Source organism: Nymphaea colorata, chromosome 10 (genome assembly GCF_008831285.2).
Source record: "Nymphaea colorata isolate Beijing-Zhang1983 chromosome 10, ASM883128v2, whole genome shotgun sequence".
Classification (NCBI taxonomy): Eukaryota; Viridiplantae; Streptophyta; class Magnoliopsida; order Nymphaeales; family Nymphaeaceae; genus Nymphaea; species Nymphaea colorata.
The window spans coordinates 13,774,275-13,895,532 of record NC_045147.1 but is presented as its reverse complement, the minus strand read 5'-3'; the positions used below and the strand labels follow the sequence as shown (position 1 = coordinate 13,895,532).

General features: G+C 38.9%; 14 protein-coding genes across 25 annotated transcripts; 8 read left to right on the top strand and 6 right to left on the bottom strand.

The window, feature by feature from the left end:
• The first annotated feature begins 4,991 nt into the window (after positions 1 to 4,991).
• Positions 4,992 to 9,802, top strand: LOC116262480 (WAT1-related protein At5g07050-like). Its single transcript, XM_031641898.2, has 6 exons — positions 4,992 to 5,223; positions 7,495 to 7,674; positions 8,184 to 8,421; positions 8,860 to 9,018; positions 9,102 to 9,253; positions 9,363 to 9,802. Exons 1-6 carry the CDS (start codon positions 5,048 to 5,050, stop codon positions 9,538 to 9,540), a joined length of 1,083 nt encoding a protein of 360 aa, XP_031497758.2. The 5' UTR covers positions 4,992 to 5,047; the 3' UTR covers positions 9,541 to 9,802.
• Positions 9,803 to 10,347: 545 nt separating this feature from the next.
• LOC116262476 (uncharacterized) lies at positions 10,348 to 43,401 on the bottom strand. Of its 2 annotated transcripts, none has more exons than XM_050079947.1 (22): positions 43,048 to 43,401; positions 42,803 to 42,931; positions 41,476 to 41,643; positions 41,302 to 41,385; positions 40,473 to 40,523; positions 37,778 to 37,838; positions 37,626 to 37,701; positions 34,611 to 34,734; positions 34,465 to 34,524; positions 29,336 to 29,590; positions 26,498 to 26,581; positions 26,224 to 26,371; positions 18,871 to 18,998; positions 16,945 to 16,992; positions 14,988 to 15,115; positions 14,075 to 14,157; positions 12,642 to 12,745; positions 11,760 to 11,830; positions 11,107 to 11,339; positions 10,893 to 10,958; positions 10,735 to 10,800; positions 10,348 to 10,614 (listed from the first exon to the last, which is right to left on the bottom strand). In XM_050079947.1, the coding sequence occupies exons 1-22, from the start codon at positions 43,345 to 43,347 to the stop codon at positions 10,457 to 10,459; spliced, it is 2,625 nt and encodes an 874-aa protein (XP_049935904.1). In that variant the 5' UTR covers positions 43,348 to 43,401; the 3' UTR covers positions 10,348 to 10,456. The 2 variants fall into 2 exon arrangements, with proteins under 2 accessions (XP_049935904.1, XP_049935905.1); XM_050079948.1 differs by having other exon boundaries at positions 10,914 to 10,958.
• Positions 43,402 to 43,835: 434 nt separating this feature from the next.
• Positions 43,836 to 48,368, bottom strand: LOC116262635 (histone H3-like centromeric protein CENH3). Its single transcript, XM_031642121.2, has 2 exons — positions 47,837 to 48,368; positions 43,836 to 44,468 (listed from the first exon to the last, which is right to left on the bottom strand). Exons 1-2 carry the CDS (start codon positions 48,242 to 48,244, stop codon positions 44,031 to 44,033), a joined length of 846 nt encoding a protein of 281 aa, XP_031497981.1. The 5' UTR covers positions 48,245 to 48,368; the 3' UTR covers positions 43,836 to 44,030.
• Positions 48,369 to 52,121: 3,753 nt separating this feature from the next.
• LOC116262634 (uncharacterized) lies at positions 52,122 to 54,717 on the bottom strand. Its single transcript, XM_031642120.2, has 2 exons — positions 54,213 to 54,717; positions 52,122 to 52,843 (listed from the first exon to the last, which is right to left on the bottom strand). Exons 1-2 carry the CDS (start codon positions 54,618 to 54,620, stop codon positions 52,310 to 52,312), a joined length of 942 nt encoding a protein of 313 aa, XP_031497980.1. The 5' UTR covers positions 54,621 to 54,717; the 3' UTR covers positions 52,122 to 52,309.
• A 2,867-nt stretch (positions 54,718 to 57,584) lies between these two features.
• LOC126410438 (uncharacterized) lies at positions 57,585 to 62,789 on the top strand. 6 transcript variants are annotated; one of them, XM_050079955.1, is made up of 6 exons: positions 57,590 to 57,910; positions 58,026 to 58,123; positions 58,207 to 58,243; positions 59,633 to 59,717; positions 61,158 to 61,321; positions 62,500 to 62,789. In XM_050079955.1, the coding sequence occupies exons 1-5, from the start codon at positions 57,766 to 57,768 to the stop codon at positions 61,276 to 61,278; spliced, it is 486 nt and encodes a 161-aa protein (XP_049935912.1). In that variant the 5' UTR covers positions 57,590 to 57,765; the 3' UTR covers positions 61,279 to 61,321; positions 62,500 to 62,789. The 6 variants fall into 6 exon arrangements, 5 of the variants coding, with proteins under 5 accessions (XP_049935915.1, XP_049935914.1, XP_049935912.1 ...); XR_007574406.1 differs by having other exon boundaries at positions 57,593 to 57,910; positions 61,158 to 62,430; positions 62,500 to 62,735; XM_050079958.1 differs by having other exon boundaries at positions 57,585 to 57,910; positions 60,753 to 62,735.
• Positions 62,790 to 64,286: 1,497 nt separating this feature from the next.
• Positions 64,287 to 70,065, top strand: LOC116262481 (uncharacterized). Of its 3 annotated transcripts, none has more exons than XM_050079952.1 (9): positions 64,287 to 64,809; positions 64,925 to 64,978; positions 65,087 to 65,170; positions 65,799 to 65,924; positions 66,895 to 66,962; positions 68,182 to 68,251; positions 69,382 to 69,447; positions 69,548 to 69,596; positions 69,693 to 70,065. In XM_050079952.1, the coding sequence occupies exons 1-8, from the start codon at positions 64,489 to 64,491 to the stop codon at positions 69,557 to 69,559; spliced, it is 801 nt and encodes a 266-aa protein (XP_049935909.1). In that variant the 5' UTR covers positions 64,287 to 64,488; the 3' UTR covers positions 69,560 to 69,596; positions 69,693 to 70,065. The 3 variants fall into 3 exon arrangements, with proteins under 3 accessions (XP_049935909.1, XP_031497766.1, XP_049935910.1); XM_031641906.2 differs by having other exon boundaries at positions 69,519 to 69,596; XM_050079953.1 differs by having other exon boundaries at positions 64,673 to 64,809; positions 64,893 to 64,978; positions 69,519 to 69,596.
• Positions 70,066 to 70,583: 518 nt separating this feature from the next.
• Positions 70,584 to 73,460, top strand: LOC116262485 (uncharacterized). Of its 2 annotated transcripts, none has more exons than XM_031641914.2 (6): positions 70,584 to 70,940; positions 71,129 to 71,215; positions 72,244 to 72,442; positions 72,550 to 72,648; positions 72,733 to 72,884; positions 72,971 to 73,460. In XM_031641914.2, exons 3-6 carry the CDS (start codon positions 72,266 to 72,268, stop codon positions 73,350 to 73,352), a joined length of 810 nt encoding a protein of 269 aa, XP_031497774.1. In that variant the 5' UTR covers positions 70,584 to 70,940; positions 71,129 to 71,215; positions 72,244 to 72,265; the 3' UTR covers positions 73,353 to 73,460. The 2 variants fall into 2 exon arrangements, with proteins under 2 accessions (XP_031497774.1, XP_031497773.1); XM_031641913.2 differs by having other exon boundaries at positions 71,050 to 71,215.
• Positions 73,461 to 77,189: 3,729 nt separating this feature from the next.
• On the top strand, positions 77,190 to 81,253 carry LOC116262633 (UNC93-like protein 1). Of its 2 annotated transcripts, none has more exons than XM_050079951.1 (2): positions 77,190 to 78,625; positions 81,116 to 81,253. In XM_050079951.1, exon 1 carries the CDS (start codon positions 77,452 to 77,454, stop codon positions 78,586 to 78,588), a length of 1,137 nt encoding a protein of 378 aa, XP_049935908.1. In that variant the 5' UTR covers positions 77,190 to 77,451; the 3' UTR covers positions 78,589 to 78,625; positions 81,116 to 81,253. The 2 variants fall into 2 exon arrangements, with proteins under 2 accessions (XP_049935908.1, XP_049935907.1); XM_050079950.1 differs by lacking the exon at positions 81,116 to 81,253 and adding an exon at positions 79,210 to 80,010.
• Positions 80,551 to 87,541, bottom strand: LOC116262479 (WAT1-related protein At3g30340-like). Its single transcript, XM_031641897.2, has 6 exons — positions 87,278 to 87,541; positions 85,955 to 86,017; positions 84,796 to 84,912; positions 82,414 to 82,810; positions 81,169 to 81,320; positions 80,551 to 80,790 (listed from the first exon to the last, which is right to left on the bottom strand). Exons 1-6 carry the CDS (start codon positions 87,469 to 87,471, stop codon positions 80,661 to 80,663), a joined length of 1,053 nt encoding a protein of 350 aa, XP_031497757.1. The 5' UTR covers positions 87,472 to 87,541; the 3' UTR covers positions 80,551 to 80,660.
• A 6,015-nt stretch (positions 87,542 to 93,556) lies between these two features.
• LOC116262477 (WAT1-related protein At5g64700-like) lies at positions 93,557 to 97,140 on the top strand. Its single transcript, XM_031641894.2, has 7 exons — positions 93,557 to 93,951; positions 94,778 to 94,840; positions 94,985 to 95,101; positions 95,280 to 95,520; positions 96,211 to 96,369; positions 96,446 to 96,597; positions 96,820 to 97,140. The coding sequence occupies exons 1-7, from the start codon at positions 93,767 to 93,769 to the stop codon at positions 97,076 to 97,078; spliced, it is 1,176 nt and encodes a 391-aa protein (XP_031497754.1). The 5' UTR covers positions 93,557 to 93,766; the 3' UTR covers positions 97,079 to 97,140.
• Positions 97,141 to 99,898: 2,758 nt separating this feature from the next.
• LOC116262478 (WAT1-related protein At5g07050-like) lies at positions 99,899 to 106,251 on the top strand. 2 transcript variants are annotated; one of them, XM_050079949.1, is made up of 10 exons: positions 99,899 to 100,636; positions 100,739 to 100,952; positions 101,144 to 101,287; positions 101,407 to 101,634; positions 103,386 to 103,448; positions 104,041 to 104,157; positions 104,248 to 104,485; positions 104,647 to 104,805; positions 104,915 to 105,066; positions 105,773 to 106,251. In XM_050079949.1, the coding sequence occupies exons 4-10, from the start codon at positions 101,444 to 101,446 to the stop codon at positions 106,002 to 106,004; spliced, it is 1,152 nt and encodes a 383-aa protein (XP_049935906.1). In that variant the 5' UTR covers positions 99,899 to 100,636; positions 100,739 to 100,952; positions 101,144 to 101,287; positions 101,407 to 101,443; the 3' UTR covers positions 106,005 to 106,251. The 2 variants fall into 2 exon arrangements, with proteins under 2 accessions (XP_049935906.1, XP_031497756.1); XM_031641896.2 differs by having other exon boundaries at positions 99,900 to 100,636; positions 101,430 to 101,634; positions 105,773 to 106,250.
• A 373-nt stretch (positions 106,252 to 106,624) lies between these two features.
• LOC116262901 (uncharacterized) lies at positions 106,625 to 107,704 on the bottom strand. The gene has a single exon (XM_031642440.2). It carries the CDS (start codon positions 107,588 to 107,590, stop codon positions 106,943 to 106,945), a length of 648 nt encoding a protein of 215 aa, XP_031498300.1. The 5' UTR covers positions 107,591 to 107,704; the 3' UTR covers positions 106,625 to 106,942.
• Positions 107,705 to 109,116: 1,412 nt separating this feature from the next.
• On the top strand, positions 109,117 to 117,488 carry LOC116262735 (uncharacterized). Its single transcript, XM_031642224.2, has 11 exons — positions 109,117 to 109,530; positions 109,619 to 109,699; positions 109,875 to 109,970; positions 110,762 to 110,845; positions 111,185 to 111,254; positions 113,482 to 113,564; positions 113,717 to 113,796; positions 113,914 to 114,012; positions 114,098 to 114,197; positions 116,962 to 117,051; positions 117,145 to 117,488. The coding sequence occupies exons 1-11, from the start codon at positions 109,294 to 109,296 to the stop codon at positions 117,181 to 117,183; spliced, it is 1,059 nt and encodes a 352-aa protein (XP_031498084.1). The 5' UTR covers positions 109,117 to 109,293; the 3' UTR covers positions 117,184 to 117,488.
• LOC116262736 (uncharacterized) lies at positions 117,480 to 118,558 on the bottom strand. The gene has a single exon (XM_031642225.2). The coding sequence runs from the start codon at positions 118,524 to 118,526 to the stop codon at positions 117,489 to 117,491; it is 1,038 nt and encodes a 345-aa protein (XP_031498085.2). The 5' UTR covers positions 118,527 to 118,558; the 3' UTR covers positions 117,480 to 117,488.
• Positions 118,559 to 121,258: the final 2,700 nt, after the last annotated feature.

The following is a 121,258-nucleotide window of genomic DNA, read 5'->3' as shown; positions in this document are numbered from 1 at the left end:
GTTCGTGTGGGCAGTTGCTCACATCAACCCTACAAAATATATTTATTTTCATATTACTAATTTGAAATATTATATATATATATATATATATATATAGTCACCTTTTTTCTATTTAAAGCCTGCAGGTGTTGTTTCATAAGCTTGAGTTCTTTTGCAGCATTCACTTTTCTATTTGTTTTCTCTTCATAAGTCTTTTTTAATAACTCTCTGGACTGGGTATTCGACTGAACTCCTTAAACAAGTCAGATATGAAAAAAAAAAAAATCTAACTATATGCGACTAAAATAATAGGTTTAATTTTATTTTAGAAAACAACATCCAATCAAATTCTGATTAAGTTTAAAATAAGACCGATATCAAGTAACAATATAAGCAGTTATATTTCCTTGCATATGCATACCTAAATATTTTGATAGTCAGTTCTTAATATATAGTCATGAGGATTAGATTCAACTGTACATTCAAAAGTCGGATATAGAATGAATTCGGTTGTGAATTTTGAAGTCTGACTCAGATATGCTATGAGACTTTTTTTTCAGCATTGGAATTCAAATGTATGGGCATCCAATAAATTAAATATCATACATTGATTATGATCTATTGACATCCGTAGTTGTGAGGGACATATATATAGTACTCCATGAACTAGAAGGGAAGAAGGGGGAGAGGATGATCCTCTCCACTTGTAAAACACTAAAATCATGCAGAACTTCTGCTGTTGAATCGTTAGAGACATCTCCTACTTGAAATATATTGCCAATATATTTTTTCTGCTATTAACTTACAAACATAATCATAAGAGTGGTTTGATGGAGAACATATGTTAAGCCATTCACCTTTAAATCAGCTTTAACTGTGCTTTTCAATGGTCAATATGATTAAAGGCTCTTATAACATCAACATTTTGATAGCAAAGAAACAATACTTTCATGAAAATAACTTGAATTAGAGTATATTTCATACTAAATTAACATTTATAAGCATGTTGGCATGTTCATATTTTGTTTTAAATGTTTATATAGATTTTAAAGTGATTTGTTTTCTGTGGTTGACTTGAGTGGTCTTGTGTATACAAATTTCTGGTATATACTTTGGTTTTTGCTTCAAAAGACGTAGCATAACTAGCCGGGCACACAGCCAATTAGAGTCTGATTGTTAGTTCTATTCATGTGGGTGCTATCCTCATATACTACAAATGGTGTGGCGCAACACACTCTATCTGACCAGTCTTCTCTCTCGCCTAGGTCCTAAAGGAACTCTAAATTTTAAGGGGGGAAGGGGGAGGAGGTCGGCTTCTCCAGGTGATTCAATCATTTTGCAAAAAGTATATTTTTTATTATATATATATATAAACAATATATATATATTGTTTATATATACGTACACTCAGAGAGCCCCGGATTCGAGATCCGAGGCTGATTTTAAAACCAACTTAAGGTGAAATGCCAGGCTTAACCAAACAATGGATTTCTCAACTGGATCTCAAATCTTTGTTATCTTATGAAAACCATGAATCTGTGGTGGTGAAGAAGGGGTGAGGGTGTCAGACTATATTTACTCCAATACATTGTCCATCACACATTTAACTCGTCGCCGGTGTTCATAAAAAAAAGAACATCCCTACGAATGAAATGAATGAATGAATGGTAAGGATTACAGATCTCTTCCACTTGTTGGCAGTGAATAGAATTCGAGTGTGCTTGTGAATTGAAGAAGAGACACATCAATCATGTGATGGCATCTCCCTGACGTGTTGAGTGACGGTCATCTTATGATGTTAGCATCCATTGATTTCTCTCTCTTTTTTTTTTAAAGTTTCAGTAAAAGAAGGCCATTTACAGGGAGGCTGTATTAAAAAAAGTATGCTTTCTAATATTGTATATAACATCGATCTAAGGAATGAAAAAAGAGGTATTCGACCTTAAATTCAGATGAGATGATCTCATATCACTGCAGATCGACACATCCTAGCTCAAGTTTTACTTGATCCGAAAAAAACAGATGCAAAGTTTTTTATGTAATTAAAGGCCCAGCGCCATATCTAAATTCCGGAAACAAGCCTCTTTTCTCTTTTCTTTTCAAATAAGGGGTCAGGTTTTTGCTGGCCAACCCAAATATGTTCTATCATTTTGGACGAAAGAGTGTAAAATCTTTGTATTGGGCATTGTTTGATCATTGGAGAAGCAACATGGAGAACCAATTGAGTAGCTGATTCATGGAGTTTCCCTCTATCAATATAAAATTATAAAAATAAACAGTTCTCTTTTTTGCCTGATCTTCCAATATTCTGCAAAACGGTTCAGTTCACGAATAGTGTCATTCTATGCTTAAAGAAGTTGCATATTAACTTTTGCAGTGGCTGAAAAGAGCCCGCAAGAGGAAGGACCGCAAGGTCATCTACAGCTCAAGCTCTATGGTTACGAGTCGCTCAGAGTTCCTTTTTTTTTGTTTCCATTTAGAAAAAAATATGTCAGTTTTTGCATGCTATTCACGTTTCATTTCAGCAGACAATCGCATGTGGGGGACTTTGATTTGGCACTTGATTCTTGGATCAAATTCGAAGTCACAGTCGATCACATGGAAAACACGACCCTGTCGGTGTGGAGGGAGGGGGGCACCTACGCCATGGCCCAATCAAATCATGTAAAAATTGAATTTTTTTTTTTTTTTTGCTTTCATGTATTTTTGAATTGTAGTTCAGTTTGGTCCTACCCAAATCCAACCCACAAAACGCAACCCCCATTTGGCCCGCCCCTGAAAAAAACCTGACTCCGCCCCTAGTAGACGCTGGCCCCAGAGTTTTCGTGCATGAAAACCTACCTAAGTCATCTCCTTGTGTTTTTTTTCTCTTTTCGTTGAAGTTGAGCCAAGTTGATCCTGTGTAATTAAGTACATGATTCACATCAATATATTTGATCAGAATTCTCTCCAAAACTTTTCCTGTTAAGATAAGAATATTTCTTCTTATGAATCACAAAGTTTTTGGCATTTGTACGATTATTTATGCTTTTAGCTTTATAAAGCTTGTATTGCTATTGTAATGCAATTGAAAGTTTGATTCTTGTCAAGCTTAACATGTGTATCACATTTCTGAGATTAGATCTGATTAAATCAAACCGAAGAATGATGCTTGTAAATGAGCTTACTGCGAGGCCCTCCGCTGGGATTTCAGCTGCATTTAAGGTCAACCTCAATATCTTTTCATCTATATGCACCCAAGCCCCCTTCTCCCTTCTTCATGACAGATCTGCGGATGCTGCCAATGGTTAGAAACCAAAAAATCTATCGGTAAAAGCACCTTAAAAATATTGCGAAAAACACTATGAACTATTGTTGCACCATGAACATATCTTTTACTTCTTGGTGAAGATGAAAGTTGTAAACAAAATAAGAAAAGAGAAAGAAAAAATGAGGTAGTAAAAGCCATGGGGGGAGTAAAAGCCAGAAAGAAAGAATTAAGTAGATGATTTCAAAAGCGCGACTGGTTGCAATTTCTCTCTCTCTCTGCGTATATATACAAATATGTCGAACTTAGTTTGAACTAGATTTTTCCTATGATGCTCAAGTATGACAAAATAAATGTTATTTTGAATTAGATCTTGGAACACCCTAAACAAGTTTTGCACTCCAAAACTAAGACATTAAAAAGAAAATGGATTTAGGACAGGTTTTGATTCTCATCCAAAGGAAATTTTATTTTCCCCACAACGTACACTAATTTTAGGGCAAGTACTAAGTAGTCGATCGCTACATTTGGCACAAGAGCAGTTTCTCCTTTCTTTTTGGAGAAAAGGAAAAATGGCTGCAGTCGATGGCATATGTTCGGGCCCTGCGTCTCTTTTATATCGGCGACTAAGTGCAATGCCAGTAAAAAGTTAGTAGCCTAGGGGTCTACGTTCATTTTGGTACCTTGAAGACCAAAGTAAATAAAATAAGTCAACGCATTTTCAGAACTGGGCCTGGGCCGGTGGTAGGATGAAACACTCTTCCTGCTTTTAGAAAGTGGTTATGTAGGGCAAAGCCGTGGTTTGTCTATATAAAGAAAGAAAAATATCTTTCCATCAGCGGACTGTCACATGTTAGGATGGTTAACCACAAACTATCAATATGCCCTTTTTGATAAAGGGATTTAATAAAATGGAATTTATTTAGTCATCCAGCAACGTCAGCCCGGAAAAGTAAAGAAGAGAGAGGAGTTAACGTCATCATCAGATCAACGCTCCCTTCCCCTTCTCATTTTACAGCAGCTACACAACACCTAGAGAGACTGGGAGATGACAGAAAGCAGTCCATAGTGAAAGCCTGCCACCTGATTATTGGGTTACTGTTATTCCAGATTCCCCTGCTTCTAAAGAATGGCTCGGACTGGCCGAAGACTGAAACTCTTTCCAAAAGCTGAGGATTGGTCCGACCCGTCGCTCCTCTTGGCCCGAACTGCGGACGGTTTGGCCCGCCCCTGGAAAAAAATCCTGGCTCCGCCCCCTGTTGACATAGCTATATGGCTTATAAACAGGGGCACTCTCTTATAACTGAGGTTGAAAAAAGTAAGGTGTACATCAAGTTGGGATACCAAATCCTACATATATCATCAATTTTATGAATCCAGATCTAGACTTCAATCAGGGGTGATGAATTGGATGAATTGGTTCAGAATGAAATCTGGATCTAACTTGTAGGGGAACGAATGAACAGGTTCATATTTCAATTGGGTTTAGATCATTTGTGATTGAATAAGCTGATTCGTTCCATGAACATATCCAATCTGAAGGTACGGTGGAAAGTGGAAAATCTCAAGCCATAAAAAATGCTTGGGTATCTCATCACATGTTATATCTGCCCACTTGGATTTGAGTGGATTTTTGTTCCTCGGCATGATTCTTTTCATTATTGAGACCACAATTTTTCATGTCTAATGTTTGCGTAAGATGCTTGTTAGAGGCTTTAATGGTGGGTGCAAGAATAAAAGGACACGGTAGCTCAGGAGACTTGGTACCTCAATTACTAAAGCCTGTTGCCTTTCTTGAAGGGGAAGGAGCGGACCTCCACCATGAAGCAAAGTGCCATCCCGTATCTGGCCATGGTGTGCCTGCAATTAGCCTATGTTGGCTCCAATTTTCTTTGCAAAGCTGCCTTAGATGAGGGGATGAGCATCTTTGTATTCGTCGTGTATCGCCACATTATCGCCATGTCGATTCTAGGACCATTTGCTTACTATCATGAGAGGTAAGTTTTTTTCTCTAATCGATTTATTTTGCTTTTGCAATGCAAACAGTAACAAACTATTCATGAATCTGTATCAAAGATTGAGGCAAATTCATGTTACAGTACTATAACAGTGTGTGTTCTGCATATTCATGGAACAGTTGCTGTTCTCATTAGTTTATGGTTATATTTGATTACCTCGGGTCTCAGATCTATGAATCCCTTGTGCTTTCCGAGTTAGTTTTTTGGATTCATCCATGATTTGAAATCCACTTTGTTTAAACACTTGGTTTCACAGCAATACTAGTCTAAGATCTGAGGCGGCTATCAAAGACAGGCCTATAAGCTTTTATAATGATGCATTATCTCCCCTGTAAATATTGAGCACCAGGGATGGAACATGTAGGAGCGAGATTGGATCGGATATGAATCAATTAGACACACCTTGAGTCGGATTTGTTTTGAATATGGTTACAGCAAGCAATGTGAAAAGCCCTATACTGTGTCAAATGGATCACCCAGGTGATTTTGGAACTACGAAATCTAGAAAGTGGTATGATAATATGATGATGATAATAAAAATATTAATTTTATAATTATAATAACATTAATTTTTATAATTATAACAATACTAGTTTTTATTTGTCGCAACTTCAGGTCCTCCTTGTTGAATGAATCCAGATCAACGTCATTTTAATCAGTTTTAAGCATAGTTACAAAAAAAATGTGTGTCTCTTTTTTTAAGAACACGTTAAACACTTGAAAAATAAGTTGGCCAAAAAAATGGTAAAAAAACGCCGGTTTTTTCTAAATCTTAAACAAAAAAAAAAAACACAATTTCCCCATTTTTTCCCTTTTTCTTTTTTTTTTTTAATGTCAGGTGTTTTTTCATGTTTTTTAATGTCAGATTGCTTATTTAAATTTTTTTAATTTTTAGTTGTTGCTCATCTTTTGATGTTGTCTTATTAGTTTCTTATTTATTTTATTTTTTTATCTTTTAGATTTTTTTACATTTTTTAAAATTTAATATATTTTCTTTTTTTGTAAATTCACGACGTGATAAAAAAAACCTCACTGTTTAAAACCTGAAAACGATATTTATAACGGTTTAACCCATGTTTACCAAACCTACACTATCAGCTCAGCTTCCCGTAATAACCAAAATATCCAATCGCCTTTTGCAAAATATTCAAAAGAAAAAAAAAAGCATTTCGAAATTCTTATATCTTCCACAGTGTTAATTAATCAGCACCGTTAGCATCGATGTCAACTTAGAATAAAGTTCAAGAAGAATTTATGCAACATAAATTCCGGAACCAGAGAGAAAGAGTAAGTCCAAAATCATGCTAACCAAATAAAATATAAAAATTAACTCATTTTTATCCGCTAAACATAAAGTCGTTTCTCAGAGAACGATGCACAAAGTCTAAAACTGGTTCTCACCAATCACATGAAGGAATTTGTTCGTTCAGGAAGCAATCGATCCTTTTTTACAGATGCCAGCTTTATAATCTGAAATAAAGTTTCATAAAAATGAGCAATTATTTCAAAAATAGAGAAAAAAAAAAAGGTTTACGAATTCATCAGACTGAGGAATTTTTGGTGAATATATTGCCGAATATAGTCTCCACAGGAGTATTAGCAATGGTTTATACGGCGCTTTTAACAAACGGATTAGGTTTTATATATATATATATTTTTTATACTTTAAAACAGTAAATAGTTTTAAGGACATGGTTTACACGTGTAACAACAGCCAAAACTATTTACTGCTTTAAACTACGAACACTTTATACATGAACTTGAATTATCTTACGAAAAGAAGAAAAAGTGTACTCTGAAAACAACCCAAGAATCCATCAAAAAGTGGCCAAACAGTTCCATGTGACTCTTGACGGCAGCGTATCATCTAGTGCTGGTGCCAAGGCAGCATCTTGCGGGATTTCTTCAGCACATGTTCCTCCATTAAACCAAACTTTTTCTCTTTCTTTACATGAGATTTTTTAGATAAATTTGACACAAAACGTTTTATCCTTCTTTGCTTCTCAAGTTTCCAGTACAAATTCATTCAAAATTTTCTGTCAAAACAATAGCCAGGTCATGAGATGGATTTTCACCAAGAAGATGAAAAGCTGCTAGTAAAACGATAAGGAGTAAAATATCTCAAGTAGACTTCTACTCATAATTATTTATACTTGTTGAAGCCTTGAAGGTAGAGCAGTGCTCCCAAGATATACTTCCATTTAGTAGTTTGAACTTTGAACTTGGTTTCATATGCGGAGAATCATGCAGGGAACGGCGTCCGCGGCTCACAATTTCAACTGCGATGAAGCTATCATTTCTTGCTCTTATTGGGATCACTTTCCAACAAAATGTCCACTATGCTGGCCTCCGCTATGCCACTCCAACTGTAGCATCTGCCTTGAACAACCTCATCCCCGCAGTTACTTTTGTCATGGCAGTCTTATTCAGGTCACATACTTTCAAATTTCCTTTCCCTGAATTAGTTTAGTATGGTATGTTAGATCTTTCACAGTGTAATATCTAATGCAAACCATATTAATCAGAGACTGCACTCAGAGCATTAGCTGTTGCAGTATGTGGAAAATGTAACCTTCAAATTAAGACAATACTGAACATTGATACCTTAAAACCGGTGCCCTATTCTGATATGATTAATAGGTCCACTGTGTTGCATAAGTCAATGATGGAGGCCAAGCATCTTAAACACAAAAGGTACCAAACCGGGATTGACAATCTTTTCTTTGCCTACGAAGAAGAGATAGCAGATTGTGGTAATGGAAAGGTACATCTGTCATAAGACAATATTGAATAGAAAACTATGTCAAACACATGCACCCAAGATCAATAAGTGGCTGCACTGGAATAATATTTACTTAAGTTGATATTGAACGCTACGTTCCTTAACAGAAGTCGCAGATATGGGGCCAGACTGACTGTAGTGATCTTTTTATACTCAGAATGGAGAAAGTATGCATTCAAAATCTTCATGGGCAAGCTAAAGTTTTCGGCACTCTGGTCTGCATAGGAGGCGCACTGATTTTTACATTTTGGAAAGGAGTTGTGTTTAAGGGATTTCAGATTTCAATGTTCAATATTTATAGAGCAACCCCAGTAAGCCAGAGGCATGATTGGTTCAAGGGTTCAGCTCTCCTCACCACTAGTTACATTGCCTTCAGTTCATATCTTATATTTCAGGTGGGTACTTCAATCCCAAATGCAGTATGTTCTTTCCCTGTTAATTTAGCATGTGCCAAGCATGTCTGCGGCCCCCCCGTAGCCCCTTCTATCCCAAATGAAAGAGACTGCACATTAGCAGGCCTTCAGTGTTAACACCATGAAGGTCCCTTGCTCATTGGAAAAGGAATCTCATCTTTAACCTTGTGACAGGGGATGCAAATTGTGGGACTTGTGGATTTCCTTTAACTTTGTCATATTTACATATTTACAGGTTATCTTTTTTGAACACCCTAACCAGTAAATCAACAAACCTTGGGCCGATGTTGGCCCATAAAGTTTGCCAACAGACCACGGGGGTTTCAGGGGCCTAATCATGTCGCATAAGTTCTTTTCTTACTGAAAAACAAATTTTTGGAATTGGAGTTACTGAAGTCCGTCATGGCCCTTGTTATCCAGGCTGCAATCTACAAGGAGTTTCCTGCACCATTGTCTATGACTGCCTTGGTCTGTTCCTTTTCATCACTGCAAGCACTAGTCGTTGCTCTGGCGTTTGAAAGGCATTCTTCAGCATGGAGATTAAGTTGGAACCTGCAACTTATAACAATTATATACTGTGTGAGTATCCAACTTCAGCACCTAAGCGTTGTTCTCATATAGCCTGCTTGTGATTGTGATGAAGATGATATTTCTGAGTGCAGGGAACCATAATGTCAATTGTTGTATATTACGTGCAAACATGGTGTATAAGCAAGAGAGGGCCTGTTTTTGTATCTGCCTTCCAACCTCTTCTCTTTATGGTTATAGGCCTGCTATCGTTTCTTCTTTTTGCAGAGCAGCTTCCCTTGGGCAGGTATGCATTTAGGGGCCATGAGAGAGAGAAAGAGCTGTACAGATGAGTTTTTGGCTTATTATTCCATGAAACCATGAATCTTGACAGAATCCTGCTTTGCCGATTGCAGTCTCGTTGGCGCCATCATCATCATCATTGGCCTTTACTGTGTACTATGGGGCAAGAGCAGTGATACCAAGGTTGGTATTGACGAAGAAATGGCCAACAAAGAAGTCACTGAAAGCAAAACGTCGAGCTTTTGTAGCACCGACTGCAAACCAAATGACCCTGTTGCGGTGATCAAATGATCTGCAGGCATGCGACCTTCCTCATCTTCATCATATAGGAAAATGACTCATCAAGCAAGTTCTAGAATAACTGCCAGACATCTTGTAAAATGATAATGCTTAAGTGCCATATCTCTGAACAAGGTTTTAGCAGTAGGAGCAAAGAGAAACGATTGCATCTTTCCTTTCCGAGTTTTTCATAACTAGCTTACATGCTTGCGCTCACCATGAAGTGGCGTTGAAATTATTTTGTTTTACTGAGTGCAAATCATTTAAATGTTAATGATTCCTCGTATGCATTTTGGAAGAGTACAAAAATCAAAATCCCAATTCATGACACTGGACAACTGGAAAAGAGGTTGCACTTTTTTTCTTTTCTATGGGAAACCACACCAGAAGTTGAGAGACTTTGTTGTTTGTCCGGCGGCATAAACCCCCGAGACCACTCTCTCTGCTCCTGGAACCGTTCTATGGCACTCCATAGGGCAAGTTTGATCCCTTGGAAATCCACTGTAGACCAAGAAATAACATTCAAAATTTTGAAATCCATCCCAGCTTCATCAAAACTGGGGGTGGAGAAAAAGTAGATACTAAAGGCCAACAGTTCCCAACCCAGCCAATTCAGGACGCGCCCTCCAAAAGTCCAATAGGAACATGGCCCAGCGCGCAGGCTTATACACGCTCCATTCCCGCAATGTCAAAATCCATGCAGGCCTCGAGCACTTTTTCCGACCAGAAGCATATCAAGGTCCAAGAGTGGGAAGCTTCTCCAAATTTGTTAGAGACAAGAGAGAGAGAGAGAGAGAGAGAGAGAGAGAGAGAAAGAGATTTTGCAAAATAGCCCATTTATTTTTATATTTGCATAAAGAATTGACACGACATTAAAATCATTCCTTTTTCCATGCATCGATCAACTTGTGAGATTCTGGTCATGGCTTCAAAAGGTTATGTCACTTAGTCTTAGTTTCAACTTCATATTGCTAGCTTGAACGACAACTTCCGCCTTGGAAGCATCTACTTTAAGAACTTTCATTTTCCTAGCAAGTGAGAGCACATAAACCATTGCACCAATTTCGGGAACTCTGTTCTGCGTTCCTACAAAAATAATGAATCATGTCAGGCTCTTGTTTCTCCATTGCCAGAGTGCAGTAAAGGATTAATAATATTTTAATCATTTTTGTGCAATACCATGAAAAGAATGTAAGGCAATATTACCAGGCAGCATCAGCTTCGAATCTTCGTTAGGCTTTTTGGCCTTTGCTGCGGATTCGTCTTGTTTCCCTACAAAACTCCATTGCAAGAGTGCAGTTAAAGAGGAACAGTTTCTTATCACTTTTATGCAATACCATGAAAAAAATGTAAGGTAATACTACCAGGTAATATCAGCTTCGAACCTTCATTAAACTCTCTGGCCTTTGCTGGGGATCCATTTGGTTTCCCTACAAAATTAGCAAAAAGAGAATTTTGCAATATCATATGATATTATGATGTATCTGTCTAAGCACATATTGATTATTTACACGTCAATGAAGTCTTTTTAAGCAAATAATAAATTGTGAATTATACAAGAAATCCTGAAAATAATACCTGGTAATGGTCCTCCTTGACTCTCATCTGGTTCTGTTTTAAATGCCCCAGTCCGGACTTTAGAAACTTCATTTTTAGAAGCGCGAAAATCTCGCAATTTTTTCTGCAAGGTAGATCGTGCCTCTCTTGCAACCTCATAGATCTCTTGCATCTTTTTGAACCTCTGGATCGCCCGGTGTTTATTTATTTTTTGCCTTGCCTCCAGCAGCATTTCGTGAAGCTCTATCGCAAGCCTACAATATGAAAAGCATCTAGCCTATATGAACTTTTTCTTACAAAGATAATTTTCTCTAATGATTAAACAGTCTTCTAGTATATCAACTATTAGAAGATTAAAGGCATAAACAAAGGGAACAAAAGGACATCATATATGTCTTGTAGCTGCATGTCAACATGGTCAATCTTTTTGGCTTAAAGCATCAACTATCTTTAAGGATTAGTTTCCCATCGAGAAAATGGTTTTTGTGCTTTGTCTCAAATCATTTGATCAAAAGGCCAAACAATTTGTTCTCAAACATGTAGTGTAGAAATAATTCACCGATGTGCACTACCATAAATGCACAATACCATTACCAAAATCTAGAGGTATACGGGCTCTTGTTTCACAAGCCTATTAACAGAAGCAAAGCTTCCAAACAGAAACAAATTTCTACCTCAGATTCTTCCGGGCTTCACCAACATGCTGTTGAAACTCTTGTTTGTATCTTTCCAAGTCAATTATAACCTGCAGCAAGATGAAGCGACACACTTTAGGTTCAAATATCAATTATTAGCGGATCAACAGTATTCCCCAAATGTTCGAAAATGTGCTTCAGCTAGGCACAAAATTGTGTTGAAGGCTTCAAGCATGAAAATCTGCATGCATGTAAGAAATATTTGGTACTAATGATAGTATCAGACTATCTACCAATATGTCACAGTCTGCACCTCCACCCTATATCAAGGTCAGCAATCTCCAAATGTTATCCTAATGAAAAAATATCGACATATTTTTAAATATCACAAGAAATGGATATCATGATAATATTGCAATATTGTTTTAGTACTATCGTGATTTTTTTTTCCTTAAAAAGTTAATTATTTGAAGTGTATAATTTTTGTTTTTTAAAATCAATAGGATCTTGCAAACCTTTGTCAATATTTTTGCATGAGAATAGTACAAAATTTATGATCTCATTATTTTTCTGTTAATCCTTTCTTTGAATTTTTGGTTTCTTGAATTTTTCAAAAAAGAAAAATAAATTTTCAAAGGGAAACCTTCCCACAAAATTGCAGGCAATGATATTAGCTATTAAATTTGCAACATGTGAATGAAAAATAGGTTTTTCCATGGTAAGCCATTTGATAGTCCTGTGATTAGACCACATAACTGATCTCACTCATAAGAGCCCTACTCAGCGACTCCATAGATTTTGAGACCTGTATGCCGAAAGGACACTCTGAAGCCTCCCAGTAACCTCCGGGAATTAGAAAATAAAGCAAGTGCACAGCACAAATCTAAAGCTAGTCAACCTGTTGAAGCAAATTACCATCACCTCATTGATTTCTGCACTAGCAGATCCATATATGATGCGAGCATCATCTATGATGGAAGGAGCTAGCCCTAACCGTTCAGCAATATTAATTGCATTTGAACGTCCTGAAATACAAACTTCTGCAGATTAGAACACGTATCATACCCCATGTAAAGCTGAGACTTAACCATTGTGTGCACGTCCAGAAGACAGGAGATAAACAAGCCAAACTACCATCAAGTAACTGAAATGCCTCTATGAAGCCAACTGAAATAGCAAATAAGAAAAGAAAAATCAGCACGAGAGGGTACTATACAACCACCACATTTCAGCAAGTTGGCCATTTCATATATCCATTTGTATACAAGTTCTCAACCAACATTTTTGCTTTGTATATAAGATAGACTAGGATTTTGATTGCCCACTTGTACCTAATAAAACTGTAGGTTGACCTTTCATGATCCAATCGTGGTTGTTAAATGTTTTAACTTTCATAATATCATTTCCTTTGTTTTTTCATAACCACCACCAAAATCATTAATTTTTTGCCAACCTCGCACGTGAAGGCTGCACTAGAAATTAGTGGCACTCCAATTTCACTCTGCTGCCCCTGCTGGTAATAAAGTGGTCAGAAATTGAATTGACTGTCCCTGAAGACTTCACCAGAAGGAAAGGAATATAACAATTTTTCCATGGCAAAATGATTGGAGAAAGCATGACAACAAGCAATTAACCTATCAACTCAAGACCATTTTTCCAATATTGGCCATGTAAAATAGATTGTCAGGGGTTGAATGGAAGCAGGATCAGCAAAGGTTCTGAGGCCTCAATCATCCACATTTAATGCTGAGAAGGCATTTAACATTGCTCAGAGGCTGACAAAATTATGACATGGGTGGCCCTATGCACACCTCTGTTTCAGGGGAGCACCCGTGTCAACATTACCCAAAAAGGGCTCAAATGTATCTCCTGCCTGTAGGACTAGCCTTATTTAACCCAACTGTGAAAAAATGATTCAAGATAGTTACTTAAATATATGCTTACATATTGAAATCATTTGAAATTTTAATGTAGAAAAAATAAGTAGGATATCTTTCCTAATCCAACTGCCTGAAAAACCTAATATGTTCCATCATTATATCCAGAAGAATTCTCCAATAATAAAAAGGCAAGTGCATGCATGAAACATTGAAACAAGCATGTCATAAGAGTTGGCTGACCCGCAAGAAACAAGGACTTGCAAAATCGTATAAAACTATGATTTCGACAATGTACAGATGCTAATAAACAAGATAGACATTCTAAAGTCATAAAACTACATTTTACATCAAACATCGAGGAAAAAGACAGGTATCATGTGCATGAGTAGGAAAAAGTGAAATTCCACAACATTCTCTATCCAAGTTGTAACTCAAACTCCAAAAACCAGGAAGATGCCAAGAGGAAGAAAAAACCTGGTACACCCCAAAGTATTTTGTATGTTGGTTTTAAGTTCTCTTCATCAAACTCCACGCATGCATTCTCAAATCTGTGATTACTGAAGAAAAGAAAAGCATGTTACTAGCAATTCAAAGCCCTTCATTTTGTTGAACATTTGCCTTGCAAAAGATGAATGCTTGTTGTGTAAATTGCATCAAAATGCACATTACTTGATGTAATTGCATAAAAGGGAGAAACAATAAAAAACCATCATTGGTTGGTCTTCCAAGGTTTGACTTGATTCTGCTATATATCGTTAGGGGATTTAACTAATGTTGTAAAACAAAGAATATTTTCTAGACTAAAAATAGCAAACATAGAAAAACATAGAAACCAATACTGAACAAGGTCAAATTTCAAAGCCCAAGGACTAGAAATAACTCATGCTGCCTAAAGCACATTTCTTTTGAAATGGAAATCTACTAAGTAGATTATCAATGTAGAGCCTCTAATTAACCAATTTAAAGGCATTCTAAAATCACATGCATATCTGCTCCACACTGTTGATGCTAATTTTTTTTTTTTTTTGGGGGTCAGCAGTTTAAAGTTGCAATATCCGTAAGATTACTGTACCTCAGCCTAAATTACCAGCTTTCTTTTTCAAGATCATAGTGAAACTGGAAAAAGAAAATAAAAATCATACTTGCTGTTTAGAGTTTCTCTGTCATAGGGCTTACAAGCTCTTCCACCAACTAGTTTGATCTTGAGCTGAATTTTACTTGAGGGAAATCTGTATCATTCTTTTACAAAGAAAACTGTGTTGATTAAAGTTAGGCATCACAATTTCACATGAATATGACCTAGAAGTGCCCAATGCTTCTCGTCTCCATGACATTCCATGATCAATGAAAAGAACACAAGTTTCAAGAAGAGGAAAAACCGAGGTACCTGTACTTCAGGGTCTTAAGTTCACCATGGTGAGTTGTGGCCATGGTCAAGAGCACCTGGTCAGCGAAACGCTCCAATATCGACATACCAAGTGCTGCCCCTTCAATTGGATTGGTCCCTGCACCAACCTAAGCAAGAAAATATGTGTTTTTTCCTTCAACGTAGCACTGTAGCACTAGATACACATATAAAGTACATCTAATCCAAAGTTTGTTATGTGCATATAATAAGTTTAGTTTACCAAGAACTCTTAAGGTGACAGCATGTTAGTTCCTTCTTGTAGAGGAAGCAGTACAGGACCCAAAAAAGGTAATTAACTAGTTTTGGGTCGGAAAAGGGTGTTTGAAAAAGTAGCCATCCGACCATATCCCAGATCAGTTGATAACTTCATGAAAAGCTGTTAATATAAATACAAAGGAGCATAAACTTAGGAAACCCTGAGCAACTTCTTGCTGAGTCATTTTTTTATAATGCAGTGCTTCAAAGGTCATCACAACATATATGCATAATCTGGAAATGATTTCATATGATAAATTATATACTATTTATTCTACTAAGGAAAGTACACAAGCACAAAGCATCAAACAAGTATAGCATCAAAAACCATCAGAAAAAGCATGCCCACTCACAGATATGTGAGCATATACTCGTCCAACTTAATCTTGCAATTTTAGTTCCTTCATAAATACCTTCAAGTTAATCTTAGCAACTATCTTTTACTCTATCCCTGATCGCTTTTCTCTTCTTTCTTAAAAATCCAGTCAAATTAGATATCTCTGTTAGATTTTCTTCCATATAGAGGCAAGGATATTTTCTGTCCATGTGTTGGAAAGAACCTAGAGGATCGTTAGTATATGTACATGTGAGATGAGGTGGACATGACTCTTAACCACGTTTCACTGCCTTGTCTAGCACCTCCCTCTTGTTACCTACTACTTGATTCTTTCCGTCATTAACTAATATCCACTTTTATATTTGTTGCACATACAGATTGTCGATCCACTGATCCCTCCTCTCATGTTTCACAACTGCTGAATCCCCTTAACATGGCTAAGGAATGCCATTAAAGCAATGAAGTTGACAAATTTTATATTGTTCCAATTCTGATCAAGTAGGGCAGGACAGAGCCGGGTGTAAGTTGAGATGAGTTGTAAAAGGTTTCCACCACAAGCTCCACTTAAACTCTACCTGGCATTGAGCTACCACCATCATAACTCAGGCTAACCAAGCTTGAGCATAGATCAAGTTGGAGGCAGGAAGATAGATTTTACTTGGGAAAGAAAAAAGTCTGTCCCACGTGAGGCAGGTTTTGGACCTACAACCTCATGTATAAAATGCAGCCGATATACCTCCCATGCCACAACTAAATTTTCAGATAAGTCAACCAAATATATATACATACATACATATATATATATATATATATATATATATATATATAGTCTCTGCAAGAACTGGTAACTTAATCAAGTTTTTATACTCCTGAACAAACTGGGCTCATTTATTCAATCAAGACTCTAAATGAGGCTACTGTAGGCAAGCATGCTAAACCAGCAAGGCCACATATCCCCCCCAGCTCAAGTTGGAGGCAAGAAATAGGTTTTACTTGGGAAAGAGTGTCTGCCCGGGTTTTAGACCGACAATATCAAACATAAAATGCAGCTGATATACCTCCCATGCCACAACTCAATTTTCTGATAAATGAACCAACACGGGCTATACAGAATCACAGATATATAGACATTATTATACAGCCTCTGCAAGGATTGCAAACTTAATCAAGTGTTTATGCTCCTGAACAAATTGGTCTCATTTATTCAATCAAGACTGTTGAGGAGGCTCCTGTAGGTAAGCATGCTAAACCAGCACGGCGACATCTCCCAACCCACCATCCAAAAATAACATATGGTTAAGAGTAGTATGAACTATGAAGGTAAGCAATATACGATGAACTTACTTCGTCTAGAAGAACCAATGAATCTTTCGTTGATTGTGCTAAAATACTCTGAAACACAAAATGAATAATAGTATGGTTAAAGAACAACTATACCAACAGAATGGAACTTTAAAACATTTCTTGCTTGGAAGGGGGAAAAGATGAAAAAAAAAAGCAAAGGTACACAAAATTAGTCAATGAAAGCCCAGATTGGAGAATACTAAGAGCATGTACAGCAAAAATTGTAACGAACATCAAACAGTAAATGAGAAAACGTTGTTCGTGAACGATGGCATCTTATAGCACGATATAGATGAGGCATAGTTCAGGACCCTAAATCAGCTATAGGCAAGTCTTCACCATTAATATACCATTAAATAAATCAAGTCCTACTGTTATATATTTTCATGTTGATACTCCTGCATCCAATTGACTAAGAAATTCCCTCTCCTTTACTGTGACAAGGTTTTACTAACACCAGCAATGTGATATGGAGGCCATATCCTACAGTTTTTTCCCATGTCTCAAGGGAGAAATATAGCTCTAAGAGCACTTGCTTAGGTTTTGTTACTTCCAGTGAAAAAAGTATTTGCTAAAGAACTTCAACTGTGCAATGGTGATCGCATTCATAACAGTGATTATAAAAACAACAGGCAAGGTTCCAGATTTTGCATAACATATATGCTACCCAACTTTCTATAACAGTATTATCAATCTATGACTGTAGGCAAGTGCGAAAAAATGTATAAGATGCCTTCTAAAAAATCCATCTCAAAATTAGAATATATGTTCGTATTTTTCATTGTATATTTATCAACTCACTTGAAAAACAAAAACGCACTTAGCAGACAATGTCAACAAAGTTGTAAAAGGTACAATTCAACAAATGGTCAAGGCCACTCTTGCAACTTGTAGCCTTAAGACCAACTAGCAGTTTCATTGTAAAAGTGTTTTTAAACAAGCAGCAACGATTGAGAAAGATATAAGTAAACCAAATTTTGCAAAACCATATTTTGACCCACTGATGATGTTCAAGTCCCAACAATTTCAACCACATAACCATAAGGTAGCAAATGCCTTTTTCTCCTCAATTCTCTTGTTAAATCTAAGGAAGACCATACTCCACGTAGCATGCTCCACAAGGAAAGGTGAGGAATGAACCAAACAAGTTTCTCATTAATCTTACCCTTATCACTAGCACTCTCCCATGCAATAATACAGTGAAGTTCCACGACTTCCACTTCCTACTCCCTCTTCAACCCCAACCCCACCAAAAAACGAAAAGAAGGAAAACCACCAAAAGAAAAAGAGAAGTGCTCCTCAGGTATTATCCAGAAAGATTTAACAGCTAGGGTTCTCTCCTAGTTCCGTAACCACCATTATGGCCATTGGCAGGATTGGTCAAACCAATATAATCACAATTATCTTGACAATGTTAACACCATAGCATCTTGATGCATGCTTCCATTCTTCGCTCCTGCTAAATTCCCTGAAATACTAAAACATGAAAACAGTATCACCTTTTTACCTCTTATAACGATTAATTCCCAATTTTATGCCATACTTCCAGATACAAAAACTAGTTCACAAAGACTTTACAACTAGCAGTTCCATTATGAATCATGTAAACAATTCTCAGCAATTACTATCTCGTGTCCATTTACTGCCATCAGTTTAACATCAATAATTGAAAGACATTGCCAGGAAAAAAGGGAAGAAATGTCAAAGCAAGTGAATAAAAGCAACGATTATGACCAACTCTGGAAGGAACATCCAACATTGCCAAACAATACCAATAAATTTAGTATCTTCCTCAAAAAGTATGGATTAAGTAAACATCGTGCATAGCAAATAAAGAGCACCCAAGCATAAGATATAGAAGCCAGTTGCACTAGGTCAATTGGAACTTCAAAAAATAAATAAATAAATAAATAAAAGGAACCTTACGTTAATCTGCTTCAAATGACCAGAGAAAGTGGACAGTGACTGGACCAAGGACTGGCCATCCCCAATATCAGCAAATATTGAACCAAACCAAGGAAGTACTGCAGGTTCTGATGCCAAAACATAGAGGCCTGAACAGGTTGGATTAAGAAAGTAAACATAGGTGTCAATTTCATAGAGTTCACAATACTCATACATGAAATACATTTTTGAATTGTAGCATGTCATTAATTTGAATATTTACTACATCAATATGTCATATATACAGCAAACACAGGACGATCAATTACATATGCCTGAATATGCCAGCAAGTATGAGACACACATGACGTTATTCAAGGGTACTTTTGGCATTGCACACACTTGGCCTTCCCATCATGCATAATCGTTGTATTGCAATTTCTCTGCTTCTTTTGTTTAAAATTGAACCTATATGTGTACATAATACAAGACTAGTAGACTACCATAGAGGTTATTTGGTTTGTCACGGATTATGTGTGAATCTTTTGCATTTATTGTCATCAAGTTTCTCATATCAATAAAAATTATTTTTACTGCCTCACCCAGAACAGAAAGCATGTATGGTTTTTAGCCTCTTGTTTCCTTCATTAAAGACCATTAATATGCCCAAACATGTAAATGCAAATATGCATGGTGGTCCTTGACTTAAACATATGTCCATTTGTATCAGTGGAGAAACTTATCTGAATGGCAGTCATTCACACAAGAACATGTTATAAAATGTTAAGGTCACTAGAGAAGCATATTAAAGAAATGCAGAAGCCCAAAAGTCACCATAAGGCCCATAAGTGTCTGAAACATGACACTGAGTAGAAAAATCATATAGGTTGATGTTCAGTCTTTGGTCAAGTTGACACAAAGGGAGTAGCTCTTAATACAAACTGCACTAGGACCAGAAGTGCTGAGTGATCTCCAAGTTTTTAACTTAAAAATGCTTCGTTTTTTATACAAACTCTTTCCATCAAAGGCTAGTGTTTCAATAAGAAAGACTCCAAAAGCTAGTTGATTCAACACTTGTTTCACTGTGACCTGCCACATCTCCTGTTGCATTAGATCCTCTTGCAAGTTGTATATTAATAAGAACCAAACTCCTTAGAAGTAATAGCGTCCTAGTATCGTCTCCACATGCTTACTCATGTACCTTAGTTAATTAACAAATGTCTGCTTCACATTTCCTTTTTGCTTAATCATACAATATCAATGACTTCAACTTAATAGAAGGAAGCTCTCTGCCTAAAGTGAACTATAAATCTTGTTACGTTGTGAGGTAGAGAAAAAGAACGAGAGGAAGGAGGAGAGAAAGGTAGCAGTCCAGAAAAGTCGTTGGCTGCTCCTCTTTTCATTAGACTAATAGGATTAGGGTTAAGATTAACCCTTTACATAATGAGTCCACCAAAATATTAAAAATTCAGAAAGCTACCTAATACTAAATACCAAAACACATAACACTTTAAATATCAAAAGCAGCACGTTTTCTCAACACTCCCCCTCAAGCTGGAGCATAGATGTCTATCATGCTCAGCTTGCTACAACACTTCATGAAATTGGATATTGGAAGAGCTTTGGTAAATATGTCTGCAGGTTGGTCTTCGGAAGCAACATACTCAATAGAGATAATCCCGGATTGGACTAAGTCTCTAATGTAATGACAATCAACTTCAATATGTTTGGTCCGTTCGTGGAAGACCGGATTATTTGCTATGTAAGTAGCCGCTTTATTATCACATTGCATTTTTATAGGTAGCTCAACCTGAATTCCAAGACCTTCTAGCATGCCTTTCACCCATGCTATCTCAGTGGCTGTTTGGGCCATGGCTCGATGTTCTGACTCTGCACTTGATCGAGCAACAATAGCTTATTTTTTACTTCTCCAAGAGACTAAGTTGCCACCAACAAAGATACAGAATCTCGTAGTGGACTTTCTATCATCAACTGAGCCTGCATAATCTGCATCAGAGTAAGCTTCTATCTGAAGTGAAGTGCTTCTTCTAAATAATAGTCCCTTTTCAGGGGAGCCTTTTAGAAATTTCAATAATAACAGAGTTGCATCCCAATGGGCTTTCCTCGGCTTGTCCATAAATTGGCTTAGTTTTCCCACAGCAAAGGATATATTAGGTCTAGTAATTGTTACATATAGTAGCTTTCCAATGAGAAACCGATATGATTTGCTATCAACAGGCTCAGATTTGTCATCATATAAATGAGTGCGAGAATTCATGGGTATAGAAGCTGGTTTAGTTCCAGTCATACATGTTTCGTGAAGCAAATCAAGAACATATTTTCTTTGAGAAAGAACGAGACCTTCTTTGCTCCTTGCCACTTCTATCCCCAAGAAGTAACGTAGAGAGCCAAGGTCTTTAGTGACAAAATGTTGTTGCAAATACTCCTTTGTGTCATATATTTCTTGTTCATTGTCACCAGTTAAAATAATATCATCCACATATACCACCATAACAACTATACCTCTGGAAGTCCTTTTTATGAACAATGAATGGTCTAGAGGCGATCTCTAAAACTCAAACTTAGACACAACGTCAGACAACTTCTGAAACCATGTCCTAGGACTCTGTTTCAAACCATATATAGCTTTCTTTAACAGACATACCTTGGTACACTCTCCCTGTTTCTCAAAGCCGGGTGGTTGCTGCATATAGACTACTTCAGTTAAATCCCCATAAAGAAAGGCATTTTTAACATCGAGTTGGTACATGTTCCAACCATAATGAACTGCAACAGATATAATGAGTCATATAGTGCCCAAACGTGCCACAGGAGAGAAGGTTTCAAAGAAGTCAACACCATATGTCTGTGTGTACCCTTTTGCTACCAAACGTGCCTTGTAGCGCTCAACTGTACCATCTGAGTTGTACTTGATAGTGAAAACTCATTTCGAGCCAACAATATCTGTCCCATAAGGAGGTTCAACGAGATCCCAAGTGTGACGAGATATTAGAGAATTCATCTCCTCCTTCATAGCTTGGTACCACTTAGAGTCCAACATAGCTTGTTCATGTGAAATAGGAATGGATGTAGCTGACAAGGCATCAATGAATTTGCACATATGATTTTCCACATGAGCTGTACTAACAAACTTAGAAAGAGGATGAATTGTACATTGTCTAATCCATTTACGCAGAGCAATAGGTAATTCATCAGGAACAGGAGCATTAAGGGAACACTCAGGCATGTTATGTAATTCAAAACTACTTACCTCCTGAGAGCAAGATGGTGTTGGGTCATTAGATGATGGATTTTTTCTTGAATATGTAAGAGGAGGATCTCTAAACCGTGGGATGGAGGGTGATGATGAACAAGGAAGGGACTCAAGAGGAATTGGAGGAGGAATTGGAGGAATTGGAAGAGGAACAGAAAATGGCATCTCAGACTTTGGATTCGAAGGACTTGCAAGAAAGAATGGAGATGACTCGAGAAAGGTTACATCGGCACTGACAAACTCTCGATTAGATATAGGATTAAGGCATCGATACCCCTTTTGATTTTTAGAGTATTCCACAAACACACATTTACTTGCTTGTGCAGCCAGTTTATCTCGATTGGGACCAAGTTTATGGACAAAGCATGTGCACCCAAATATACGTGGGGGTAACGAAAATAAAGCTCTATTTGGGTATAGATTTTTTATTGGAATTTTGTTGTCTATGGAAGATGATGGCATTCTATTTATTAGATAACATGCAGTCAAAATTGCATCTCCCCAAAATTTAGAAGGAATATGAGAATGAATCATGATGGTGCGAGCTACGTCCAACAAATGGCGATGTTTTCTTTCAACTACACCATTTTGTTGAGATGTGTGAGGGCATGTAAAATGTGGCACAATACCAAGGGATTTATAGAATTCAAGTAAATGAGAGGATTTGAACTCGAGAGCATTGTCAGTGCGAACAACCTTGACACAAGAATTAAATTGAGTTTTTATTTCCAATATGAAAGATTTCAAGATACAAGGAGCTTCAGTTTTGTCTTTCATCAAAAACACCCAAGTGACACGAGAGAAATCATCAACAATGGAAAGATAATAACGAGACGACAACCGACTTGGAACCCAACTAGGCCCCCAAACATCAACATGAACTAAATCAAATAGACATTGACTAGACTGACTTTGACTCGATAGAAAGGAAGTACGACTATGCTTGCCCAGTTGACAAGCCTCACACTCGATAGACGTTGTGGAAGAAATTTGAGGACACAGCAGCCGAAGTTTAGGGAATGAAGGATGACCCAATCTGAGATGCCACTAGAAGGCACTTGAAGTAGAATCAACATGGCATGACGCCTCCTTAGGGGATGTATCCAAGATGTATATTTCATCTATCTCATGGCCTCCACCAATCTTCCTCCCAGTCGATAGATCCTGAAATACACAAGTACCCGAGTCAAAAATAACTTTGCAATTCATCTCTTTAGTTAGTTTGTTTACAGATAATAAATTCTTCGGGAATTCAGGAGCATATAACACATCATGAACATGCAAAGAAGGAGAAAGATAAACATCTCCACGTCCATCCACTGGCGATAGTCTTCCATCCGCCAAACGAACATGTTGAGGAGAATCAAATTTCTGCAGGTTTGAAATACTAGCGTCTCCACAAAAGTGTTTAGATGCTCCAGAATCAATTATCCAACAACCTTTAGAAGTAGTGTTACCTGCAGAGTACGCTGAACTAGTGACAACTGTAGATGTCGATGAGGTAGAAGGAGTAGCATTAGATCTATGTTCCATAATTAAATCAATTTCAGCTGGACTTAAATTAAGAGATGTAGTATCTACTGAAGCAGCAGTGAGATTCGCCTTAGGAGCCATACTGATAGGATGTGTGTTTGGAGTAGAGCTGGATGAAGATGTCACAGACGAAGAAGTGGATGAGTTAGGTTTGCCCACTTTATTCCAGCACCTATCCTCTAGGTGACCAAGACGACCACAATATGTGCACTGAAGTCTTCCACGTCCTCCAGGGCCTCGGCCTCTTCCTCTACCACGGGAAGAGTACAGACCACCTCTTCCTCCTCCAAATGAGGCAAGGGCATATGGCTGCGAGTTGTTCGAAGATGGAGGAAGAGTAACAGCCAATCTGTTTAGTCTATTGAAGGCCTCATCAAGATCAGGAAAATCAGAGCTTGTAAGCATTTGAGCGTTGGATGCAGAATAATCAGAAGATAGTCCAGCAAGAAATTTAACCACAATCATTTGCTCCATGTGAGATTTGAGACAATGCTTACAGGGCGGTTTTAAGGAATTCATCTTTTCATAAATAAACTTCAACTTTGTAAAATATTCTGTCAAATCCATGTCACCTTGCTGCATTTGTAACAATTCTTGTTGAACCTGTAAAATTTTGCTGATATTTTTATCTTGAGAATACATCTGCCGAAGAGAATTCCACATATCTTTGGCTGTATTAAAATAACAAAGTCCTGCTGCAATGTGGGGCTGAGTGCTATTCATAAGCCAAGCACTAATAATGTTGTTTTCTTCCTCTCACCGTGCGTATTTACCAATTTTTTCAACTGGTTCATCTTCTTCTAATATATATTTCTTCCCATGTCCAACGACCGACAATATGAAGGTTCTAGACCATACATCATAGTTGGCTCCATCAAGTTTGATAGTAGATCCAAACGAAAAAGGATTTGAGAAAGCTTTGTATTCAACACTTGCCTCTATGTTCTATCAAATTGTATAGATCTGTTTGCAGCCATGATAAAACCACGAAACCAGGCCCACGATAGACTGAAAATCAACCTGCGACTGAAAAAACAATTCTGCGATTGAAAAAGAAACTCTGCACCACACGCAAGGCAGATCAGACGTTATATATATATATATATATATATATATATATATATATATATATATTTTGATAATCAACGTCTGAAAATCAAACCTGCGACAGAAAATCAACGTCTGATCTGATATTATATATATATATATATATATATATATATATATATATTTATTTGTAATAACATCCACTGAATCAGATCTGATCAACACCAACAATTTGCAACGGCACCATCAACCATCAAGGTTAGATTTAATACGCTTCTGCATTCAGATCTGAACATCAGATCTGAACGTCAACAGCAACACGTCTTTTTCAGCAACATGAGGGACTTCGACCTTCAGATCTGAACGTCAATAGCAACACATCTTCTTCAGCAGCAACATAGGGTATAGATCACGTCTCTACATGAAGAACGTGATCTGCCCTTTTTTCTTTATCAAGCAGTCCCACCGACAGCAGCAACCTTAGACGCCCAACTTTATCGTGAATGAAAAGGAGAGAAAGAAAAGCTGCGTGAAACCCTAGACGTCACAGTCCTAGGTCCGAGGCTCTGATACCATGTTACGTTGTGAGGTAGAGAAGAAGAACGAGAGGAAGGAGGAGAGAAAGGTAGCAGTCCAGAAAAGTCGTTGGCTGCTCCTCTTTTCATTAGACTAAATAGGATTAGGGTTAAGATTAACCCTTTACATAAAGAGTCCACCAAAATATTAAAAATTCAGAAAGCTACCTAATACTAAATACCAAAACACATAACACTTTAAATATCAAAAGCAGCACGTTTTCTCAACAAATCTTACTACCAAAACTTAGATGAGATTCAGAGGACAAAAAATTGAATATTTTAAGTGAAAAAACATGCAAAATTGATCATCTGGTTTTGTGTTTTAAGCAGGAAAAATAAATGTTACTGGCTATGTCACACAGACACGGCAAAACGGGCCACGTACCGGTGTCGACACTCTGACACCTGGATACCGACACTTGGACACGGCAAGGTACGTTTTGGATCGAGTTTGGGTCAGACCCGATCCGAACCACTTTACCAACCCGACATTCTTTGTTTTGTTTGAGACTTTCTTTCTTATGGGTTATGAGATTGGTGATGAACAATGTTTTGTTTGAGAATCTGAGACTTTCTTTCTTATGACTTATGAGATTATAAGAGTGAATTATTAATTTAATGTTTTTTTTATTTTATTATCCTTTTTTATTTTTTAGAATATAAAATTTGTCGTGTCCGCGTATCCTAAAATTTTGAAAATTGCCGTGTCCACGTACCCTTATCGTACCTGTACCCGTGTGACATAGGTTACTGGTGACCAGACAATAAAAAGATAAAACAGAAAAAAGTGTGTATAAACAGTAAATTTTCTAAACGAAGAAAGTGATTTAATGGTCAATTTCAAATCCTATTGTCATAACCAACAGTTCAGTGGTCAGGGGATGCTTCATTGTACAATTTTAGAATGCTTTCAATTTGGCAAAAACAATAGATAGTGAAACTAACAAGGATTGTTAGACTAACCCAGCTTTCCCATTAATGCAGCTAGGCCTACTGTTTTCAAACTAATGGTTTTTCCTCCTGTATTGGGGCCTGTAATGACAACAGCTTTGATGTTGCTAGAGACAAGAAAATCAATGGGGGCAGGATGAGCATCCTCCAAATCTGCAAGCTGAAAATCACAAAAGACATAATCAACTCTGTAAGCTGCTTCAGTTAATATGCCGCAAATGCAGCTCATGTTTCTCATACTTGGCTACAAAATTATGAATATTTTGAATTTACTTTCAAGAGTTACCTGAACTTCTAATGACTTCACAACTCCATTAGAATTCCCTTTAGTTACAGAACTTCCCCCTTGAAGTCTCCTCCTCCTAGCTTCCTAAGAACATTTTAGCATAGAAGCGTGAATAAGGCTTGGAAAAATGGTGCATCAATGTGATCATCCAGTTGTCCAACATCAGAATATCTTCAATACATTATGAACAAAGAATCTCAAATATGTAAACTAGGCCGCAACTTGAGAATAGAAACACTTCAAGAGTCACACTCTTGAACATACCAGCCAGTCCAAGAAATCGCACAAGGGAGAAACCTCAAACTAGATGTGTAACACTTCTAACTAATCTCAAATAAGGTACAAAACCAGGCCTTAAAGCTTTTACAAAGCAAGGGACCCAAGTCATAAAAGAAAGTGAGAAAGAAGGAGAAGAGAAGCTAGGTGTTGGGCAGCTCCAATGGCTAGATTTCCAGCCGTTGGGAGCAGCCAACAGCTAGTTCCCTTAATCAAAAAAAAAATATTAAAAGATATACAGAAAATACAAGAAAAATAAAAAGAAAATAAATACATAAAGACCTTTGCATACATACATATATTTATAATACAAATCGTACATCAAACTACTATAATTCTAACAAAATTGTCTCATCAAGCAATAGATAACACACATTGAATAAAGGCAAGCATTATATGACTAGCTGATCAAATAAAACATAGTAATTGAAAATTTCAGATGTTCAGATAATCATTCACATACAATCAGAAAAATGTTCTGAAGGAGGAACATAGACTAACATCATAAAGCTTCAACCTACCAAGATTTCTCTGACAGAGTAAGAAGTCTAAAACTTGGAGAACACCAGTGATATTCTTCCAAAAAGTGCCAATCCCAGAACTATTTCTTAGGTGGCCAGTGTGGTCAAAACAGTTAACTTATTCTTACCTGCTCGAGCAAAATAAACACCTTATACAAGTAACTAGCGATACCTAAGATTAATTTTAGATGTCATTTGGAATTGTTACAAATGCTTTTAAGCATATATTAAACAACGATTTATCAAACCATGCTTTGCCCATGACATCAATCTGCATTTTTTCTTTAACTGCCAACTGGACCTAACGTAGTAACAAGAACTTACGTTGTTATAACAGAGCCGACCATCAGGTGCAAATCTAACATCTATATATTCCCTCTTTTAAAACCAATATCTTATAACCTTTCAATCAGGAATTAGCCAAAATCTTGTTATCTCAGAAAACTAAAAGGACTTATAGCATATATTAGCCTACATATATTTGAATTAAGAAAATTAGAATTTGTTGTGGCAAGGAGCTTTCATGGGGACCCCACATCTTACCATCTAACTCCACCACTTAGAGGAGATGATCCAGAAACAGCTCACGGAAACTACAACTGGGTTTTATGTCCAGATTATAGATGACTTCTAGATACACACATGCCACTATCTAGAAAATATGAAAAGGGATGTTAGCCGAAACCCTTGTTCTGGACAAGCACATACCTTTTGCTTCCTATTCCTTGTTCACTTGTCAGCTTTTAAACATGCGATGTAATATTGTACACATGTTGGAAAGTTGGCCCTAGTGGGCCAGATGCTGCAGTCCAGCAGTATTCATGCATCCATATACAAATAAGTCTAGGATATGGCATAGTACCTCACTGTTTTGATAGTTTTGAATCTTTTTTATCATTGTACAAATATCATTCTCATGTTTTAAACAGCAAGGTTTTTCTTGGGTATTTTTAGGCAAAGTTGGTTTTCTCAGTTAAATCTTGGGGAAGTGTTCGTAATTTTAAAAAATATATATAAAAATTAGGTAAAGATGAAATAGATGAGAAACTAATAAGAAAATGTAAATAAATAACCACATAAATGATAAAAATGTTGTTTTACATTTACTAGTGAATGAAACAAAGATAAATAATTTAACTCAACTTTAAAACTTTAAAACAAAAAATAACGTGAAAAAACATGAGAAAAACATGAAAAGAATGCATTAAACTCATTTTGGTGTTTTTAAAAAAATGCTTCTTTTCCAGTTTTATTCATTTCAATCATCTTTAATGTAAATATTGGATTTTTTTTTTTAAAAGATGTGACATTTGTGACAATGGTTTTATAAGAAATGTACACACAAAGAATATGATGCATCCCCATTTGAACCAAGGGAGATGTTTCTTGGAAAAGAGCAGAGACCATGGTCTCCGGATCGCTCCAGGATGTAACAGAAAATGTAACCTGAAAAACATACTAGTGTAAAAACATGAAATGATCTTTTTGTTGCCAGCACAATATGAATTTGAAACTTGGTGAATAAAGGAACTGCAACTTTAGCAGCACTACTCTCACATTCAATTCCAGCAACAGAATTGCATTAACTTACATGAACCACTAAGGCACCAACATTTCAGGGTGCAGATAGACAGACTTTTTTACATTCGTGGGCACTGCTGTACCATACCAATGCTGAGGATGATTTCCATCAAAACAATGTCATCATTACACATAATTATGACCAAATAATTCCTTTACCGCAATATATTTGCAATGCTATGTACAGGACTAGCAGATATTGTTCTTTCTCCCAAAAATGGTTAAGGCGTTAAGCTGCTTTGGTTCCAAAAATGTTATCCCATTGACCAAGCCCCAGCTTGATTTTTCAAATCAAAAACCCCAAGTCAAATGCATTTTTTCAGTTAGAACCCAAAAATGATAATGACTCAGTTGAATTACAAATTTATGCAAAATTTATACAAGAACTACTCCCTGAGAAATAGAAAAAATAGAGAGACAACTATAGACCAAAATGATGCAATTTTTCCAGCAAACATACTGCAGTAGCTGTTTTCAGATCATCCTTAGCCTTCTGCACATTGTCCTTGTACTTTTGTAATAATATAGGATGATATGCTTTCCGCAAATTCAAGGTCCACTTCCTCCCCTGATTAGAGGCTAGAGAAACACTGGCTCCGCTATCTGCAAGTTCAATCTCTCCATCCTTGACAGAAGGAATGCACTCTGACCCCAGGACAAACAAATCTGGGCATGTACCTCCAAATGCAAGACTGTATTTGGCTCGAGCTGTTATCTGAATTTCAGGAACAATTAGTTGGGTACAGTAAAACATAAAGGGTCCCACTGCTAAACCTCAAAAAGGAACAGAAAGGTCAAAAGCAGGCTTCAAATTTTATGGACTTTACTCCTTAGTCATGGACGCAAATAAAAGGTCAAAATTCAAGCATGAGACAAAGTTCATCCTTATCACAAACTCTAGAAGTCCATGAGAAACAAAAGCTTTTGTTACATTCAACTATTCAAGCCAAAAATAAGACCATATTGCAAGCTTGTTGAAGAAATAGTAGTAACTAAATATGGTTATGTCACCAACCACTAGATGTTTGTTTCCCACCAAGTGTACATAGACATGCCATGCTTTTGTTCATCATATGGATAACCTTCTAGAAATTGAAAGGTTACAGGGTGCAATATCATGAAATTCAAGGTGCATAAGCTACCACTGTCAGATCTCATGTTAGACCTGGACCCGAACGCCTCGAACTGTCTTTCCCTTTTATCACATTTCTATTGATAGCATTTCATTTCCATGTTTCTGTTTGGACTTGAGTCGGGTGGTCGTCACCTTGTTTAGTCGGTAGAGGGTCGGGTTAGTAGTTAGCAACTAATATGACCCAGTACCCTATTTAGGGGATATATACTGAGCTTAATGGGGATTGAAAACCCTAAGACGAAAAGAATTACTTCTCGAAGCTGGGCTTCTCCTTAGGTGTGTGAGTGGGATTAAGCAAGGGCTAATAGGGTATCAGAGTCGGACGCTCCTCAGCTTCCTGACAGAGATCAGACATCGCCATAGGAAACAGAGTAACAGCAAGGGAAGCTCTGGTGGCAGTGGAGGCTTATCGTGCAAGAATGGAAGAAGCATTGGGGGCTTCTGACAAGAGGCTTCAGAGGATGGAACAACGAATGGAGGGCATCGATGCTCAACTCAACGCAATGCGCCCTGAGCAGCAAACCTTAGCAACGTTGTTGCGGGAGGCTCTCCAGCAAGGTAATCTACGAATTCCCAGTTCTAAGCAGACTGAATCAAAGGATAGACATAGAAGGGAACCTGGCGGACCATCGACCACGATGGAAACACTTTGGAAACCAGTGAAAATGGAATTTCCCAAATTTTCTAGGGAAGATCCATTGAGTTGGGTATTTAAATCAGAACAATTTTTTGAGTGTCAAGGAATCAATGGAGAGAAGAGGGTGAATCATGCAGCAGTACACTTTGAAATAGCTGCGATAAGGTGGTATTGGTGGATATTGGCCCATCAAGGAAAACCGAGTTGGGAGACGATGGTAGAGGCACTGGCCGCTTGTTTTGGTCCCTCTACAAACCTGGATTACAATGTTTGAACCCTCCAAAATCAAGCAGACAGGTTCAGTAATGGAATACCAAGAGAGGTTTGAAAGCGTGAACAACATGGTTAAAGGGTGGCCAGTGGAACCCTTGGTGGGGGCATTCATAGGGGTCTTGAAGGAAGAGCACTTGCAGCACCTGTGCACCGTTCTCTACATGCTGCAGCAGAACCAACTGAAGGCTAACATATCCAAGTGTACCTTTAGCACCATGCAGGTCTCTTTCCTAGGACGTGATCAGCCGAGGGCAAGTGAGGATGGAAGAAGATAAAGTAGTTTTTGTCAATGACTGGGTACAGCCCAAAACCGTGAGAGAGCTGTAAGCATTTTTAAGACTTGTGGGGTATTACCACAAGTTTGTGCGTGGATATGGGATTATAGCCTCTCCATTAACATCGCTCACTAAAAAGGGGCAATTCATGTGGGATGAGAAGGCTGAGGAAGCCTTTGCCAAATTGGAAGAGGCTGTGACAACAGCCCCTGTGTTACAGATGCCAAATTTCCAGCTACCATTTGTGGTAGAATCCGACGCTTCAAACGCGGGAGTAGGGGCTGTATTAAATCAAGATAAACATCCGATAGGCTTTTTCAGCAAAGCCATGGGAACAGCCTTCAGTGCAAAATTGACTAATGAAGAACTCATGGCCATCGTTAGGCAGTTATGAAGTGGAGGCACTATTTATTGGGACGAAAATTCGTAGTGCTGACAGACCACAACAGTTTAAGATTCTGCCTCCAACAGCGAACCCTCTCACCTGTTCTCCAGCGATGGATCTTAAAATTGATGGGCTTCAACTTCGAAGTGTACTTTCGCAAGGGGAAGGAAAATGGTGCTACTGATAGCCTGTCATGGGCAGCAGAACAGCAAGCTGCAACTACCCTACTAGCCTTGTCAAGGGTTCGTTTGGAGTTTGGATCTGTGGGAGCAAGTCAAGGCCTCTCACCAGCGTGCTTCCTCAGTTCAGTGCATCAAAGATTGTCCTTGTACTTTTGTAATAATATAAGACGACATGCTTTCCACAAATTCAAGGTCCACTACCTTACCTGTATCGCAACGGAAGGATAATTATCCCTCCTGAAACTGACCTGCCAGCGATACTCCTGGATCATTTCCATACTGCTAATGCAACGGGACATGAAGAGGTTGAAGGAACATATTGCAGGCTGCGCCCCACCTTCTTTTGGCCAGGCATGAAGAGGCATCAGAGAATATGTTAGGTACTGGGACGTATGCAAACGCAATAAATATGAAACGATGAAGGCGGCTGGTTTACTGCAGCCACTACCAATTCCAGAGCAGATTTGGGAGGACCTCTCCATGGATTTCATAGAAGGACTCCCCCTCTCGCGAGGAAAGTCAGTGATCATGGTGGTGGTAGATCGCCTTTCGAAGTATGCTCATTTTGTGCCCCTAGCCCACCCATACACAACCAAATCTGTGGCTAAGTCCTTCCAAGATTACATAGGACGGTTGCATGGAATGCCACACTCCATCACTAGTGACTGTGAACCCCCTCTTCCTAAATGCATTTTGGTACGAATATTTTCAGCTACAGGGCACCAAGTTGCAAATGAGCACTGCATACCACCCCTAAAAGGATGGGCAAAAGGAGGTGGTAAATAGATGCTTGGAGACTTACTTACGGTGTTTTGCAGGTCAGCGACCAAGGCTGTGCGCAGACTATTTGTCATGCACAGAGCTAGCCTACAACACACATTGGCATTCTTCCACAGGTATGTCTCCATTTGAAGCTGTGTATGGGAGGCCACCCCCAGATGTTCGCAGGTACCAACCTGGTTCGCAAGAGAGGAAGAAGTAGACCTGCATCTGAGGTGTCGTGATGTTGTGCTTAAGGATCTCAAGGAGCATTTATCAACTGCCTGGAACCGTATGGTGATACAATACAATTGAAGGTATGAAGACCAGCAATACAATGCTAGAGACTGGGTCTACTTGCGCAGACCAACCCAAAGAGCAGGATTCCGCCTACCTAGTGGTACAATAAGCTTGCCCCACGTTTCTTCGGGCCTGATTAAGTGCAGACTTGGATCCTTGCCATATGAACTACAACTTCCAGATGGCAAAGCCATACACCCAATCTTTCATGAATCTAAGCTTAAAACCTGCCCTGCCTCTAGTGCTGAAGATTAGCCCACACAGCCCCAGTTCTGGACAAACATCCTTCCATGTATCCCTACAGACGACTGAGACTCAGGAAAATCAGGTGTAACAGGGGAGCAGAAGAAGAATGGCTCATAGAATGGAACCATCACGACGATATCCCTGCTACCTGGGAATGGGCTGAAGACAATCAGCAAAGGTTCCCAGATTTCACACCATTTTATCACATTTCTTTTGATAGCATTTCATTTCCATGTTTCTATTTGGACTTGAATCGGGTGGCTGTCACCTTGTTTAGTAAGTAGTGGGTCGGGTGAGTGGTTAGCAACTAATAAGACCCGATACCCTGTTTAGGGGATATATACTGAGCTTAATGGGGATTGAATGGATCTTCATGTTAGATCACCTTAATTTGCCAATTTTGAGCATTTTATATTTCCCTCAGGATGGTCTTTGATTGGTTATATTTAATAAATTTTTGAAACAACATTGCTTCCCACATGAGAAAACAAAGGTCATGCACATCTGAGAATCATATTCATGCAAAAACTAATCAGGTTCAGAATTCATGCCATATGAACAACTGCTAAAACATTGACTGCACCAAGAATATTAGGGAAGCCAAGTATCAACTGTGAAGGGATAAATGATCACCCTCTTGAGTATATAGATGGATAAATCAGCATGTGTAGCCAGACAGTTGAGCTAATATATGACACCATGCGGCTGTGATTTGGCATGTAAAAGAGCACACATTTGCCAGTGATTCAACCATTTATCCTAAATTTTTTCATTATATTGTAATGACACACCTCATGGGAAACCAAACGAAAAATCTTGAAAATCCCCATCAATTGGGTTCTTGAAGGCTCCTTATCCTTTTTTCCCTTTGCTGGATTACAATTTCATAGAGGCAGGAGAATGTTGGACTGGATCTCCTGATGTTACACCATCCTCAGAAAATGACTTTAGTATCTGGGCAATGGCAGTGGCACATGTGGGCTTGTGTGAGCAATTGCCTACACCAGCCCACATAAATTTGACTATTCCTATATTAAGACCACATGGCCATTTAATTATTTATCTATTATTAGCCCCTCAAAAGTTAAATGAGTAGAGTTCTAGTTGCTGGGGCCTCCAACAGCTCTTTCTTGAGGCTTTTAAGGAACCATTTGGTTCCATTCTTTGTAAGCTTCTTTGAAGCTAATTCATGAATTATTAATTCATTATTTTATGCCTCGGTGCACATGACACAAGCATGAGAAACAAATAATAACATTTAATGACATTGGACTGCAAGCAAAGGCAACACTAAAACTCGCTTTTCATAGTACTTTAATCATAGAAGCCAAATCCCAAGCATCCATGCATAAGAATGTGATTGCTTATACTATATTTTAAAGATTTTGTCTACTTACCATGTCCATTTGAACAATGACATCTAGCAATCTATAAAGGTCTTCAATGCCTGCCTGCATCTGCCAATCAACAAGGACAAGAAACATGACAAGCCTTTCACTCTTCAAATGTACTAGAATTCTGCACAATCTTTTGATCAGTAAACCTTCTGTGTCAACTTATAAAGCACATCCAGTTCAGCTTTCACAGCTAAGTTTCTTGCTTGCTCCAACTCATCATTTAATGGAACGGCAGAGATCGGCTCCACAAAGTTTTCGGCACCTGGCCCACTAAAATTAGCAGCATCTGTCAGTAAAATAAGCTAAAGCTGCCAACTTCATTGGAACACAGGAACACATGGACAACTGCAAAGATATCTCCAGCATGTTACTGCATGGTGGGATCATGTAGAACTGAAACCGAGCAGTTGTGGAGTATGGAGGACAAAACTAAAGTTTTTCGCAAAGCATATAGTCAGATTCCGAAAGTAATACAACTTCCACCGTTTCACGTGAACAAAAAACAAATATAAAAAAAAATCAAAGTTATTTCAACTTAAGATTAGAACAGATTCTCCAATCAACAACTCAAGTTATTTTACCTGAGAGAAATAAGTGTCTTAATCAGAGTAAAAACATATTAATTTTAAACCAGTACCTCCTTTGCTATGCCTCCAAATAAAAGACACCCACAGGTCTAATGTGCAAATTGGACATTTACAATGAAAGAACCTATCATTGTTAAATTTTTATTAACAAAAAAACATTTTCCCTATTTCAAAAATAATTAAAAAAAATCAAAATACTGTTAAAAACTATTATCTTATTATGAAACATTAAAATTCACAACCTTAGGCAATTAATTGTGCATCCCTCAAGAAGGCATGAAAAAATTTGGGTGTATTCAGCATAACATAAACTACAATCAGATTTCTTAAAAGCACTACTTCCTAAAAACATCACACTGTGATGGCACTTAGAATTTACCAGAGTATGCAGTCCACTGATATACAGTAAGGACAAAAGTTAACTTGGTTCTGCTCGTCATTCAAAAGCTACTCATTATCTGGTTTAGAAGTTCCAGAATTTATGGGCATTTTGTTGCACATACAGAATTTTTCTTTTTCTTTTTCTTTTTTACTTAAAATCATTTGGTCAAAGGTAGTTAATAAGTTTGAGTTCACAAAAGGAAAACGGTTTGTTTCCATGCTGCTTTTTATTTTATTCTGTTGTGTAGTGTTTGTGTCCAGAAAAGTCAACCTAAAGTGGTGAAGCATGGTATCATCATCTCAAGTGCAAATGCTTGAATAGCATCATGAAGACAACCACAAATGCAAAAGCTTCAACAACACATTACCATAACTAAAATATCAAACTTTAATACCACATTAGAGCTGAAAGAATTATGATAACTTTTTAAGATAAAAAGACTGCAAGTGACTAGAAAACAAGCAAACAAGAATCATAAGTGCATGATAAAATTAATGACATAATATAACTATGCCTGGAACTTGTTTGAGTATGTCGATGAAGTGAACTGGAATGTCTGGGTGACATACCATCATGTGATTCATGTCAAGACAGTTTCCTTACCGATTCATTCTGGAAGGTTCAGTAGGACATCTAATATGGTTGAAGGTGGACCACCCACTGCCAGGTAGGGAAAACACTATGAACCTCAAAGCTATGTCAAGAGAGCCTAGACCTTCTAACATAAAATTTAACTGTAATCAATCAACATAAGTTTGATCCGACATGGGCAAATATACCACATCAATTTTGTACTAAAGCACCATGCCATTCTTTCCTAAGCCTACATGTCAACTGGCAAAGAAACGGGGCACAAATCGACAAACATCCAGAAGACAAATGGCCTAAAGTTCACATAATGGATTCTTCAGAATACACTGAAGTGCCCATCTCACAAGTAGGAACCAAAAGTTCAGAAATAACCAGTCTGATCAAGATGGTGCCTAATAGCTTCAGGGTTTAGGATTTAATTAGTAACATGATTTAGATAATTGGTTTGGCTCTGAGGTTGACGTTGCAAATTAGCAAACTGATCCAATTCCATCATGGTTTAGAATATGGATAACTCATCTTTAGGAACCAAAACCTGTATTTTGCCAATTCTTGGTTGGATAAGTCAACCACTTGATTTTCAGTGGCAACATAATGAGACTCCCTCTATGTGCCTACTATCTTTTGTCTAATGAAGTGTTGATAAATTTCAATATGATTCCCACTGTGATGAATGGAATTGAAGAAGATTCATCGTAGTTGACAAACCTGTGAATCAGACTTGGGTCGGCTGACTATTGGGACATGAGTTAGAGAGTAGACTTGGCCACTTGCGGAGTCAAGTTATAAATTTTATAAAGTACTTTTACTACAAAATCATGAAAATTTGAGCATATCTATAAAATACCAAGTAGCTATTGAATAAATACAATAAAATAACTAGAGTTTACGAACAAAACTACAAAATAATGACTAATAAAGAACATGTATTAGATTAATTTGTTTTGAATAAGCAACTACAGTTCACTTCTTAGTGACATTGGGTAATACTTACGTCTAGAATCAGGTGATCCTGAACCTATTCAGCCAACACATAACCAAATCCCCCAGGATTCAGTTGCATTTGGATCAGCACTTGACTCGTGACCAGTCCCTTGTCGATCTGGTTGAACTTGGTGATTCCAAAGTCAACTAGCTGGATTTGCCAACTGTGAGATTTGTATCTCACTCTAATTGTCACAAGGCAAAAATGACCTCGAAATACACTTTCTCAATCCAATTAACAAGGTCCTATAGCATGAAGGATGTGTACTTTCAACCACCATAATTTATTCATAACCTGCCATCCTGAATGTAATGAAGCTTCTTTTTGTTTGATGCCAGACACAAACACAACATCTCCTTGACACCTGGCTGACCATAACCAGCAAATCTTGAAATTATAACAAGTTGAAGCTCCTCCATCTACCTCCAGGACATAAATATACAATTGCAACAAAGGTAATCTTCTAATATGAGCTTGAAATAAAGTTATACACTATTAACTAAAAATGTGAATATGTTGTCAATTGAGGATAAATGCAAATAAAATCCTATCATTCACAAATAATTTGAAAGCCAAAAAATAAAACTGATAAAGGAAAGTTTAAGATATATCCTACCCTCTTAGTAGCAACCCAGGAACAGTTGCTTGATCGGAACTGATCTTTATGCACCACCTTCCCTCAACATTGCTCACTTCCTTGGGTAATAAGCAAAGCACATGGTCATCAAGTTGGACAGTAACAATGTACATGTATCAACTGAAGTAAACTTGCCTGCGAGAATGCATTATCGGCTGCATTCTTCAAAAAGCTATCCATCAGCAAGTACAACTGAAGAAAATCAGAGCAGCACGTGTCATTCAATAGCACATGAATACCATCTTTGCAAACACAAGAAAGATGCCAAGCCTTGCACTCAAGAGAATAAATATAAACAAGTTAACACAATGCCTAATTGCAAATGAGACAAAATATAGAGAAAATGCATAACTGGGGGTTTCATCTATACTGATATTGTAAATGTGTAACGCAACCTGAGTCAGGTGCAAAGTTAGATATGTAACATAATGACAAAATCACAAATTTTATCTTTTGGATACTAAAAATTTAATAAAAATAAATTAGGAAACATAGGGAAAATTTTTTTTTTACAAAAAAATCATGGATCAATAAAACGTAAGTAACTGGAAGTATATACCACCTACAATGTGCATGCATTCATTAGACATAATCAAAATTAACCACTTAAATTAATCACAATATTTATATGGGGTATCAAAATAAGCAAGTATGGGTTATGCATGATTACTCCTTAGAGTCTTTAAGGTGTAAACTAGTTAATAATCATAAAACTTGAATTTTTTTCTTTTAGGGCAAATGTAGGCTCTTATAAGAAAAACTACAAAAGCTCTAACTTTCTTGCATGAAATCAACCCTAAAATTTATGTTTTCACTTTAAATGTGTAGAATGTCTTTAGTGTTGAACTTAATTTTCAGTCTTAATTAATTTATATGTCCAAAAAACTCCTTTAACACTTTCTACGTTTTCAAGGTGTAACATGACGCTTAAGCTACACAACATATCATACTGTAATGTGCCTTTCATGCCGAACTTAATATCCAGCCTTGTTACATTTATAAATTAAACAACTCCCAAAAAAAAAAAAGTTACATTCCATATTGTACTGTAACATATGATACGCAGTGCACCGAAATTCGAAAGTTATACACAATAACGTGTAGCTATGACCCTGACACTGGTTTCAAGGGTGTCTTCATGTTGTTTTCTTTCATAGTTACAATATGTAAAGTAACATATTATATGATAGCTATGTTACATACAACACTGATCTGCACCACTAGTTAAAAAGGATCAACAGATTCACGAGGACAGAAAGGTCATTACGTAACAAAGCAACAGAGAGCATTTATTTGACATATACAAATGTTTGTCATCTCTACCAAATGATGGGTAAAGAACACTAAAGAGTTTGTTGCAAGGTATGGCAAAACAAATTAGAAGCCAATGGAAGGATTAAATATTTTCAGTTCCCATGTCAAGAAAGATAAAGCAATCAGAACTGGTCATAGAAACTTAACCTACCAGAAAACATAATGTGAAACTAATATGTCAGTTCTACTTTATTTCGACAGATGCAGGATACATTTCTCTTAAGTGATGAAAAGGTACCAGCTTCTGCTACTGGGATGGACAAGCGTACCCTGTTGTGTTCCTTTCATGCACAGTCAAACTCAAAATAAAGTTGTGCTCGCTTCTAGGTGTGTTGTCAGACATGGTGTTACAAAATTAGTGATGGTTTGGAGTTCCAACTAGTAAAATGTGCTGCTTACTTCTTGCGATGGCCTTTGGTTGCACTTGCATCAACGTCTTAAATCATTGTACCCATCTAGAGCTCTGCTCCACTGAGATCTGAGGTACACAATTGCATGTCTGTATCATGTGCATTTACGTATCCACATAGACATGCAGGCCAATATGAACATGCATACACATGACAAAAGACTATCTTCTAGAACTAAATGAACCGGTTTTAAAGCTCAATGACTCTAGACTCGACTCAGAGTGAACTGACTCGTGACTCGCCAGGCCAACCCAGTCACTCGGCCTGGTTTTGACAACTTCATTTTTTGCATACAGTATATTTTCATATGTATAAAATAGTAGTTTTGATTCATTATAAAACTGATATATAACAGTTAACATGTATAGTAATATATGTGTGTGTTTGTGTGGGTGGGGGTGTGCACGTGTGTGTGTGTGTATATATATATATATATAGAGAGAGAGAGAGAAATTGGTAGGTGCTAGATAGATGCGAGACGGAAAAAAACAATCTCAGCCCTTAATCTTTTTCACGATTGCCGGTTGAGGGAAAAACAAGGAGGAAAAGTTGTAAACTAATACTAGATGACGAAAATGCTCCAACACCTTTTTTTTTCTCTCAACATGACAATTTCTGGTTTTTACATTTTTTTTTTACCAGGTTGAGGACCGAGTCAACCAAGTTGACTTGGCTGGGTTTATAAACATTTACTGAGTACACTTGAAAATAGCATTATAAGGTGACAAATTGCATAGAATGCTGGCAGTGAAAAACCGCATAGACCAAGAAGAAGCAACTATCAAAACTAGCAAATGAATGAGACAAGGTTTAACATCATAAACCTCCAGATATGGAAAGAATGAACACATATTACATGTCAAGGAAGCAGGTGTGGAACATGATAAAGTAGATAATGTTTGTTTGTTAAGGATATGTTGAGAAAACAACTTCATTTTTTGCATAGTTGCACTTATCATCTAGACCTAGCTGTTTGTATTATGTGCAAAGAATCAACAGAACATCATTAGATCTTCCAAAAAGAACAAGTGTAAACCCCCACTATTCAAGGTACATATTTTACCAATATAACACCAAAAAAAAGGATGAACATAAAAAGCACCTTTTGTTCAAGCCCTCTCACTTGGTTGCGGTAGCGCTTTAGTTCCGAACTCTGCACTCAAAGAAGAGCATTATTCAGAGAGAATGCAGGAAATTCCTGGAAGGCAAGGAAATATCATTGCTCTCCAAGTTGCTTAGTTTAAAAAGCATAAGGAATATGCAAACACCACATTCTACAACAAATGAGTAAAATGACAAAATCCTGACACCAGAAAAAGAAACACATACACACACACACAAGCATGCATGCATGCATGAGTTCCTAAACACAGCAACACATACGTGCACATAAATTGGCAAATATAATGGTACCTATACCACATATTATGAAGTCCCAGAGGCCTATCAATTTTACTATTACCACAACACCACCCATGATCTCTACAGTTTCTTCAATGGCAAACCTGTAATCAGCAATCTTTATGTTTATATAGTTATCTACAGATATCCAATAGTTAAAGGCTTGGCTCTCCAAACCTTGTGGTGTCATAAGTCATAACTAAAACAGGGTGCACGTGTTGAATATTAGATTCAAAGTTTCGTAAATGGAACACATGAAACAAATTTTATGATCAATAAGGGGAAAAACAAAAGAAAAAGGTTGCAAGTAGGGCACTTTAAACTGGCCCTGCGTAATTTCACATAGAGTTGACAGTTGTTAAGACGCAGTAGGAGAATGAAAAAGCCTCAAATTCTTAATCATGGCGATATCCACTATCCAGAATTGGCCATAAACCCAGATCATGATTAATGCACCTATAGTCTTCCCAAACATATGAGATCACCAAATAAAAGAAAACTCAAACCACATTTCCTGCCCAAGAACATACCGCAGTATCTTTCACACATCCTTCTTCATCAAGTACTTGAAATGCATCCCTAACCAACGCTCGATTGACAACCATGCCCAATATCTGTAGGATGGATTTAAACCAGAACCAAATTAGCCCCCAAGAAGGTAACCATCAATTTTGCAAATGGCTAAGTTTGGACAACAAAATCACCATGTCTGAAAGTGGCTCGAACCGGTGTGACAAGTCTATGTTTTCTTTCAGAATAATCTTCAAAGACATTTGCAGATTGTCAGCAAGTTGCAGTAAGGCAACTAAAGCCATCACTTCAGTTCCACTCATTGCAAAACCCCTTGATGCACGGTCAATAGCAGACTTAACCTTCAAAAAACCAGACAAATAGATTATTTATACACACAAAAAAAAATGAAATAGAAAACAAATACAGCATGGGAAAGCACACAGTCAAGTGACCAGCAGATGTTTAATTGGAATGAAATGTCTAGAAGATTTCTTACAAATTAGATGAAAAATATGCAGAATTGCAACCACATGCTAACCATCATTTGCCAATGAAATTCATGTAGCAGTCCTCTAAGAAGCACATCTACCATGTGGATAATAGACAAGGAAGCCTCTGACAAAATAAAGCAAGTACCTGTCGGTACAGACTTCAAAATTCCACGTATCACCACATGGCACCGACTCATCTAAGGTCAAGACGCAAAATACCTGGGTAAGCTATGAAGTCTAAGCACTTTCCTTTCCTGCCATATTAAGCAGACTTGTGAAAAGAGAAAAAAGGGAACCCTCGCTCCTCACGCGTCTTCATTCTACTGTTACTCTTCCCTATAAGTTCCAATATCTATAAGGATTAGAATTCTCACCGTTTCTACATTTTCTATAATTCGTGGGAAGTGGAAATCCTAGCCCCTCACTGTTCCGCCGTCCCGAGGGTAACACCTGGAAGGATAACAAAACACTTTCCTTTTCCCTCCTCTAAACCAACATAGAACCTATTTCCTTTTCCCTGTTATGTATCCTTAAAATGCAAGTCAAGAGGATGGAGTTAAGCACAATGGCATAGTCCAATGACTGAATTGCGTTCGCCGCTTTCTTCAGCCACTCCGAAAGAACGCCACCTCATTTGCCAGGTTCGTCAATTTTATCTCGCGTTTTAACTATGGCGTGTTTTTTCATAGTCACTCGACAGAAGCTCGTCAACAGCCCTGCCACTAGTTCTATGACAATGTGATGTTCCAAGTTGCAACAAGAACATTCATTTTTCGCCAGAACAAAGATTTTGATGTTTTAGTAACTAGCCATTCTGAGACATGTTCTAAGAACGGATGATCTGAAAAATCCATTAGCTTGAGAAGAGACCAACTTGCCCAGGTTCATGCCAAGAGCAAAGCGTATAACTATATATACAAAGTAGCATACAGAAGCAAGAGAAAAGCAAAAAAATGATAGTTGCTTTTTTTTTCCTTAAATAAAAAATAAACTAAGAAAGTTAACTAATCAATGTCAAACAAACCACCTTAGCAAGGTCAAGGGAAGCAAAATCCAGACCACCAACACCATACTTGAGCATCTCAACCACAGTGGTGGTTTCCTTTTGAAGGGCCAAGCTGTCTTCATAGCACAAACCCAAAGAATTCAGTTGGACCTAAAATTCCAAGGAAAGCTAGTTAGAGCAACAATCGAAAGGCACGAACTAGAATCTGTATCATGAAAAAAGGGTCAAATGAATTCGGGAATTCTTCCAGAGAGAAACGGGCTAACCAAGAGGGCCTCCTTTCCAAGCGACGTCCCTGCGAAAGCAGCCACGGAATCACAGACCTTATCCCACTCCAGAACCCTTAAGCTATCCAGCAACGCTTCAGACTCCAACGGGGAGCCGCGCATCTGGACAGCCCCCGTTCTCCAAGAAACCCGTCCCCGTTGGACTTCATCGCATAGCCATCTTAGGCGAGAACCAATTTGCGGGATGGGAAGATGCTGCGTGTTGGGGAGATGACGAAGGGACGTCGACGACGAAAAGATTGGGCAAGATTTGTTCAGCAGATACACTCTCGAAATCATCTTTTAGCGGCAAAATGGGAAGCACGGCTTTGACGCTATCCATTATACATTTGAACCCGCCGATATGGGATAAGAAGTAAGAACTCGAACGACCAAATGACGACATTACCCTCAAAAAATAGGATAGTCCAAACCAAAGTACCTGCAGCCTCCATTCCATTCCATTGCATTGAAAACAACTACCATTACGTTACACAGATCAAATGGGAGGCCATTAGAATTGCGTATCGAAATTCAGGAAAGCCAAACAGATCCAGAACATTGACGACAATGGCTAGAAACGAGTGTGTGTGTGTGTGTGTGTGTGTGTGTGTGTGTGTGAGAGAGAGAGAGAGAGAGAGAGATCCATCATTCGAAATTCTAGATTTGTACGCCACAGAAGCAAAAACGACCATATCGATTGTACAAATTAAAGTAAATAGAAATGAGAAAAAGACATGAGTGAAGTTATCGGCCAAGAGGAACACCAGCCACCAACACCGAACCACTTTTTGGCTAAAGATGATTCATTCAAGAAATGTCATCAGTTATAGTTACAAAGTTCAAGCAATCCGACCAACGATCGGCTCCTCCGAGGGGAGGAACAGCCATTTCCAACCCCAAAACGCAAACAGAAAAAAAGGACGGGAAACCCTAGCAAAACTAAACTTCGCCAGGCACGAACATGCTCCCGTTGTACGCGATCAAGCGCGCTCGCCCCTGATGCGCCTTGCCAATTGGATATCCTTCGGCATGATCGTCACCCTCTTGGCGTGGATGGCGCACAGGTTGGTGTCCTCAAAGAGACCAACGAGGTAAGCCTCTGCCGCTTCCTGAAGTGCTGCAACGGCGCTGCTCTGAAACCTCAGATCGGTCTTGAAATCCTGAGCGATCTCACGGACGAGACGCTGGAAGGGTAGCTTTCGGATGAGAAGTTCGGTACTCTTCTGATACTTGCGGATTTCCCTCAGGGCGACGGTTCCGGGCCTGAACCTGTGAGGCTTCTTGACTCCTCCGGTCGCCGGCGCGGATTTTCGGGCGGCCTTGGTGGCCAGCTGCTTCCTGGGGGCCTTCCCTCCGGTGGATTTGCGGGCGGTTTGCTTGGTGCGAGCCATCGTAGACAGTAGAAGAAGGGCGAAGGGCTACGGAGGGAGATCGATGGAGAGCCCAAGAAGAAAAAGAGAACGAGGACAGATGGCTTGGGTGGGAGAACAAAAGCGCAGAACTGGAAACCATTTGTAGGGTGAAAGAGGCGGGGAAGAAAAGTTTAAAATTTTTCGCGGAATGATGTCGACCGTCCGATTTCTTTTTTCCATCGACGGCTGGAAATCGTTCCCCGACGCGCACGCGGATCGCGCCTCTTTTGAGTTTCCTTTTTTCGCTCTCTCGACCAGCGAGGCGAGGTGGCGCTTGGCGGGGTTTGAGTTTCGCCTTCCCGCCCTCGTACGCACGAGTCGGTCTAGTCGACGAGCCACGAGATGCTGAGCCTTTTGAGGATGGCTCGGGCTGCTTCTTCCTGCGTGGACCGTTTGGTAGCTCTAGATTAATAATTGTGCACTATTTTGCATGAAAAATAAATTGTCCTGGATTAAAATATTAAAAAAATGCGTATATACATGAAGATTGCAACTAAGAACCTTCTTATCGATCATTAGTGAATGAGATTTTGCCACATTAGAGGAAATTGAGAAAAAGTAATTACATGGAGAAAGCAGTCTATTAAGATGATAATGTGTTAGAAGAATCGACACTGGCGACTTCACACTGGAGTCACTTTTGGGGTGCTTTTCTTTCGTTCTGGAGGAAGAAGATGGGGAATCTTGTCATAGATGAAGACCACATTGCAAGGGAAGGTGAGGTGTTGGACTAGTGTACTGCCCCGTGTTTTAAGGTTGTGTTTGATTACTAAAGGCGTTGCTTGATTGTATTCCTGCTCAACCAGAACAGAAGCTAGAACACTAAAGGCGTTGCTTACTGTATAAGTGGGCGACCATACGTTGTCAAGCACCTACATCAGCCATGGTTCAATGCCGGATTCTCGTGTATCAGTCTATCAGCTGGGCAAGATCATAGATTACATCCCCATATGGAAGGAGGTGCTGGGATCAGAGAGCTCGAAGAAATGAACAATGGTAACTTTAAGCCTTTCTTGGTTACAGGCACTCACACAAGAAAGCCCTTCGTCTGGAATTGTTCTGCCCAACCCATAGGAAAGCCCTTCTAGAAAAGGAATGAATGAATAATTTGGGAGGGCACCTGTAAGGCAGGCAGGGAAGTAGCTGACCAGATGGTGAGCCGCAAAGGACGGTAATGTAGACTCATCCTTGGCGAAGCCCCTGCTTTTTAGGGTTTAGGAGGGGATATTTGTCTTGGTATAAGGAAAGATATGGGTCCGACAGTGGACGAGCCTGAGGAATTAATATGGGAGCAGGGTGTTGTATCCATGGCTTCCTGAGGCTCGTTGTGCAGGCTGACAACTTCAGGTGTAAATTGAGAAATTTGCAGTTACAGTATAGCTAGCTCACAAGTTTCTGGAACAGTAGGAAGCATGTTATGTTTAGCAAACACCAAGGCAAGATACGCAAAAGATACATGCATAGAAGCAGGGGCGGATCCAAGATTTTCTTCAGGGGATCTCTGGATTCGGGTAGGGCCAAACTGAATTTTAATACAAAAAATACATTACGTAATTAAAAAATATTGTTTTTGTCCATATAAAAAAACAAATTTTTCATTGGCTGGGCCACGCTTTCCCTCCGCCCCTGCATAGAAGCCTACACATGTATATGCAGACACCTAAATTAAAAGACTATATGAGTGTGAACCAAACCTGGGAAAAGTTTTGATCATTCCATTCATTTGAGAACTAACACTTCGAAAATTTATATGACATAGGTTGAAGGGTGTCTGTTTTGAACCTCCATCATCCTGAATGAAGTACAGGAGCTTTTTGTAGGTTCATAATCGATACAAGCGCTCCGACTCCTTGGCATTTGAATGACCATGACCAGCAATTCTTCAGGACATAACAACCTGAAGTTCGCCCATCCACTAGGAAAACAAATCGACTCCAACAAAGGGAATTATGTGAGGTTGCCATAAACTATGAACTCCAAGTATGAACGTTGTGCACAGAGAAAAGCTAATGTGCAGATAAGAGTTGCCATTCACAAATCAATTAGGCAACCAAAACATAAAACGGAAAGGCAAATCGAAAGATATATCCTACCCTCGTGACAGCCATGGAGCAGCTGGTTTTCATGCATCACTTCCTTATACTTGCCTGCTTCCTGAGTGATGAGCAGAGAATATGGTTCATCCAGTTACACAATAATTTGTGGACATGCATCCAGGGCAAGTTACCTGCGGGGTCAGTTGGATTCCTCAAAAAAGCTATTCATCCGCAAGGGCAACTGAAGAAAATCAAAACAGCATCATCAAGATTCAACAGCACATGAAGTACCACCTATTGAAGAATCCACATTGGAGTACTATAATGAAAAAGACAAGTTAAATTGTTTTTTTGTTTTTTCTTAAATGTTTTTTGCTGGTTCTGCAATTATTAATTTTATTTTGAAAAATATATTACAAACAAGAAAAGTAAAATGAATAATTTTCTCGCTGAGGATCTTGGGACAACATTGAACCTAATGCTTACAACATCAACTAGGTGTGGAAGGATCAACACTCCAAGGATTCAGATGGAGGACAAGATAAAGTAGATATCCTTTATGCACCAAGCACATATCAAAAAAAAGAAAAAAAACATCCGCAATCTTCGCATGGTTGCATTTGATCAAGAAATGGCTCTTTATTAGTTTATTTTACATGTAACAGAGGTAACAGCACATATTAGAGCTTGAAAAGAACGCATAATTAGAAGAACGCCAACTCCATTCATGACAAAAAAAAAATGCCAATCAGATTCGCCCGAGAAGATTATCCCAAAAGAAAACCAACAAGATTCACCCACACACACACACAAATGCACGCCAAACAGATTCATAACCATTATCGAAGCGGTGCTAAACGGAAACAAAGCTACGACGGTGGCTAGAAACAAAGTATATGAGAGGAGTAATTCAAAAAAAATTCAGCCCTCGACCGTCATAGAGATTCCGTCAGGAATGTTCACCCCGGAAGAACAAATCACATACGCAAGAAAACCGGAGATAAACACGAAGCGCCACCATATCCATGAGCCGAATTAACGCTAAGACAACTCGGAAGCTACCATGCACGGGAGATATGGGCAAAGAGAAACAGAGACCAGCACCGCACCACTTTCTGATTGAAGATGCATCATTCAAGAAATATCATTAGTTACAGTTACAAAGTTCAAACAACCCGATCAACTATCGGGTCTTCCAAGAACAAGAAACCACCACTTCCCACCCAAGACCAGAAAGGGAAAGAAAAGCGAGATCGAACTTGACGCGACATCAAGCATCCACAACCACAAAATCAAAAACCGTAGTGTGAATTAAACTACGTTCGATCTACGCGATCAAGCACGCTCGCCCCTGATCCGCCTGGCCAATTGGATGTCCTTCGGCATGATCGTCACCCTCTTGGCGTGGATGGCGCACAGATTGGTGTCCTCAAAGAGACCAACGAGGTAAGCCTCTGCCGCTTCCTGAAGTGCTGCAACGGCGCTGCTCTGAAACCTCAGATCCGTCTTGAAATCCTGAGCGATCTCACGAACGAGGCGCTGGAACGGAAGCTTCCGGATGAGGAGTTCGGTGCTCTTCTGGTACTTGCGAATTTCCCTCAGGGCGACGGTTCCGGGCCTGAATCTGTGAGGCTTCTTCACTCCTCCGGTTGCCGGAGCAGATTTCCTAGCGGCCTTGGTGGCCAGCTGCTTCCTGGGAGCCTTCCCTCCGGTGGATTTGCGGGCGGTTTGCTTGGTACGAGCCATCGTAAACTGCAGAAGAAAGGCGGCGGGCAACGGCGGCGGATTGAGACAGAGTACAAGAAGAAGAAGAAGAAGAAGAAGAAGAAGAAGAAGAAGAAGCGAAGGAGATGATGAGACCTCGGCGGTAGGTGAAATGAGGGGAAGAGGAAGCCCTTTTGTAGGGTGAAGAAGGCGGGGCAGGAAATTTCGAAATTTTTGGCGGAAGGATGTCGAGCGTCCGATATCTCTCTCGATCAACGGCTGGAAATCGTTTCTTGACGCGCACGCGGATTGTGGCTCGTCCCCGCGTCCCGCTTTGTGTTTCTTTTTTTCGCTGTCACGAGAAGCCCCGCGCCGGCTTGGTTCGCCTTCCCAGGAGCCCATGGTGCACCCTGAGTCCTTGGAGGCGTCGGACGGAGACTCAGCTTACGGGCTCGAACTGGTTTTACCTCAGGCCCAGCAGTAGCAAACTAAACCGACTTAAGCAATACATATTAAATATATCTAAATAGAAGTTTTTTCATATTAAATATATCTACTTATGATTAATTTTCATATTTTTAAAAATACTAATTTTATTAAAATTTCTTAATAAAAGTTTTTTTATTATTTTTAATTAAATAAATACATTATTTAAGATATTCTGTTTAGTTGATGCCTTAACTGCAATAATTTGCTTGTTTACACAAAAACGTTTAATTAAATATAATATTAATTAGTATTTGATTAGTTTTATATGATATAATTTTAAATACTTTAAGTTGAATGATATACGTATGACTATTATTATGTGCAACAACATAAAAATCATCCGTTATACTTCGTTTATATTCTTCGTAAATCATAACTTTAAGTTGGCCAACTCACCTTTTAGGTTCGGATTCGGATATCATCGGATTCGTATGTTTCAGATTTAGATATCCACTCAGCAACTCACGGTTCTGATTCCGATATCAAACTGTAATTCAGATTCGGATATACTTGTTAAGATGGTTAAGTATTCGATCAGATATTTACTTAAATCCGAATCTGTATCTGTTCGGATAAGATGGTTAAATATTCGATCGGATAGTTACTTAAATCTGAATCCGTATCCGATCCGTTGTTACTTCTTAAATCCATATCTTACAATCCGTATCTTACAATCTGTATCTTACAATCCGTATCCGATCCGATTTCTCAATCCGTATGCTAACCATATCTTACAATCCGTATCCGATCCGATTTCTCAATCCGTATCCGATCCGTTGACATCCCTAGCCATAGATTCAACGAACAAAAAGTTATAATAGAATCAAATCCCACTTTTAAATCCATGATCACAATCTGATTCTTAGATTTTAGAACCGAAGAACCGAATCTAAGCCCCATCATTGTATGCTGAGAACAGCTGTATGGGCGTTGGATGCAAGAAAATTTAACAGGTCATACTGATTCTTATTATTTAATGGGTCATTTATTTGTAACCTAGTCTGATCAAATGTCATTTAATTTATTAAATCCTGATCCGGTTCGATTTTTTAATATGTTAAATTTTTCTAAAATCTGCCTGTTTTGAATAGTTTGATTGGATATCCAATCTAAATCTAATATATTGACATCAGTATGCTTTTGTTTGGTATCTATATGCTGTATATCCCATGGATGAGTTGGAACAGACATTTCATGGTGCAAAAGCACAATTTTTTTGCACCACCTCACGTCAAAGTGTACTTTGTCAGTGTGGGTCATAGACCTCCACACGAGCCAAGTCGAGTTCGGGCTTGGCCAACTCTAGCTCAACTCAGCTCAAAATATTCAAGCTCGGGATTGGCTCGAACTGAGTCGAGCACCTTATAGTAAACTCGAGCTTGACACGACTACACAAAATTGATCTCAAACCCGACTCATTTAACCCATTTAACTCGTTTAGGCATTAACTTGTTTGGCGTTAACTGGTTTAAGTATCAACTTATTTAACTTGTGTAAGCATTAACTCATTATGTAACTCGTTTAAATGGTGTAACTTGTGAAAATTTGTTTTTACCTTAAAAATTAAAACCTGTGAACCATATAAAGTATCGGTTTGCGAGTAGAGTTGAGTATAAACAAGTGGGGTTCCTAAAACTTGAACTCACTCATTTATCATTTTGAATATCTTTGTAAGCTTGAACTCAGATAATTTGTAAACCGGTTCAGCAAGAGCCTGAGTTGTTTTGAGCGAATTCAAATCGAATCCGAGTTGGCTCGAATCGTTGTGCAGCTCTGGGCCCATTTATCAGCCGGAACACATGCTTCCTCCAATCAAATGTGCTTTTGGAGGGTGTTTAATTCTTGTTTTAAAGTAGTGAGAACAAGGACATCCTGGTGTTTCTGAAATAAGGTTAATATGTCTTTAGAATACGTTGAGAATTAGTCTGGCTTTGGCATAAAGTGATATGGAGACTTGTAGCCTGCGTACATTAAAACAAGAACAGAATTTGCACACATTGAAAGAGGAAGAGAGAGAGCAACAAGTTTCCATGGCCCCGATGCAAGAGATGCCTCAAAAATGGTGCAGCAGTGGAATAGTGTACTGAGACAGTGAAATCAAACACCATATAGAGGAGTTCAGTACAACTCAATCGGCGTGTTCAAAGACGAGGATGAGAAAAATCGGATCGCCCTATGGTTTGCCCGTTGATGGAATAAATTTCTTCACCGTAATGCTCATCCTCAAGAAATTATCCAATCCTTGAGTTTGGATGCACCACTAAAATGATTCACCTGAAGCCAAGCCTTATTGCAGATCATCGTTAAAAAGGAAAAAGATAGAGAAACATGGTAGAGAGAACACATATCAGCTTCCCTATATTGAGAAATTTAATGACGCAAGGAGCTTTCATGAGAATGTTACCAACACCCACCTTTGCAACTTAGAAGGGATGATGCGGAAACGGCTGACTTTGTAACTGGCTGCCATCTCCAGATCTAGAGGACTTCTAGTCGAAGACGATTTTGCACTACCAACAAATATGATAAGAGATGGCCACAAAAGGCTTCGTTTCTTCACAAGAGCTTAAATATGAGCCTTCTGTGTAAGGATCAGGTGCCTGCGGACCGATAACAATCACTTTTCCATGTACAAGCAATATAGGGACGAAGATCACAATGCATTACCATATGAACCAGGGGATCTTCCTGCAGAAAAGAGCAAAGGCAAGACCTCCGATTTTCACTAAGAACTCAGAACACAGAGTTGCATGCATTTCTTTAGTAAGAACTCAAACACGAGAGTTGTATGCGTTTGTTCAAGACCCAGAGTGATGGATTTGTCAGTAAGAACAAAAAATGACAATACTAGACGAGTCGCTAATAAAGGTTGGGAACTATCCCTTGCAAATGGAATCGGACAATAACCGAGAGGAATCACAAATTTGTGCAAGAATTTAAGACCAGACAACACAAATATAGAACATACATTATCAGAAAGTAACTCTAAGATCCGGAAGAATTGATCATTCCATGATAATGTGAACAAAATTTTCATTCGGTAGTTTTTCAACAATAAACATATGATTTTTCCAAGAAAGGATGTAGAAGAATCAGCTGAACGACCGTGTTTCTTCTCCACAATTTGCCTAACAAACAACAGAAGTAAATTTAAAGGAACTATTCAATTTGTGTATACCACGAGGGAAAGAAAGCCCCGATAACAATCTATAATAGATCACTGTTGCCCTAGAGACCTGTGAAAAGGAAATCTGTGAGATATTCGAAAGCAGAAATTCCAGAAAGGTAATTCCACAGAAGATATCGCAACGCGCCCGAACGAATGGAAATAAAATCAAAGACCCCCAACAACATGAACTAAGGCAAGACAAAACAGAAGCGACGACCAATAAGGTATAGAGAGAAAATCGAGACACCAACGCAGTACATGTACTTGACTAACGATGCATCATTGAAGAAATATCACCAGTTGTACTTACAAATTTCAAGGAACCCGATCAAAGACCGGTGCCCTCAAACAAAAAGAACAAAGTAACCACCCCCACGAAAAAGAGAAGAAAAAAACGAGATTAAAAGCCCCAATTTAGCTACTCTAGGTTAGACAGTGGGTCTACACGATCAAGCGCGCTCGCCTCTGATCCGCCTGGCCAGCTGGATGTCCTTCGGCATGATCGTCACCCTCTTGGCATGGATGGCGCAAAGATTGGTGTCCTCAAAGAGCCCGACGAGGTAGGCCTCCGCCGCCTCCTGGAGAGCCGCGACGGCGCTGCTCTGGAACCTGAGATCCGTCTTGAAGTCCTGAGCGATCTCACGGACGAGACGCTGGAACGGCAGCTTCCGGATGAGAAGCTCAGTGCTCTTCTGATACTTTCGGATTTCCCTCAGGGCGACGGTTCCGGGCCTGAACCTGTGTGGCTTCTTCACTCCTCCGGTTGCCGGAGCGGATTTCCTGGCAGCCTTGGTGGCCAACTGCTTCCTGGGGGCCTTTCCTCCGGTGGATTTCCGGGCGGTTTGCTTGGTGCGAGCCATCGTAAGCAGCAAACAAGAACAGAAACAGATAGTGGGCAACAGAATCAACTTGATACAGGAGGGGAAAAGGAGAAGCGAAGAAGACGAAACGCTGTTGGTGGGAAAACTCTGAGACGAGGGCGGCTATTTGTAAGGATGAAAAACGCGGGGGCAGATGTATTTTGAAATTTTTCGCGGAAGGTTGTTGACCGTCCGATTCCTAATCATCATCGACGGCTAGAAACTCGTCCCTTCACGCGCACACGGATCGCAACTCATCCGCATCGCGCTTTTAGTTTTTCTTTTCGCCTTTATTTTCCTACGTTGGAGATTTGGTCGCTAGACTTTTACCAAATCAACCATCTTAAGTATAAATGATTCCGATATCGCTATTAAATTTCTTCATTACAATTTAAAACATTCCAATGCAGGCGGCGGTTGCTATTCTTGATAATGAAAAACAAAAACAAAAAACTTTTTAAGGGGAAGTTGTTTAGTTGATATCTAAGATCTGAAGTGATTTGAGATTATTTTCAATGTGAGGAGAACCCACCCCCCTCCTCTTCAAAATTCCATTTCAATACTAAGGTTTTCGTCATCGATCTTGCTGAAAAGAACTTATATTTGAAGAATAAATAATGCTAAAAGATATATAGAGATGAATTTGTTCAAGAGCGTATGCTTGCAAATGTTTTTCCTGTGCACCAAACACAGTCTTACTTAAATCACACTTTTCGACAGTCAATTCCAGTCAGATCCACTATTGATTATGAAGCTGTGTTACCTGACGATGTATCAGATTTATCAAATTTAGAATCAGTTCGGAGAATGTCTGCATTCGAAATCAATACTTCTAATCTGTTCTAGTCCTGCGGTAGATCAAAACCGAACCTAAGATAATTTTTTATATCAATTTTACAGGTACTCAAACATTTAGCTTTATGCACTATTGTAACACTACTTTCTGATTCATATTCAACTTCATGTGAACGTTTTTCAAACTCGCAAACAATGTTTGTCTTTGCGATCCGAGACCAACCTATGGTACCCTTTTGTTACGGCTTTGAAGCAACAGATTGTAATATCAGAAATTGAAGCCAAGCTAAGAAAAGCTATCCTTTGAAGTGAATCATTTGGCTGCATTGGTTTTGGATACGGAAAATCAGAATCATGTGAATCTTTAAAAAACATAAAGATTAAACGTATAAAAACAATGATAGTGGTATCAATTTCGATTGTGGCCTATTAGATTCAAACTAAAACACTCCATCACAAACCTCTATTTCTTTTGTTTTACATTTAATAGCGTTAAATCGTTTAGAATGTGAAAGTTGAGAAAATGGGATATGCACATCATTCATAGAAAACCAGAAGATCTTGAAGAACCATGCGTTCATTAAAGACACATCAGCTTCGTAATTACATGGTGAAACTCGTTTGATCAACAATCAGTGAATCAAATAGTACAAATCCCCGTTCATTAACCACCGAATCTTCCCACTCAACAGGTTCAAGCACGCTCGCCCCTGATGCGCCTGGCCAATTGGATGTCTTTCGGCATGATCGTCACCCTCTTGGCGTGAATGGCGCAGAGATTGGTATCCTCGAAGAGACCGACGAGGTAGGCCTCCGCCGCCTCCTGAAGTGCAGCAACGGCGCTGCTCTGGAACCTCAAATCCGTCTTGAAGTCCTGAGCGATCTCACGAACGAGACGCTGGAACGGCAGCTTCCGGATGAGCAGCTCGGTGCTTTTCTGGTATTTCCTGATTTCCCTGAGGGCGACGGTTCCTGGCCTGAACCTATGCGGCTTCTTGACTCCTCCGGTCGCCGGAGCGGACTTCCTGGCAGCCTTGGTGGCCAACTGCTTCCTCGGGGCCTTTCCTCCGGTTGACTTCCGGGCGGTTTGCTTCGTACGAGCCATCACGAAAGCTAGGAGAGATCGGAAAGAAAACGGAAAAGAGTAAATAGAAAGAAAGACGAGAAGGAGAAGAGGCGCCGGTGGTGTGCAAGACGCGAATAGGAGGGCCTATATATTGGAGGCGGAAAAGCTGGGCGGGAGTTTTCGAACTTCTCTCTAGACCGATTTCAACCGTCCGATTTTGTTTCTTATCGACGGCTGGAAACCGCTTTTGGATGCTCACGCGGATCGTGCTTCTTCTGCCGCGCATTTTGCGCCTCTTCTCGAGACTTGGCGCACAACGGAAGCTCGGACCCTGGTACGCAAGGATTTGGAAATTTGGTTTGGATTTGAAATGGATCCGATCTGAATTCGGGCTCGGCAGCATATAACAAATACGATCCGATGAAATGGGATATTCAACTAGACCCGGTTCACAAGAGAGTGGGTAAGGGGTCCGCCTTACGTCTAATATCGCATTTTTTGCTTGCCAAAAAAAGTATGAATGAAATAAACAAATAATGTTTTGCCTACCCAACTTGGATCAGACATTATAGGGGACACTTTTTTTTGGTGTATTTTCACTGGGTTCTACTTTATCAGACACTCTTCTCACCCACATTCTTCACAAATTTTCAAGGTTAAAAGGTTTTATGGTGGGGAATACGTGTTTGATTGCTTTCAATGTGATGGAAAATAACACGGTTTATATGTTTTAGACCTATGCCAGACAGGGAAGCCAAACTATGAGAAAACTCTCAATCCAGATCCAAGAAAAAAAAATATTATAAAGAAACGAGGCTTCATGGTAGGAGAGATTTTTGTTTTTTACATGAAAAAATAGGGTGAGCTTAGTGATCCAGACTAAGTTTACGTACTTGGAAGCGCAACGTCATTCAAGGCGGTTCAACTTCCTCCCTTATACATATGTCAGTATGAACGTGGATATTTTAGAAATTGTTTAAAAAGATATATCCTTTTTAGTATTTTTCTACTTTTTTCGGTTTCTTTTTTCCCCCCCACAAAAAGTTTTTTTTTTAATTAACCATCGGTATTTTCATCATTAACCATAATGGCACACTAAAAAAGTTTTTGTACCAGCATGCCTCAAACAGACTTGGGTCAAAAGTTAGTGAAGCGAGTACGTGGAAGTTTCTTATTTGTGGTATTCATGTATAATTTTACAACTTTGTAGCCATTGCCCTGTGCTAGCCAATGCAACCATCTTTATTGGAACTATAAAATTTATTTAGTTAATCAAGAGACATTGGCAAAGCAAATTACAAGACTTGCACTTCAAACTAATGGCGATGGGTTAACATTGATCACAAAACTGCAAGGAAGGGACATCCAATAAAGCAAAGAAAAAAGAAATGTTCAGAGAAAGCACATAACATTGGCAACCAAAAGGAAGTATTTTAGGTGCAGAAGTCTACCTCACTTTGTTCAAGGTAAAAGAGTGAACAAAGATGTGAGAAATGCAATAACAACGAGCAATGCACAACATAAAAGATGCAATTTTGCCAACATGATATTGCAGGAAAGATTAATTATTGTATTGATTGGATAATTAACTCTAGCTACTCTAACACATAACAGGTGATAAGAGCGAATTCATGAACATGAAGCAGTATGATGGAATCGAGTAATTATTATTGCTAACACCATCAAACTTCAAATCTCTTGCATGAGAAATTCACCGAAGACATCTAATAAAAGGTACCTAATTGGTCTTTAAAAGCTCGTTTTGCATATAGATAAAACATGCAAGGATGTTGGTATAGAAAAATACATAAAAGTCCATTTAAAAAGTCCAAGTATCGAGTTAGAACACCATCTAAAGTCATGCATTCGCATTCTTGAAAAGGAATTTGACCTATCAAAAACAGATATTTAACATTTTTGTTATATATATTGATGATTTTCAATATATATATATACCAATTTAAAAAAGTTCAAGGAGTTTCACCAAATGTTAAAAAAGCATTTCGTTATAAGATTCGGTATTCTAACTCGATACTAAAATTTTGGAAGGTCTGCTGGCAATGCGAGTTTCTATTGAATCACATTCCCTTCATAAGGCAGTAGCTAACCTCATGATCAATGAAATGTTGGATGATGAAGTGTCCCACATTGAAAGCTTCCTTCATGCTACTAGAATTACTGCCATAAACCCAACAATTATAGATACTTCTTCAGACCAGATTGTATGGAATGAGAACCCAAATTCGACTATATGAAGAAGAGTTTTGGCAAAAGATGAGATGAAAGGGCCAAGAAAATGTGCATAACATGTTAATTTAGACAAGCAGATGCCACCAACATGCAGTTTGAATGGCTTTTGTGGCTGCCTATTGATAGCTATGTCCAAAAGCATGGCGTTCAAACTACTTCAAGATGCATGTCCCATCGCTATAGAAAATGAACAACACATTTTCTTCACATGTCCCATCGCTAAACAAATATGTCAAGTTGTTATTAGGTACTTTGGGAGGCAAAGATTGTCTCCCAACAACCTCAGCCAAAGTCTTAATTGGTGGCACAAAAACTAACTTAATAATAGAGCTACTATCATTTAGCAGTTTGGTTCTTGTGGAAAATTAAGAATAGCAGCAAGCTTAAATGTGGAAGGCCCATTGAACATGTGCAAGAGACATTATGGAGATAATGCAGAGAATACTTATGAAACATTAATGGAAATGTAATCAAAGTCTTATTGTGGGAAATCGGCTAAGCTCCAACGTATTTGGGAATTCATGCGATCATTTGGAAAAAAGGGAACAAAAATGGAGTGATGGGGCTTGTTAGGAACAACATAGGCTGTTAAAGTTTTGGTGTAGCTTGTTGGACAGATATTTCTGTTTTCCAATAGTAGATTCGATTATACTAGAATGCTTACACTTTCTCCACAATTGTTCATGAGTCCTTGACTGTATTATATTGACATCTAGGGCCCCTTTAATGCACAAGAAAGTTCCTGTGCATCGGGTGAAATTTATACGGCGAGATGAAATTCACCCCGACAAGTATTGTGTGCATCAATCGCCGTTGAATTCCACCCGAAAAATCTGTACGACGAAGTTAAAATTCACCTGAAAAAAAGTCGAAGCTCTCATCGAGAGGAAATTAATGCAGATTTTTTTGAGAGCCATTACGCTCTAAAAAAAATATGTTCTCGCTGCCACTTTCCCCTCCCTCCCCTCTTCCCCTCTCCTCTCTCGGTCTCTCTTTCTCGCCCCTTGGTCTATGCAAAGCCGTCTTCCTCCTTGTGTCGAAGCCGGCGATCTTCCTCTCTTCCTTCACGCCGACGGAAGGTGGCCTTGCTTCTCCCCCACTCCCTTTGTGCAGGGTATACGGTGCCCTAATCCCCTTTCTATTTTCTCTCTCTACAGGGTTGGCTGAAAGAAGCTCTTTTCTATTTCTCTCCAGGTGAGACCCCTGTGTTCGCAGATCTTCCTCCTTGTGTTGAAGCCTGTGATTTGGCTCTCTGTCGAAGCTGGCGATCTTCCTCTCATCCTTCGCGCAGGGTAAGGTGGCCTTGCTTCTCTCCCACTCCCTTTGTTTCTACTATACGGTGCCCTAATCCCCTTTCTCTTTTCTCTCTCTGCAGGGTTGGCTGAAAGAAGCTCTTTTTTATCTCTCTTCAGGTGAGTCCCCTGTGGCAGTTAGATCTGATATTTTTTTGGTCTTCTGTGGCATTGTCGCAGCTATAATTTCTTTGACATGATAGTTTAGTTGCATGTGACTTCCGAAGTTACTTTTTATTTATATTGGTCAAGATGATGCTAGTACTTGATATGGAATAGGCACATTAGATGATTCATGATCTGCCAGCCATGGTTGCGTGCTGTATGTTTGGGGCTGAAGAAGAAATCAAAAGATTTTGCATAAAGGCTTTGCATAAAGGCAGATTCCTGTATGAAAGTATAATAGAGAATGCATGCACAGATGCTCTTTCCCAGATTTACTATGTATGGTTTTTGCATTTGCCTTGTGCATATTTTTTACATTTTATCTTTCCACCTCATATTTTTTGTTTCTTCTCGTATCGCAACTCTTACAATGGAAGAGTCATTTGTTATGCTTCAAAGGAACTTCATTGTTTCTGATTTCTGTTGTGCCTTAATTCCTAGTACGTTCAAATGAATGAAGTTTACAATGGCTCTAGAGTTGCTTTATTCAAAATAAGTTGAATTGGGTTTGGAAATACTTATTTTTTGAAGAGATGGTATTTGTGAGAGCATGCAGGGGTCTTGTAAAATGGGTTTTGCTTTTCCATAGTGAAAGGTGTGGACTGTTAAGAAAGTAGGGATTTCATAGCTATTTGGTAGGCCATTCATATCTTTTCTACCATGTTTCACCGGCTGTGAGAAGGAAGCTGAAACAAACACCTATAAGTCTATATCTCTCTCCCTGTGAGTACCTTCCCGATGGAGAATGATCTTTCTCCTTCCAGGAGGAGATACATGCAACCTAAAACAGAGATCAACATCATCGACAAGCAGTAGACTAGGATGTTGGCACCTGCAAAATATACCCCAAATTAATTAAAAACAGAAAAAGGTTACCACAGTCTGTATAAAGACAGATAAATACACATGGAGATCAAAGTCCCAAAAAAGTTTGGCATCACTGACTATAGTTAGTAGAACAAGAATAACAAGGAAAATATAGAACAAAAGACCAAAGAAGTTGAGAATACATTCAGACCATAAGTGCCGAAATACATAGAGTTTGTGCAGTGGGCTTGTATTTGCTTCTTTCAAGTTATTGTTGTTGTTTCCTCATGCACAACCATCCATTTGCTTTGACAGTGTAGTTGTAGTTGTCTGCTGCTTCCTCCTAATCCTGCTTCTCCATTTTACTGTTGCAAGACACTTTAGTCTTCAGTTTTAGGCTTGCAAGGTTGACTAGTTTTTTTATCTATATAATCTAAAATTAGTTTTAACCTTTCAAGGATCTTGAATCATTAACGTTCATAGGTTCTGTCTATTGTTAAATGAAAATGCTTGTGCTTAAAATGTGAAGTTTTTCAGGTGACGCACCCTTGACAGTTCAAGCTATATCAACAACTATTCGTCTTCCTTTTAATCATCGATTGCTTGTGCAGAATTTAACATTGTAGGTACACTGAATTGGTTAATGAACTTTTGTTGTGGACTTTCAAGTTTGAAATGGACTTGAAAGAACTTTTACTGTTGGCATGCTATTGTCTTCCTAATCAAGGTCTTGATTATCTTTATAATAAGAAATACAAGTTTAGATAAAATAAGTTATGAAGAACATATGATATGTTTTGATGGGTGCTCGTTTGCTTTTGTTCTTCATGCAAGAATTTTTGAATATTGTAGTTGTGAAGAATTATTGTACAAAACATTACCATGGAAGACAATGGTCCATCAAGGGAAAATCTTACATGGACTGAACCACAAGTGGACCACTTAGTCCAACTTCTTGTTGAGCATTCACGCATGCCTGGTATGAAATCTGGTGGAGGTTTGAAGTCTAATGTGTATAAAGCAATTGAAAAAAGCATGATGGACAGATTCGGTCCAAAATTCAGTAAAGATAAAATAAAAAACAAATTGAAGTATTCTAAACCCAACTTGACAGTCATGAAGGAAATATTGAATACAAGCAGGTTTGTCTACGACCCAATTAACAAATGTATTGATGTTGACCCCCAAGTATGAAGTGACTACATTGAGATAAGTTATAGAGTTCATACTGTTAGGTTTTGTCTAACCTGTCATTACTTGTGCAATATATAAACACATGATTTTTTTCAGAAATATCCGAATAGAAAAAATTACAGAGGGCCAAAATTATGGAGATACTATTAAGAGTTCACCGAGGTCTATAGCGATTCTCATGCAACTTGTAAAAACGCAGAGACATTGAATAGCGTACTACATGATGACACTGAACCACTCCCATCTACACCTGCTTCTCAATCAACTCCATTGTACATGGGCTCTGAAAGTGAATAATCATTCACACAGATTCTTTATGAAGATAGCCCTCCTCTACAATCGCCAGTACCTCCAATTCCTATAACTGAAAATCCGACAATGACAAGTAATAGAAGCACAATTAGGTAAAAAAGGAACAGGTCAAGCAATGATGACTAATATTACAACTTGTTGAACGGTATAGCTGAGAATGTGAACACCCTCACACGTACTGCTAGAGGTTTTCAATTTGTCAAATGTTGCGAAATATTGCAAGAGATGGTGGACACTGGACTCCTAGATAGTCATACGCGAATGAAGAACATGGACATGTTAGCAGAAGACACCAATTCCATGATATTTGTCAACCTTTCACCTCCAGACCGGCTGACATGGTTTAGGTAAGAGCTGATTGTTATACATTCAATGGTTAATTATTTGTATAATTCATGTCATGCAAAACATGTATTTTGTGATGTTATTAGCATAATTCCATGATCTTTGATGTTGTTTGAAATTGTTGTTGTACATGCAGTTTGTTCTTGTTCATGTATTGAAACACATCTTTGAAATTTTGTTATTAAATAATTTTTGTTATATGTACATGCAGTTTAGTGAATATGGCCGATATTGAATGTTCGATGACAACGATGATGAGTGACAACGATGATGAGCGAGTCCTTTTCATCATTCGACTAGTTTATGTCTTCATCCTCTTTTGGTTAAGATGACAAGAACAATTTAGGAGGATTGCTCATCCATTTAAAGATGCTGGTACATCTTTTATTCAACTTATGCTTCGAGGTCATCCTAGAAATTCTATGGACTTACTCCGTATGGACGGACACACATATATGACATTGTGTAACACTCTAAGAGCTAGAAATTTGTTGGAGGATGCTCGTGACATTACCGTAGAAGAACAAGTAGCTATTTTTCTTTTGACAATTGGACATAATGAATGAAATCGTGCCGTTCAAAATACGTTTCAACATTCTGGACAAACAATCAGTAAATATGTCAGCCTAGTCCTGCGAGCGATATGTATAATGGATAAGGAGTACGTTCGGCAGAACAATGATGAGATGTCAGCACATATTCGACAATCTAAACGATTTTTTCCATATTTTCATGTAATTAGCAGTACCTCCAACTTGTATATATGCATATAGAATTGTTTAGGAGCAATCGATGGCACCCATGTACCTGCATGGGTCCCAGCTTCAAATCAGGCAAGGTATCGCAATATAAAAGGACTCATTTCTCAGAACGTCATGGCTGTAGTTGGATTCGACACTCGATTCCACTACGTTTTGGTTGGATGGGAAGGAAGTGCAAGAAACTCAAGAGTATTGTACAATGCACTTGATCATCAAACCAACCTGTTTGTTGTTCCATAAGGTACGTAGTTCCACCAACCAATGCACTCTTTTAACACGCATGATTGTAGGTAAATATTATCTTGCTGATAAGGGATATCCAAACATTGAAGGTTTGCTTATACCTTATCGAGGGCATCGTTATCATATGTTTGAGTTTAACACTCGGAGAGCACGCTCACCTAGAATTAAAGAATAATTATTCAACCATAGGCATTCATCACTTCGAAATACAGTAGAAAGGTCATTTTTCAATATTGAAAATGCAAGTGCAGTATCCATTCAAAAAATAAGTTCTAATTGTTCTTGCTACATGTGTATTGCACAACTTCATAATTAAACAAACTCCAAATACTGAGCAATTTGTTGATGAAGATGCAACTTCAAATGATAACTTTGTCTTAAGTGAACCGGAATTTGCAAGCCAAACACATTGGGGAGGAAGCAACAATTCTCTGAGAGCAGCTATAACATCTCAAATGTTTACAGATTATCAATTGAATAGTAAGTTTGTTTATGAATTTTGACTATTGTTTCATTTAATTGTTTGACATTTGTTTTGTTTTGAATAAGACGATGAAGATGATGTCTCGGCAAAAGTACTATGTCGTTTTCGAAGGTTGGTCGCGAGGCATATATGAGAGTTGGGAGTGGTGCCAACCTTTAGTATGTCGGTACAATGGTGCCCTCTTCATATCGTTTGATTCTTCAGATCGTTTTCTTTGTTGGATATGTACTTATTAAACTTTTTTTTTTTTGTGGATGGTAGGGAGTACTCCATTTTGTGGATATGTAATCATTAAGCTTTTGTAGACATGTACTAATTACATAGTTAAACCGATATGAGTTATGTAACTTTGTTATGGTTATAACTTTTATTTCGTCAACTATACTGCACTGTTAGATGTCATGGTTTTCATTGTGTTACTTTTTTTTTTTTTTACATAAAACTGTTGTTGGTAATGCATGCTTAATGAGTAGGTCTATACATTAGCATATTGTTGTTTTATAAAATCATCATCCAATTTCTTCCCACGTCAAATTGGAGAGGAGAAGGAAAAAAAACAGCTACTAACAGTTCTGAAAGTCTCTCAATTTTTCTACCATCTGCATCAAACAAGGTTAATTTTACTCTGCAAAAAATTACCATGCATCAAACATGATTAAATTCACCAGGTTAAATTCTTCCTGTACATCAAACAGAGACTCATATTGAAAGAAGGAGAAATTTCATCCTATAATTTTTTTCAGAAAAATTTACCATGGTAAATTTACCACGTTAAATTCTTCTCTGCCATCAAACTGGCCCCTAATGATGGAGACTAGAGGATGAGGATAGAAGAGGTTGTTGCTAGGACTATTAGGAGCCTTTAACGCACGCCCGCTGATCAAGTTTTGTTGTAAAAAGTTATATGGTGTAAAGGATGTTTTCGTGTTGAAGCTAGACACCTTCTTTTCATTATTCTAGACAAGATACTGGAATCCTTCCAATAACAATTAGGATCCTTTAAAAAACTTTATACGCAAATTAAAATAATATAAAGTTCCATTTTTTAAATTCTAAATACTTATCCCCTCAACAGGTCCGTCTGGACAATAATGTCCATGTGTAGATACATCTCAACACAATGAAGTTAAACAGAAGAATCATCAGATAATTAAAGCATAACATATATAAATAATGTATTACCTAAAACTTGAGCCCGAGTGTATCAACAATCACACCCAATACATATAATTCATTGACTACCAATTGAAATATTTAATTTCAAGTCACTGTATGAGATGTTTTATAAAGGTAGCCATCATGAATTATTCAAAGTATCTGATTACGTTTATTATGCATTTATGTCATAATACATAATATAAGAATAAATTCTACAAAAAAGTGCAAAGATGTGTCATTGCTAGATATGATATATATCTAAAGTGTTTGAGATGTCAAAACCAAATAGTTGATTCATGTAGGTCATCACCGCACATTCTTCCTGCAAAGGAGAAAACTTTTGCTTTCTATCCCTCATTTTATCTGTAACAGAGAATTAAAAAACTTTTCTTGTTGCCAGTCAAACCTCTTCAGATCTCCATTTTTTTGATGATATGTTTACACATCTAATAGACAAGTGACCTTTATATACGATGGTATTGACATAGTGGTCTAAGTCGACCTGAATCCGCTGATTCAAAGCGAATCAATGGCAAACGGATTCATTCAATGGCCGATTCAGGCAAGGCAATGCGTCCCGTTTCAATTATTTTCTGAGTATATTTCATTTTTCATTAAATTATTGTTTGTGTTCGTGTTCATTTATTTTTAAATGTTTTTTTAATATGTTCGTTTCTCTTGAATTGGCGAATAGGCCGATTCGCAGAAACCGCCGCCTCGCCTAATCGCTTCCTGAACCGACGCTAGTAACATTGATGGATATAGTGCTGTGGAATTTATTTTAGTCCTACGAGACCCGATCCATTTGCATCCCCGGATAAGCCGGGAACTTCCCGGGAACCATTTACTCCGGCGCTTTGCGACGTTGCTGCTTCTTTTCCCGCGCTTCTTCTTCAATGGCCTATTTCCGGCCACCCGTTCGCGCTGCTTCTCCCTCTTTCATTCTTCCTGTTGTCATTCCTCGTCTGTTCCCATCGGAAACGGTGCTGTTCAGCAGAATCCCTTCTCGTCGTTCGCCGCCGGCGCCGCATCCCTTCACCTTCGTACTTGGATGGAAATCCGGTGGCTGTTGGGTTAGGGCAACACAATCCGGCAAGATCCAGACGCTTTCCGACGCGGTTGTTGTCGTCGACGATGAGAAGTACGGGAAGAAGCAGGTCATAAGCATCACTCCTCAGCTCTACCGCTACATTCTCGACAACGTTCGCGAACCTGCGGTACTTATCCGTTTTTCTTTGCTTTCTCCCTGTCACTTGCGACGAGTTATTTTTTTCTTCATTTTCTCATCTTTTTTGTTTAGCCTTCATTTGGCGCGATACTTTCTGCCTTCAGATTCTGAGGGAGCTTCGTGAAGAGACGGGGGAATTGCGAGGTAGTCAGATGCAGGCACGTTTTTCTCCGGGAAATTAATCTAAATTCGGGGGAATCCAATCTGTTTGGTTACGTATTGTTGCTAACCTTTTCTTGCTTGACCTTTCTGCTTTGTTCTTGTAGGTGTCTCCTGACCAAGCACAGCTCCTTGCTATGCTTGTTCAAATACTTGGGGCGCAGCGTTGTATAGAAGTTGGTATTTATACTGTAGGTAACTTATGGACCTCCCTCTCTAATTTTGGCTTCATGTATGTAGAAATGTTCCGTATCACCAAATCATGGCAGAAACAGCACTAAGTGAACTAACGACGCTGCAAAACTAAGACTAGCGCGATAAGTTTTAACTAAGTATTTCCCTATTAACTAGGTAAGCTGCTTGGCCTTCTTAGATCTTTTTGGGCAAGAGGGCGTTTCTCATGCTCCGTAGTTTATAATCATTATGTGAAATTGGAGAAAGATAGAAGGACAAGGCCACATCCTATCGTCTGGACTTTAAAATTAAACGACTAAGAGCTGGTATGTTTTCTTCACAAGTTTTTCCCATGAGACTTATATAGAAGATGGAGGCCAGATGCGATTATGGGGAAGATCAGTTACATGGTTGGTAACTCATCAACAATCTGTTTTGACCTTAATGCTTGGCTGGATGCTGGAGCAGTGCAGCTAGTTCATTAAAGGCCCACACTGTTAATCGTACTGTTCTATGGAGCGCTAATTTTGCTTGTTCTTCTGACTATTATGTTAATTGGTAGGGGATATTTGGGGCAACGCTTTTAAAAGTTTCGAACAAAATATAATTGCAAATTATTTTCTATATGATATGCAATTGTTTCAGGGTTACTCCTCTTTGGCCGTCGCTCTGGTCCTGCCGGAAAGTGGTCGTTTGGTCGCATGTGAAAGGGATGAACGGTGCCTTAGAATTGCAGAGAAGTACTATGAGCGAGCTGGTGTTTCTCACAAGGTTATCAAGGAAACTTACTTTTCTAGGGAACAAAGTCATCATGGTTGCATTCCTTTTTAATGTCAGAAACCAATCACAAAGGATGTTCTTAGAAGTATGAGAATTTCATGTTATGCGGTCTACTGATAACTGCCTCTTGAAATGCAATTCAACTTGTTAAAATGGTCCTTGTTTTGTTAATGTGCAGAAATCTGGAATTTCATGGGTTTATAGCATAGTCAATAACTACCAGTGAAATGTTATTTGTTTACTCCCTGAAGCTGTTGAATAGACGAATACCAGTGAGATGTTATTTATTTACTTGCAGGAAGCTGTTGAATAGACGAAATCTCAATATTCTCATAATAATATTTCAAGTAAAACTTGTTATTTTCCATTTGACTTATCATTTATGTATATATGTATGTGCATTTCTCATTTTTTTTGCTTATAGATTTTATGAACGTTCCTGTTGTTTTCTCTATATATTTACAAGGAGAATGCATTTAAAATTTTTTTCTTCACATTGTATTTCATTTCGTTAATTGACCACCACTTTCTATTAAGAATTCCCTGGAAAAGAGCATCTTCAAGTAGCCATGGCCAATTGTGGTGGCTATGGTTCGTGTAGGAAGTGACAGATGATGGTGCTTCCTCTGTGGTCTCTTGTATCTCAGTTTCTGATACACTATGATCGGAGAAGTAATTGCATTTGCACCATTTATCTTTCAACAGAAAACAATTTTTTTTTTCTTTATGAAATGGGAAACATTGCTGCTAAATAAAGGAAATGGAAAATTATGCTGCTGCTCTTTTGTTTAAAGACTTTAATCAGACATTGCCCCACAATTCTTGGATTTTGCCCTTCCTTTAGTGTTCCAAGGCGTTAAAAGCAGACAATGTCTGTTCAGGGTACTCTTCCATATTTGTTCCTGCATGTGTATGTTCTATTCGAAATGCTATTGTAAATTGTTGTTTCATTTCATATTAGGTTTCTGTCAAGCATGCACTAGCTGTGGATTCGTTAGAATCTATGATAAAGGAAGGTGAAGCCGGCAGGTATTATGTGCTTTCAGAAACCAAATATGCATTTCACTCGAAAGACATTATTTATTTCATTTGTGTATTAGGTTACTAGTGAAGCTTTATGTTATGCAATCATACTGGAAGACATTTATTCTTTCACGTGCTAAACTTCTCGCTTACTGTTTATTCTATGTTTATATATGTACTTTTTATTTGTAAACAAATAAAGTTGTCTTTTTTTTTGTTAGACCTGCTTTTTGGCTTTTCTTTTAGCCTTGGAGAAACTTGATAATTTCTGATTTTGTTTATTTGTAAACATGCATATTTGGATGTTATAGCTTGTATTTGTGTCTGCATGCATGTTGAGTGTTGTATTTTGGAATGTACACATACAATTTCTATCTTTATATATTGCATCCTTCATCATGTGGCATAAATGAATAAGTATTTAGCTGTGGTGTTCAAGCATGAATAATTGTTACAGATGGTGATTTCAACATAGCATTTCAAGTGTTGTGGATACTGAATCCAATTATTTGTTCATCATTTGGATAGGTGCACATGTTTAGATCTTGTTTGAGTCTACCTACTTTCTACCAAGTTTCTGCTTGGCTTGATAGTCGAGACTGTTATTTCACATCTGGTTTTACCATTCCTTCAATCAAGCTGCAGAGGGCATTTGACCTTGAATCTCCTTTTGCAAATGTTTGGCATACTTTTTGAGGACATGCCTTCCAAAATATTGGCCAAATACAGAATCTAAGTTGTCCTGGGAACAGAACAGAACTGGTCTTTCAGACCCTATTACCTCATCCAAACACCATTGTATTGGCTGTGCTGGAATTTTTGAGAAGCAAAACTTGCAACGTTTTTGGTTACTTCTTGGTTACCTCCTGTTAAAACCCTAGTTCAATCAAGCTATAGTTTGAACATGGAATGGTTTCTACCATCTTGAGCACAACTCTTGAAATCCCGTGACCTAGAATGGCGGACCTGTACCAGTTGCTCTACGCTTAAGGCATACTCGATTAGTTCAGTTGGTTCCTTTGTTAGTTTTGGCATTCATTCTTTCACAATTTTACGCAGTTGTGCTCCAAGTAGATTTTTGTAAGGAGTAAATAGCTGGATTTTGGTTGTATGCATGACCACTGAGAAATCCATTGTCAATCTCTTGATCTTCCAATATGCTAGTTATCCTGGCTCAGTTGGATTTCTTTTTACTATTTTTCCTTTGGTCTAAAAATTTGTGCAGCTACGATTTTGCTTTTGTGGATGCTGAAAAGAGACTTTACCACAAGTACTACGAATTGCTACTAGAATTGGTAATCTTCCATTCTTCGAACATTTTTGTCTTTTGCTTGAATGTTGAAAAGATTAACAAATACTTTTCAGCTTAAATGTGTCTATCGCTTTTCAATAAGATAAATCATTTCGATTAAATTGTGTCATCTAGGAGATGTGGACATACATTTGCACTAGTAATCTCAAGCGAGATTGGTTGAACAAATATCTATCCTTCAACCTTTATGATTAAAGTACAGGGAAAACTTCAGCTTTGGGTTATACTAGAGCTTTTGCATGAAAAGTTATCTTCAGTTTCTGCAATCACAAAGTCCTCACTTAATTTGAAGTTAAAAGCCATGTTATTGTGTTTGGTATGAAGATGCTCTTTTCTGTAGGAACAGTGCATAAATAATTTCTTTGGCAGTCTTTCTTTTTCCTTTCTCCTTCGATCTGCTTGCATATGACCTCTTTGCATTCAGACAATTTTATAATGCTACAGAGAATAATCTCTTTCTGCATATGCATTTGTAGAGGTTGGTGCGGTGAATGTGAATATTAATATTGTTTTGTTAGTAGAAGTCACTTTTGTTGGTTTGAGCTACAAGATATACCTCACAATGGTATTTCAGGGACTTTAAAAGATGAATAGCTCATGAAGTTTCAAATTTTTGAGGCTTGAAAGATATTTCTTCATGGAAAAAAGACCTAAGAGTTGATTTTTGGGAAGATGATTACACTAGAAAGACATTTGTTCATGAAAAAAGATTTAAGAATTGATTCTTAGCTAGATAATCACGCTGAAAGCAGCTGATGTCTGATTTGAAAAACATGCTTGGAAAATAAAGAATCCGTGATCCACGCTCCATGTGGTGCACCATATGTACTGGCAGTATATGTTGTGCACGACTGATTTGAAACAGTATAATTGATTTCTTACATAAGAATTTGTGGTGCTATATCTAGGTTTAGGCTTTTGCAAGAATCTTTTTTGGTAGACGTTCTTACATGACACCTTGCAGGTGTATCATGGCAGTCTGGGAAAACAGACGAACTTGAATGATTATTTGTTGTCTTTTGGATTGAGTTTGATTTTTCACGTGGATGTAACTTCGCTAGCTTTAGTTTTGAGAAGGCATTTACGTTGGTGCATTCTCTTATTTCTTTGCAGGTTAGGCCTGGTGGTGTTATTGTAATTGATAATGTTCTCTGGCACGGAAAAGTTGCAGATCCTACGGTGAGCCGATATTGATACTCTTGGCATTTCCTGTTAGCTTTGAATTGGCTTGAAACATGATGTTTTCTCAGGTGAATGATCCAAAAACCATTGCTATTAGAGATTTCAATAATTTCGTCTACAATGATAAACGCGTCACCGTTAGTGTGGTAAGTCGACAAACCATACTAAGTTTTGATTGTGTTTTCGAATCGCTCATTAATATAGTCTTTTTTTTTTTATTTAACTTTCTAATCAAAACGAAGGTTCCTATTGGAGATGGAATGTCAGTGTGTCGCAAGCTGTAATTCATCAAATGAAACAATTATGATGTCATGGGCTGTACATTGGGGGTGCCTCTGCAGACTACATGCAGTAATTTGTCCGCCACTTGGGGAAAGATGATTGAGAATAAGATTTGTTATGCCTTGCCACTCCACAGTTGAAAATATGGAAACTGAAAGAAATTGAAGCATGAGACGGAAATCGCTGATTTGCAAGCTCTGCTGCATCCTGACTACTGCTAATTGACGGTTCAAATACCATATGGATCAATGTCCTTTCCCCTGTTTTCTGTTTGTAGATATTAATTGCAACATTCAATTATCAGCAGAATAATATTTCTCAAAATTTTGAATATAGGACTTCCGCTTGGTACAATGCTTTAAGGATCGTCCATTAGATAACTGATCATTTGGTCAAACTTCAGACTTCATTCAGCGTTTTGTGTGGTAAAAGAAATTTTAATGCTTAGCTGGCTTGAGTTTAGCTTATCCGGCTCGCCTGGAGCTTACCCGAGCTGAGCAGCGTAAGTTTGGACGAGTTTGAGATCGAGCTCGACTTGAGTCAGAGCCGATCTCAAGCCCAGTCTTGAGCTGCCCACAAGCTGGGCCCGAACTCGACTTGTGAGCCCCAGTGCACAGCCCTGGTTCAGAAAACCGACTACCAGTTCGCTAAAACACGAGGAGCAACAACTTATTGTTGTCTTCCTTGCGGTGTCTGCTTACTGAGTTTTTGCAGACCATTTCAATTTTGGCAATTGGAAACCATCAACATAAAAGCAATTTTTGTTTTGAACTTTTGGGATGTTGAAATGTGATAGGACAGCATTTTCTAGATATCAAAAAAAGATAAATGATTGGATGAGAACTTCCACTTTCTTTTTAAGTTCCACTTTTTTTAAGCAGTAAGATGAATACTGCTTGTGCTGACCCAACAAAAACATCAGTGTTGGTTCGGTGATGTACCGGTTTGTTAACCGATACGGAGTATTGAAACGCATCGGCCCATCAAGCTACTTGCTTTTCTCGTACGAAATTTAAAATAGTTTTAAAATAAAAAAAAAAATCCTTGTGAGGCGGCGCTTCTGTTACCGCGCTACGCGTTTGACATGCAGCAACGCCCCGCTTTGGCATTTCACTTCCTCAGAGCGATGTTTTGGGCATTTCGTTATTTTCTCCGTGGAGCCTCGTTCCTCGCAAGTCGCAAGCAAGATTTGAACTCTTTGCATCTCTGTAAGACCTTTTTCTTCAAAAGTTGTTATTTATATATTGTTTTAATCGATTTAGAATTCTTGGTCGCTAAGAAAATCCGCCTGTTGCACTTACCGGGAAGGAAATTTAGTTTCTTTTGCAGCAAGAGAGGCGATCTCTAAGGCCTTTAGAACGTTTCTAACTAAGAGCCAACTCTTTGTTCGAACCAGATCTGCCACAGAAGAGACCTTTCTGGCTTTCTCCATCGGTTCTTGTACCGTAATCTTGTTTGGGCATGCTGTGTAACGACGAAGAAGGTTTGCGCATTAATTTTTTCCATTTTGGTCTATCTTCTGGTTTCTTGCGTTTGAAGAAATATTTGTGATTTCGGGTGTCAAATTCTTGTTGAGTTTGTGCAGTTTTTGTTTACGCCGTCTCCTTGCTCCTGGAATTTCTCCATCTTCCTTCTTTCCCCGTTCTTTTGAGATCTTCTTCATTCTCTTTTCTGTTTCTGGCTTGTTCAAAGACTTCCCAAGGTCCGCATTGTTAAAGAACCATCACTATTTTTTGTATTGTGAAAATTGTGAACCATGAATTCACTATCGATTTTTCTTTTTTGGGGAATCCATTTGAAAATTAGACTACAGAGTATGGGTTTCTATAAGTGGCATTCACTCTCTGCTAATACCTGGATTTTATTTATCTCCCTTAATTTTCTAAATTTCTCTCTGCTCCCATGGCCTTAACTAGAGTTCATCCCTACAACATGAAGATCCCAAACCTTTATTTGAGGGCAAACTTCAACTTCTGAGATGGAGATAAAGGTGAGGACATGTGGAGACAGGACTGGCAATTTTTTGCTGTCTCCTGTGTGCTATCAAAGTCAATCAACTTTCTTAAACCCTCTGTTCACTTGTGCACATGTTCTTCGTATACTAGGTCAAAATTCAGATATTACTCTGTCAGATGTTAACTTGGCATATAACCTGGTATGGGTTTCTCATTTGAACGAGTCAACTATGAGTTATGGGGTTCAAGGGAACTGTCCTGGCTTTGAAACCGTAACAATCCATGATAAGTAGAATGCATGTACAACTGCATATGAATGTAATCAATACTAGTGCTGCCGGCTTTGTAGTGTTAGTGCTCCTCTCTGTGTATAGCGTTACAGTACACCATCCTTTGTTGTGGTCATCCATGTTGGTCAGTAGACAGGACTATCCAGCAGATGCGTTTTGTTGGATATATTTATGTGTGGAGGATCTACATGTTTATGCATAGCCTTCGTTATTCGTTGGATGTGGTCTCATGTTGGGTGCGAACCCTTCTCCTTTGATCTTTGAAGGTTGCACCATCAAGTTACACAAATGTACGACAATTTTGGTGGACACCAGCCTGGTGTGCCTGGGCAGTCAGCAAATCTTCAACAACCAAATCCGTTGGGGAGCGCATTCTATGGAGCTGGACCAGGCATCATAAGAAGTGGTTTGGGTGCATATGGGGAAAAAATTCTGGGCTCCAGCTCTGAATATGTGCAAAGCAATGTGCGTCTAATTTTTATGCTGCTACATGAATTTATGTTTGCTATATGCAGTTCATTTAGCTGAAGCATCTTGTTCTATTTTTCTATCGATTTGTGTTTGATTTGCAGATAAGTAAGTACTTTTCAGATCCACAATACTACTTTCAAGTAAATAATCAATACGTGAGGAACAAATTGAGGGTCATACTTGCTCCATTTCTGCACAGGGTAAGTTGTCATGAGAGGAGTAATGTGCTAATCTTTGTCAAGACTTGGATAACGATCTATCTTTCTTGTATGTTCACAATCCAGGGTCAATGGACAAGGATAGGAGAGAATGTGGGTGGAAAACTGTCATATAAGCCTCCTATTTACGATATCAATGCGCCTGATCTATACATTCCTTTAATGGCATTTGGTACCTATGTGGTTCTTGCTGGCTTTGCTATGGGTCGTATTGGAAAGTAAGAACAGTGGTCTCTTTAGCCCCTATCCCTTTTCTTGATGTTGGAGGTAAACTTGCTGATGCTAATGACTTAATGTTTTGCAGATTTAGTCCTGAAGCGACGGCCCTGCAGTTCTCGAAGGGGTTGATTGGCTGGTTTCTGCAGATCTTGCTACTGAAAACAGTCATATATTTCTTAGGGACTGGTGTGGCCCCCGTGTTGGATATTGTTGCATATGGAGGATATGCTTTTGTGGGCGTATCTCTGTCTGTTCTGGCAAAAATTTTTTGGAGTTATTCATATTATGTTGTGATGCCGTGGACATGTTTCTGTATGGGAGTTCTGTTGGTGAAGACACTGAAGAGAACGTTGTTTGCGCCAGGAAGAAGTTATGACAAGGACGCTAGTAGATATCATTACTTTCTGCTCTCTGTTGCTCTGGCGCAGTTTCCCTTGTTTTTCTGGCTCGGCTATATTGGTGCTTGAACCTGAAATTAATTTATGTTTGCATACACCTGCACGTGCCAGCACATATAGAACTTTTTCTCTTGTGCACTGATGGTATGAGGAGGATTTCGATATAATTCCTAACTACAGGTTCTTGTGCAACTTGTCTTTTTTCTTCTCTCCCCTGCTTCTCCCTGTTTTCTTGACTTTTTTGTTTTTTTCCAGTGAAGCTCTACTACTGTGTCAACGATAGAAGATCTGTTTAATTTCGGTGCTGTAAAATTTATTGGTGTCAGCAATTTTGTGTGGTTCATTAGCTGTCATGCCAGTCTTCATGTTTTCTAATGCGGACTAGTGGCTACACTTGAGTCTAAACATGCAATATTGTGTTTCTCTATAATGCAGGGTAGTGACCACATTGAACATGCAAAGTAATGTTCGCTTCTTACTGAACGACTTGTATACTCACCATCCTTTCCTGCGACGCATGCCATCTCTTAGGCCACGGGCTTTGACCAGAAAGGGCACTACGCCGTCTTCGTCTTCAGCTGTGATTGTTAGAAAGAACTTGCAATTTCTACTCCCTACTAACAACAGAAAGGCCCCACCACAGCTGCTTAAATTCAGCTGTGTCATTACCTTCAATCATCTCTTCGCAAGCTCCCGCCACCCAACGCGAGTCAGGGAGGAGTAAGCCGGCCCCAACCTGAACATTCTTTCCTCTGCTGAAAACAACAACGATCAGAACATTACATCCACTGTCAGAACTCTCCTCATTCTACAGATTATTCCTGTAAACAACCAAATATTCACAACCTCCAGTTTATAGCTTCGTACACATCTTTGCAAAACTTGCAAGTCAGGTGCTGCAAACTCCCCCCCCCCTTGAATGCCATGCATCTTTCATGAACAAGAAGGTTCCTCCATCACCAGACCTTCCGACGAACTATGAAACGTTCGGCAGCAAGCCGTTAACTATTTGTGCTTAAATTTCACGTCCTGCCAGGCTTTAAACCATAGCCACTCTAAACCGTAGCCAAAACATGAAACATGTTTAAAACATTAAAATAAAACGTAAAAAAAAAAACGTTTTCTTAAGAAAATGTCCAAAACAAAAAGCCTATTTTATTGGTGTTTTTCCTGTTGTTTTTACATTCTTTCCCTCTTCTCATTTTTCATATTTTTTTTGTATTTTTTGCAGATCTTAGCTACCAAATGTTTATTTTCATATTTTTTGTATTTTATTTTTAAGATTTCGGTCATTTTCTTTTTCTTGTTAAAAGGATTCATTTAAAACTCACGTAAAATTTTTATTTTTTCTCTTTAAAAACAACTTTGTCACTTTATATCATACAAAACATCACAGTTTAAAACTTAAAAACGATATTTGTAGTTATGCTTTAAACTCACCTGTAACCTTCAACCATGGAATTGTTCTCTTCTCTTAAATTTCTGCACAATAGAACTCCATAGTGTCTAGATCACAGTCTTTTCTTGTTTTTTATGAAGTAGCACCGGGAGACGACCAATCTTGACCATCCTCGTCCAAAATTAATTGGTAACAGCTCACCAACAAATGCTTATCACTCTCTACTGCTTTACACAGAAGACAGCAGCTGGCTAAACTGATCTCCATCTCTGTAACCTGACCCAAGTGGGTAATCGATTCTGACTGGTCCTTGCACGAGCCCTACTATCCCTAATGCTTTCTCGCCATCCCACAGAAATTCCTCTCTTCCTTACGTAATCAAAAATTCGAAGAAAGGGTACCTCTCCTGTGGTCAACCCAACAAATCTGATCATGCTTGTCACTAAAACAGGTATCTCCCAGTGCTTCCATAACAGCCTCGGTACCAGCAACCGCATTGTGATATCTTTCCTTGGCATCACAGGGAGGGACTCCAAAATCGCTTGATTCTCCAATGAAATACATTCGCGAGGAATAGCAACGACGCCATTTATCAGTCCAAAACTTAATACGCCGCCCGTTCCCCACCTCAGAACGAGTCAGCTCTTTAATCTGCCGCCGCCATGACAAGGCTTCTCCAAGTCCGGGAGCCTTTCCATGCGCGTCTAAAAGACCAGACTTCCTATTAGAGAGGTACCTCCCTTCCGACCAGCGCCTCACTGTACCATCAACATTCACCATGTGGCACAATCCGCCTGCCAGAATAGCACCATTCCATTCAGCTATAGGCCTTTTAGCCCAGCAACACCTTCAATCTTGGGCTTACAGTCACAGAGACCCTGCCATGAGACCAAATGCTGCCTTTTCCTGTCCTCGCTCTCTGCCCATTGGAACTTGAGCATGCACAAGTCGATCTTCCTAACTGAGTAGGGAAGTTTAAATGCTTGCATCCAGAAAAACAGTTCATTTTATCATAAAAGAAAAGCAAAGGACAAGCCAAAAAAGAAAAACAAAAAAAAGGGTCTCAGTGGCAGTAAATATCAAGAACAAAAAAATTCATTAGACACCTTTATGCAAAAAACAGTTCAAGTTGAAAAAGTCGACAGCCTAATGTTTGCAGTCGCTCATCTCCCCAAAATTGGATAACTATTTCTGTTTAGCAATAAATATCTAACATAATGACATCCTTTTATGATAAAGAAAATGCATATGCCTTCCCTACCTTATCATCACTTTCCGGATTGGTTTAATTTGGAAGACAGGGTGTTATTCTTTGCGTTGGCTCTTAAATATTTCTGTTTAAAAGGTAAACCGCTTTAAATTCCATACTAATTTTACTGGACCGACTTTCTTTCAGTTTCATCTAAGCCATTCCTCCTTTCCACTTAAGTGAAGAGCAAAACACTAATCAACTAAGTGTTGCACATCCACCGTTTGCAGAAATAACACTCATGAGGATCAAATTAACAACCAGTCTAGCTACGCTATGCTCCTTTGAATGATTTGGTTTAGATTGAATACCACAAGAGAGAATGGGCAAAAAGCCCCAAAAGTAGAATGACCAACTGCACTGCCTAGTTTCATCATCTGATGTCTAGTTCACTTATATATCGCCTACTTGAAGTCTCGAAGACTAAGTTTTTATAGTAAAAGAACACCTCGGTTTTAAAAATCTAAACGAGCAGTTACAGTTCAAGCACTCGGGTTAAAAGGTGCGACTCCATTCTAGGCATCGCTAAAGCAGTTCTAATTAGATCATGATCCAGGCTTCCAGATCCAATCAGTGAGTTGGCATTTATCCAACTAATGATGTTGGATTCTCCACTGGATTTGGAATCAGTACTGCGTTCTCATTGGTTGTCCGATTTTCTGAATCTGGGGAATCAAATTAGAGATCAACGCAGACACCGGATCCATACCTGATGCAGAGCCTCAAGCAGATAGATCCAGATCCAACTTATCTTGGAATATAATCAGATTTAATAGTTTGTTTAAAGTTCCGTCTTATGTTTTAGATTTTGTTTGGATCTTAGTCTTGATTCTGAATATAAATATCTATGTACTAGATCCATGTTTGTGTAACTGGTCTAATTCGTTTTCAATACATTTAAATAGATCTAGATCCACAATCCATCTCTTTCTCTATATAAAGGGACATGGGTTCATTTTGTAAGGACAGTTGAAAATTGAAAGAAATGAAATGCAAGCTGGTTCTTAGTTTTCTTTGTTCTTTCATTCAGCTTATTCATTTGCTTGAAGAAGAAGTTTGTTGTTTTTTTTTTTCTCTTGTGTTCTAACGTTTTGTAAGTTTTAATTAGTGTTAGCTTAGCCGTGAATGCAATCGGATTAAGATCCGTTAATGTTGATCCTTCTTGCATCGATACCCCGTCGACGTCTCTGATTGCTCTGATAAACAAATAAACGGAAAAAACAGCATCTACCAACCAAATGCTTTCTTACTCGGGGACTCACCTCGAAACAATAACCGCCGTCATTCTCACCCATTTCACGCATTTGGAATCCAAAGGGAGATTATCGCGATTCACTCGAAGAGGTCACCACGGCAAAAATCTGCTCTCAGCCAGAAACAAACCCATAAGGAAAGAAACGAAATACTTGTGCAGAAACCATCTTCTTCATCACTGCTAGACGCCCCATATTTCATGCCCCAATAGTTCTTTATCTGTCCTCCTCTGCCCTCCAATCCCCATTCCGGCTAAGCCTCTCAGAATGGGCATGAAAACCCAAGGAACCGAGGAGGCTAGTGGCTTAGAGGATGGAGGTGTTGTTAACTTCCAAAGCAAAGGCGTTCGCTATAACTCACCAGTAGCTCAGGTAGTCCTGGTTGGCCTGGTCTGCTTCTGCTGCCCAGGCATGTTCAATGCCTTGAGTGGCATGGGTGGAGGCGGCCAGGTTGATCACACTGTTGCCAACAACGCCAACACTGCTCTGTACACCACCTTCGCTGTCTTCGGCATCCTTGGTGGTGGCATTTATAATGTCCTCGGCCCCCATCTCACCCTCTTTGCCGGATGCTCCACTTATGTCATCTATGTCGGCTCCTTTCTCTACTACAATCATCAGAAGGATCAGACTTTTGCAGTCATCGCCGGAGCCATCCTCGGCGTTGGTGCAGGGCTCCTCTGGGCTGGCCAAGGTGCCATCATGACCTCCTACCCGCCTTTCGGTCGGAAAGGCACCTATATCTCCGTCTTTTGGACTGTTTTCAACTTTGGTGGTGTCATCGGTGGTTTAGTTCCCTTCGTTCTGAACTACCATCGAACTTCTCCTTCTGTAAACGATGGCACTTACATTGCTTTCATGTCGTTTATGTCTCTGGGAGCACTCCTCACCCTCACCATTCTACCTCCAAACAAGGTAGTTCGTGAGGATGGCAGCCGCCTGGAGTTTGTTAAGTACTCCAACCCGTCCAAGGAAGCCAAGGAGATTCTGAAACTCTTCCTGAATTGGAAGATGTTGATGATCGTCCCTGCAGCATGGGCCAGCAATTTCTTCTATAGCTACCAATTCAACAATGTGAATGGCTTGTTGTTCAATCTTAGGACCAGAGGTCTGAATAACGTGTTCTATTGGGGTGCTCAGATGTTGGGATCTGTTGGAATAGGGTGCTTGCTGGACTTCAGTTTCAGAAGCCGCAGAACCAGGGGCTTTGTTGGAGTTGGGATTGTTGCGGTCATGGCCGCAGCGGTTTGGGCCGGCGGACTAGCAAAGCAATTGCAGTATTCTTTGGATAACAAGCCAGAATTGTTGGATTTTAAGGATGGGAAGAGGTTCATGGGGCCATTTCACTCTACTTCTGCTACGGTTTATTGGATGCCATGTTTCAGAGCTTGTGTTATTGGGTAATTGGAGCACTGGCTGACGATACTCAGATTCTTAGCAGGTACCTTTTTTTTTTTTTTCTTTGTTCAGCTTGAGGTTTATCTGGTTTGCGTTCTTCATCTTGGCAAAAGATTTGATAGGGGTCATGGTTTTTGTGAAAAGACGAATTTGATTTGGACTCGTGGTTATATTAAATAGTGAAGGACTGGCTTACTTCAGTTCTTTGAACAACGAACCTTTTTTCTGGGATTCCTTTGTCCTCAGCATTGAGGTACTAACTTAATTTGTTGCAACATTCTCTGTTAATTGATGTTATATAGTGTGTTTTAAAAGGATAAGTTTGATCTGAGCTGGAAATTACATTAAGTTGGGAAGTGCTGCCAAAATTGAGTACTTTGAAATTTGGTCGACAAATTCTTTAGCTTAAAGTCCTCTGACATCGTGATGTCACACCAAATTTTGCTTCATCTGCCATAGCCCCCTCGAGAAATGGGTTTTGAAATAAATAATCTAATCGTACAAAATTTATATGCTTAACTCGCAATTGTAAATCAAATTTGAGTTTCTCTTAATGCGTCTGTAGAATGATTCAAGCTGCACTTTTAGCATGTTGTTGACTTATGGTCTTTGAAATGGTAAGTACAGTGGATTTTACAAAGGTGTACAGAGCGCAGGTGCAGCAGTAGCTTGGCAGGTAGATGCTCACAAGACCCCGTTACTATACCAATTGATGATAAACTGGTCACTTATCACCATCAACTACCCATTGTTGATACTACTAATTGCACTCGCCGTCAAAGATGATAAGGATGAGATAGGGGAGGATGGAGCTCCTCTTCCTATAAATTAGAACAAAAGGAATGAATATTGATCCTGGGAAGCCACACTGCAATAGAGGATCTCTTCGGACTGCTTAACTTGCTAGTTTAGAAATTTTTATCATGCATTTTTTACTTTAGATTTAGGTTGCAAATTGTGCAGTTTAATCTGTATAGCATATCAAGAAACAGAAAATTCACTGTGGATAGTTGTGCCTTCCGATGATACAAACCAAAATTTTCGTTTATGCCTATCAACTGGGCTTCTTAACCTCAACGAAAATTCTACAGAACAGCGGCTAGAGATGATGTTGATAACAATGGTATCTTCTTTTGTTGCTTCTGCTTCGGAGTTCTTTGGTGCTTTAAGGACACAAACCAAAATTTTCAATTATGCCTATCAACTGGGCTAATTTCCATAAGAATGACAAATTCTACAGAACAGCGGCCAGAGATGATGTTGATAACAATGGTATCTCCTTTTTGTTGCTTTCGCTTGGGAGTTCTTTCTTGCTCATCTGCCTGCCCTAATAGTTCTTGCTCGTTTTTTCAAACAAAAGGTTTTGAGAGTTTATGGGCGACAATGGGCATCCTTAATGACGCCCGAGCTGCAGGTGAAGTAACTCACCTTGCCTGTTGCCAACTGAAACAAAAACAATAGCCTTTCAGATTAATAGCTTGACCGACGAATTGATTGTTGATGGAATTTCATTGAGTCTATTGTTTCAAAGGGGAAGGATATCACCTTAGTGTCGAAGGCCTTGAAGAGATGAAGCTTGAGTAAGAAAAAAGGCTGGCCCGAAATATGAAATGAATGCAACACTTCTTGGCAAGGAAACAGAATCATGCAGGGGGCCATGGGCTCGGTAGATGAAGCATGAGCGACTTCAATCTGTTTCTATGCTTTTGTGATGGATTCAGTTCGTGAGGGGTAGTGAGGAGGGACATGGATTTCTTGGGCCATGGCCTTTCCTTTTGTGTTTTCAATCCGAATGGCCCTTGATGGTTTTTTATTTGTGTAGAAGATAATTTTTTCTTTAATGGCAGAAGGGCTGAATTTATTTATCTCTTATTTAAGATTGGATTAATTCAGTTTTGCACAAATTGAGACTGGTAGAGCATTTTCAAATTCATATTCTGCAACATGCATACATTGATAAAGTCAGCATAGAAAATAGGAACATCTTGCCGGTCATCCTTCCGTATAAAACAGTTGATAATGGCACTTCAACTAATATACATGCTTGACCAAAGAAGGTTAAAAGACAAATTTTAACATCAGACCAGCTCTGCTGCTGGATTCTCATTGATGGCTTGCGTCTGTTTTGCTGTGCGGCACTCGTTGTCTTTGCTTTTCCCGCACAACAACAAATAAAGACCAATAACCACCACAACAGACCCTATGACACTGCACGTGACCAAAAACAAAGGAGGGTCACAACCAAGTAATAGAGATACAACCAAGCAACAGGATCAATAATGAGCATTCATGAGGAAGAAATAGATAAATTTGTCTGTCTTGCCCAAAAACACAAAGTTGTAAGGATCTTTTAATTTTCCTACATATAAAGAGGCACACCCAGTATTAAATTATTTTGCTCCAATTTTTAAACAGATTTTTTGCAACCACATAGAGCTTCCATTTGCAAATAAATCAAGTTGATTGACCATCCATCAGTTGATGTGAATACCATCTCATTTTCAGCTGATGTCAAGAGTTAATGGAATTACAGGCATGAAGAAGGCGCAAGGAGAATTGATGAGAAGAAGGGAGGAGAGGTCTGACCTTCCTAGGTGCAACTGCTCATGCAAGAAGAGGACTTCAATAATGGCCACAACCACTTGAATGAGAGGGCTGAACGCAGCAGTGAAGAGAGGGCCCCTCTTCTCCACACACCATGCCATCATGATGTAGGCCAGCCCAGAGCAGACAGCTCCCTGTGTTCACCAAACAGTGGAAAACTTAGGCCAGTCGAACGTTAGCCCCACAAATAATATCATCCCGTTTCTTTCTGCACGCTTAAGAGTGTGTGAGTGTGCACGCGCAAATTGGCCGCTTAATCAGTAAAACGATTGCGCCATTTGCAGCATGAGAGTGGTAGTCGGAGGAATCTTGCCACTTGTTTGTTGTCCTCATAAGGCGCGGTGATCGAGGGACCCTGCGACGCAGAGTCATTTCATGGCACTATGCTCATAACGCGAGCAGAACAGGCCTCACCGGGGCTTTTCCTTTCAGCGATCAGGCCTACCGAGTAGTCTCAGACTTTAAAAGTTTCTTTTAAAGAAAAAGAAAAAGAAAAAGAAAACAAAAGAAATGGATCCTCTCTTCATCCACTAGACTCCATCAAAAAGTGAATGACTTGTCCTGTGTGCCTCAACCACCTAAAATCTGCGAATCTCACCCATGCTAGAGGTGATGCAAGATACAGGGATTCAGCTTCTTATTACTGCGTTGAAATTGAAGTTACCAAACAGGAAGAAGGTAAAAAAGTAGCAAGTTTCTTTTAGCTGACTCGGTAATCTATGTCTTTCAAAAGTTTGAGGACTGGTTTTAAGAATAGCTGCAAAGGACAAACAGCTGCAGGGCATAACGTACACACGAGGAAGCACCACTTTCTTAGGCTTCTGGGAAAAGAAAGCTCAATCCAACTACTTTTGTAAGTGGACATAAACTTGGGAAAGTGGCATTGAAAAAGGTACTAGAAAGATGATGCACGGAAAGGTGGATGGATCCCAAGAGTTACTTTCCCAGGAACTGCATTTCTCACGTTGGCGTTTGAGATGGCTGCAATTTGGAAATGTGCCCGGGCTGTCAGTGGCTCAGAAGGCTTGTGGTGGATGCCACTTAAAGTGTACACATGAAAATTTCCATTCTGAATTCCCATATAGAGGTTGGGAGTTTCAGACACATGCAAGTTTCTACTTGGGTATCAGTTCTTGTTAAATATATACTTTGAGATAACCATCGAATCTATCATATATCATATATATGGCTTACTATAGTATATTGGTGAAGAAAACTGCAACTTACAGTGTAAAGGATTGTGATAAGTTGGAGTCTTCCTCGAAGTGCCCATAAAGAGGGGTCCCTGTGGAAGAGCAAAGTGAAAGAAGCACACTGGATGCAGCTTAACAGGGAGACAATAGCATTGTTGGAGTACAGAGCAGGGTAAGACTTGGCAATCTTAGCCTGCACTATGAACCACGATGACCAGGCAAAGCTGCCTCCAAGTAAGGAGAGGGAACCAAGAAGCCAACCCTTCTGCAATTCAACCAAACTCTTTGAAGCTTGTTGTACCAAATTGGCTGAGGGGTGAGTCAGCGCTTTGCCTTTATAAAGAGTGAGAAGCATTGCGCCACCAACACAGACCACTGTGCCCACCACCTTGAACACCCCTGCCATCTTTTTGATGTTCACAGTTTCCATGCTGTATATCAAACAAATGCAAGACTCAAAATTAAAATTTGAATGCTGATGTGCTGTCTTCCCCACACCTTCCCTTCATTAAAAAATTTGAATCAAGACTCATAATTAATTCCTACGACACATGTTTCCAAAGTACATGTTCTTGCTTTAAGAAACGACTACCATTTAATTATTGGATATAAAAACAATACCTATAAGCACCTCATGCTTCTTGAAATAAGAACATGGTGTTCTTGAAACTTTTACTATATATATATATATATATATATATATATATATATATATATATATATATATATATATATAGAGAGAGAGAGAGAGAGAGAGAGAGAGAGAGAGAGAGAGATAATAAAAGTACACAATTTAGGAAAAGCATCGATCAAATGATTCAATAGAAAAATTATTGTACTTATTTTTTTGGTCTTCATGTTAGGGACATGCACCCCACACGCACATACAAGTGCAAGTTGGGGATGAACAATCTATGGTAATTTGCGCTGGGGATGAACAATCTATGGTAATTTGCGCTAACAAGAACGTTTGCTCATTGAACCTTAAGTCCTACTATCCTTACAATTTGCACTAACAAGTGGATGCACTTTTCACTAAAACCAAGTTACTGCCCTGACTCCTCAAACAGGGAGACGACCCTTTTTTGTCCCCTCTCACTTGAAAATCTACATTTGTTTTTGCCACTTGTGACCCAAATTTCTGACTCCCCACTAGATTGAATAGCCAATCTTATCTTGGTTTGGTGCTCTGGGAAAGGACTTGCATTGTGGGGCTATGAGGCTGCTGCTGGGTCTGGCTTGTTCTGCCAGGCCAGTTACTAGTTGGACACTGGCAGGCTAGGCCTTGCTGGATGCGCACCACCACAATTTTCTTTGGTGGATCCAAAGACAGGAACAGTGTGGAGTTCTGGCACTTTGTCTCATGTTCCTTTCCAATATCTTCTTTGGGAACTACCCAAATGATCAAAAGGGAAAAGAGAGAAGCGCACTATATATCCAGCCAGCTAGTTGTGCCCTCTGGCTCTGAGTTTAATTATTTATACAGAAAGCTGCTTTTTCTAATGAGATTGAAAAGACAAGGAATGCAGGAGCATGCAAAGAAAGATGGCCGAATATTGCATAGCTGAAAGGTGCATGACCACACTTTCTCTAGGTGGTTGCAGCCAGGAAGAGAACGACAGAGAGTGACAGCAAGTAAACTTTTTTTTAGGGTGGAGCGGAAAGGTGCCTACGCCATCTACAGCCCTAAATAGAGAAAAAGGAAATAGCAAACACTTTTAAGTATGATCTTAAAAGAAATTTAATAGAAAACATATATTAAGCCAATCATTTTTCATGCTTAAAATGTTTTCTAATCATAAAAAATTTGATAAATCTTACAACATCAAAATCTTAGTAGTAGTAAAATCATTACTTAATTTTCATGAAACCAGCTTAAATTGCTTCATGTTTTATGTTAACCCAAATAGACATTTAAGTTTAACTAGTATTTAGCCTTAAGGAGTGCACAACCATGCAGTAAGTCAGTTCATCCTACTCAGTGTATTATTTTTCTTCCTGCAAATGATGACATGCATGATACCCGAGTTGAAAGACATACTGTAGATCTACCCATATTTCGAAGCAAACAAGAACCTTAGGGGTACAAGGCTATGGCCTTGGGAGTTTTACACCCAAGCAGTTTTCCCTAACAAACAGTAGAAGAAAAAGGGTTCTCTTCCATTGCAATGTCAAACTAGCATTCAAAAACATGCTAATTACCATGTTCATATTTTGTCTAAGTAGCAAGAACTTAACTAGTCCCATTTTTTACCCTAAATTAAGTGGTATGATATATGTACGCGTCTGCGGCCGAACCCAAACCGGAGTTGCCATTTTAAGTTATGGTGGATTTGGCGTTTAAGAAAGACGGATCTGATCAGATGAGTTGCAGAAATAAAGTGGGGATCAAAATCAGTTGACATAATGCACGTACCCAAACGGAAGTGCGATTATGAAGGTCAACACAGGGATCATGTTGACGAAGGCGCAGCTGAATGTAGCGGTGGTGTGCTGCAGCCCGAAGAAGAAGAAGTACTGAGTAAGAGTCAACCTGCACAACCAAAACTCCTCGTCAAAACCCTTTCGTGCTTTCAAGGCAAAGTGTAAATGCATGAATATTGCGACTACATTTATGGGACGCACATTTTTTCAAATGAAAAATGATTGGTTTGGAGCACTTCATAAGTTTATACATGTTTATCTCAAGAAGATGGGAAGGAAGCTAGAAAGGATGTAAAGGCAGGGGAGGCAGCTTCCAACTCTCGTTGTGGGTGGCTTCTATTATTGATAAAAAAATAGTAGTCAATAATTCAGGAAGCACTCTTTGGATGACTGCCTTAAAATGCAAAGCCCGAGATAAATAAAATGCTAGACAATATGATAACGAGCTAACATAGATTCTTCTCTTATTTTTTTTTTAAACAAAAACTAAAAATGGCTCAGCCATGGCTCGATATTATGCTGCATCACCAACATCTATGTTGCTCTTGGAGTCTTCATCATGGTCATATCTCAATCATAACTATATTTTAAAAGCTGTACTCTTGAGAGCTCGATCTTGCAGCCTTTTCTCTTTTCATCTTTAAACCCTTTTGCCTTTTGTTAATAGGGTTACTAGCCAGTGATAGTGTCATCTTTAGCGAAAAAAAAATGTTATATATATATATTATATTGAAAGCTAAATTCATGTTAAAAACTTTTTAAACAAAAAAAAAACAGGTGCTAATTTGTTTGTGGTTACTGATTTATTACAAAATATATTTTAATTCAGTTATTTCATGAATACAAAAAAATTTTGTGTTCCACGAGCCGTTAAATTTTTTGATGATTGAAAACACAAAGCTAAAAAACAATTAACTTATGCTTCCTACCAAATTAAATTTAAACTACTACCTATAAGGTTGGATGACACATCAGAAATTATATATCAATAGTCTATTTGAAAGAGCTCGGTTTTTGTCCCTCACCGAAGTAGTTCGGAATATATACGTTCTTACACACACATACGCACATGCAGACAGAATATAACCATATAATAAGCACTACAAGAATGTACAGGATTGTGGTAGATTTGAAGATTTAAGATCTCTCACCCAAGCAAAGCACTCAAGAAAAGCAGCAAGAAGATGCTGCCAGTCAGCTTGGGCCTCTTATGCCTGCAGAAAGAATGACAGCGTTGCCATCAAAAGTAGTTCAATATTAGTGCGATGGTAAACAAGTAGCGTCTGACCATCATTTAAGCCGTTGAGAAATGGCTAGATAAAACAAAATCCAACAAAAGAGGAAAAACATTGAAAACTACATCTATCCTTCTTGTAGATTCTAAATCATGCGCCCATAATATCTCTTGTCAAAATCAATGATTAATGACGTTTGCAATTCCTCTCACAATGAACATAAAAATGGCATCCTCTCACATTGATCTAGTACAGCAAGTATGCATGGCACATATTCTCATGCATTTCGGCGGTTATGAAGAATCTTCAAGGGTTTATAAAGGGGGTCATTGATGAAAAGATTGTCATGATTTTTATTCTTTTTGAGAGTGAAGCCGAAACTGTTAGGAGGCAGGTTGGAATCCACTGAATCAGGGGCCCAAGCCCAGGAGTGGGTTGGGTTGTTATATAGAGTGTGACCCATTTAGTGGTCTGGTGTCAATAAAATAACAATGCGAAGCTATAATCTTTAGAAGCGAGAAAAATTCAAAAGAAACTGCCCCGTAACCCCCTTATATATGCAAGTGGTAGCTAAGATCTAGTTTCCAAGTAGTATGTATATGAGCTTGTAGAATATGAGGACTTTAAAGGAGCGTTTGCATGACACCCTCTTTTAACCCCCAGTTTTGAAAAAAAAAAAAAGGTTTAGTAAAACCAATTTTTTTAATGAATTTTAGAAACTTGGTTATTTTGTTTGGGTGACACATACAAAACACCTGATGATGTTTGAATAACCTAAAGTAGAACTAGGTTTTTCACTTCTCATGACAACTTAGTTTTGATGGCACCCGAACACTCCAGAAAACCGGCTTTGGAGTGTCACCCAAGCATTGAATTAAACATAAGAAGTCATGAGAACCGTAGCCATGAGCTAAACTTTGAAATCAGTGGTAGAACCACATATTTGCTGGTGCAGGGAGCTGCCCACACCACCCCCTCAATGTTTCTGCCTATCCAAATTTTTTTTTCTAGCTCCACCACTGTAATTGAAATCACTGATCAATGAAAAATCTATTATCTAATTTGATGCAGTTCAGTGTCGAAGACTCGAAAAGCTGCTGATACATTTCTGTCAACTTCATGAGTTATATACCAAAGCAGAATTCATTAACAATCATATATACTAAGTGAGATTGTACGCACACACACACACACAGTTTGATTGACATTTGAGTTCAAGAAGATTATAAGCTGCATCACCTTTCGGCAAAGTACGCAATTGGGCCTACGGAGATGGTGGCGACGAGCTGCCGGTAAGTGATGAAGACGAACCGATTCATTCCGGCGTCCAGAACCTGTTTGGTGAGCACGTTCATCGCGGCGAACGCTACCTGCACTATCACCACCACCGGGACAGGCAACCAAGCGCCTCCATGTTGTACCTGTGAAGCCATTTTTTCAGGAATCACAAGCAGTGGATGGAAGATAGAACTGTCAGATGGTGAGCTTGGACGCCATCCTCGAAGGCTTTTTATGGTTGGAGTCTGAAGGGTGGAAGCATTTGGTAGATAAAGCTTTTTTTTTCTATGGAAGTGGGGACAAAGCCCCCAAAAAAGTATTAATATCAAGATTCTCCAAGTCACATCCTACTTTAAGTTCCTTTTCGTTGTTGTTATTATTATTGCTTACAGTTTTTTGTGCAAGAAAAATTCCAGAAAGAGCAAGCTATTTATGATAAGGTGTGCTTGGTTGCTGGCATAGTGGGTGTACTTTATTGCACTCGGAAAGCTCTTGCACTCAAAAGCTAGCTTGTTTACCATGATCAACCTTTTTTTCACCCGATATATGAAAAGGGGTAGAGATGGTAGTGAAGGAAGTCTTTTGTGATAATGTATTTGAATGAGTATCCGTATCAAGAGTTCCAAGCACCGAAGTTGGTTATGTAGGGGTGTGCAATGACTAAAATGCCCTTGATAAAGTAAAAAAAGGAAGACTTTTGAAAAGATAAAAAGAGAATTGTAAAAATATTAAAAATAAAAAAAATTATATACCTTTATAAAAAAATAAACTTCTAAAATACCTAAACCTCGTGTATTTGTTGTATGCACAAAGCTAGGGGTGAACAACGAGTCGTTAAAGCTCGGCTCGTGAACGAGTTCAAGCCAAGTTATTTGCTTAACGAGTCGAGCTCGAGTTTATGAGTCATTTCATTTAAATAATCGAGTTGAGTTCGAGCTCAACACGTAACTGCTGAGTCGAGCTCAAACCTTAATCAAGTTTGTCGAGCCTTAATCAAGTCGATATATTCAAACGAGTTTACGAGTTCGTCGAGCTTGAGCTCAACATGTAATGATAAAATATCAATTCTATTCAAACGAATTTCTCAAGCTTTAATCGAGTCGAGCTCGAGCTCTAGCTCAACACATAATGATGAATATCAATTCTATTTAAACGAGCTTGTCAAGCCTTATCGAGTGGAGCTTGAGCTCCTTCCATTGAACTATTCTCAAGCTCGAGCTCGAGTCAAGCTCGGGGTTTCATCAGTCGAGCTGAGCTCGAGCTGATTGAACACGGACTCGACTCGGCTCGTGTTTACCCATACACAGAGCGTTGCATGCAAGTGGATCTCTCTAAGCACTCAGCTAGTCAGTAGTTGGCTGAAAAAACTTAGTTATAGTGAAACATAAGGGTGTGTGAGCAACTATTCTCAAACGAAACCAAGAAATAACACGAAGGCAAGATGGAACTCGGCTTGTCTAATGGTGGCCTGTATGAACTCTTTTCTTTTTTCAACTTGAAAAATGTTCAAAACTCAAGTGATACTTAGTATCAGAAACATAAATAAGCAGGTAAATGGAACTGCATTTCACAATAAATTAATTAATTATGATTTCGTTAATGAATACGATGCCGGGTCAACCAATATATGTTGATTTAGCTAGGTAAAAGGAAATGGAACATCTTGTTTCTACTGGCCTTAGGATTCAAAGGTGCGTTGGTGCTTAGTATAAAACCCTCAATCATGCATGTCAGCTAATACATTACTTTCATCTCCCATTATTATGTTCATTAACATAACGAGTTTTCGTATTTCATGCCACTTAAACTAGTGATTAGCCGCCTATCAGGATTTGTCAGGGATTTGAGACAAAGAAATTTTTTTTTTTTTTTAGTCAGTACAATTATTTTTCATATAATTGTGACACAGAATAGTGTGCGGCTAATGGGTGCATTGAACAAGGACCAAAGCCTCAAGGCACGCCGGCGTTGTCGGTTTAGCACCGACTAAGTTTGGGACCCGTGGCTGACACAAACTCACCGGGTGCGCGACTTGCGTGGACCAACCGACCTGCCTAAGTCAAGCCACTGAGCCTCACAGCCCAGTCCCACGCGGGAAATTTTGTTACAGACCTCACTGTTGATGCTAATTCTGAAAACCGCACCGGCCACAACTTGATCGGGCAAATTAAAAACCTGTGATTTCTAGCTAAGAGGTCTTAAAAAATTGAAGGGAGGTTGGTTAATTTTTTTCTTCTTCTTGTTAGGTGGATGAATGGATTTGACAAAACATGAAAAAGGCGGTGGAAAGTTTTTTTTGGGTACAAGGGTGATTTCATTACCGTCAAAATCGTAGGCTCGCGTAAGGAAATTGAGAAATGTGAGGATTGTGGTTTCCATTGAATTACAACGCTTTTTGGAGGAACTGCAGAAGGAGCTAGAGTACACTCTGACCGGTGGATGCGGCCAGTGGGTGGAGAGTTAGGCGGATCTCCACCGTCCACTTCCATCATCCGGACAAGCGTGTCAAGTGCGTTAGGTAGAGCTGCACCTCTGAGTTTCATTTAAACGAGAATCCAAAGGTTAACAAGCAAAGTATGATAGAAAAGTGAGTAGTCGTTTCGAAATGGAAGTGGTTGAATTCCTTAGTGATTAGTGAGAAGAGGTGCGTTGCTTGGTTACCCTTTCTAACATGGGAAAGCATTTATTGCGACGGTTTTAAGATAAAAAAGTGATCTTCCAAGGTAGCCAACTTATTTCAATTCATTTGTACATATATATATAATTGAAATTGATCACCTACCTTTATAATAATAAGATGGTTATTTTTTTATTTTGTGTCGCTAAAAACTGTTGAAAAAAGTGCATATGCAACAACCATGTGTTTGGCAATGACTTTTAACAATGAATGCACCTTAAGCGTCTCACTTTTTATATTCACCCAACTATCTAACCAGGACCGTCTGACCTATCATGATAGAAGGTTGGCAGAAAAACAAAGAAAAAAAGGTGATAGGTATTTTATCACCTAATACTAGTTCACATTTTTTTCTCTTCTTGTTCTTTCAGCCATCATTCTACTTCAGATAAATAGCACTAATTGGATGGTTGAGTGACTCTAAATAGCAGAGTCATTATTCACATAGACACACACTTTCTCACTCATCTCTCTATATATAAAACAGATGCAATATATTCCCCCTTTCTTTGGCCAAGAGTTTTTTTTTTTTAATAGAATCAAGCGTGAAGATATATTTGAAATGTCTAAAACTATAGAACTGAAAAAAGAAAAAAAGATTAGTATAGGAAAGAAAATATGACATTAGATCAACTAAAATTCCAACAAGTATGTGTGGTGTGTCCTTCTTCATCTTAGAAATACTATGAAATTACTGATAGTTTAACTTTTTTTGTATCTAACTACTTTTTAAATATTTTCGTTTTGTTTTCAAAAAATAAAAGATTTTGATGTTTGTTACTGATTCACAACAAGGAAGCTGAATTGATAAATCGGGTGATTCACCGAATCAGAAGCGCAATTTTTTACAACATTGACGTCAAAGCTTGGTCCAAGCAGGGATTGCATATACCCAAATGATGCAGTTAGGATCCAAGTTCCACTAAAATTTGTCTGATTATCCGCTCCAGATCTGGAAATTGGTTCGATCTAAAATTCAAAAAATGTTGGAATGGATGCAGGTATCACATTCTCAGGAAAAAAAAAAATATTTCTTTATAAGCAAATGATGTTGGAGTTTCAAAAGCTTTTGTACGAATGAGTGTTCACCCCATTTGGTGCCATGACTAGTTTCGCAATCCATCTCATGTCATGAGTGTTCCTTTTGATTCTTAGAATTGGGAAAATCCATTTCTGGAAATCACCCACCTGGAAGAAGTGAAAAGCCAAAATGCTGAGAATTTATTCATTTGCCAAATGTTTGTAAGAAAAGTAACATTTCAAACATAAAGAGGGAACAAGGATGGGCTTATAAGAGAGTATTTAGTAAGAAGAACATTGATGTATTTCCAAGAATATATGCTTTTTCAAATATGATATAAAAGACATTTATTAATTTTCACATTTTTTTTATTGATTACTGTAAGAACCAAAGAGCATATTTGTTAGGCCGCCTACTTGACAGTGATCCTTTGGGTATAAAATTTTGATTTCTTAAGGGGCACCAACATGTAAATGATTTTTTTTCTAAAATATCAATATAAAAATATGAATTATCATTTATAAATCAAGCAATGGGTTGTAGTTAATGGTTCTAATGATATTGCAACGATCTGCTAAGAATCATCAGCTCACGCTATAATAAGAACTTTTTCATTACTTAATATATCAAATTGTTAGGTGGTAGACTTTTAAGTAATCAATAAGTTCTTATTGTTGATCTTTTCAAGGTACAATAAGTTTTTATTGTTGATATTTTCAAGATAGATGGCTGACATAAAAACAAGAAGCAGAAAAAGGATTGAGCATTTAATAGGCTAATATTAATTATAACTTTTTCTTCTTTGTTTTTATTTCAACCACTTGTCTTGTAAAGAACAATTGTCAAGATGATTCCTTCCAGGTTCAGTACTTAATAACTTTACAAATGTTGTTTCATATATATATATATGACATGATAGATGATAGGAAAACCAAAGTGAAGCAGTGTTCATAGTGATGAGTTAAATATACATACACACACACTTCTACCAAACGTTCAATCTGACTTGCTGAGTTATCTCGCTTCACCTCTCATCAATCTCGCGAAAAGAGAGGAGAAATGTAGATTGATGATGTGACATAAATTCAGAGTGCTAATTAATGTTAGTAACATTATTTTTTAGAAACTCATGTTATCTACTTTCTCATTCAATGCTTAATGCCATTTCTCTCGATATGTGTGTTCAATTAACATCATATTAAGTGAAAGAAAAAGGAATAAAGTTGTCTTTTATGTTGTTGGAGTTGTTTTAGGATAATATTCTACTCACTTTCAGAAACACACATATGTAATCTTGTTTTAGAGTATACACACATATGAATTGAAAGAGGCCCATCACTCTCTGTCTTGAACCATTATAATCGACTATTAGCGCACAGCTAGAGAATTGAAACGGGCCTTTCTCTCTGTTCCTTCTGCTGTCGCTGAACTTCTCACGTCCGGTTATGCGGACAAAGGATCTGAAGCCTCCACCAGTGAACAAAGTTGCATAGGTTGAAGAGTTCTCAGAAGTCCCCTGCTGTTGTTTCAACAGTTTTGGATTCAAAAGACCAGATCCGTGTTCTAGCCCGCATCACTGTCAATGACCAGCTCAATCTGTTCCTTTCGCCTTGGTGGTTCGGGGCCTGAGTCGCCTGACAATGATCAGGTCAGAAGTGACCGCAATCCCTTGATTGCTGTGGGGTGCCATAAAAAACCAAATGTTACTTTTCTTTATCTTTGAAAGTAGGCGCTTCAGCTCCAGTCATTCGAAATCTTCATAGTTCTCTCTCTCTTTTTCTCTGTGTGTGTGAACTGTGATCTTTATGTCTCATTCCCTTTTTAGGACCCATTACCAATTTTTTAGAGCGGAAAAAATAGTTGTGAAGATCTAGAGCAAGAAAAAGAAGAGAGAAAAACAACAGAGAAACAGACTATTGATGAAATACAGTGATGAACTCAAGATATTGTTACAGGACATAAAAAATCCATCGTCGGACGCTGATTGTCTTTTCTTTTCATCTGTCTCCATTTTCTGTTTTTCACCAGAATTAATTATCTTTTCTTCGGGTTGTTCTCCATTTTCTATTTCGACACCAGACTTCAGTTTAGATTAAACATTGGTAAATTCATGACAGAATACATTATTTATATCTCTCGTGCAAAAGTTGTTGATGTCCTGGAGAACTCTTAGTTATGTTTGTTTTGCCGCGGATTCCAGATCCATGAATATTTAACCTACGTTAATGAAATCCTTTGTTCGTTTAACCTAAAAATCTCCCAAAACATTACATTTGATTGTCAAAACACACCTATCGAGTCCCACGGCGGCGGACGAAGCCACTGGCCGGCGGCCGCAGTGTGGATGTCGACCTCGCCAGCCGCTTTCCATTGACCGCCTTGACCTTCACTTGTGGGGTCCACACTTTTTCCACAAACTGCCTGCCACGTTTTCTCAAGCGGGGCCCGCCAATGACGTGGAGGGATCGCAGTATGCTTGATTGCTTTGATCTGCATGAAGATGAAGACGAAGAGAAACGTGTTCTTTCTTGCTGCCAACATCACACGCGTCCTGAATAGCAGTTTTGAATTACAGAAAATGGAAGCTCAACTTTCTGTCGTTACTTGATATGACGCCGGCTCTGAGTGCGTTATCTCCTTCACTGTTCCTGATCGACAACAGGGAGTGAAGTTAGGGGCAGGGAGTAGCTGGGCCAGCACTTTAGACGGGAGGAGCGGCGCGCCGGGGCTGCGGCTGGGAGCGGCGAGCAGGATGGTGGGGTGGGTGAAGGAGCACCGGCCGGTCCTCAGCATGGTGGCCGTGCAGGTCTTCATCGCCGGGATGCTGCTCCTCTCCAAGGTCGTTCTCGACAACGGGATGTTCGTCTTTGCCTTCTTGACCTACCGGCACTTGGTCGCCGCGGTGTTCGTCTCGCCCTTCGCCTACTTTCTCGAGAGGTAACAACTAACAAGCACTTGTTCTTGGCTTCGGAAGAGGGTCTGGATCGACTTTGTGAATCATGTTCTCTGTTTATTTCAGTGATTGAGATTTGGTTTTTATACTTTGTTTGGATATTCAAAGTGGGGAACAAACTCAGGGGAAACCTAAGCTCATGCTATCGATCAATCCTCAAGCGCAGCAGCAAATCAGACAATTACCGACCCTATTCTGGAATCGATCTATGATCTCAACCGTTCGTTTTGGTGATAGACAGTCGTTGCGTTGTTGTTATCAATCCTGTTAGTTGATTTAGTCGTGGTTGAATGAGACCCAGTCAATCCTTACGTTTAAAAGTCTGATCAGGCAGATGCCAGGGGTAGAGTCAAAAAATTCTAGGTAAAGGGAACTAGCTATAAAATTTTAAATTTTGAAGCACACTAGAAAGAAAAATTATCCTGAAATATCAATATGAGGATAAACATTTTTGTTGGGTAGTGTGAGCAATTGCCCACCCACATCTGCCTCCGCCCCTGGCAGATGACAGGCCTGATAAGTGCGTGGCTTCCACACTACTTATGATAAATTTTGCAAAAGAGGCAGCAACTTTTGGTGGTATGAGAAAGGACCACTCGAGTTTTCAAAACTTTATTTCATCAGGTTGTATCTTCTGTATGTGATTCGTAATAACTTCAAACTTGAGCACATTATTGGTATCTCTTCAAAAGCTGCGCGTGTACTTGGCTACTTATGAAGATGGAATAGCAGTTTGTTGAGTTAATTAGAGATTGCAATCTGTCTTACATTAATTTATCACTTTGTCATCGTGATTTCTCTTTCTTGCAGGAAACAAAGACCCAAGTTGACACTCGAAGCCATGTCCTGGATCTTCGCATGTGGTGCATTTGGGTAAGGCAGATTTGTTATGTGGATAGCTTATCGACACTTGTTTTGATCATTGGATGACTTATATTCTTCTTCTATCTATCACTTCTTGGTATATATCCACACTTGTTCTGATCATTCCTGCAACTTACACTGCCTTTTTCTCAGTATTACCATGGGAATTGGCTTTTACTACTACGGTATATTCTACACTTCTGCTTCATTTGCAGCCAACTTCCTGAACACCATTCCAATCGTGACGTTCCTTCTTGCGGCAGTTCTGAGGTAACACTCTCTCGGTTAATTTGTTATTCAACTTCCCAGTTAAATAGTCAAATGGATTTTTACCTGTAAGAGGATGACTTGAAATTAAAAAGTAGAAGCATATGTGCCCTTGAAATTAAACGCAGGAACGCCTCTAAATTGGTCAGGTTACCGATAATGGATATCTGTGTCGATGCAGAATGGAGAAGGTAGGGCTAAGAACTGTAGCAGGAAAAGTGAAGGTGTCAGGAACGATTATCTGTGTGGGAGGAGCAACAATGATCACATTATATAAAGGGTCATCCTTCAAGCTCTTTCCTGCACCACTCTGGCATCATCACCAACCAGTTGGAGCCAACGCAGAGAGAGCAAACTGGACTACAGGATCTCTTATGTTGGCTGCCAGCAGCCTGAGTGATGCCTTATGGTTCATTGCTCAGGTAAGTTTTGCGAGGTTCAAAATTTTTTTGATATGTTAATGCACTTGAGAACTGTGTTTTCAGATAGTTATTAGCAGTAAACGTTTTTTTCTTTTTGGTCTTTTATCATTGTCATATCCTTTTTGTTACATTAGTAAAATATGAGAAGAGCTGGTTTTTGCTTTTTTGGATATGGCGATCATTCCAAATATTAGATTGGTTTTGTTATTTATTGGATGACTGGCCACAAATTTTGGGACAAATTTCCAATCATCTGATCAAGTGGTGACATGATTTGAAAGATAGACTAACGTTGTATGGGATCTGTTCAAGAAAAAATTGAACAATATTGCTGTGAAAAACTGTCAAGGGCTTCAAAAAGCAGCAGCAACAAAGCAGCAGTAACATAGATTGTAACACCCTGACCCATTCTTAAACCGGGCTTAGGCCTCTGGTCCGATGAATCCCAACCTACCCTTTATCAGTTTTTGTTCAGTCTCAAAAAAAAACTAAGAATTAGAACTTAACAACATCCTTTATAAACCCTTGAAGATATCTCATAATCTTCAATATGAAACTAAAGTTGTCAAAGATTACGTAAATACACCAAAAATTGATGATTGAGAATGCTTGAATTCATTTCCTATTCATAGAATTAGAAACAAGGTCAATTCATTTGTATTATTTCAATTGATATAAATACTGTGGCAGGTCAAATTACTGAAAGTATATCCTGCAAAATATTCTGCAACAGCACTCACTTGTTGGGCGGGAACCTTGCAATCAGTTGTGATTGGCTTTGCCATGAGAAGAGACCCATCAGCATGGAAGTTGGGATTGGACCTACGGCTAATTACCATAATCTACGCGGTACATATATAATAAAATTTCACTTTCTTAAGAAATTAAAAATTCTTAAAGAAAGTTCATATTTTAATTGGTGCAGGGAATATTGACATCTGGGGCAACTTTTTGTTTGATTACATGGTGTATCAGCAAGCGAGGCCCAATCTATGTCACCATGTTTAGCCCTCTTGTTCTCGTCCTTGTGAGCATCTCAGAGTCCCTCTTTCTCGGCGAAAGACTTTATGTTGGAAGGTTGGTTGGATATCTTTGTTCTTTCTTTCTTGCTTTCTTTTTTATATTGTTCTCTCTAATTTACAAATGCCATAACATGAACAATAACAATCTTTCATTAAGTAGATAAAAGATCTGAAATGACTTCAATAGCTTGAACTGCATGGAAGATTCGGCCCATCTTTTGAGATCTTCTGTCATGTTTATGTTTCTAATAGGGAACTATGCTGAATGTCATTGCAGTATATTGGGATCCATTTTCATAATAGGAGGGCTATATGCATTCCTTTGGGGAAAGAGCAAAGAGTCAACACTTCAAGCGACGTCCCATGAGGCGGACAATCGACACAGTTGTGGAGTCGGGAACTCTCTCACAAATTCCGTCTCTTCAACGTCAGAAACCGCCATGAATGAAAAGGGCAAAGCTCGTGAGCAGCATAATCATGGAGAAGCGCTAGGAAAAAATGGCAATGATTTGACATCCCAAGAAGAGATATTGTGAAAGAGGCTGCTATTACAAGAACTAGGATAATTAATCATTTAGTCAATCTTTGTGAGTTATTATCTAATCATCTTAAATATAACCCATTAAATGGTTAAAGGGCTAATCCCACCATCCAATTGAAAGGCCGAAGCTCCCCTCCCTCCCCTCATCTCTCTAGGGTCTAGGACTGCTTTGGTGCTTCGAGGTAGGTGTATGTTATGCACTATTTGCTTATCGGTGCCTTCTCTTTTGCAGCGCAGAAGGTTAATGTCATGGGAGATTGAAATGAATACTGGCCGCATATCAGCCTCTGCCTTGACCGTTGCACAAACCCCATTGGGAATACACATACATGATTAACTGATCTTTTGATCAACTTGATTGAAGGTTCACGAGGCATGCACTGCATGTACCTTTTCAAAGAAAGAGTAAATACAAGGACTTATAGACTGATCAGTGAGTAATTATGTCAACTTGATTGATAGTTTTGTAATGTTGATCTAGTTGACTGATTTTAGATTTGAACCAAATCCCATTAGCATAAGGTCAAAATTTCGGGTTTGTGGAAGGTAGATCCAGATCTGGCCTTATTTGTATTTAACCACAAATCTCTCGCAACATAAGCTACCGCAAATTTTTATGCCTTTTTGTTCTTCTAATTATCAATTCAATGATTTTGATATGATTCATACTTATCTTTATTCCACATCATACCCACATAATTTTTTTGACAATTAAATTGCTCGATGAGAAGGTCTTGGTGTGGAAGACTGTATATAATTAAAGAAAAGCAACAACCATAACTGACACACTTTAAATAATCATGACAAGTCCTTTTCATTATACATAATGAAAGTATAATTTTTGTTACAAGATGGGCTACCTAATGGTCGGTCTCACATATGTTCCAAATGGTGGTAGACATTATCGGCGCAATCTCTCATAGTCACGATGCTTTCTGCTACCACCTTACCTTTATCAAAGGTTGGACAAGTTGGCTCGCATATGTGGCTTAAAAAGAGTGTCCGTGCTCTCTCTCTCTCTCTCTTTTTATATATATATATATATATATATATATAAACAAAATGTCAATATGCTAACTTTTTTATGATTATATAAAAAATGCTTTAGTTTCAGTCATTTTTCCAAAAAAATATTGATTTTTTTTCCTTTAAGATGTGTAACATAGTTGGTCGGTTTAAATGACGTACAGACGATGCATCTTCAATTTAGACGATGCATATTTTGTTTGATTCCCATAAGTGCTACTCTTCTAAACTTGTGATGCCCGAATTGAAGAGCATACCTTAACATCACCAAGATTCTGAAATAGTCGTGGACCTAGGAGATGAGAAAAGGGAGTGATTGCGGAAATTTTTTTGCTGTTAATTTTATGAAAATTGAAAAACACATTTAAACAAAAAATTAAGAATCGTCTTACTATATAATTTTTCTGAATTATATATATATACAGCCCCATTAGTGAAATAAAATATGTTTGTGGGCAGCTGGCGGCAAGGAGGCTAGAGTCGGGTCCCTTGAAATCGCCGGCTTAGGTGCGTGGTCCATTTCAACGTTGAAGAAACTTGAGCCTTCCCGTCCCCACGTCCGGTGACTTGCTTTACGTAGCTTTCTTTCTCGGGGACACGGACAAGTCGGAACGTGGGCTTCTCTGCCTTTGGTTGAACTTTCGCGTCAGGGCACTGATCTCTGCTCTCTTGGCCAATTTTATCCACTGTTCAGTTGTGTTAATTAGGAGTCCGGGACCATTCAATCTCAAAGCAGCAACAACAAAAGGCACAAGATCACTAACATTCTAATCGTAAAAAAATTGATCCTTCAAACTTAAAATGAACACCAGAGTTTATTATATATGTGCGCATACTTTTTGGTTGATAAAGGACGTCGGTACGAGACAAAAGGCCTGACCTAAGATATGAAACATATACAACTTGTTCGAGGTTGTTCCATGAACTATGCAATATATTTAATTGATATACTGACGCAACTAAGTTTGAACGATCACATGGCCGCTTCATGCTTGGCTTGCTAGTTTTAACAAACTTGGCTCAAGTTAAAGGGCTTGGTGCACCGGCTTGTGCGAGTGGCTGGTATGTGGCTGTCACTGGTTCGAAGCACCGACACAGCCTTAGACTCTTGTAAGGACAGAGACTTCGGCTTTCACTTGGGCGATGAGATACTTTTATTAACACATTTCTGCAAATAGTCTTAAATTAGATAGCTAACTTGAATAATAATGACTAGAGGGGTTCACATACCGGGTTAGGTGAACCGTGGCTTGGTGCATTCAAGTTGAAATAATTGAAGTGGGCATGCTTTGTAACAGGATGAAGCAATTGGCAGGCTTTTTAGTGGACAAACAAGGAGTACGTACCTGGCATGTAGGGGCCGCGTCAGAAAATCCTGCTTAAGTGGTACTAGTGATAAATTTTTTTATTTTGAAAGGTACTATCGATATGTAAATGACAAAAATTACCATAAAGTTTTAACAGAAAAATAAAGGCTTTTAGCCGGTTTGTGTGGGCAAATGCCCACACCTCTTCGTTGGCATGGAGAAGTAAGTAGAGAATGGCAACTAAGAAACTCTGGCTTCGCTCTTCATTAAGATTTGTTGAGGTTGCATTTGATAAGATCCAAGGCTGTAGTACTAAAAAAAAGATGTGCTTTGGAAGATCGTGATCTCAATAACTTCGATCTTAAATTCATGTTACATATTAGAAACCATGGATTTAAGGTCCAATTAGAGGGAGGGGGTCCGACCTGTTCTGACCTTATCACCGATTTAAGATCATAATAATCTCAAACCAGTGGTTGAAACAAGCGGACCCTGAAAGAAAAAAGGAAAAAAGAAGAAAGCTCTGCATCAACGATGTTTATGAACAGCCGGTCTTTACATGGCGGTTTCTCCATTGGCTTCAAGGAGTAATTGCCATGGCATTTCTCATGAGGCTCAAATCTCTTTCTTACCAACTTCTGGTGCGTGCTCTCAAGAGTCAGCAGCCTTTTGAAATTCTGGCCGGTAGTAAGAACTGATTGCAACTGCAGATTAAAATGGCTGGTTCTCAGAGGGTGAAAGTAACTTCAGGGAGCTGATCAGCTCGGCCATGTGTTAAGAGACCTTGTAAGTTTCCTGCTGGTATTGTCTTGTCAAGTCCTTGGTGATGTGCACAGGTTATCACTTCCAGACGAGAGGAGAAACTGTCAGCGATCCATTTATTTTCTGATTTTTATGCATCAAGAAGGGATTTCCCTTTGTCTTTTGAGAGAGCGATCCATTTATTTTCTGATTTTTATGCATCAAGAAGGGATTTCCCTTTGTCTTTTGAGAGGGGGAAAAGGAAGATCTTTTTTGTGTTGAAAGAGAGACAACCACCTGGCTTGATAAGGCTTTGCCAATGGTCTTTTCTTGTGCGCAATGGGGATCGAAGGTCTTCCGGGAAGCTCGTGATCCGTGGCAAGTGTATTCGTCTGTTTCTGCAGCTTTTCTTGAGTATAAGCCAAAACAAAGCAGGTCGACCTTGAATTCAGGCCACAGGGTCTCTCTCTCTGTCTGTGGTATGATCACTGCTTTGTTCCTATTCAAATAGTATCCATGATCTATCTCTACAAGAGTTATCTCTCGCCTTCTCTCTTACATCTGATCACTGTGTTCTACAGTTCTACTCATTGATACCATCTTTGGGATCTCTGCAAGAGTCCAAGAACAGTACAGAGCAGAGCAGTTCTCTGGCTGTCTCAACCCACATGGCAGCATGATGGGTGCTTTTGATATCTTGCGAACAAAAGCTCAGGACCCACGTGGCAATGGCGGTTTGCATGTTGGAAGCTACTTGTTTTTATGGAATTAACCACATTTAGCATGCTTGTTGAGGTACGGCACACTCTTTTCCTGCCTTTGGCACAAACACCCAATTCTCCCTCTGATAAATGTTTGTTAAAATACTTGTAAAAGCAATCTCTCATCATGTGGTTCAATTATTCTTTCCCTGGATCGGAGGAATTGGTTTCTCAGCCAAAGCCAATATAAAAAATTTCTCACGGACGATCTCATTCTTGACGCAGACAGAAGAAATCAACGAGGAGCTTTCTCTGCGTAGACGCCACGCCCATGTTCACACCTCGCACTTCTTTGCTGTGGAGAGGCTTTGCTCCAAATACTCATCCCCACAAAACTGAAAGTTGTTGAATTCCTTTACTGGATTTGCGGTGAGCAATTGCTAGTTTCTGGCCGTTTTGCTCCATTACTTTATTTCGCTTTCTGTAACTTTCGAGGTGGATGGCAATGAAATGGCTAGCTATAAGTTTTCCTCCGAAACTGATCCCAGCTGTTTGAGCTTCTACCCGTCAGGTGGAACGCCGGCCATGGCGTGCCTTTCGTCGCTTGATAAGTTCCGGCCGGCTGCCGGAATGGTTCTGGTTCAGGTATTCATGACGGGGATGCTGCTGCTCTCCAAATTGTGCCTCGATGAAGGGATGAACATTTTCGCGCTGTTGGCCTATCGCCACCTGGTTGCCGCCGCTTTCCTCGCGCCTTTCGCCTACTTTTGTGACAGGTACTTCGATTCTTCTGATACGCTTCTCTTGTCATTCGGATAGATAGATTCTTCTTCATCCGTCTATTGAAATTGAATGGTATGATATACACGATTCTTTACATGCATCATAATAACAGAGAAAAAGGGGAAGCTCGGAATCATAAAGTAGATCAGTTGAAACAAGGCTTAATGATTGTGAGGTCGAAGGTTCGAACTCCGTTGATGAATTTTTTGCGAAATAAATTAATGAGGTTACATTTTATATGGTTGCATGCACTGCCGGAGCCGGTGTGGGCTCGCGCACCCATACGGACCCACACAATGGGTGGATCTCAGCCATTTTACCATGTATTTGATGGGTTTAAGATTTTTTGGAAGTTGATTCAAACAAAATTGGGTTTCTATATGTTAGTGCCTCTCGGCGAAATATTATTCTGAATCAACTAGTTGAAATGAAAGTTAAGCTATGGATGCATATTCATGAATTTATCCCGTGTTATGGTCAATTCATCAAATCAAAGAATCACTCACCAGTTGCCCATGTATCCTTTGATGTATTATTGTATTACTTTAACCAAGAAATTATTGCTGATGATGTCACATCTAAAAAAGAACATGGCAGTTTTTTTCTTGATCATACACGACCCATCCCCACCAATGAGCAGGTTTTTCACCAAGCACAATCTTGCCCAACAAGATGTGGGGCCAATGCAATTGTTGGTGATCTTTTGTTCCAAAATTGAAGATCATAGCCGTTGATCATTATAATTGTCGGTCAAGATGTTAAATTAGGATATTTTATCTTTGTAATTGGGTCGGGCCGATAAAATGAGAATGCATAACAAAATTTGGGGACAAGAAGTTTCCTAAATACAAGAATAAGCAACTAAAAATAAAATAGAAGAACAAAATATACAAGACAACAACACAGTAAAACAAAATAAGAGGAGTAAGGAAAGAGTGGATAGATAGAGCGGCAGAGTCACCCAGTAGCAAATGAAAGATGGTGTTGTAGCTGAATAGCAAAGTGGACATCCCTTTGCACAAGACATGTGTGAAAGAGAGAGAGAACCATAACCTCTACTCCCTTGGAAGTTCCCAATTGATGGGTAATATTAATGGGAATCGAACATGAGACATGTTGTTTATGTGCCAAGTCAAACCAGCTATGCTACCCACAAGTTATAAGAAGAAAAAGTACATAGAGATTTTATTTTACAAAGGCGGGAAGGGTAAAGAAGAAGGACCTTCTTTAGAACATGGTTTGGATGCCAAAAGTCGAACGCTAATGCTTTTATTCTCCATGTGATATTATTTTAGTTGTTCGATTTAGGCCTTAGAGCTATCCTAGCATCGATTATTGTCTTGAGAGGGTACCGGACCTGAATCAAATCTGATGTTGTGTATTTAATTTATATGGAACCGATCCATTTATTAGTCGGATTGAAAATCTCTAAGGGCCAGTTGTTGAAACCAAAGCCAGCGGAGTTTCAGGAAAAAAAAAAAAACGAAAGAAGAAAGTGTTTCTTAGCTGAGCCCATGACTTTTTGGTTAGTATATAATCCAAAACGAAGGGCACTTTTAGTCGTGAAAGAACAGAAGATACGCCAAATTCCATATTCCAATTACGTTGGGCACGCCAACCAGATGGACACGCACCACCAAACATTTATATGTTCATGTTATGTTTATAATTGATGCTATACTAGAAAAAAAGAATGTGGGGTCTTGATGGTAACTTTTCCCATTTTTATGCTTATTATTTGCAGGGACCAGGTGAAGAGGCTGACATGTGCGGCTTTGGGTTGGATCTTCGTCTGCGCCCTGTCTGGGTAATCCTTTTTGGTTCTCTCTTTTATCTTTTTCTGCTGATGATCGGGTCACCGAGTTAGCGAGTTGATCGTTCGTTCGAGTTTGAAAATAACTTGAATTGAACAAGTCATGACAAGTCAGGCTGAGTCGGGCCGAATCAGGGGTGAGTCAGGAATGAACTAGGCCAACCTTGGCTGATTGTCATGTTTTCTAGCTATTCGAGTTGACTCGGTGATCCTGAGTCAACTGGGTGAGTCACCCAACTATGAAAAATAATCGAATTTATAATCAACCGTTTCACCTTGTGAGATAGACGTTGGTGAGATTTAAATCAAAGGCCGATGTAGGGTGGTTTGTGTGGGCAGTTGACCACACAAACTCACAAAATTGCTTATATCTATATTGAGAACTATTTGTTTTCATTTACATATTCTTCCTCTTCAAAATTTATACTATACTATGAATCTTCTCCAAAAAAAAAAAAAAAAATAGATTCATATAACACTTGTTACGTAATAACAAACAAAATGTTACTGTTGGCAAACAGCCCCTAAAAGCGACGCCTCTTGCCTTCAATTTCTTACTAAAAATTAACGCTTTCCCATTGACTAGAATTACAATTGGGATGGGCTTCTACTACTACGGACTCCTCTGTACCTCCACCACTTTTGCTGCCACTTTCCTCAACCTCATTCCAGTCCTCACTTTTATCTTCGCCGTTGTATTAAGGTAAAATTCACTTCAATTTTTTGCCTTTGCGTCTATAAAGTGTTAGCTTCCCATGAATGAGAATGCCTTGTAACTCGGAGACTAATTCAGAATGGAGAACATCTGCCTAAAGACTAGAGCTGGAGTAGTGAAAGTGGGAGGCACCGTTGTGTGTGTGATGGGCGCCATGCTCGCTACACTGTATAAAGGCACTTCTGTAAAACTGCTCTCTTCTCTTTGGCACACTCATCACACGTCTGCTGTTCGTCTGGCGAAGACGGACTGGACTCGAGGAGCAATGATGCTAGTCGTCAGTAGCATAAGCTACTCTGCATGGTTTATTGCTCAAGTACTCTCTCTCTCTCTCTCTCTATATATATATATATATATATATATATATATATATATATATATATATAATGCATCTTGAAGCCAGATCATCTATAGATTTGTAGTTCATTCTATATGTGGAGTTAATTTTCCAACTAGACATGTTTGATTTGATGGCAGGTTAAATTATTTAAAATGTTCCCTGCGAGGTACCTAGCGAATACACTAATATGTTTGATAGGAAGCCTGCAATCGGCGGTGATAGGTTTTGCCTTGGAAAGGGATTTGGCGATGTGGAAGATAGGACCGGACTTGCAGTTGCTGACAATAGTTTATTCGGTAAGTCCAGAAATATATATAAAAAAAGTTTGGATTTATATATGTTTAGTTATGTATAAAATATTGAATCAAGTTTGGGAAAGAGGAAAGTAATTAGTGGTGATTGCAGGGAGTATTTACTTCTGGAGCAACCTTTTGCTTAACATCATGGTGCGTTAGCAAGAAGGGTCCAATTTATGCAGCCATGTTTTCACCTCTTCTTCTTGTCCTTGCCTGCATCTCTGGTTCGATTTTCTTGGGTGAACGGCTCTATATTGGGAGGTTAGTTTACCAAAGTTCAAACAAATTTTAAAATATATTTATTCTTAGCGTTGCAACAGCTTGCTTTATTTTTCAAGTAGATTTTGTTTTGTTGCATGATAAATTGGAGAAAAAAAACAAGATTTAAAACCAGAGAAGAATTTGGAACTTACCGCCTAGCAGAGACCGCCTAGAAAAGAGCCAAAGCTTCTTCTCAAGCTTTTGTAGGGGTGAACAATTGAGTCAAGCGACTCATTAAAGCTCAGCTCGTGAATGAGTTCGAGACGAGTCATTTGCTTAACGAGTTGAACTCGAGTTCATGAATCGACTTGTTCAAATAATCGAGTTGAGTTCGAGCTCAACACATAACTGCCAAGTCGAGCTCGAGCCTTAATCGAGTTTCTTGAGCCTTAATCAAGTCAATATATTCAAAAGAGTTTACGAGTTTGCCGAGCCTTAATCGAGTCGAGCTTGAGTTCAACACATAACGATGAATATCAATTCCATTCAAACGAGTTTGTCGAGCCTTAATCGAGTTGAGCTCGAGCTCAACATGTAACTGCCGAGTCGAGCTCAAGCTTTGCGCTTGTGCCAACACCTTAGGGGACCTAAAATATATATTTAGCTTTGGGCTTTGTTTGTGCTACTTGTGTTTGAAAAGATTAATAAGCTGAGCACCCTTCAGTTAAAGTTTGTGTTACTGGTTAATTGGCATGTGGATGTGCAGTATGTTAGGCTCAGTGCTGATAGTGGGAGGGTTATACGCCTATCTTTGGGGAAAGAGAAAAGAATCGATGCTGAAAATACTTCAAGTAGACGGAAGCGGAAGTGCATCATCTAGGAGACTGCAGGCAAAAGCTGCTGTTGTTGTCGCACAAGAAGCAGTTGTCCCTGATGAAGCGAATGATCAAGCCAAATCCGAAGTGGCTAAGGGGGAGACGGCCATTAATCTTCGTTGAAACCACAGACGGCAAGTGGTTTTCCTAATCTTCAATAATGCTTGACAAGCTAATCATATTTCTTTGCACATTAAAGGTTTTTTTTTTTTCCTTTTTACAACAAAATTGATAGAAAAAGGGTATACAAAAGTATAATAACATCGATGGAGTATCCCTTCTTTTTATTCTTTGAAAGCTTGTATGTAAATTATGAACACGGAGATAGCATTGCCATTCAATATTTGTGGCCTCTTTTCCCTTAAAGTTTCTTTTTTTTTTTTTTTGTCTTCTGATAATTGAGACTGCAACGATCAATGGGGATAGAGCAAAAATGTATTTGTATTTTTAGCAAATTAATTACGAACATAATTAAATCCAATATACCGAGTAAGAAACTTAATTAAATTGGTATGCTTCGAACAAAACCTTCATAAGAACAGGAGAGAATGTGTGTGCTATAGCTTTTTAAAAGATTAAGGTATACTTAGTAAGAAATTTAAAATTTGGTACGCTTCAAACAAAACAAAACATTCGCTAAGAAAAGGTCGCGTGGTGTCTGTCATAACTTTGGGATTGATCATCCCTGCTTCTCTGCTTTTGAAGGATTTATGATACTGAAGTTAACAGTCGAATCCCGTAAATGGTTAAAGCAAGAATGAAGAATCATTAATCCGCTTAAAGTATAAACAAAGAGACCGTGTTTGCATCCAAACACGCTACGTTTTGTGGCTAATTCACTTTTTCTTCACGGCATCAACCGTGGCAAGCAATTGCAATGCTTTCTTGATCGTGTTATTAATTCTCTGTTCCAACATGCTATTAATGACCATTATTCTTCCTCCCACTTATTGACCTTGCAGATTCCAATACTTAGACGACTAACCGCACACACACACTCTCTTCATGCGTCTACACGTCATACGCAACACGCACCAACTGTGAACAACCATGAATCTCCTTCAATGCTTTCCTTCATCTTCAGAAGAAGAAGAAGAAGAAGAAGAAGATTCAGAGGAGCTGGACTTCTTCTCCTGCATCTTCTTGTTTTCTCCACCATCTTCGAAAGAAGCATCAGACTTCTTCTCCTTCTTCTTCTTCTTCTTCTCCTTCTTGTCCTTTTTCTTCTGCTTCTTGTCTTTTTTCTTCATTTTCATGTACTCCTCGTGCTGCCACTCTGGCTCCAACGTCTCGATGGGGATATCCAAATGGATGCCAGGGTCGTTCGCAGTGCAGCTCCCTCCCACGACCACCGAGTTGTTCACAGCCTGAAAGTTGCTGTTGGCATATGCAGCAACGGCCTCACCATCAGCGGGGGAGCTGACGCGCGTGTCGGCGACTTCGTCGCGGCCGGCCTTCATGGAAGCGCCGTTGTTGTTTCCGGTGAGGGCAATCACTTTCAGGCCGGCGGGGTCGTGGTCGTCGCCGTGGCCACCGTGGTGTTGCTGCTGCGATGGGTGGTGGGATTTGGATGGGTGATGGTTATGGAGGTCTGATAATCTGCCAGTAAGGTGATGGATCAGCTCCTTGATCTCGTGTTCCATTCCCCTGTGTGATTCTTCATGGGCAGGGGGATTGGCTTTCTCGGCTTTTTGGTGGTGGGAAAACATGGTGCTTGGTTAAGTCTGGGGAATCAATCAGGATGGAGATGGAACCTGCTGTGGTGAAATGGGGAGCGGAAATGGCTGCCATTTAATAGAACAGAAGATGAGAAGGAGCATGGGAGGAATAGAATGCCTTTTGCATGCAAAAAGCAAAGAAGCACTATATGCTTATATTTCTACTGGGTGAAGAAGCAAGGTAGCTTCTTTGCGTCAGGCACAGTTTTAGGGGCCAAAATCGCATCAGACCATACTCCTACCAGAGACTTGATCGGGTTGGGTCCAAAGTTGGTCTTCTCAACAGTTAAAGGTTGATGTATACATATATATAAACTCTTTATGGAAAGGCGAACTTGGATCAAATTTTGTGCTTTCAGCGCTTTGATCCATCAACAAAATTAATGAACTCCGGTTATTAGGTTGACTTGAGATTAACCCTGCTTGTACCAATCTAGTTATGGAACTAAGGGTTTGGTTGATAGCTTTGGATCTCAGACCGAGGTTGATCTAAGATCTGTTTTATGCGGGACCCACAGTATAAACAAATATTGAATTTCACCATTATGTAGGAAAAGAAAAGAATTTGAGATCCTCAATTCATTGCCAAAACTTCATATTTAAGGCCAGACATGAGAGGGATCTAATTGTAAATCTGTGGATTTGACATTCTCAAGGATCTCGAATCACCTCAGAGTCCCATAAAAATGTGTTTGATGGTGATAATCGGACTCGAAGTGCCAAGCGTGTTTGTTTCTAGGACCTGGATTCAAGTTTATGATAAAAGTTTTCAAACTCCATGACGTGATATATAAGTATTGCATAAGTATTGGCAATTTTTATTTTTTTCTTATTCGTATTCATGTAGAATCAGCTCCACGCGCATGACTGGCAAGAAATCTTGAATTGATTAAAATGGAATCTTAATTATTTAGAGCAAGGTTTATTAGTTTATTCCGAAATAAACCAAAGCGAATGTATCCGGCTTGATACATTTTGAAATATTTAACAAGTAATAAATCCAATCCAATTCAATTCCACATCTGGATCATATGCGTTCTCACGATTTAGGTTTTATCAAGAATTTCGTGTCAGCGAATATGCAGCCGCATATTCTATGTATAATATACTCTGAAAACTACTATGCATGCAACAAATATGCACCAAGGAAACAGTAGCATTTTAGAAAAATTTTTAAAGTTATGTACGCTTTAGTCTTTTTAACAATTTCATACTTTTCAATTTATCCTTTCAAATCCCTTTTTCATTTGAATGGCAGCATTTTAGTCATTACACACCCATTTGTGTATACAATTTATGTGCATTGATATTCATGCTATTGTCCCTTCCCACTATAAATATATATGTACTTGGCATGCTAACTCCTCCTTGCCCCCATAAGAATTGCCCCATAAGAATATGATAAATCCATAAAAGTATATCAGTATTTGGGTTTAAGTTTTTAAAGTATATTGAAAAAATAACAAACTATTACTACTTCATGATTTTTCCGATTCCTGAAACTTATTTCCAAAAACATTTTTCCAATTCCAGTCCATCAAAGCCGACTGCACCAGAACCCTAGACGCAGTCGGCGTTACATTGGTGAAACTCCCCGGTCTTAAACTCCCGCCAAACGCCGAAGTGGTTTTCCGTAAACCCTAGTTGCAGGGCAGCCTGTGCCCTGTGGTGGCGGGTGGCTCCGTTGTCGCAGGATGGGGCGCGGGAAGGAGAAAAGAGAGCGGGAGGAGGGAGCCGACGACACATCGGCGCCGGCCGCTGACGCTCAGCAGAAGGAGAAGAAGAGGAGGACGCTGCCATCTGCGATCAAGAACAAAGATAAGAGGTCCGCTGTCCATTCGAAGCTCAAGCATGAGAAGAAGGTCGAGAAAAGAAAGAGGATTAAGGCCCGGGACATTGCCGAGAAGAAGGCCCTTGAGCTCGGCGAAGAGGTGAAGTACCTTTCTCTCTCTCCCTGTGTGTCTCTGTGATGTTGACTTACTATGTCGGCTTGACCTTAATTTGTGCTTTAATATGCAGCCTCCACCGAGGAAGATCCCTCGCACTATTGAGAACACTAGGGAGGCCGACGAGACTGTGTGCAGACCTGACGATGAAGAGGTGTATTTTGACGGGCTTTCTTCTATTCTGTCTTGTATTCGTTTCTCTGTTTTCCTTTTTTGAGTTGCTATTGGCTGGTGATGCTCTAATTGTTTGGTGCTGCATGTTGTTGTTTTGCTTTTAGGGGCTTTTGTTGTGGTTAAGATGACTTAATGGCCGAATGATTTATGTGCAGTTGTTTGCTGATAATGATGCAGATGAACTCAGTTCCATTCTCAATCGGCAGCGTACTCCGAAGATACTGATCACGACATCGCGATTCAATTCAACGGTAGGGCTTCTTTTGATGATGTTTGTTTGCTTATCGTTGTTCTCGCTGTTTTTTTTTCTCCTCTTTGCATAGTTCCTGTTTGACTGTTGTGTGCTTGACTTACCTTTGAATGTTAGTAGTCCTCATGACGTAATTTTTGTGGAGAGTCTTTTCAGAGAACTCAGTTGAGTTACTCAGTGAATGGAGGATGTACAATGCAGTCGTTCAATAGATGGTCGATTGATTCTATGGAGTTCTGTGGGTTTTCATCTTCTTGAATATGGTTGGATGGCGTACTGAAGGCTTGTTGGACTTCATTCCTTGGGTCATGGGTGGAGGAGCTGACCTTTTGATTGCCGAATGATGGTTTTCCAATAAGGACGATAAAAGGTGGAATCAAGAAAGAAGGTGGACTACGGGAATAAAATGCATATGTTTTCCTTGATGCTCGATCCCATGTCTCTGCAAGACATAAGCAATGACTTGGAAAATCGAATGGCCATCTAATCTTGCCATATCACCACCCTCAGAATCTTTAAGAGTAATGACGCTGGGATGATTGATGAAGCAAGACCAGACTTGGTGCCTGGACTGAAAATTTATTCCAGTTTTCAGGAAGTTAAATAAACAATAGCTACTGGTGAACTAGTTGTTACATGCTTCGATTTTGTTCAAAGGGACTAACTGCATTGAACAAGTAGTTGTTGTTATGCCTTTTAAATAACTTGTTTCTTAATTTGAAGATCAATCTTTTTATTTCTGGATGGATTTTTTAAGTGTTTGATAATGTGCCATGTTAACGTTATTCACAGAGAGGACCAGCATTCATTGAAGAACTACTATCGGTGATTCCCAATGCTCATTATTATCAACGTGGGACTTATGAATTGAAAAAGGTCGGTCCTTTTCCATTTAATTTTTGGATTGTAATGTCAACTCTCGAGTAAGTAATAATTCATGACCAAGGAAAGGTTGCGTGGTGATCCTCTGCATAATCCTTTTACAGCTGCCACAATTTTTGTGGTGGGGCAGTTTTGCTAACCTGTTTTTAATGAAGAAAAAGTATTTCCTTGCTTGCTGCAGAATCTGTTTAACGTGGGTCTTATGTAGTTAAGTCCTTAATTTGAGGAAGACTGGGTGCCATGCATGTTTCTGTAGTTTTCTTTCATATATATATGTGTGTGTGTGTATTGGTAGACCAACGATCTTGGGCTGATATTTGTTTGTTTATGTAGATCATAGAATATGCTAAAAGCAGAGATTTCACTTCAGTCATTGTGGTCCATACCAATCGTAGAGAGCCAGGTTAGCAGCTGCCTTTTTTCATTCATGTGGGGCTTATTGGGAAATTACTGTTTACTCACTTACTTATTTTTGCAGCTGTTGTGCCTTAGTATTTTTTTTTATAACTTCTATTGTTTGAGTTTGGTTTCTGCACACTTTGTTATTGAACTGTAGACCTTTTTTTAGGTCTTAACTCTTAACTTGGAGGCTTTAGGCTCATTGGCCTAGCCATGGACAGGTGAATCTCTTCTTTATCAACATTAACCTGGCTATAGTTCCTTGACCTAGATGGGAGAGGTCAAAGCTTATGTTGATCCTCCTGCAGTTGGCTAAGGTAGCTAGCTGTGTTAGCAACTCAATGTTGTTAAAATTAAAATTTAGTGACTAGGAACTCGACTTTTTCAGTGTTGATCCGTAACTTGGATGGGTTAAGGAATGGTTTTGTTAAGTATTGAATTTGAAAGAAGGACAATGTAAATAGCAATTTAAATTTTAAACATTAAAAAAAACAATAAAATAGGCTTACATACTTGAGGAATGAGTTCGGTAAACACTTCTGGTACGAGGGAAAGTAGTATGTTATTTGGGAAACACTAACTAAACAGAGCACGAGTGACATGTTTCAAGTAAAATTAACTGAAATAAGGTAATTTCTGTCTAACTGATAATCCGGTAGTTGTATACAGAGAGAGAGCACTGCAGTGTTAAAACAAAAAGGAAAAGAATAAGCGAGTGCATCACACCAACAGAGCGGGAGAGAACCCTGCATTTTTCAGTGGAACACTCACTTGAAACACAAATTCTTGTATCAGTCAATTGATAGTCACCGCCCCCCCCCCCAAACCAAAAAAAAAAAAAAAGTAAAGGAAAAAACCCGAGACATTGATAGAAAGAGCTAAAAGTTGTTGAACTTACAAAAGAATTGGGGAAAATCAAAATCAGCACACGAAACTATTGAAGGCATAAAATATACCTTAGATATGCTTTGCTCTCGGCTTTTTGCTGGATAATTGTTCGTGCCAGCCAAATAGTGGAACATGGTTATTGGAAGAAACAGCATGCCAAAAAGGAGTGACCGCTACTATTGCAGGCTTCCAGCAACTATACAGGGATAAAAGGACAAGAAAAATCCTAATCACAGGTCTCCTATTGTCTTCTAAACTTGTTTTTGAACTCATCAGTGGTTAAGGTTTACAAATCTGCCACCACATGAATTTTTTGGCTTGTCTTGAGCAAACCAAAAGAATTCAGCTGCTTCGTTGCAAGAAAGAGTGGTAAAACTTACCAGAGTTTTGTGTAACTAGTGGCTTGGCCTAGTTAAGTGAGTTATTAATGAATCACAAGGAGTCTTGGAGCATTCCAACTTTGCTTACCACGTTGACCTGGTAGGGAGCTGATCCTGTGTGATTATTGAGTCAACTCTTATGAGTATTTGAACATTGGATCAATTCGTTAATCATGGCTCAATGTATGGACAAAAATCCGTTTGATGGGAAAGTTGTATTGGTTTCTAAAAAAGGAGATTAGGAAAATTTTGTATGGAACATGAGTTTTATCCTGTAGAATCGGATCCACTTTCTCAATCAAACAAAGCGTACAGTTATTTTCTTTTTTATTATTGTAAATGGCAAAATGACTAAGTTTCATCAGTCAACTCCACTCATGTTTCCTTGGTTTGATTCCCAAATGAATTTAAAAGAAAGAGGGTTTGATGTTATAGCTCTGCATTTTTTAATTATTACTATTAGAAAAGATTCAAACATAGTTCAATTTAATTTGGATGATCCTCTGAATCTTGTAAAAAGTGCTTTTCAGCTCAAAATCTATTAATTGGAGAAGTTGGAAAAGGCACTTGATGACTGAAGTTATACCTGCATAAGTTCCCTGACTTGTGCTTTCTCTATCTCTTTCTCTCACTTACTCACGCACATACATGCATTTGGCATGAAAGCAGGAGAAGGGAAGAATTCCATATGAATTTGAAGGGAGAAGGTGGAAAGGGTTTTCTTTATATTTTACAAGCTCAAGGTGGTTACTGCTATCTTACGGGGTTGATGACTAACAAAAAGGTTCATCTGATGTATTCCTTGAAAAAGAGAGGCATATTTTAAATGTTTGAACTTTAGGCAGTTAACACAAATTTGGCATATGTGAGGGCATATAATTCGTGCATGCTTAGCCAAGATCTATGTCAGTTGTAACCTTCTATTTCTTTGAGGATTTATGAGTGTCACTGTTCTTGTCATAGATGCCCTTCTGATCATTGGACTTCCTAATGGACCTACAGCACATTTCAAGCTCTCAAGGCTTGTGCTGCGCAAGGATATCAAGGTGAGCATTGTTGTACAACTATTAGTTGACCTACTAGGTTGACCTGGTAGAGGGCCAATCCGGTCTTAGTCACCACGTCAACATCATGAGTTTTTTAATGACTGCCCCACATCTACATGCATACAATAACTTCTATTTTGTTTTCGAAACAGAATCATGGAAATCCAACCAGTCATAAACCGGAACTCATATTGACAAACTTTACAACACGTCTAGGACATCGTGTTGGGAGGTATGCATTTTTTTTTTCATAATTTACATGCATTTCCTCATGAGGTATTGTTACCTGATATTGATTTATATCATTCCAAATAATTGATATTTTGTCTCGTCATGCTGTGGTTGCAAGGTTGATTGCATCCCTTTTTCCTCAAGATCCAAATTTTCGGGGTCGACGTGTTGTGACTTTCCACAACCAGCGAGATTTTATATTCTTTCGCCATCATCGGTATGAATGTGTTATTTTTTTCTAGCATTGTGAGGGCATATAAGCTCACCAGTGAAGTCTAAATGATGCTCTCTGTCATGTGTAGGTATATTTTTGAAAACAAAGAAAATAAAAAGAGTTTAGAGAAAGATCAGGCTAAGAAGGCTGACAAATTATCTCATGATAATCTCATTGCTCGGCTTCAGGTACTTTGTCTTTCTCTGTACTTAATTATACCTAGTGAACAGGAAGCCAGAGAAATTATAATAAAGTAAGGTTTGCTCTATGCTTCTATCCGTAAAAGGAGGGTTCCTGCTTGTATCTTGCAATTTCTTGTAGAACTTTAAATTGATTATTTTGTAGACATAAGAGTTATTTCCTAAGAGGTTTTTGCTGATCAAAATTAAATTTACGGGCTCAGAGAACCAGAAGCTTTGTAGATCTTAATTAGGATAAAAAAGTTCTGTGGCCATCCAAGAATTAAAACAAGACTGTGTATACCAACAAAGATCTTGGTTATATTCTTCACTGACATGTTAATGGTGGTTCCACCTAATCATTTACCTGCTCTGTAAGCCATCTTATGGATGAACTTTGCATTTCCATTGCCACAATCATCCCCATGAGGGCACCAAAAAAATAATGCTGCATTCCTAGGTCTTAGTGGGTATGGTCTTTGATATCATCGTGATGTTTGTGAACAAATTTCTTGCAAAATAAATAAAGGGTGTTCAATTATCTCTGACCTCATTTGTTTAGATCCCTAAGATCCATAGGTTTAGGATATGAAATTCCCTTAGATCTTAGGTAAGACGTCTTGCCAGTGTAAGAGTAAAATAAGAATCTCAAGTCGGGATCTTTGGTGTGACCTAAGATCCTTAACATGATGATCGATGAACTATAATGTCTATCTTTCACCACATCATTCAACGCATGGCATATCAGATCCATTGATCTTGTATAAAAAATAATCAAACACCCCTAAGGGAATCCTTATGCTTAGTTAATTGGGTTAAACTTAAAGAACTCTATTCAATGTCACCAAAATATGACAAACAGATGCAGCAGGGTACAGTGAGTGTTCCATGTTTCTTAAGGAATGCTTCCATTATTCAATTTCAAGGAATTATGCAACAAAAGTAGGTAGATTGTCTTCAAGCCATGGTCACAAATATCAGTAATATTTTTAAAGTATCGCAATAAAAGCTCACAAAAAGTGAAACAAAAAATGGGATTTATATGATATTTGGAAAATATTGCCACATTGAAAATATGTCGATGTTTTGCAACTAGACTTGCCATGCCATCCTTTCCTTTTTCTGTTTATTTTCATGGCTGAGAAGAAGCAGGTTCAGACTATGAAGCGAATTTGCCAATGAACTGACTAGGCTTTGAAATGGGAATGGTGGATGGGTGTTGATGTGACTCATGTGAGTGATATTGAAGTATATGCTTTGAGTTGGTTGATGAACATAATGTGTGTGAGCATATCTCTTATATGTGGAAGGATTATTGTGTTTGATAAGATGATTAATGACTCGTACTGTTACCGCTGTCCTGGGAGATATGGTTGTTGGCAAGAGTAAAGTAGCTGGTTGGTTATGTTGAGGAGGTCTCAGGACCATGCAGTCTTAACTCTTGAGTAATATTTTTTGGTTGAATTGAATGTGCTGTTGTAAGAAAGATAAGGAAAGGTGCTTAATTTTGCTCTCAATGTCATTTGTAGGAGAACAAAGGCAGTAAAGGGAGCCACTAATTTTGTTTCGTTCTCATTATAGGAGATATCTTCGACTTTGTGATCGCTACGGACATGTCCGTTTGCCATTTATGAGTAAAAATATGAACTTTCTTAGCTAGACAGTTATACTGGCTTGTGTTTTGTCGATTTTTCCACCTTTTTTGAAGTGCATGCTCAATGTCATGTTCATCTCATCACTGGAAAAACTTAGTATCATTGTGTCAGAGAGCTTGCTGCTTGTATGACTTGCTCATGGTTTTAGTTCCAACCTTTACCCACCTTTCAGTTTTTGGTACTTTTTCTTTAATTTATGTTTACTATTTTTTAAATTTTGAGTGTGACATTATTTTAGATAATAGCAAAGGCTGCTGGATATAGGTTGCTTACTTATATATGCCTATAAGTAATTAGGCTTCATCCTTGACAGTACACTATCACCGTTATCTGGTCTCTTGTCACGTGATTTTTTTATTTTATAATGTGTAAGAAACTACCAAAATGATTCAAACGATATTAAGCTACTTCAGGGGTTGACCCATCGACATCCTCTCTGCATTTTTTCTTTTCTCATTTGTTTCTCAAACAGCAATAATGGTTAAAGATTATGCATGACAAAGAAGGGAAGGAGGTACTCATAGTGGTTTCCTTTGAGCGTAGCCTCCATTGGGCATAGGATTTCTTGGGGTCCTGGGCCAAGCTTGGGCCCAAAATGCAGTTTCTCTGGTCCCACTTGCGGAGATTGTGCTGATTATAGAAATTCTCGTTATGGTTCAATTAGCGAGGCCTCAGGCCTCTAGACAGAGATAGTTGGTCTAAATTCTAAATTTGGATGTGCACCCGAGCCTCATATGATTTGACCATATGATCAGTTTCTTTTTGCGGACAACAAAGATCTTTCTGAGGCCAAATAGCCTGTGGCTTCCAAATTTTCTTAAACTTGGTTATTTGGTGCCACTGACAACTAATCGGGGGGGTAAATGGACAAAAAAGGGATCTTTCTCAAGCAATGGCCTTTAGCTACCAAATTTTCTTAAAACTGCCTTTTAGCTGCGACTGACTATCAATCTGAGGGATGGGGAAAAGGGTTTTCTCAGGTGAAATGACCTTTGGCTTCCAACTTTGTCTAACATTTTTTCTTAGCGTCCACTGCGCTCTGTACTCTTTTGTTCTTTTTCCGGTTTTTTTTTTTTTATCTATAAATAATTCTTTTGCCTTTCTTGATATACTTTCAGGAATGTGGTCCACGATTTACGCTAAAATTGATTAGTCTGCAGCATGGAACTTTTGATACAAAAAACGGAGAGTATGAGTGGGTTCACAAGGTAACTTGGCCTTTATTACATTATGTTCTCTCTAACTAGTTCCTGTCTCCTTTGTATGACTTTGTCATGTTTGTGTGTGTTCCACAATTGCAGCCTGAGATGGACACAAGCCGCCGGAGATTCTTCTTATGATTGATGCAGGATCAGACTGATATTTGCTTGGAGAACGAGCAATTTTGTGGTGGAGTTCAAAATTTTGGTGCAACCGCCTCTAATGAGTTTGCAGCATGAAAGGTGTCAGAACTAGGCATGTAATTGTCGTGTCAGAGCTCCTGTATATGACAACAATTTTGGTGCTGAACTATTGTTCTATGTTTAACATAATCTTGCCTTTTTTCTTTTGCCGTATTTGTATTGTGTTCTTGGTTGAGAAATGATGTTACAATGACAAAATTTATGTCTAATAAAATGCAATTTACAGCGAAGCTTGATAAACATCACCTCTTATCATAGTCTAGGTGGGTGAGGGGCAGGCCTGTTTCTAATTTCATTTCCGAAGAATGCTTTGTGCCGGCCAGTAGATTGGCAAACCTCTTTAAGAGTAGCAGGCATGTCAATCCACAGATGCTTCCACAGGCAACTCTTTCTGCTAGATGGCCTTGCGTGGAGTTAACAATGAGACGGGCATTGTCTTTTATTGACAACATCCAGGCTAAACCCTCCAGCATCAGCATAATCGCAGTAGCGACCTTGCCTGTGTTCCGGTATACACCAAACACAAGCCTGGAACACAAAATGCCTGCGATTGATATCATCGTAGCAGACCATCCTCGATATGGAAGGTATGTCCCACCAATTGTCAGAACTTGTTTACGGCACACACATGAGGTGCATTCGCCAGAAAATGTTGATGAAACCAGGGCCTCCAATCCAGTGTAGTAGGGCAAGATAAGAGAGTCCACATACAGGCTACCATGCAGGATACCGGAAATGGTTGATACCTCGAGGAAGACGGACTTGACAGATGCTGCAGGTGGATTGTCAAATGCAAGGGCAGATACATGTATGAGCTGAAGAAGAGGAGGAGCAGCATAATAAAAGGGTAAGATGGTGTTGATTCTATGCCCTTTTGCCAAGCAGAGGAGGATGAGGGGAAGGATGATGGGCCCAGAGGGTACCCAGTATCTTCTTACTGGTTGTGGTTGGTTGGGTTCTCTGCCCATGATGTATCTTCTGACCTCCACCATGGCAAGACATGCAGCTATTAGATAGGAGGCTGCTGAGAGGAGAAGAACCGAGAGATCGACTGCTGGAGGATAGTTTCCCTGGTAAGTGCTGTCGCAGAAGTAATGGTAAGGGCAAGTGACGGGGTCTGTCGTCTCCTCTACCTGCCATCTTGTGCATTTGAAGAACGTCGTCGTGATATTGGCCAGCGCCCATTCGAGCTCAAACGATGGATGCTCTGGATTTAGCAGCATCCTGTTGTTCATTCTCCTGCCTCTGACTCTTGCGCTGGAACGTTTGATCCTTTCCATCAGGTGAGAGCTTAGAATTAATAAACGTGCAAGCCATGTCGTGTTTGTTAGAATAGGAACCCCCACTCGACTCGAATGAGATGTACAGGCTACCTGTTGGTACATGCTTCAACCCCAAAGGATCGGTGGGCTGGTGTCACCCTAGGGCGGTGATTTGGTATCTCCATTGATTGATTGATTAATTTTAATTGATTAGTTTCGAGCACAGTGGATTGCAGTTGTAGGTGGTATCAGTTTTTTTCTCTTTTTAATTTTTTTTTTTGAGAGAGAGAGAGAGTGGTCAGGTGCTGGGTAAGTAAATATGGTAGAGAAGCATTATGTCAAGTAGAAGCTTGTTTATGCGAGAAAGTTGTTGGAGCGTGTTCGCTTGTTGAAATTGTTAAGTTCTTGGCTGCCTGTCTTTGTCGCTTTGGAGTTTTCAGTGGAAGATGGGAAGGAATGTCGACGTTTGGTACGAGATCGGGAAGTTACATCTTGCAAACATACAGACGCATTTATGCGACCACGACTAATGACATTTTACATGATGAAAAAGCCCATGAATGGACCTTTTATTTGTGTTTTTTACTCAAAAAAACATTATTTTTCTTCTACTTACAAAATTTTGGACACTTTTTTTACCATTGATTTTGCTGATCACAGGAGTCTTATGGTACAGCTTGCATTTTTGTATTTGGCAATTTAAGATATAACTTGCACTAGATCAACGTTATAATTCTTACTGTATGAAACTGTATATATATATAGGTCAACGAAGTTGTTGGGGGATGCTTTAATTGAAGCATTTAACGCCATCTTTTTAAAAACAATTGTTATTTAATTCAGGGAAACCTGGAAAGAGGTTTCATTATGCTATAAATGGTTTAGCAATTTTCGGTTTGTTATTTGCCGTAGGATCCCTTCTGCTACTTTTGTTAGTTCATGCCAATGCGGCCACATATTGGAGATCGGTCGACTGCATATTCGATTTGTTGTGAGGAAGCATGAGGCAATGAGAAGTGGGTAATTCTTCCTTTTCGTGGTCTAATAACAAGGATCTGCGAGTTTGTAATCACGTTTGTTAGTGGGTTTCATGTTTTTCCACGGCATCTTACTTTAATCATCGTTACGATGTCTCCTCAGTTTGATTCTTGTGGGTGCAACACTTCTACCCTGAAAACAATGGCATGCAAGACAGATGATTTTCTCTTTTAATTTACCTGTTCGTTTGGATCTAAAACCAAGCTGGTTCAAATGTCATCCAAGTGCATTCTTATGCAAACAAATATTCATGGCCTGATTGTCTAATTGTTGTTTGCTATTTAATTAGGAATAGGTGGCCTGGCCTATCTAATAAAAAAGGTTATTAAAAAGTGAGTACTTTAAACAAAAAAACTATACAAAAGATTTGAGTAATGTAAATTATTAACATGAAAAAGCTTGATATCTTAACCTAAATTCATGTGACTCACGTTATTTTTGAAAAAAAAAAAATGTGAGCCACTAAACAGAAAAAAGAAAATTTATAACTGTCACTAGTAAGAAACTGCACAAGTTTAGTGAATCTCTCCCCATTTATCACAATTTCAAGAATTACCAATTGATTATCTTACGAAACATGGGCCGGGTTAGGGGCATGCGAAGAGATGTGTTTGTACTTGGAATTTTTTGTGCATGTTATACGTCTACATTTTAAGTAATAAAGTATGATAACTAAGTTAAATGAAATGATGCATTACTGCCACTGCCACCATTGGTATTGACACAACCCAAGACCCTTGGAGACAGGGGGATTGGTGGAAGCCCTTGGACTTTTTTGTTGGTGGTAGAGTGTCATAACTCACTTGCTCTCCAGAAAGAATTAACAATTAATTGTGATTTTGATTTTTTTTTTATTAAAATGGTCACTTGTCAATCGAAAGGGCTTCCAGGATGGTAGCTGAGCTACCACGGTCCACGTTAACACGGAAATCAAACTATTAATCCATTAAAAAGTTAATATGTATTATATTTATCATATTACTAAGAGTGAAAAAAAAAAAACTAATATGTTGGCACAGAGTAAGCTGTCTTGATTAATATTATGTTCTCTTTTTTCTTGTTCTGTTTTTGTTATTTTCAAATCATTTCTAGCATTTAGCCATTATTCAGGAAAAGTTTGTCGTTAAAACATTTAGACAGCTCTCTCTCTCTCTGTGTGTGTGTGCATGCTGATGCTGTCCACTTTTAAGCAAGCCATCGTCGACTTCCCCATAAGGCTCCACAGCTATAAAGATCACACAATTAATTATGGATATGGTCGAACACTTACCATGATGTCATCATAATTTATCATTACCATCATTCTATCATTAAGACTTCCGCATAAATATTAATGCGTCCCCAATATCATCTGACAAACTTGACATCTATTATTATATTTCCTTGAAAATGAAGACCATATCGTCACTACCTTACCTCGAACCTACCTGCCATATACTAATCTCTTTGACTGTACCTGCCATAGGGCATGATCCAGTTGTGTTTGGGCATCTTCACCTGTTTCTCGTTTGGTTTCATCAGATTTGAGTTCATTGACTATTTTTCAAAAAATTAAAGAACTGAAGACTACACTATTATTTGCTCCATGCCGTCCGGTACTGCTGCTTCAAGTTGGATCTTGCCGGAAAATGTTGAAGTCTAGCTATCTCAGTTGACAGTCTAAGAGAACCGCCACCTTTTAAGAACGCCTGAGGTTTTGTGTTAAATGACGA

What these genes read in the sequence shown, in the direction of transcription:
- LOC116262480 (XM_031641898.2), top strand. Translation starts at nt 5,048, where the DNA reads ATGAAGCAAAGTGCCATCCCGTATCTGGCCATGGTGTGCCTGCAATTA. An exon ending in TTATAACAATTATATACTGT is followed by an intron (nt 9,019 to 9,101) that starts GTGAGTATCCAA and finishes TTCTGAGTGCAG; the next exon opens with GGAACCATAATGTCAATTGT. An exon ending in GAGCAGCTTCCCTTGGGCAG is followed by an intron (nt 9,254 to 9,362) that starts GTATGCATTTAG and finishes TGCCGATTGCAG; the next exon opens with TCTCGTTGGCGCCATCATCA.
- LOC116262476 (XM_050079947.1), bottom strand. Translation starts at nt 43,347, where the DNA reads ATGATTTCGAGAGTGTATCTGCTGAACAAATCTTGCCCAATCTTTTCG. An exon ending in TAATGCATTCTCGCAGGCAA is followed by an intron (nt 37,702 to 37,777) that starts GTTTACTTCAGT and finishes TACCCAAGGAAG; the next exon opens with TGAGCAATGTTGAGGGAAGG. An exon ending in CTTAAGACCCTGAAGTACAG is followed by an intron (nt 14,158 to 14,987) that starts GTACCTCGGTTT and finishes TCTTTTCTTCAG; the next exon opens with TAATCACAGATTTGAGAATG.
- LOC116262635 (XM_031642121.2), bottom strand. Translation starts at nt 48,244, where the DNA reads ATGGCTCGTACCAAGCAAACCGCCCGCAAATCCACCGGAGGGAAGGCT. An exon ending in GGATCAGGGGCGAGCGTGCT is followed by an intron (nt 44,469 to 47,836) that starts TGATCGCGTAGA and finishes CTCCCTCCGTAG; the next exon opens with CCCTTCGCCCTTCTTCTACT.
- LOC116262634 (XM_031642120.2), bottom strand. Translation starts at nt 54,620, where the DNA reads ATGGCTCGTACGAAGCAAACCGCCCGGAAGTCAACCGGAGGAAAGGCC. An exon ending in GCATCAGGGGCGAGCGTGCT is followed by an intron (nt 52,844 to 54,212) that starts TGAACCTGTTGA and finishes CCTTACAAATAG; the next exon opens with CCGCCCTCGTCTCAGAGTTT.
- LOC126410438 (XM_050079955.1), top strand. Translation starts at nt 57,766, where the DNA reads ATGTTCTCGCTGCCACTTTCCCCTCCCTCCCCTCTTCCCCTCTCCTCT. An exon ending in CCTCTCATCCTTCGCGCAGG is followed by an intron (nt 58,124 to 58,206) that starts GTAAGGTGGCCT and finishes CTCTCTCTGCAG; the next exon opens with GGTTGGCTGAAAGAAGCTCT. An exon ending in CTTGTGCAGAATTTAACATT is followed by an intron (nt 59,718 to 61,157) that starts GTAGGTACACTG and finishes ATGTACATGCAG; the next exon opens with TTTAGTGAATATGGCCGATA.
- LOC116262481 (XM_031641906.2), top strand. Translation starts at nt 64,489, where the DNA reads ATGGCCTATTTCCGGCCACCCGTTCGCGCTGCTTCTCCCTCTTTCATT. An exon ending in ACAACGTTCGCGAACCTGCG is followed by an intron (nt 64,810 to 64,924) that starts GTACTTATCCGT and finishes TTCTGCCTTCAG; the next exon opens with ATTCTGAGGGAGCTTCGTGA. An exon ending in TAGAAGTTGGTATTTATACT is followed by an intron (nt 65,171 to 65,798) that starts GTAGGTAACTTA and finishes CAATTGTTTCAG; the next exon opens with GGTTACTCCTCTTTGGCCGT.
- LOC116262485 (XM_031641914.2), top strand. Translation starts at nt 72,266, where the DNA reads ATGTACGACAATTTTGGTGGACACCAGCCTGGTGTGCCTGGGCAGTCA. An exon ending in TTGCTCCATTTCTGCACAGG is followed by an intron (nt 72,649 to 72,732) that starts GTAAGTTGTCAT and finishes TTCACAATCCAG; the next exon opens with GGTCAATGGACAAGGATAGG. An exon ending in GCTATGGGTCGTATTGGAAA is followed by an intron (nt 72,885 to 72,970) that starts GTAAGAACAGTG and finishes AATGTTTTGCAG; the next exon opens with ATTTAGTCCTGAAGCGACGG.
- LOC116262633 (XM_050079951.1), top strand. Translation starts at nt 77,452, where the DNA reads ATGGGCATGAAAACCCAAGGAACCGAGGAGGCTAGTGGCTTAGAGGAT.
- LOC116262479 (XM_031641897.2), bottom strand. Translation starts at nt 87,471, where the DNA reads ATGGCTTCACAGGTACAACATGGAGGCGCTTGGTTGCCTGTCCCGGTG. An exon ending in ATTGCGTACTTTGCCGAAAG is followed by an intron (nt 86,018 to 87,277) that starts GTGATGCAGCTT and finishes TTCTTTCTGCAG; the next exon opens with GCATAAGAGGCCCAAGCTGA. An exon ending in TTATCACAATCCTTTACACT is followed by an intron (nt 81,321 to 82,413) that starts GTAAGTTGCAGT and finishes TGGTGAACACAG; the next exon opens with GGAGCTGTCTGCTCTGGGCT.
- LOC116262477 (XM_031641894.2), top strand. Translation starts at nt 93,767, where the DNA reads ATGGTGGGGTGGGTGAAGGAGCACCGGCCGGTCCTCAGCATGGTGGCC. An exon ending in CCTTATGGTTCATTGCTCAG is followed by an intron (nt 95,521 to 96,210) that starts GTAAGTTTTGCG and finishes ATACTGTGGCAG; the next exon opens with GTCAAATTACTGAAAGTATA. An exon ending in TAATTACCATAATCTACGCG is followed by an intron (nt 96,370 to 96,445) that starts GTACATATATAA and finishes TAATTGGTGCAG; the next exon opens with GGAATATTGACATCTGGGGC.
- LOC116262478 (XM_050079949.1), top strand. Translation starts at nt 101,444, where the DNA reads ATGGCGTGCCTTTCGTCGCTTGATAAGTTCCGGCCGGCTGCCGGAATG. An exon ending in TTCGCCTACTTTTGTGACAG is followed by an intron (nt 101,635 to 103,385) that starts GTACTTCGATTC and finishes TATTATTTGCAG; the next exon opens with GGACCAGGTGAAGAGGCTGA. An exon ending in TTCGTCTGCGCCCTGTCTGG is followed by an intron (nt 103,449 to 104,040) that starts GTAATCCTTTTT and finishes CCCATTGACTAG; the next exon opens with AATTACAATTGGGATGGGCT.
- LOC116262901 (XM_031642440.2), bottom strand. Translation starts at nt 107,590, where the DNA reads ATGTTTTCCCACCACCAAAAAGCCGAGAAAGCCAATCCCCCTGCCCAT.
- LOC116262735 (XM_031642224.2), top strand. Translation starts at nt 109,294, where the DNA reads ATGGGGCGCGGGAAGGAGAAAAGAGAGCGGGAGGAGGGAGCCGACGAC. An exon ending in GCAGACCTGACGATGAAGAG is followed by an intron (nt 109,700 to 109,874) that starts GTGTATTTTGAC and finishes ATTTATGTGCAG; the next exon opens with TTGTTTGCTGATAATGATGC. An exon ending in GGACTTATGAATTGAAAAAG is followed by an intron (nt 110,846 to 111,184) that starts GTCGGTCCTTTT and finishes TTGTTTATGTAG; the next exon opens with ATCATAGAATATGCTAAAAG.
- LOC116262736 (XM_031642225.2), bottom strand. Translation starts at nt 118,526, where the DNA reads ATGGAAAGGATCAAACGTTCCAGCGCAAGAGTCAGAGGCAGGAGAATG.